This window comes from Ictalurus punctatus, chromosome 27 (genome assembly GCF_001660625.3).
Source record: "Ictalurus punctatus breed USDA103 chromosome 27, Coco_2.0, whole genome shotgun sequence".
Classification (NCBI taxonomy): Eukaryota; Metazoa; Chordata; class Actinopteri; order Siluriformes; family Ictaluridae; genus Ictalurus; species Ictalurus punctatus.
Window position 1 is genome coordinate 6,665,001 of NC_030442.2, and position 132,500 is coordinate 6,797,500.

Below are 132,500 nucleotides of genomic sequence, written 5' to 3' on the forward strand. Positions count from 1 at the left end.
AGGACTTGTATATATAATTATTGCATGATGAATACATTTTAAAGTTGATTTCAGTTTGTCACACATTCAGTACATTTCCAGAGAATGGACCCACAGCCTCTACAACCATTGCTCTCTTTCACTAGTTGTCATGCTAATCGTTTACTGTTTGTTGCTCGGTCTAGAACACTGAGACGTAGCAGGGTTATTTTACAATTATACAACTCTTCCCAGCCTTGACAGAAGCAGAAACATCTGCTCTACATTAGTGTGTGTGGTTTGGCTGCATGCTGATTTTGGCTAGTTGCGACGTCAATAGAGGAAAGGCAAGTAGAACGTGCCGAATCTGCGATTCCTACTCACCGGCCACAGAGACAGCTGAAGCAACGGTTCAAAATCATCTCCCCAATCTGCCACATTTACCATTATCAAATTACTTCCCACTTCTCAACTCATCTTCTATTATCCTAAAACTTACTACACTCAATACAGATTATCAACTCGCCAAAAAACTATTTTGTCACAGGACAATAGCTACCAAACCAAATCTGTGCCATTCCCTAACACGCATTACATACCTCCTTAATCAAAACCACCCACCCGCTTCCATTTTATTGTGTCCCAACACCTTATACACACTCCTAAATACCCACAGATTGAAACCAATCTATTACTCAAAAACATTCCTTAACTACTCCCCAAACCAACAAATCACATCCTACTCTCTACCGGCCCAAAATAATCTGCATTATCTACTGTCTCTACCTGGCTAAAAACTTGAGTTCGTATTGGACTCTATACAAAGAACTAATTCCTCTTATCACCATTTATTCTTCATCTACTGACCTAAAACCATTTGTTCCTCCATATTATTTATTTGATCAAAAACATTCTAACCACTCATGGAGCTAGCATAAAATGATCCCACTGCACGTTATCTTCATGGTCATGCTCCTGCTACATTATTCTGATTAACTAGTTCAAAATCATACACCACTTATCAATATCTACTGGCCACAAACTTTTCTTATTTCATGTTTCAAGTTATCTATAAATATTACAAGGACCATTTCTCTATGGTTGAAAATCTGCTTGGCCAAAACCTTCAGCTTAAGTGAAACTCCTTCATACGTCTTTGGTAACTGCTTTATCCTGTTCATTGTTGCAATGGATTCAGAGTCACTTGCTTGAACACTGGCTGCGAGGCAAGAACGGGACCTCAGGCCATTGCAGGGCTTCGATTTGTCCTTTATTCACCTTAATATATTCGGTCTCAAAACCATGCCCTGTCATGGGTTCATGGTTGGATGGTTGAGATTCTAACCTTCTGAAGGGGTTCTACATGGAATCATTTCAGAAAGGAAGACCCTGTATTGCAGGATTCTACAAAGAAATGTTAATGTTTCTCCCAAAATTTAAAGCTAAATTAACCTTTATGGAGCTCGATGAAATGTTCAATGGAATGTATACTCCCAGAAAGTTATCAGAGTCTTGGTGACACTACAAAATCGATTAATTAATACAACAAAAATAATTCAATCAGACTAATAATAACTTCCTTCGCTCTAGAACTAGATTAGTTGATTATTATCTATTTCATTTTCTGTGCAATGGTAGTTTCCCTGTACAGTCTTCGGCTGATCAGACCAGTGTTAATGAGAACGGTCAGTTTATGTGAGACGGACATGTTCCACCCTCCAATCTCTTTGTCAGAATAGCTTCTGGCTACAATACACTGCCTCCAGGAAGAACATCACAAAACAGAAGGGCAGATACAGTTCACAAGCAAAGCCGTGCTTCCATAGAGACAAAAGACTCTTTTCAGCACTCGGATACACATGCGGTTAGACAAAAAAGAAAATGCCACACGGATGAATGAGCAAAAATGTGACCACACAGGTTCCACCGCTCAGATCAGACCAGCTAAACTAAACACACAAATGTCATGGTTTTACACAATTACAGTCTTCAATTAATACACACACACACACACACACACACACACACACACACACACACTTATACTATAAGTGCAATTTCACTCTATTTATTATATTTCAGGCAGGACCATGGACATTCTTAATGTTAAAATTCCAACCCAAGATCTCTTGCAAAGACAAAAACCAACATTTTTTGTTGGAAGAATGCAGTAATGGAAATACTTTGAAGGAATGTGCATTGGGCATACACACCTCAAAGGAATTCACAAGCCATAATTCAGGATGTCCAGCGAGTTATGCTGTCCACTTCTCTTTCACATTCTGAAGTAGTGCCAACACTCCTTACCTCTACACAGCTTTATTTTCACTTTATAGTCAAATTTATTAAAGAAGCCACATGCCACAGGTTTTCTTTTAACAAGTGGCTTATAATTCACTCTCGGCCTATTAAGTTTTCTTGGTTGTTTTATTTTTAGATAAAAAAATCTAGAGAAACAAAAACTTGCCTCCTTTAGTTTCTGCTCACATGTGTTCCTCAAAAAAAAAAAAAAAAACACAAAAAAAAACCAAACAAAAAAACATGGCATTCAGTTCAATTTCAGTCATTTGGTTCAAGTAGCTGGGGGTTTAATTCTGATACAAAAACAGTCTGGATTACATCATGGAAAAATAAAATACAACTAAACATTAGTTTAGTTTTAGCTAAACATATTGGGTTATGAGTTTGTTTGTTTTTTTGTTTTTTTTGTTTTTTTTTAAACTCATAGCGTTTGTTTATCTGCTAACAACCATGAGACAACATTTCAGTGATAAACACAGCTTCAAAAGCATAAACTAACCCTGAGCTCTTTCAAAGACTTTTTACCTCTGTACAGAGCGACACTGAGGGACACCCTGTCCGAAACGCGCTAAATAATTACAAACTAGGCAGAAAGGTGAGTCCACTGGCGCAAGTCATTTATCATCGAAACTCTGTCACACTCTCACCTTTTTGAAGTAGTCATCGTCTCCCACTCCGTTGCTGCCGCATCCGTTTGATATTATCGCGTCCGTCATTTCTGAAACTCCAACCTCAGCACTCGGCTTCGATTAAAATTCAGAAAGTGAGAAATTCCTCTCCAGGAGATCGACAGATGCGCGTTTAAGCAGGTAGTGGATTCGGTTCTCGTCTTTTTCTTCCTCCGTTCAAACTCTGAAGGTCCTGTGTGTGTTGTGTGTGTGTGTAGGTGGGTGTGGTAGGTGGGAACGCTCCGCCCACACAGCGTCAGCGTGACGGGAGTATACGCTTGCGCTCACCTGCGCCTCTGCCCGGCTTAAAGCACACCTTTTTCCATCTATGTAAACTCCCACAAACGTATAACTCTGAGATCATGGTGTTATTGATCAATATCTGGCTGTATTAGTGGTGTAGCCAGCTAGCCTGTAACTACATCCAAAGCCGCATATTACTGTACTAAACTGTCAAAACAGTAACCTGCGCCACATGTACGTTACACAGCCTGTTTATTAGGGCACAGGTTCCCAACCCTGGTCCTAGATTACCACTCTCCAAAACATACACTATATGGCCAAAGGTTTGTGGGGACCTGACCGTCACACCTGTATTTGGGTCTTCCTCAACAATTGTCTTTTGTACAGTATTATGCGGAGACATTACTAAGGAGCCTAAACCTGTGCACAATGACTACGGAATAATTTTTGTCTACGTTTTGGCCTTTCCGTCCACACTAAGACAGCGTTGTTGTCTTGCGAAAACCGAGCTTTTCAAAAATGCTCTCCCGAGTGTATACAGCAGGAAAAATAAGTATTGGAAACACCAAACAAACAAAGGCTTCTCCACTAAGTATTAAATAAATTTCAGATAGTGTGTTCAATACTTTTTTCCCCGTGTCATTCCACTTTATTACATATAACTTTATGTATGGACTTTAATGTCGTGAATTCTTTATATTTCCAGATTTCTTGAGTTAATACTGATGTCTAGTGAAAATTTCATGTGAATAGCCTGATTGGAAATATATTTACTGAAAATAATGTTGACGCATCCAATACTTATTGTATAACTATTCTTACATGTATAGAAGGGATATATTTATAATCGCACTATCCCGTGTCACCCAGATGAGGACGGGTTCCCTTTTGAGTCTGGTTCCGCTCAAGGTTTCTTACTCTTATAATCTCAGGGAGTTTTCCCTTCCAACTATCACATATGGCTTGCTCATTAGGGATGAATTCAGACTTTTAAAAATCTATATCACAAATTTATATATTTCTGTAAAGCTGATTTTGGGACGATGTCCATGGTTAAAGCGCTATACAAATAAAACTGAATTGAATTGAATTGAATTGAATGTGACCCATTCAACTCAAAACAGAGAAGATGGTGCATGATGTACTGCAGTTGTTGTGCCTGCTATCCAGTTTGACAACTTTGTTAAAGATTAATGTCACTTTGTACAACCTTGCAATTTTTAAATAAATGCCTGTCGGAAATTACTCAGGCCAAAGCTTCATACGTTTTTATGCATTGCCAGTATAGGGATGTAAGCATTTTCAGCCGTTTCAGTGTAAACACACAATTTTTGGAAAACGTTTGAAAATGACAGTGTAGATAGAGAGAGTTTTCAAATGAAAATGCAGTTTTCAGATCTATCTAGATTAATGTAGACGTAGCATAAGTGAGCTCCATGAAGACATGGTTTGTCAAGGTTTAAGTGGAAAAACCTGATTGGCCAGCACAGATCCCTGGCCTCAACAGGAACGCTGACTGAAATGAGTGCCTGACTTCACTATTGCTCTTGTAGCTGAATGGTCAAATCCCTACCTCCAGGCATCAAAATCTAGTCGAAAATCTTGTGGAAAATCTCCTTCCCAGAAGAGTGGAGATTATCATAACAGCAATGAGTAAAGGGGGACTAACTCTGGAATGGGAAGTTCAACAAGGGTTGGGTTAGGGTTCATTGTCAGGTGTCCACAAACCTTTAGTCATATATTAGTGGTGTGGTAGTGCAGGACGTACTCAGAGACCAGGGCTTAGAACCTGTATAATATGATAATACCATAATCTGTGGTATTATGTGGTAGCTCAGACATTTTAAATACACTACTTCCCATTGTCAATTTGCAGATTTTTCCTTAAAATTTTACACTTCCACAGTATTTTCTAAACTAACTGTCTAACTGGTAGAGGAGAAGTTATTTATAATGATATTCTAGGTGTCACAAAAACATGGACATGAATTTGATACAATTTGATATGAATTTGATAAAGTTCTTTATACAAAAAATACACACAAACAATAAATCTACCCAGTTGTTTCCACAAATTATTATTTACAGACCCCCACATCTCAAACCTGTTTGTTTCTGTAGACAAAGCATTAACTGTTTGGAGACGTTAATATTCATTTGGATAATCCACAAGACCCACTGAGAACAGCGTTTGTGTCCATTCTAGATTCAGTAAAGGTTCATTAGAACATCATAGTACTCACTCATAATAGTGGACGCACTCTTGACTTAATAATAAAATTTGGATTAAACATAGATTATATAGTCAAATCACCCCAGTCTGAAACTATCTCTCATCAACTACTCAACTAACTTGGCAGTATTTTAAAATGCATGAAAGGAGAGCCTAATAAGGCATAGTAGAAAGGTTCATAGTGGTAGATCAGCATACCTGTCCACCTTAAAAGAAATAACAAAAATAATGGTGTAATACTGTAGCAAAATGAATTTGATATAAGACCAGCACAGACATATATACACCGTCAGCATGTAGTAGCAATGACAAAATTTAAAATAATAGGTAAAACTTTCAGATTTTTAAATTAAAGCCAGACAATTTGATAACTGACCATGTAGATGACAGTATACGCATATCCGATCAATGATTAGAATGCTTTACTCCCCTTCAAGCGATCAAATTAATTTCACAAATTTCCTCATCAAAATCATCAACTTGTGTACTAGATACCTTATCTACACATTTCCTCAAACAGATACTACTAGAATCAATCGAACCTCTTCTAAAAGTAATCAGTTCTTCCCTTAGCACTGGCTATATACCTAAATCATTTAAACTAGCAGTTATCAAACCACGAATTTAAAAAAAACAGACCTCAACCCCTGTCATATGTCCAACTATAGGCCAATATAAAACCTCCCCTTTATCCCTTTTGTAGCACAGCAGTTATGCTCATACCGCATAGGAATAACATTCATGAAAATTTTCAGTCAGGATTGAAGCCTCATCACATTACTTAGACAGCACTGGTTAAAGTGGTTAAATCTACCATTGGCCTCCGATAAGGGTTGTGTCTCCTTCTTTGTGTTGAATATCACATAATAGAATAATCATAATATTCTTCCGGATAGACTGTGAAATGTTGTTTGAGTCAAGGGAATGGCCCTCTCCTGGCTCAGGTCTTATTTGACTGATCTTTATCATTTTGAAGATACCAATGGTAAATTCACTATGCATACTAAAGTAGAGTTTAGTGTTGCGAAAGGCTCGGTTCTAGGCCCATTTCTCTTTTCACTATACAGTACAGTATGTGATAAATTTGGGTACAATAATTTGTGAAAATGGTATTAGATTCCACTGTTATGCTGATGAAACACAGTTATCAGTGTCAGCAAAGCCAGATGAGAGACACCAGCTTAATAAAGCTGAGGAATGCGAAAAGGACATTAGACACTGTTGAGTAACTTCCTCCTATTTAAATCGGACAAGATAGAAGTACTTGTACTAGGACCACATGCAGCTAGAAGCAAGCTATCTGATTACATAGTAACTCTGGACAGCCTTTCTGTTTCATCATGTGCAGCAGTAAAAGACCTTGAAAGACCTTGGTGTGACTACTGACTCCAGTCTCTCATTTGAAGCTTATGTAGATAATTATTACTAGGATAGCCTTCTTTCATCTAAGAAATATTGCTTAGATAACAAATATGTTACTACATGATGCAGAAAAAGTAGCTCATGCTTTTGTTACCTCTAGGTTGGATTATGTCTGGATATTCTATTAAGTGTGAAAACAAGCTCCTGTTAGTCCAGAATCTAACAGCGAGTCCTTACTAGAACCAGAAAGTATGACCACATCACCCCTGTCTTATCCATGCTGCATTGACTCCCAGTAAAGTTTTGCATTGATTATTAAGTGCTACTATTAATTTATATAGCATTGAACAGTTTTGTTCCACAGTACCTGAGTGAACCTTTTATCTTTTATGATATGCTATGCAGGCTTCAATCAAAAGGTGCAGGCATTTTGTTGGTACCTTGAATAATGAAAGCTACAGTTTACAATTTACTTTACAATCCAGTCTCCATCACTGAACGGTTGATAAATTCAAGAAACTTTATACAAGAAATGTAAACTAAAACTCTAATGATGCTTATACTCATAGTCACTCTGATGAGGATAGTTTCCCTTTTGAGTTCGGGTCCTCTCAATGCTTCCTCTTCTTGTTGCCACAGGGAGTTATTCCATGGCACCGTTGCCTCTGGTTTGTACATTAGGGATAAATTTAAATTAAAATTTTATATCCAGATTTCTGTAAATCTGCTTTGTGACAATGTCTATTGTTAAAAGTGCTATACAAATAAAATAAAATCGAATTGAATTAAATGTCTACAAAAACCCACTTGACATGACTTTGAATTTGACAGAAACTCTATATAATTTCACACTGAAATTTTGTCTGAAATCCATAGTCTGACATAGATTATTCTTAATATCTTGAGTAGTTTTGAGTTTAAGTGTCATTATGACCATAAAACTATGCAAAATATACACTTATCATACGTGGTAATAGTGTTTTTAGTCCATAAAATATATTTTTTAACAATTTGTGATATTTATTATATTAATAATTAACAGTTGTGTAAATCTGGATGTGTTCGTACAAAAAAAAACAGTGTGTAGATGAGGAAATGTTTAATAATTTATTTCCTCATTTACATATTTCAGTCTACAAGAAAATTGTAACAAAAATGATTGTATTGATAAGAAAATAAAAAATCATTTTAGTGTGGTCATTCCTGGTCTGAAAATTAAAGAAGATTGATTAAATATAAACAATTAATGCTCACATGCCTGCTGTGAACCGATTTATAGTTTAACTCTATTTAAGCATGAATTAAGATTAATCATTAGATTAAGACTGGTATTGTTTGCATAACTTATGTGAATGTATACAATAGCCTCACTTCACTGGTTCCCATATCTGCTGTCATCAAATTCAAGTACACGATCTTTCTACATGTGGAATTTACCTGTATGGAGTTACTCCTCATCACCAACATTCCATCCTGATCACTGTAGTGTGCAAGTAAAACACGTGTGGATATCACCCCCTTGTGGTCCTACTAAGTGTAAATAGTTACTTTTGTAATTTTTTTCTTTTGTAATCTTGTAACTTGTTCTACTGCGCTATTACTTTGTCTGCTTTGTGACTGGTACATAGTATTCCTGACTGCTAGTACTCAGGGCCATAACCAGGAGCAAAATCTTATTGAGGTCCACAGTGCAGAAGTGTATCATAGTAAAACCCAAATATGAACATCAGTTGCTAATTTTTTAATTTTCTCTATGTTATCCTTCCATTCTTCCATAAACTGCTCTGACTCTTAACTAGTGCTTACAATTGTCTCCCTTACTTTTTGCCATAGCAATTGAGCCTCTCTCGATAACGCTTAGAACTCTTCCTGTATTTCAGGGTATAATTCGGAAAGGAATTGAACATAGACTAGCCCTATATGCTGACAACGTACTACTTTATATGTTACAGATCCAATTGCATCTATTCCAGAGATTATACGCGTATTAATGACTTTGGGAAATTTTCCGGGTATAAACTGAACCTACAAAAGAGTGAATGCTTCCCCATAAACCAATCTGGCCAAAAAATAAAACAGACTGAAATACCTTTTCATTTGGAGGATTCAAAATTCAAATATCTCGGTGTTAATGTCACCCGTTAATATTCTGCATTAGTGGCGGCAAATTTTAATTTCATACATAGTGTCAGCCTTTCAAAGATGGGCAGCTTTACCATTATCCCCTCTTGGTAGAATAAACACAGTAAAAATGAACATTCTTCAAAATTCCTCTATGTTATGACATGTTAAGGACGCTAAGTCTAATCATGTTGAATTACATACCAAAAACTAGCAGCAGCCTTGCTATTCCCGGAATTTATCAGTATTAGAACTCTTCACTGGAAAATTGGGGGGGTTGGGGTGTCGGACAAGTTCCAACAACCTAAAAACATTTCATGGCAACTGTCCATTGTCACTTCCTCCAAATGTATGCTCCAGTAGCCATCTTAAATTCCTATAACAACTGGTGGAACACAGATGTTACCATATCATATTCATGCAGTGGAAACTGCACTGCAGCCTGGAGTATCAAGATTATATATATATATATATATATATATATATATATATATATATATATATATATATATATATATATATTTTTTTTTTTTTTGTGGTTAGTGTTGTTATTGAATGGAGTGTGTAAGCAGTGTGAAGTTGGTACTTGTTATTTATTTAACCCAGGTAAATAATTTCTCCTTTGTATTAGTTATATAACACTATTGTCCATAGTGCTATATGGCAACTCAGGAAGGGCTGTTAATTAATTTAGGTTAACCCCCTAAAATGTTTACCAAAGTGTTTATATTATTCAGCAATCTTAGTGTAATTCAATATTTTAGTTCATCAAATGATCAAATACCTCACTGCAATATTGTGCTGTTCATTCATTTAATTCAAAATCTTTTCTGGTGGACACAGCAGCCTGCATGAAAATTTCCTTTCGAGCCCCTGACACAGAACTAGTAGACACAGTGAAGTGTGTGCACCTCTTAGTTTATTACATGTTTGTGTTATTCTGAGCCATGCCTAGATGCATGGGCTTCCCTAGGATTGAATCTATGACTGTGTACCTCAACAAGTTGTAACAGAGAGTGTGTGTGTGTGTGTGTGTGGGTGGGTGAAGCCAAAATGTCTCTGAGGCCCGTTTACCGATCACCTGACCTATTGCCTGTTTATGACCACATCTATGTTTCATGATTTTGAATTGTCTGCCTGTCTCTCATATAATAAAGCCCTTATCCCTTGCATCCATCCTCAACTCCATTACATGACAGAATGATCCTATGGATGCAGCAAGAGAGCGAGGAGAGCATCATGCCAGTGTACATAGGAATGTCTGGCCATCATTCATGTCAGTCAAGAGGCAGTGGCTCGAGTTCATTGTGTCCCGGCTTTAGCATGATTGGGCGGAGCATCTGGCCAGTACAGGGTCAAGTGCCCTCAACAATGTAACTTAGGTTGCAGAACTATTCATGAAGGAGTTTGGGCATCCAGGGCAGAGCTAGAACCTGGATCAACTTTTGAGGGGATCGACAGGGCCACCTCCACAGTTCAGCTCCAGCACCAGGCTGACAGGGCAGCAGTAGGGCTGATACAGGCATGTAAGACCGAGAACTGCGGTAAAGAAGCCACCCTACAGTGTCCTACATGCAGTAATCTTAGGATCCATGGATCATATTTCTGCTCCTGGGAATGTTTTAAAAGCAGCTGGTGTACCCACAAACAGCTCCACAAGAAAGCAAGGGCAGAGCTCCATCCTGAGACCCACGAGGTGGTGTCACCCACAGAGCTCCAGCTGGAGGTCAACGTGGCACCTCTACCCAGAGCTCCAACCTGAGACCCACGAGGCGGTCTCACCTCCCGAGCTCCAGCTGGAGATCAACGTGATGACCTCCTCCCCATAGCTCCAACCTGAGAGCCACAAGCTGGTCTCACCTGCAGAGCACCAGCACGAAGTAGTCTCAGCTCCAGAGCCCTAGTTGGAGGTCAACATGGCGACCTCATCTCCAGAGCTCCAACCTGAGACCCACGAGGTAGTCTCAGCTCCAGAGCCCCAGTTGGAGTTCAACGTGGCAACCTCCTCCCCAGAGCTCCAGCTCGAGACCCACGAGGTATTCTCAACTCCAGAGCCTCAGTCGGAGGTCAACATGGTGACCTTCCCCCCAGAGCCCCAGCACAAGACCCATGAGGTTGTCTCATCTCCAGAGCTCCAGCATAAAATCAGGTCCCGGTCGGAGGTCTAAGAGACGGCCTCTCAAGACAAGTTCCTGTCTGAGGTGGAAGAGACGAGCTCTCAAGCAAAGTTCCTGTCCAAGGTTGAAGAGATGGCCTCCCAAGACACATTCCTGTCCAAGGTCGAAGAGACAGCCTCCCAAGCCACGTTCCTGTCCCAGGTCGATGAGACAGCCTTTCAAGCCACGTTCCTGTTCCAGGTCGATGAGACAGCCTTTCAAGCCACGTTCCTGTCCCAGGTCAATGAGACAGCCTTTCAAGCCACGTTCCTGTTCCAGGTCGACAAGGTGGCCTCCCACGCAAAGCAGCTCCAGCTTGAGGTCAACGAGGCAACCTCCCATGCCAAGTTCCAGTCTGAGATTGACAAGGTGACCTTCCACGCCAAGTTCCAGTCTGAGATCGACGAGGTGACCTTCCATGCCAAGGGGGGGAGGTGGTTCTGTCATATCACAGCAAACCAGTGACTACATTTCCCATCCCGTCTCTCGTATAATAAAGCTGTTATCTGCATTTGCATCTGTCCTCAACAGGTTTATCACAAAAAAAGTATATACAGGTGTGCAACAATTATTGGCACTCCTATTAATTAATTTGAGAAAAATATCAACACTGTGTTGATAAAGCTAAAATCTTTATTATGTATTCCAGTCTGTGAAATGCTCACAATCTATATTACTCTCCAGCTAAAGGATTTGAGTTTATGACCATCTCAGCAACTGATACAGACTGAAAACGGAAATATCAGATATTCAATCATCAGTCAGGATCCTGCACTGCCACAGCCAAATATGTTTGAGATCAACCCAATCAGTGGAGTGATTCACATGAAGTCTGAAGGACTTGACAGAGAGGTAAGGGCAGAAACAAGTTTTCTCAATTAAGTTGTGGAGAAGAGATTTCAGCTGTAATCACTATTTCTTTCAGAAATACCCTGAGTACACCTTGGAGATTCAGGCAGCAGATATGCAGGGGAGTGGCCTCCGAACTAGAGGAAAGGCTATTATTTCTGTAACAGTTTAAGAAAACCTTGGTAAGGCTGATTTCTTTTCACACCAAATGTAAATCCATGAATATTTGTGAATACCTGGGAAGGCAGGACTGAACTGAAACGATCATTAGAAAGTGCATGTTATGTACATATATGCTGGCTCAAATTGAGTGGCTCATCAATACATATGCAAATCAGTATCTATAATAAAACTGAGATTGTAACTTAAAACACAGAAAAATAGTTCAGACAGAGCAAATCGAAGAAACACACAGCTCAGTAATTCTCTACCTGCTCTACCACGACAATGCTGAAATTATGATTTGTTTTTACTAGTTTGTGCTCTGGGAAGATGGAGGACTGATACATAATTCCTTGTTATAAACATAAAAAATTATGTACTCATCTTGCACAGATTGTCAATACATTGGTAATGCTTTGTCTAAGACTGTCATCTTTCTTTTCAACATAGACAATCTTATCAGAGATGGTGACATGAAAAAGGGTCTTTGCTATGTATTCCTCCATAGCTGCTGTGTCTTTAACTGATAGAGGATAAATGCAGGAGTGCTGAGGTGTGGAACCAGGCAGCTGAACAGTACCTCAGTTCTGGAGATAGTGATGGGGTGAACCTTGTTGGTTCAAGAACAGATAGATACATTTTGGGGACCAGCCTGCCATCTCCATGCCCTGGCAATCAAAGAATACTGTAATAGTGTGGGAACTGAACTTAAATTAAATTAGTATCAATTTCAACTGCAGGTAGTGGGAACCCATGTTGTTTTCTTTCCAGATCTTCCCAAAGACAGTAGGATTCCCATCTTAATGTCATGTACTGTAGGGAATATGGAAGCAGATGCGGGTAGCAGTTTCAGGCAGTGTAATCCAGAGGAGTAAACAAAGTTCGCAGTCGAGAAACAGGCAAGGGTCAGGCGATCATGTAAACAAAACAAAACGGGGCAAGGCAGAATTCGAGGTCGGGAACGTAACAATGGTCAAAGTCACTTTGCAACAAACACGGTAGAAGGCTTGGATAACGACAGAAAAACTAATCAGCTGAACATTTACTTCGCAAGGTTTGTATGCATCCAAAGTCTCTTTTAAGGTGTGGTGAGAGGGCGAAGTGATCGGCTGCAGGTGTGTGTTATCAGAACTCCAGGGAAGGTGAGCGCATGCGTGTGTGGGAAGTGTAGTCCTCAGCGGTCATGTTAGAAGTAGATGTTGCTTCTTGGGAAACCGAGTCATGGCTTTGCTGAGATATGACAGTTCTTTTGTGTTTCTTCCATTTGCGAATAATCGCACCAACTGTTGTCACCTTCTCACCAAGCTGCTTGGCAATGGTCTTGTAGCCCATTCCAGACTTGTGTAGGTCTACAATGTTGTCCCTGACATCCTTGGAGAGCTCTTTGGTCTTGGCCATGGTGGAGAGTTTGGAATCTGATTGATTGATTGCTTCTGTGGACAGGTGTCTTTTATACAGGTAACAAGCTGAGATTAGGAGCACTCCCTTTAAGAGTGTGCTCCTAATCTCAGCTCGTTACCTGTATAAAAGACACCTGGGAGCCAGAAATCTTTCTGATTGAGAGGGGGTCAAATACATATTTCCTCATTAACATGCAAATCAATTTATAACATTTTTGACACGCGTTTTTCTGGATTTTTTTGTTGTTATGCTGTCTCTCACTGTTCAAATAAATCTACCATTAAAATTATAGACTGATCATTTCTTTGTCAGTGGGCAAACGTACAAAATCAGCAGGGGATCAAATACTTTTTTCCCTCACTGTATGTGACCATGGGCTTTCTGGTACGGATAGAGGTTTGAGCTTGCCAGTAGGAAGTGTCTGTGGTACTTTACTCTGTGGACATGATGAACATGACGCCACCACTCTGTGTATCTCCCTCTCCATATTAGGCCACCAGTACTTCTCCCGTAACAGATGGTAGGTGCGTTGTGCCCATGGGTGACCTGTGCCAACCACCGTGTGGGCCCAGATGACTAGTTCCTGTCTGTATCGTTCAGGCACAAATCGTCTTCCCGAATGGCATGTTTCTGGAACTTGTGACTGGGGGATGTTCTCTAGTGCTTGATCCAGCTCCCACTCCAGATCACTAATAATACATGAGGGTAGTAAGATGTACTCTTCATTTCTCCTCAGAGCCTCAGCTTACCGGCCAAGAGTTCTCTATTGCCCACATCGTAGTTTCTTTCGGCAGGTGATCGTTTTCGTGAGAAGAATGCCACAGGATGGAGTTTGAGCCTCTCTCCGAAACGCTGAGAGAGAACAGCTCCTACACCTGTCGCTGATGTGTTGACCTCCACCACGAATGGTTTGGATGGGTCTGGGTGCTTGATAAGGGGAACGGTTGTGAAGGCCTTCTTGAGCTGATCTAGTGCTTCTTGGGCAGCTGGGTTCCATGGCAGACATTTGGGCTTTCCTTTTAACAAGGACGTCAGTGGGTTTGCTATGGAGCTGAAATTTCGGATAAACCTTCTGTAGAAATTGGCGAAACCCAGGAATCTCTGTAACTCCTTCACAGTTGCAGGCTTGGGCCAGTTTACTACTGCTTTTAATTTTACTTGGTCCATGGTAACCCCCTCAGGGCTGATGATTTACCCCAGAAATGAAATGGTGTCTTTATGGAACTCGCACTTTTCGGCTTTGACGTACAGCTGGTGCTGGAGTAATTGTTGCAGGACTTTACAGACATGGTGTACGTGCTCCTCTTTGGAACTGGAATAGATCAATATATCGTCAATGTATGTGATTACGTTATGTCCCAGCATGTCCCTTAAGACGTCGTTTATTACATACTGGAAGACAGAGGGAGCGCTAGAAAGCCTATACAGCATTACCAGGTATTCGTAGTGCCCGGAGGTGGTGCTAAACCCCGTCTTCCACTCATCTCCCTCTCTGATCCGAACCAGGTTGTATGCACTGCGGAGGTCCAGCTTTGTGAAGATGGTAGCAGCGCGAAGTTGTTCTAGAGCGACTGGTACTAACGGAAGAGGGTACCTATACTTGATACAGCATTGGTTTAGACCCCTGTAGTCTATGCATGGTCGTAACCCTCCTCCCTTTTTTCCACAAAGAAGAATCCTGCGGAGGCTGGGGATATAGAGGGTCTTATGTAGCCCTGTTGTAGTGCCTCTTGGATGTATTCCTCCATAGCTCTCTGTTCAGTCTGTGATAGTGGGTAAACCCTTCCTCGGGTGGTGTAGTGCCTGGAAGCAGATCGATGGCACAGTCGTAGGGCAGATGAGATGGTAATCCACTGGCCTTTTCTTTGCTAAATGCCTCGCTGAGGTCCTGATATTCAGTGAGAATGTGGACTGTGGTAGTCTTGGTTGGGCTCTCGATGGAGGTGGTCGCTAGAATGATCACGGGTGTCTGAAGACAATGTTTGATGCAATGGAGAGACCAGTGCATGATCTCCTTGTGAGTCCAGGAAATACCCGGGTTGTGGTGTTCTAACCAGGGGAGGCCTAGGACAACAGGATGTCTGGCGGACACTGTGACATAGAAAACCATGCTCTCCTGATGGAGAGCGCTGGTCCGGAGGTTAAGTGGTTCAGTACAATGCGTGATGAACTCCCCCCAATGGGGCCCCATCAATGGCTTGAGTCCAGCGTGGTGTGATTAGTGGACGAACAGGGATGTTGTGCTGCTGTATGGTGGTCTGTTCAATGAAATTCCTGGCCGCTCCTGAGTCAATCAGCGCTTCTAAAGTACAACATAGTCCTGAGTATTCTACTATGACCGGTCGCAAGAATGCAGATTGAAATACGCTCTGGGTTAAAGGACCCAAACTCACCCCTGGCTGATGTAGCTTAGCCGCTCCATTGTCTCCTACATCACAGCCTTGCTTGAGAGGGCATTGTCATACAAAGTGCTTTTCCTCACCGCAAAAGAAACAACGAAGCTCGCCACGGCATCTCTCTCTCTTTCGTGTTAACCCGCGCCCGTCACAGCTGCATGGGTTCAGCGGGGAGAATTTTCACTGCAACATCCGCCTCGCTGCGTACTGGGCGGCGGTTTTGTAGCAGGCGGTCTAGGTGAATAGCCAGGCTAATGAGTGAGTCAAGAGTTAGCTGATCATCGCGACATGCCAGTTCTGTCACTATATCTGGATTCAATCCCTGGCGAAACATGGCGAAACACCCATGTGATTTTTGAACATCCCATTCCAAAGTTGGTCCCCTTTTTTCTGTTATAACAACTTCCACTATTTTGGGAAGGCATTCCACTAGATTTTGAAACATGGCCATGGAAATTTCTTACCATTTCTGTTGGGTGAGAAAACTTGGCACACAGTTGGCATTCCATTCCATTTTTATTCCAAAGGTATGCACTGTCATGCTGGCACATGTTTGGGCCTCTTAGTTCCCGTGAAAGGAAATCTTAAAGCTACAGCATGCAAAGACAGAAAGATAATTATGACTGCGAAGTAGTAGAACAGAATCTAGTCAGGGTAGGCTTGAGTAAACAAATATGTTTTAAGCTTAGACTTAAACACTGAGACTGTGTCTGAGTCCCGAACACTAATAGGAAGACTGTTCCATAACTGTGGGGCTCTATAAGAGAAAGCTCTTCCCCCTGCTGTAGCCTTCACTATTCGAGGTACCGTCAGATAGCCTGCATCTTTTGATCTAAGTAGGCGTGGCGGATCATATAAAACCAAAAGGTCGCTTAGATATTGTGGCGCGAGACCATTTAGTGCTTTATAGGTTAATAACAGTATTTTATAATTAATGCGAGATTTTACTGGGAGCCAATGCAGTATTGATAATATTGGTGTGATATGGTCGTATCTTCTAGTTCTAGTTAGGACTCTAGCAGCTGCATTCTGGACTAATTGGAGCTTATTTATATTCCTACTGGAACATCCAGACAGTATGGCATTACAGTAATCTAATCTAGAGGTGACGAATGCATGAACTAGTATTTCCGCATCATGTAGTGACAATATGTTTCTTATTTTAGAAATATTTCTGAGATGAAAGAAGGCTATCCTAGTAATATTATCTACATGAGCATCAAATGATAGGCTGGAGTCAATAATCACTCCAAGGTCTTTAACTGCTGCACATGATGAAACAGAAAGACCATCCAGAGTAACCATGTGATCAGAAAGAATACTTCTAGCTACACGTGGGCCTAATAAAAGTATTTCTGTTTTATCAGAATTAAGTAGAAGGAAGTTAATTAACATCCAATGTCTAATGTCCTTTACACAATCCTCAACTTTACTAAGCTTCTGTCTGTCCTCTGGCTTTGCTGAAACATACAACTGTGTATCATCAGCATAACAGTGGAAGCTAATTCCATGTTTACAAATAATTTGACCTAGGGGTAGCATATATAAAGTAAAGAGCAGTGGGCCTAAAACAGAACCCTGTGGAACTCCAAAAGTAACCTCAGTACGCATGGAGAATTCACCATTTACATCTACGAACTGATAACGATCGGTCAGATAAGACCTGAGCCAGGAGAGGACTGTTCCCTTAATACCAACAACATTTTCTAATCTATCAAGTAGAATAGTCTGATCTATAGTATCAAAAGCTGCACTAAGGTCGAGTAACACAAGCAGCGAGACACAACCCTGATCGTAAGTCAGTAGAAGGTCATTTACTACTTTAACTAACGCTGTCTCTGTGCTATGATGAGGTCTAAATACTGACTGATACATTTCATGAATGTTATTCCTATCTAAGTACGAGCATAACTGCTTTGCTACAACCTTTTCTAAAATCTTCGAGATGAAGGGGAGATTTGATATTGGTCTATAGTTGGACAATTGAGACGGGTCAAGATCAGGTTTTTTAATCAAGGGTTTAATAACTGCTAATTTAAGTGATTTAGGTACATAGCCAGTGCTTAGGGAAGAATTGATTATATTTAGAAGTGGTTCAATTACTCCTGGACCAATCTGTTTAAACAAACATGTAGGTACGGGATCTAGTATGCAAGTTGATGAATTGGCTGAAGAGATTAATGTAGCTAGTTCGGTCTCTCTAAGCGGAGCAAAACACTCTAAACATTGATCTGATATTGCTACATTGTCATGTAATGCGTTTGTTACAGTACTGTCCAGTTTTAATTTAATGGCCTGTATTTCACGTCTAATATTTTCAACCTTATCATTGAAAAATTTCATGAAATCTTCACTGCTATGTAATGATTGAGTGTTTCTCTCTGTAGTGGTTTTATTCCTAGTTAATTTTGCTACTGTGTTGAAAAGGAATCTAGAATTATTTTTGTTGTCTCCTATTAAGGTGGAGAAATAGATTTTTCTAGCATCGCCAAGAGATTTCCTATATTTCAGTAGGCTCTCCTTCCATGCTGTTTGAAATATCACCAGTTTGGTTTGACGCCATTTACGTTCTAATTGTCGAGTTGTCTGTTTTAAGGTTCGCGTTTGATCGTTATACCAGGGTGCTAATTTTTTCTCTCTAATTATTTTCCTTTTGAGTGGAGCCACTCTATCTAGCGTGTAGCGGAGTGTTGACTCCAAGCTTTCAGTCGCCTGATCGAGTTCTGTGTGATCTGACGGTGATCCAAATCTAATTGATGTTTCTGCGAGGTTATTTATGAAGCTCGGTGCAGTAGCTGATGTGTAGGTACGTTTTACGCGGTAGCGAGACGAGGTGGAAATATTATGATCAATACGTATTATGAACGAGATAAGATAATGGTCTGAGACAACTTCAGACTGCGGAAAAATTATAATATTTTCTATACTTAGTCCGTATGTTAGTATGAGGTCAAGAGTGTGACCACCATTATGAGTAGGCCCGATTACGTTCTGATTAATCCCTACTGAATCTAAGATGGACACAACCGCTATTCTTAGAGGGTCTTCCAGGTTATCAAAATGAATATTAAAGTCTCCGACGATTAATGCTTTGTCTACAGACACAACCAGGTTTGAGACAAAGTCTGCAAATTCACTAAGAAATTCAGTATATGGCCCTGGGGGTCTGTAAATAATAATTAGAGGAATTGACTTATTTTTTGTGGCTACATAACTTATACTGGTATAAAGAATTTCAAAAGAATTAAATTTATGCTTAGGTTTTTGTGTGACGACTAGATTTTGACTATGGATGAGTCCAACACCTCCTCCTCTACCAGTTGAACGAGGCTGATGTACATAACTGTATCCAGGAGGACTGGCTTCATTTAATGCTATGTACTCGTTTGGTTTAATCCAAGTTTCTGTTAAACACATTAAATTACATTCCTGATCAGTAATGATGTCGTTAACAATAAGAGCCTTAGACGCAAGAGATCTAATGTTTAATAGTCTGGGGTGCAGGCTGCTGGGGTGCAGGCCATCAGGACGAAACAACCTAGGACGCTCCCAGAACAGATTCCAGTTATTGACAAACACCAGATTCTGCTCATTACACCAAGAGACTAACCAATCATTTAATGCTAGAAGTCTACTGAACTTTTCTGCTCCACGTCTGTATGTGGGAAGAGGTCCAGAGACGATGATCTTCGCGGTGGGTGATCTGCCTCGTACCGTCTCGATCAGGCTGGAGAAGTCCCTCTTCAGAACCTCCGTCTGCCGCAGCCTGGTGTCGTTCGTCCCCGCGTGCAGCACAACCGCTCCAATGCGCTCGTCCTTCTTCAGGATCCCGGATACCTGCGCAGCGACATCAAGGACACAAGTACCAGAAAAACAGTGTGTGCGCACCTTACCTTTAGATGAGGCTACACGGACGTTCCACACAATGGAGTCCCCGACGATCACAGCGTTGGGTCTGGTCTGGCGGAGAGGGGCGAAGCGGTTCCTGGTTGGAATCTCGAACACCGGAGGTGGAGAGGGTCCAGCCCGCCCCTTTCGCCGCTGGTTCACCCAAGGGCCGAGGTGTGTTGGCGCCGGCGTGACGGAGACCACGGCTGGGAAAGTCCTAGGTGCACGGTCCCTGCACAGAGAAACACACGACGTAGAGGGGCTGGGAGTGGAAATACCACGCTGTGTGCTTACCTTGGATATGTGGGCAGAGGCACAAGATGTTTCCAGCGCAGTTTGTCGCTCCAGCAGCTGGGCCTGCTTGTCGAGTAGGCCGCAGATCTGCTTCTCCACATCCTCCAGTTCCAGCCGCACCATGTGAAGCTCAAGCGAGTCCTCATCTGCACTCAAAACCGGAGAGACAGCAGACATATATATATATATATATTTTTTAAACAGAACAGCGGTAAGTGAGAAATGTGAAACGTAAACAAGGCTAGCGGTAGGTGATGCTAGCGGGCTACGGGCTACAAGCTAGTCGCGGATGTTTTGTAAAAAAAAAAACAAAAAACAAAATATAGATCAAATTTGCGACAGCGCAACGTCACGATTGTTTTATCTAAAGTGGTGTCAGTTATATTTGTATAACGTAAGGTAAATAATTTTAAAGTATAGAGATTAGAAGAAATTAATGTAAATTAATGTAATAGCGTTAGCTCGAAGGGTGCTGCTTCCTCAGTGACACTTCAGGTTGCCAGATACTCCAAATGACATGCATTTATCCACTTCATTTTCATTTCATGCAAATATCCACATACCTGTCACAATGATCTGTGAGACAGCAAGGACCAATAAACTAAGACCTATTTTTTTCACTGACATTATTGGCATGTAGGTAGTACAGTGAGGGGAAAAAAGTATTTGCTGATTTTGTATGTTTGCCCACTGACAAAGAAATGATCGGTCTATAATTTTAATGGTAGTTGTATTTGAACAGTGAGAGACAGAATAACAACAAAAAAATCCAGAAAAACGTATGTTAAAAATTTTATAAATTAATTTGCATTTTAATGAGGGAAATAAGTATTTGACCCCTCTGCAAAACATGACTTAGTACTTGGTTTAAAAACCCTTGTTGGCAATCACAGAGGTCAGACGTTTCTTGTAGTTGGCCACCAGGTTTGCACACATCTCAGGAGTTCTTTCTTGGTCTCCCCTGGGGTTGTGGACCCGGGAGATCAGGATGAGTTGCATGAAAATTTCTAATAAGCTGAGGATCCAGTATGTCCTGTTTAGGGACCCAGCATTGTTCTTCTGGTCCGTAGCCCTCCCACTTGACTAAATATTCCAGCTTGCCCCTCCTGTGTCTAGAGCTGATGATCTTCTTGACTAAGTAAGCTGGTGGTCCATCAATCTCCAGAGGAACCGGGGGGGTCTCAGAGGGCACTTCTGTGGCTAAAGGTCTGTTGATAACTGGTTTAAGACGTGATACGTGGAAGGAGGGGGCGATGTGGCTGTGTCGTGGTAGTTCTAGACAATAAGTAACCTCATTGATTCGCTTGAGGATCTTGAATGTTCCAGTGTATCTTGGAGTTAGCTTCTTACAACTATGTGGTTGCTTTAAGTCCTTGGTGGACAACCATACTCTATCACCGGGTTGGTAATTTGGATGTTTACTGCGGTGGAGATCAGCCTTGCGTTTGTACATGTATGTGGTCTGTCTCAGACGTTGGTGTGTGTCAGCCCAGTCTTGTTCACTACGTAGAAACCACTGGTCAACGGCAGGTGATTCTGTGGGGATTGCATTCCATGGGAAGAGTAGGGGTTGGTATCCAAGTACACGTTGGAATGGGGTGAGATTAGTCGCAGAATGTTGGAGAGAATTCTGGGCGTACTCGGCCCATGGCAGGAACTTGCTCCAAGCTTCAGGGTTAGCGGCACAGAAAGTTCGGAGGAATCGGCCTAATTCCTGATTTACTCGTTTAATTTGGCCATTGGCTTGTGGGTGATAACCTGAGGTGAGATTCACTGTAACTCCATAAAGCTGGACCATACTCTGGATGTGAATTGAGGACCCCTGTTGCAGACAATCTCCTCTGGAATGCTGAAATATCTGAACACGTGTTGGAAAAGGAGTTCAGCTGTCATAAAGGCGGTGGGCAGGGCGGGTAATGGAATGAAGCGTACTGATTTAGAGAATCGGTCCACTGTGACAAGAACAGTTGTGTTTCCCTGGGATCTTGGTAAGTCAGTTACAAAGTCGACAGATATGTGTGACCATGGGCATTCCGGTACAGGTAGGGGCTTGAGCTTTCCAGTGGGGAATGTCCAAGGTACCTTACTCTGTGCGCATGATGAACAGGATGCCACCACTCTGTGTATATCTCTCTCCATGTTGGACCACCAGTACTTTTCCCGTAGGAGATGGTATGTGTGCTGCACCCCTGGGTGACCTGTACTGATTACTGTGTGGGCCCAGATAACGAACTCCTGACTGTATTCTTCGGGTACAAATAGTTTGCCTGTGGGACAAGTTTTTGGAACTTGTAACTGGGGAATGTCTTCCAATTTTTGATCTAGTTCCCATTCTAGAGCACTGATGATACATGAAGGGTTGATGATATATTCCTCGTGGTCATTCACACATTCCGTGTGGTCCAGACGAGACAGGGCATCGGCCTTTGTGTTTTTGGATCCTGGTCTGTATGATAGGGTGAAGTGGAACCTGGTGAAAAACTGGGACCATCGGGCTTGACGGGGTGTGAGCCTCTTGGCAGTGCGTAATTACTCCTAGTTTTTATGGTCAGTGAAGATGACGAAGGGGTGTGTAGCTCCTTCTAACCAGTGCCGCCACTCTTCAAGGGATAATTTGACGGCCAAGAGTTCTCGATTGCCCACATCATAATTTCTCTCAGTGGGGGAAAGCTTTCATGAAAAGAAGGTCACTGGATGGAGCTTTGGCCTTTCTCCGAAACGCTGGGAGAATACAGCTCCTACCCAGGTCTCTGACGCGTCGACTTCCACGAAGAACGGTCTAGATGGGTCTGGATGCTTGATAATGTGGGCAGTTGTGAAGGCTTTCTTGTGCTGATCCAGGGCTACTTGGGCAGATGGGTTCCACGGCAGGTGTTTTGGCTTCCCTTTTAATAAGGACATCAAGGGATTGGCGATGGTACTGAAATTTCGAATGAATCTTCTGCAAAAATTGGCAAAACCCAGAAATCTTTGTAATTCCTTCACTGTTGTGGGTGTGGGCCAGTTCACTACTGCCTTGACCTTTTCTTGATCCATAGAGACCCCTTCGGGGCTAATGATGTATCCCAGGAATGAAATGGTGTGTTTATGAATTTACATTTTTCAGCTTTGACATACAACTGGTGATGGAGTAATCTTTGTAGAACCTGGCGGATGTGGTGGACATGTTCCTCTTTGGAGTTGGAATATATTAGGATGTCATCGATGTAGGTGATTACATGATGCCCCAGCATGTCCCGTAAGACGTCGTTAATAAGACACTGGAAGACTGAGGGAGCATTAGAAAGCCCAAACGGAATGACCTGATACTCATAGTGATCGGACGTTGTGCTGAAACCAGTCTTCCATTCGTCCCCCTCTCGAATCCGGATCAAATTTTAGGCACTACGTAAATCCAGCTTAATGAAGATGGTGGAAGTGCGTAGTTGTTCCAGAGTGACTGGTACCAGAGGCAGTGGGTATGGATACTTGACGCAGCACTGGCTTAACCCTCGATAGTCTATGCATGGTCTCAAACCTCCTCCTTTCTTCTCCACAAAAAAAACCCTGCTGATGCCAGAGATGTGGATGGTCGTATGTAACCCTGGTGTAATGCTTCTTGAATATATTCTTTCATGGCCTTTTGTTCAGTTAGTGTTAGCGGATATATTCTTCCTCGAGGTGGTGTAGTGCCCGGAAGCAGGTCGATAGCGCAGTCGTAGTGTCGATGAGGTGGTAGCCCGCTAGCCTTCTCTTTACTAAATGCTTCAATGAGGTCGTGATATTCACTGGGTATTTGAACGGTGTCAGCCCTGTTAGGGCTCTCTATGGACGTGGTACCCAATGTTGTCACAGGGAGTTGAAGGCAGTGGTTGATACAATGCGATGACCAGTGGGTGATCTCCCTTTGAGTCCAAGAAATTTGTGGGTTATGATGTTCGAGCCAGGGAAGACCGAGGACCACTGGATGACGGGCAGATACAATGACATGGAAGATTATCCGTTCTTGATGGAGAGCGCTGGTGCGGAGGATAATGGGTTCCGTGCAGTGGGTAATAAGCCCCTTTCCAATAGGGGCTCCATCAATGGTTTGCACACGGCGGGGTGTGATAAGGGGACGAACAGGGATGTTGTGCTGCTGTATGGTGTCTTGATCGATGAAAATCCCCGGCGCTCCTGAGTCGATCTGTGCTTCTAAAATACTAGATACGCCTGAGTACTCTTACAGTATATGACTGGCATTAAAAACGCAGATTGAATCAAGTGTTGGACTGTAGAATCCAAACTCACCCCTGACTGCTGTTGCTTAGCAGTTGCGTTGTCCTGTCGGGCGGGGCATTGCTTGAGTGGGCATTGTTGCACGAAGTGCTTTTCCTCGCCGCAATAAAAACAGCGATGTTCATGGCGCCTTCGTTCTCTCTCCTGCATGCTAACCCGTGTCTGACCCAGCTGCATGGGTTCCACGGGAGACTCCTACACTGGTACTTCCACCTCGCTGCGTATGGGGCGACGGCCTCGTAGTAGATGATCCAGGAGAATTGCTAAATCAATCAGCGAGTCGAGTGTTATTTGATCATCGCGACATGCCAGTTCGGTCACGATGTCAGCATTTAATCCCTGGCGAAAGACAGTTTTGAGAGCGGGTTGAATCCATCCACTTCTTGCTGCTACAGTGCGAAACTCGAGGGCGTAATCAGCCATGCAGCGTGATCCTTGCTTCAGGGACAATAATTCCTCACCAGTCTCTCTGTTGTCTGGCAAGTTATCAAAGACTGTACGGAATCGTGCTGTCAGTTGATCATACGTGTTTCTGACGTTTCCTCCCTGTTCCCATTCCGCGGTGGCCCAGAGGAGAGCTTTCCCGGTCAAAAGTTCCATGAAATGGATGATCTTACGATTCTCCGTCATGTCTGGGTAGGTTGAGAAGAACAGGGAGCATTGTAGGAGGAAACCCCGGCAGCGTTCCGGATCTCTGTCATACTTCTCCGGTGCCGGTGTGGGAGGTAAACGCGTTGTCGCCGCCGCAGCAAATGGCGTGGCTTGAGTTAGCCTAGCTACCTGCTCAGTCAGGTTGGCTAGACTTTGGTCGTGGTTGCTGATAATCCGACCATGTCCCTCGATGGCTTGTGGCCAACTTGGATCCCCCGCTGCTTCCATTGGGGGGCGAAGTATTCTGTCACGAACCAGAGTTGGCACAGAAGCAGAAGCGGGTGCATAGTAAAGGGTAGTTCCAAAGACGTAGTCATAAAACAAGCAAGGGTCAGGCGAGTGGACAAACAAAGCACAAGGGGACAGGTAGAAAGCGTAGTCGTAAACGGTAAAAGAGGTCGAGATAACAAAGATAGTAAATGAATGTGAAAGGCTTGGAAACGCAGAGAACAAGTCTACTGAACGTATACTTCGCAATGAACATTTGGCGAATGACTCTCTAAATACTAGTTGAGAGAGTGTGTGTGTGATTAGTGACAGGTGTGGGAGATTATAACTCCGGGGTGGTGAGCGCATGCGTGCATGGGAGGTGAGTGTTGCTTCTTGGGAAACTGAGTCCTGGCCGGGTTGAGATATGACACTATTTGAAATTAAAAGAGCTATCTCTAGGGCAATCTGAAAATGAATTATAGCATGAGTATGGCTGAATGAAAAATTAACATCTGGAGAAATTCTAAGAAGAAATGCAAGAAAGTCCTGAATGTCATGAGATGCCTGGGAGGATGTGTGGGATGTGAGTTGCAACTCACTCAAAAACATCTATTATATATAATCTATACCGCAATAGATTATGGTTGCATGGCTTACAGTTCAGCATGTGAAACACTTCTTAAGAAAATTTATGCAGTGCAGACTCAGGCACTTAGACTATGTTGTGGAGCTTTCAAAACATCTCCTGAAGCAGCTCTGTGAGTGGAGATGAGTGAAATACCATTAACAGTGAGACATCAACAATTGTCCATGTGTACTGGGTAACATTAAAAGGGCACAAGGATTTACACCCTACCAAGTCTGTGTCTGAGTGCTGGGGGCATAATTGAAGCAATAGCCGGAGTCTGGGGTGGATAGGGACTAGACTAGCCAAGTCAATGGAACTGGACCGTAGGAACTACAGTCAAACCGTGCCATTGCCCACAGTTCCATGGATGTTTCCAAAGCCTTGCATACACATTCAGTTACTCCTGCGCATGTAGGTTTGGAGGGCAATGATGGCAAATAACTCACTTATAGGCAGTAATGTAGAGATCACCATCAATATGAATAAATCAGAAGCCAAGACTTGTATTTGTAAAGTGGTAAATAACATCTGGCAGAATCTATGAGAAAGAGAGGTGACTTTAAGACTCAGAAAAATGTAAGAACAGGAGATTTGACTTCAGTATCAAGAAGAAGGGAAGAAGCAGTAATTACCAGAATCTGTACTGGACACACAGAGTTAAATGCCAATTTACATATAAATAATAAACATCCTACAGTAAATGTCTGCAGTAAATACAATAAACTAGAAGCAGTTCTAGAAACACATCCTTCTACACTGTACAGCATCTAATTTATGGAAGGCAAGTATTAGAGGCAAAGTTGAAATGGAAATTAATTTCATGTCACTAGAAAATCTTCTGGCTAAAAAAATCCTGAGAAAAAACCCATGAAAGTTAAGTCAAGAATATAGGTATTCTTTTTAGTTACTTACTGTACTACTACTACTACTACTACTACTAATAATAATAATAATAATAATAATAATAATAATAATAATAATAAGCATTAGTAGTAGTAGTATTACTATTATTTTATTATTTCCATGAATACTCCACACTCCAGTTCAGTTGGAGGCGGTAATGCACCAAAAGCTGGTCTTCCAACCACCAACAAACTGAAACTGAAAACATGCCAAGAAAACTTCTGAATCTGAAAATAAGAAGAAACTAATTTCATCAAGTTTAAAATCTTCACCCAGTGGCAGCGCGCTTTAGTCTCTCAAATTAAAAGGATTTTATTTTGTTTATTATTAGTATTATTATTCGGCATCAAATGGAGCCTAAATGGGATAAAGGGCTGGGAGTTGTGTTTGTTTTACTGCAGGTAGGACTAGATATATCTTTTCTTTTCTGTGTTTTTTTTTTCTGTTGCTGTCATGCATTAGCTATTTCCACTTGTTTTTGTTTTGTTTTTAATGAACATGTCGGGTTTTTTTTTTTTTTCTTCAAGAAGGTCGGGGGGAAAGCGGGACTTTTCACTTATCGTAATAGTTTGCGATAATCTTGTTTATCTTATGGCATGGACCGTTATCCACGGACACAGCCTGCATGTTATTATTACACAGTGTCATGGGGATAGAGCTGTAAGACCAGATCAAATGCGACCAAATGTGTTTTTGAAAGTTTTCACAAGTCAGGCTCTGGCTAAAACAAGAACATGAGCTCAGACTGCGAGTTTATTGGAAACAGCAGTTAAACCCGAAGACCGTGTTTTTTGTTTGTTTGTTTGTTTGTTTACCTTCCCGACTCACCTTAATAAGTTTGACGGGCAAAAACTTTGCTGTGAAGAAATTCACACATTAAACTGGTGAAGATGAAAGCCTCGTAGTTTCAGTCTTCTACCTGATTAACGTTTTGAGTTGTACGCGTTATAGAAATAAATAATCGCAGTAGAATAAACGCGCGTCACGTGACTTCACAAATCATGAGAGACATGTTTACATGTCTGCAGTAGTGGATTCACATTTACAGCCGAAATAAGTCTGAATTTCAAACCGCAAACTAATTATCTCTATACTCCGGTGTACCACCTCGTTTTCTCTTCTAACGCATAAAAGCACCTATTTAACTCACTTCGCTTTTAAAAAGCTTTAAGCGAAACAAACCCAATCTTTGTTCCTTACTAAGGTCCTTTGCGGTGGATCTGTGGAGTCGACGCCATGTTCCCCTGGCTTTGCTTCTGATCTTTTCCTCCTCAGAGTTCACAGAGAACACCTGCACAAGGGCTCAAGGATCGGCACAGGTTAGACAACATTACCACACCTTCACTTTTTTCAGAAAAGAAAAAAGTAAAGCTAAAAAAAGATTGGTTTTGGATTATATTTAGTTTGTAATTGTTTTTCTAAGTTATTATATGTTTAGGAGCTACATTTGAGCTGCATCTATTTTACTTTGGTCTTTATTATTAACTTCCATTTGAGGTGCTTCAGATAATTCCGCTAAATATTTAACATCTGGTTTAATTCCTTATTCAACTTGGTTTGCATTACTACAGTTTTCACACCCGGACGTGCTTTATTTCTGATCAAAATGATTAGAGAATCAGACCGTTTTAATTGAGTATCTCTTGTAGAGTCTTTGTAGGGTGTGTGTTTGATCTCAGTAACTGAAGGCCACTCAATTTTAGATAAATGTACTATAGTGACTCTGTATTGTTACCTTGAGTTCCTGAAACTCTGAGCTGCTTTGTTTGATAAGGACTGTAGCCTTGCTTGGTAAACTACAGCTGCTTATATGTCTGCATTCTGTTCTTCTGGTTTCATTTTGTATTGTGTTTAAACACCCAGCAGCTCATTCCTCATGTTCAGCTTGAATAAGAATGGTCCTTTCCGTAATTACCTGAAAATGGTGTGCTTTTAACATCTCCTTCGAGGTGCTACTTGATTTGTATTAGAATGGATCAAGTGCTTCTGCAGTGTTCTGCTTCATTTTGGCCTTTGTGTGTGTTAATGTGTGTGTGGCTGATTCAGAGTCAAGCTCAAGTCTGTGCTCATAGGCGTAGCAGATCATAAACCTGTAGAAACCTTCCATCCCACCCACATGCGTGTGTCTTGCTAAGTTGCCTGCCTGATGGAAATTTACTTATGCTTTGCCATTGATTTAGCTCAACACATCTTAATTACAGTCCTTTCTAATAGCTCATAACACTTGATGTGGAGTCATCTACCTTGCTGGTTTTTTATGACCCTGTGGATTCCCTATCAAATCCTGTTGTATGTTTTATGCAAAATGTTATCCTATGGTTTTGTTTTACTGAGGTCCAGACAAAGTTTATGTGTGTGCTGTGCATGTTGGTCCATAGAATTTGTCTTTACACTTTTAGTTGGTTTCTTAGCGGATCTGTTTAATGTCCAACTAAAAGTTCATAACTACAGATTTAAAGTTTGACTGTAATTTGTGTAATCAGTGTTTCAGACAAAGTGAGTGACCAAAGGTTTTAGAATTCTTCTGCACTTTGAACTAAAATGTTCTTTAAAAAAAAATAATAATAATGCAATTGTTCATTCTATTAATTCCTGTTTCCTGTTCAGTTGTTTTCAATGACTGTGGTGGAAGAACACAGACCACCTTTGACTCTGCTGATGCGAGGTTTCATGTAAACTCTGATGGCACCGTGGACCTGAAGACACCGGTCACTCTTCATGATGGCCATAAGATGTTCTCGGTCCATGCTTGGGACTCCAGGGGAAAGAAACACACTGCATTTGTGAGAGTGGAACATCAGGGCCGGGTCGGCCACCATCATGGGCAGCAGGAAGAAGATTGGGCAGTTGAGCCTGTGCAGGTACACCTCTTAACTAGTCTGACCTCTGCTGGACAAACTGCAGAACTTTCTCTATTGAAGTGTATGTACTATGTATTTTGAAGAACTGTAAAGCTGTGAACAGATTTATTTATTTTTTTCTTCACTTGATTCTCACCTGGTGTGTATAGTCAGGAGGACTTGCTTACTTGCCTTCATGGGTGAGCCATATGGCAAATAGAAATCACAATACTCAGATGTCTTAGCAATATTTACTTTTGCTAACACAGTGGCGGATTCATACAGAGAGGGGGAGTACGAGTTCAGGAGCATAAGTTCATTGTCTTTTGGCCAGATATCGTAGTAAGTAGGAAAGTTTCGTATAGCTGCTATTTAAGCAATGTCCTGACATGAACACGATTGCATGTGTGATATTGCTTTTATGCAACAGTTCTATTCAAACTCTGTTTCTAAACAAAAAAGTAAGATTGAGTAACATTCAGACACAATATGACAAAATATTTTGTTTATTTTTGCTCTGTCCTGATAAATGGTTCAAAAGAAGAAGCCACAGCTGGATAGTGTTGTGTTGTCATGCAGCGCACAGACTGACTGACCGCCTGTAGTAAGTGTAGTAATGTAGCACACTAATGCTAGAACTGGATATTTTTGTGGTGGACATGAACAAGAGTGATTCAAACCATAGAAATGTACCTGTGCTGTTATACTAAATATCGACTCTGTTAGAATGTATGCATGTCCAATCAAATTAATGAACCAGAACTAATTGTTCTACAGTTTCTAACACTTCTTTATTTGTGTTGCCCGAACTGCATATTTTAGCTGCAGTGCACACTCTTTAACTTTGTTAAAGCACCTTTTTCTTGTAATACAGCACTCTGTATTTTTTGATACGAGTCTACCAATTTATGATGACTAAACAATTTTATTGAACTCTTCCTTGCAGAATTCTTCAGCTCTGTGAAACTGTGAGGTGCTCTTCTGTGCACAACCATCATCAAGTGAAAATGTTCATCTTTTTCTGAACCCATTCTTTTGTTCACTTGGATTTGTGTTTGGGTCACTTTCATGCTGAAAGCTGAATTTTATCGGTTGCTTTATCACATTAATACGGAAGCCCTAAATGGCCATGTGTTATTCTTTTTTCTTTGTTGTTTTCTCTTGATCTCAACTTCATTTTCTTCTGATTTTGACATAACAAAAACTGTTTTCTCATGACGTTATCCTGAGAAAATCTCGCACCTGGTGAATGGGACTGGTGTTACATGCACGTTGGCTTCTTCGCCATCATAAATGTAATAATTGGCCGCTGTAGAGATGGACTTTATCTCGGCATTAAGAGAGAGGAGTGTCACCTTCACCTAGTGTCGGACACTAATGTGGAAGTCGTCAGTACTGCAGGGATGACGTATTTTTGTAGGCCAACCTTGAATTAGCATCATCCTGGTTCCCTCCACAAAGAACCAATTTTCCATTTGCTTTTTTTGCATTTCCATAGGCTTTTGGATTATTGCAGAAAATAATCTCTGTGACTAACAAAAGTTTATCATTCTTACACATTTTGTTCAGCAATATAATATTCACAAATGAACACAACTTTCATGAATTTTAAAGCCTAAATACAATCGCCAGAAATAAAAAGCTAACGTTGGGCTATAAACGAACTACACCACGGTCGCATGACTTCAACGTCACCATCACTAAGCTTCCGACAGCTCTTTACTCTTTATTTTAAAAACACTACCATTGGAAAATAATATAAATTGATAAATCTACAAGTTGGAAAGTTTGAGTTGGAATAATTTCCAAGAACGTGAGTATAAACACAACAAGGCTTTAGGAGATGTGTTTTTTCTGTTCGGCGTGATGACGTTTAATATCCCGATAACCTCTGTAGTCCCATTTAGCCACTTGTAAGCAACCGCACTTTTCAAGACACGTAAAATCTTAACAAAATCCTGAGTTGGATATTGCTGATGTATTTTATGTTGAAGAATAAAACATGAAAATATCTTGAGCTTGTGTTAACCACAAACCTTATTTCAGGCATTTAACCAAAAACCCACTCAAAAAGCCCATTGACTTCGGGACGATGGATGTCACGTACACAGAAAAATTATGTCGAGATCACGAGAAAGAAAAAAATTAATAATGCATGGCCGCTTTGGGCTTCCATAGGTGGAGAAAAATCAGGATATATCTGCATTTCTTAATTTTTGTTACCTCAAAAAAACCTGCAATTTTAAGTGTGTGTATATCTTTTATATCTACTGAAGGTGTATTGCTAACTGGTCTTATCCAAGAACAGTTTCTCCTTTAAAAAAGTTCATTAATGCTGGTGTTACAGTTACAGCTGGATGAGTAGTTAATGCTTTTCTGAGATGTTAAAGCTAATATTTTTAACACTCATTTGTGCAGTCTACCTTGCTATAGACAGTGGGCCTTTGGAGCAACTACAAATTGGAGGCATGTTACTGAATAGTGTGCTATGTTCTTTTGTTGATTTGCTTTATATAGACTGAATCCCCCTCAGCTCTCTTAGTTCTGGAGTTTCCAAAATCAGGTGGGTTACGGAGGAGAAAAAGAGAGTGGGTGATTCCTCCAATCTCAATCGCAGAGAATTCAAAAGGCCCTTTCCCCTTTAAGGTGGTGCAGGTATGTAGAGCTGATTTATAGATGCACAGAATCTTCCATGTGCATCTTTTATTTGATATCAAGTTGTCACATCTTGTGCCCAGATTAAGTCCAGTTATGCCAAAGAAACAAGGATGGTGTACAGTATCAGTGGTGAAGGAGCAAACCAGCCTCCATTGGGACTTTTCACAGTAGACAAAACCACTGGAGAGCTTTATGTGTCAAGGCCTCTAGACAGGGAAGAAAAAGATAAATATGAGGTGAGACTTTTTTTCACTTTGGCTATATCTTTGAAGTGTTTGGCAAATAACTGCTTCAGATGGATGACAACAGATGCTTCCACACAAGAATATTGGTTTTAGTAATTTACCATGTTGTTTTTCTGTGAACTCCAGCTGCAAGCCCTTGCTAAATCACCTACTGATCCGACCATTGAAGAACCTCCCATGGAATTTATAGTCGTAGTGACGGACCAGAATGATAACCATCCTATCTTCACCCAAAATCCATTCATCGGGAGTGTACCAGAAGCTTCAAAAATAGGTAACTTTTTATTAAAGCCTTTATAATCCTATCCATAGTATCCATCCATAGTAATGCTATGCTTTTGGAAAATAATGCTCAACACTCACATGGGTGTCATGGTCAGGTGTCCACATAGTTTGGACCATATAGTTTACTATTGCTCTTAATCACAGTGTTCAAAATTTCATGTCTTATTACTCTCTCATTGAAGGATTCGAGTTCATGACAGTCACTGCCACTGATGCAGACGATCCAGACACCTACAACGCTGATGTCAGGTACTCCATCATCAGTCAGATTCCAACAAATCCAAGTCCAAACATGTTTGCGATCAGCCCGATCACTGGAGCGATTCGAGTGAATGCTGATGGCCTGGACAGAGAGGTGAGCGCACAAATCAGATTTCTCACTAGCTGCATTTACATCCAGTAATTGTCACTAGTCTGGCTGGTAGAAATTTATGTCTGATCAAACAAGATGGATAATCTATTAAATATTCAGTTAAATAGAATACTAATTCTACCAATACTAATTTATTACTAAATAACGTAAACTTTTATTTACACTGTTTTTGTTGGAATTCTGTGCATGTTGACCAAAATAACAAAGTGCTTTTGATTTGATAAATTTTTAACATTTTAAAAGGTTTTAAAATAATAGTAAGGTTGGATGGCGCATGGAATAGGGATCCAATAATTTTGCATAAAGATGAGAGATACAAATTGTTCCTGGCTTTTCTTTATTTATGGGCCTCATTTATGAAGAGGAATAGGAACAGATTAATTCGTTTGTTGTTTGCTATGACATTTTGTGCAATGTTTTTAGCAAATGACTGATATGTTACAGTGCATCTGGAAAGTATTCACAGTGCTTCGCTTTTTCCACATTTTGTTATGTTACAGCCTTATTCCAAAATGGATTAAATTCATTATTTTCTTCAAAATTCTAGAAACAATACCCCATAATGACAACATGAAAGAAGTTTGTTTGAAATCTTTGCAAATTTATTAAAAATAAAAAACAAAAAAAACACATGTACATAAGTATTCACAGCCTTTTCCATGACACTCCAAATTGAGCTCAGGTGCATCCTGTTTCCACTGATCATCCATGAGATGTTTCTACAACTTTATTGGAGTCCACCTGTGGTAAATTCAGTTGATTGGACATGATTTGAAAAAGTGAAGCGCTGTGAATACTTTCCGGATGCATTATGTCTCAAGCTGCAATGAGCCTATGCAGTGTACTTCCTAATGTGCCATGTGTCATCATTGGCTTCTTCCTTATAACACTTTTCCAACACTGCTTCAGGGTGCATTGTTCTCGGAGAGATTTCTGGTCAAGAAATCACGAAACCCTATGAGTCAAATAAATAAATAAATGCACATAGCAGCTTTCATATGTCATGTGTTTGGATCATCTGGATACAGATATGTTTTTTGCTGTTTTCATGTTTAGCCATTTTCTTTTTTACCTTAATTAATTTGCAGCTAAATCACCTTTTCTGTAATGTGGCTTTAACATTTTCAGGTGCTGTTACTTTTAAATTGTTTTTAGTCTGCTCTGGTTTCCACAAATATTTGTACACATCTTTAGTAACAGATTGATAAATGAGGCTCATTCAAAGTAAGTTTTGAACCCTAGCTACTTTTAAATTATGACAGTATGCTTTCTAATAAGGTAATGTTAATATAAATTGCTACTTGCTGTGTTCACATAAATTTGGTTCGGAGTAAAACATGCATGTAAACTGTTTATATAAACTGTTGGGGTAGATGTAAACTGTAAATGTATTACAATCATGGCATCTAAATGAATTTGGATGAACACATTTTTACATGTGAAACACACAATTGATGTTGAAAGTGGTTTTAAATTCATAAAATGTTTTGTTCTTTTTCAAGGCAAATCCTGAATATACTTTGGAGATTCAAGCAGCAGACATGCAGGGGGAAGGCCGCCCAGTAAGCGGAATAGCTATTATTACTGTAACAGACAGCTACAACAATGCACCTCAATTTCTAAAAAACTTGGTAAGGCAATTAATGGGTATGGTTTTAATTTAAATTAATCCATGGTTTGCAGTAAATTATTGCTTTTAAAATGAATCTTTGCTCCAAATTGTTCATTATGACCGTCACGAAATGGAGGTTAGGAAAAATGCAAGTGCAGTTAAAGATGTTTATTAGAGCGAGAGAGGCAAACAGACAAATCCAAAACAGTAATCCAAAGCATGGTCCAAAAACATGTAAAAGGTCATGTAATCAGCAAACGGGCATAAACAGGGCAAGGTTTATGCCCTGTTTATGCCCGTTTGTGTTTGCAAGGCAAAACACAAAACGAGAAACAAAGTCAGTAAACAGGAATCGAGAACGAGAACTATGGAACAACCGCTTGGTAATGAGAGAAACTCAATACTACGCAAAGTGCTAAGAGACACGAGGGGTTTATATAACAAACGTAATCATGGGTTAAACACAGGACAGTTGAAAACAATGACGACACATATTTGGAAAAGAACCAGTTACAAAAACGGGGCGGAGACAATACATAACCATAACAAAAGCATTTGTCCAAAGTAAACAAAGTCAATGTCATGAAGACCGAAAAAGCGTGCGCTCGCTAAGGACTCACACTACGAGCTTGCGCTTCGGTTTTCCGAGCACGCTGTAATACTGCAGCGCTGACTCAAGGGGAAATCGTGACAGAACCCCCCCGCCCCGCCAGGGCGCTCCTTCCGAAGCGCCAGAATACACTCCCCTCCCCTGGCAGTCCTGGCCCTATTGGGCAAAATGTCCTTATCTGAACCGGGAGACTGACCGGCGTCCTCAGCGGAGCAAGAAGTCAGAACGACGTCCTTAGTGGCGCAGGAAGGCGGAGCGACGTCCTCAGCTGAGCAGGAAGGATGTAGTGGCATAGAACCTTGACGTAGTGGTATCCACAGCAGAGTAGGGAAGCAAAACGGAGTTCTTGGCTGCAACGGGAGGCAGAGAAACTTCCTCAGTAGAACCGGGTGGCTGAGTGGCATCCTCAGCTGTATAGGGATGCTGAGTGGCGTCCTCAGTCACGCAAAGAGTCTGAGCGTTGTTCTCCATCGACGTTGCAGGCTGAAATCAGTTGGCTGTGTCAGCAGACTCAGATGTACGCAGGGCTGGTTGGCTGTGTCATCAGTCTTGAGCATGAGGAGAACTTGGTTAGTCATGATGGCTACTTCAGGCATGAGTAGAACTTGGTTGTCCGTGTCAGCAGACTTTGGCGTGAGCAAAACTTGGTCGTCCTTGTCACCATACTCGGGCGTGAGCAGAACTTGGTTGGTTGTGTCAGCAGACTCGGGTGTGAGCAGAACCCGGTTGTCCATGTCAGCAGACTCGGGCATGAGCAGAACCTGGTGGTCTGTGTCAGCAGACTCTGGCGTGAGCAGAACTTGGTTGGTTGTGTCAGCAGACCCGGGTGTGATCAGAACTTGGTTGGTCCTGACGTCAGCTTCAGGTGTGAACAGAGCCTGATTGGTCATGACATCGACTTCAGCCGTGAGCAGAACCTGGTTGGTCGTGACGTCGAGTTTCATGCGTGAGCAGAGCCCGGTTGGTCGTGGTGTTAGTTTCAGACTGGAACTTGGTGTGGAAGGTCACAACGTCGATCTCAGACTGGAACATGGCATGGAAGGTCGCCTCTTCGACCGCGGACAGGAACTTGGCTTGAGAGGTCGCCTCTTCGACCTCGGACAGGAACTTGGCTTGAGAGGTCGCCTCTTCGACCTCGGACAGGAACTTGACTTTATGCTAGAGTTCTGGAGATGAGACAACTTCGTGGGTCTCAGGCTGAAACTCTGGGGATGAGATCGCCTCGTGGGTCTCCTACAGGAGAAGAGAAGACTAATTCCAGTATATTTGATCAGTTGTTTATATCTCTTCAGAATTTTATTTGTGAGTGGTGTACAAAACTAGAGTGGAGGAATATTAAATGAAACATATCATAGGTCCGCTCCTGAATCACTATTATTTGTTTTCATTTAATGTAGACGGAGGTGGAGTGGGTGATTCCTCCAATCCGAATCACTGAAAATGCCAAAGGGCCTTTTCCTTTGGTGATAGCGCAGGTATGTGCAACTGATCTCTGACTTAATCTGAAAATCTTCCCTATTAAATACCTGTCAAAAGTTCAGACACATCTCTGGATTCTACTTTCTGAACAAAACCAGTGGCAAACACAAATTATGAATCAGATAATACTGATTGACATGACACATATGTTTTGTGGATGTTTACATTTACAAGGAATATAACATAGGACTTTAATATCTTACACTGCTTGAACATGTAAATTCTCTGAAAACATATTTTTGTGTATGTCAGGCAACTGATCATATTTTAACAATAATCAATTGGTATCATGAAATTTATATAAATAGAAATAATATATTTTATATTGTTATAAAATGTCACTGCTCTGAGCTCATGGTACACACTGGATTTTTAAGAGAATGAGAGGAACTGATGTGATTGGATGTTTTGCAGTACGCCTTGATAATGTATTAATTCTAACCTAACCCCTTGTTACAATTATGCCATTATGTGGGAGATTGGCTGGTTTAATATACTTGCTGCATGCACCTTTTATAAACTTGCTACAACTAACACCATCCAAAAAAAAATTTGGTAAAAATTGTGACTGCTGGGATTATGAATGGGGTTATCTTCTTTGTACAATTATGCTCTACTACAGGAGAATATCGGTTATGCTGATGTTCATGAAAATACCAAAAATATGCTAGCTACTTCCACTTGCAACTAATACCATGTGTATGTGTGCTTTATATTTCGCTTTTAATTATAATAATGGCTACTGTGTCTGTGTGTGGTGAACATAATGGTAGGTGGTGTGTCTTTCAGTGAATAGGAATGGAATATTTGAAACTGCTTAAAATCTTCAACATTTTATATATTACATAAATTGTCTCATCTTGAACCCAGATTAAATCCAGTTATGCCAAAGAAACAAAGCTGGTGTACAGCATCACTGGTGAAGGATCAGACCGGCCTCCGGTGGGACTTTTCACAATAGACAGAAACACGGGTGTGCTCTACGTGTCACGGCCTCTAGACAGAGAAATAAAAGATAAATATGAGGTGAGACTTTTTTCAGTCTCTTTTTTGCTGATATCTGATTTGAAGTGTTTGTTAGCAAACAGTAGAATCTACTATCAGTTGTGTAAAACCCAAGAGAAATCCTGCTCTCACAATAGATTATTGGTTCAGGTTTTAGTAATTTACCATGTTTCTATTTTTCTGTTAACTCCAGCTGCAAGTCCATGCTCATTCTGTTACTGATGACATTAAAGAACCTGCCATTAAGGTTATAGTCGAAGTGCTGGACCAGAATGATAACAGTCCTGTCTTCACCCAAAATCCATTCATTGGCAGCGTACCAGAAGCTTCAAAAATAGGTTGCTATATCAATAATTTAATGTAGAAAACACATTGATTCTCTATCCCACTCTACGTGCAATCACAAGGTTTCACAATCTGCATTACCCTCTCCCTAAAGGATATGAGTTCTTGACCATCACAGCCACTGATGCCGACAATCCGAACACTGACAACGCTGATATCAGGTACTCCATCATCAGTCAGATTCCAGCAGAGCCACATCCAAACATATTTGAGATCAACCCTGTCAGTGGAGTGATTCGAGTGAATGCTGATGGACTGGACAGAGAGGTGAGTACACAAATCAAGTTTTTACAATTATTGAGTTGATTTAGAATGAAAAGAGAAAATACGATCATCTCTTTCAGAAATATCCTGAATACACTCTGGAGATTCAAGCATCAGATATGCAGGGATTCGGTCTCCGAGTCACAGGAAAAGCTACTATTACTGTAACAGACAGCAGTGACAAGTCCCCGGTAAGCCAGTTAACAGTCTGCAGAGTTTTCATATAAATCAAGTCTTCATATAAACCTAATAATTATTCATTAATTATTTGTTTTTCAAATAACACATGTACCTTGCAGTGCAGTGAATATTTTACATTTACATACTCGTGGTTGTCTCTGGCAAGTAGTTTCTTGGCCAGATATGAAGGATCTTCAACAACAGAAACATTACCATTACCATCAAACATAATCTCCTTTGTACAATTACGCTGTTCTACAGGAGAATATTGGTTTTGCTGATGTAACTGAAAACACCAGAAATATGCGCAGTACCACCACTTGCAACTAACACCATGTGTATCTGCTTTATATTTCCCTTCTTATTATAATAATGACTATAGTTCTTTCTAAACCAGGTATGAAGTTGCATAAAATATCCTGGCCTCAACTGTCCATAAATTTATTAAAAGTGGTTTGGGATAATTTGGAATGTTAAGTAAAAGTAAAACCATCTGGGAACCACTTGAATACAGCTGGGAGAGGATTCTGAGTACCTAGTTTATGTAAAACTGAAAGAATGCCAAGTGGACCAAATCAACAGCAATGGATGGCTACTTTGATTAACCTAAAATATAAGACAATTTGTTAAACATTTTTGGTCATGCCAGATGTTAACTCCACATGCTATTTCATGTTTTACTATCTATAATTCTAAAAATGCTAAGCATGAAGTACGTGGGGTGGGGTGGGGGGTGGGGGGGCTTGATGAAATGGAGGTTAGGAAAAATGCAAGTGCAGTTAAAGATGTTTATTAGAGCGAGAGAGGCAAACAGACAAATCCAAAGCATGGTCCAAAAACATGTAAAAAGTCATGCAATCAGCAAATGATTTGAAAGGCACACACCTGTCTATATAAGGTCCCACAGTTAACAATGCATGTCGGAGCACAAACCAAACCATGAAGTCCAAGGAATTGTCTGTAGACCTCCGAGACAGGACTGCATCGAAGCACTGATCTGGGGAAGGGTACAGAAATATTTCTGTAGCATTGAAGGTCCCAGTGAGCACAGTGGCCTCCGTCATCCGTAAATGGAAGAAGTTTGGAACCAGCAGCACTCTTCCTAGAGCTGGCCGCCCGGCCAAACTGAGCGATCGGGGAGAAGGGCCTTAGTCAGGGAGGTGACCAAAAACCCTGACAGAGCTCCAGCTTGTCTCTGTGGAGAGAGGAGAACCTTCCAGAAGAACAACCATCTCTGCAGCACTCCACCAATCAGGCCTGAATGGTAGAGTGGCCAAACGGAAGCCACTCCTAGGTAAAAGGCACATGACAGCCCGCCTGGAGTTTGGCACCAAAAGGCACCTGAAGGTCTCTTAGACCAAGACAAAGATTGTACTCTTTGGCCTGAATGGCAAGCATCATGTCTGGAGGAAACCAGGCACTAGTCATCACCTGGCCAATACCATCCCTACAGTGAAGCATGGTGGAGGCAGCATCATGCTGTGGGGATGTTTTTCAGCGGCAGGAACTGGGAGACTAGTCAGGATCAAGAGAAAGATGAATGCAGCAATGTACAGAGACATTCTTGATGAAAACCTGCTCCAGAGTGCTCTGGACCTCAGACTGGGGCAAAGATTCATCTTCCAACAGGACAACGACCCTAAGCACACAGCCAAAGGAGTGGCTACAGGACAACTCTGTGAATGTCCTTGAGTGGCCCAGCCAGAACCCAGACTTTAACCTGATTGAACGTCTCTGGAGAGATCTGAAAATGGCTGTGCACCGACGCTCCCCATCCAACCTGTTGGAGCTTGAGAGGTCCTGCAAAGAGGAATGGGAGAAACTGCCAAAAATAGGTGTGCCAACCTTGTAGCATCATACTCAAAAAGACTTGAGGCTGTAATTGGTGCCAAAGGTGCTTCAACAAAGTATTGAGCAAAGCCTGTGAATATTCATGTACATGTGCTTTTTTTTTTTTTTTTTTTTTTTTTAAGTAAATTTGCAAAGATTTCAAACAAACTTCTTTCACATTGTCATTATGGGGTGGTGTTTGTAGAATTTTGAGGAAAATAATGAATTTAATCCACATTGGAATAAGCCAATAACAACAAAATGTGGAAAAAGTGAAGCGCTGTGAAACATTCCGGATGCAATGAGCCTATGCAGTGTACTTCCTAATGTGCTATGTGTCATCATTGGCTTCTTCCTTATAACACTTTTCCAACACTGCTTCAGGGTGCATTGTTCTTGGAGAGATTTCTGGTCAAGAAATCACGAAACCCTATGAGTCAAATAAATAAATAAATGCACATAGCAGCTTTCATATGTCATGTGTTTGGATTATCTGGATACAGATATGTTTTTTGCTGTTTTCATGTTTAGCCATTTTCTTTTTTACCTTAATTAATTTGCAGCTAAATCACCTTTTCTGTAATGTGGCTTTAACATTTTCAGGTGCTGTTACTTTTAAATTGTTTTTAGTCTGCTCTGGTTTCCACAAATATTTGTACACATCTTTAGTAACAGATTGATAAATGAGGCTCATTCAAAGTAAGTTTTGAACCCTAGCTACTTTTAAATTATGACAGTATGCTTTCTAATAAGGTAATGTTAATTTAAATTGCTACTTGCTGTGTTCACATAAATTTGGTTCGGAGTAAAACATGCATGTAAACTGTTTATATAAACTGTTGGGGTAGATGTAAACTGTAAATGTATTACATTCATGGCATCTAAATGAATTTGGATGAACACATTTTTACATGTGAAACACACAATTGATGTTGAAAGTGGTTTTAAATTCATAAAATGTTTTGTTCTTTTTCAAGGCAAATCCTGAATATACTTTGGAGATTCAAGCAGCAGACTTGCAGGGGGAAGGCCGCCCAGTAAGTGGAAAAGCTATAATTACTGTAACAGACAGCAATGACAATGCCCCTCAATTTCTGAAAAACTTGGTAAGGCAATTAATGGTTATGGTTTTAATTTAAATTAATCCATGGTTTGCAGTAAATTATTGCTTTTAAAATGAATCTTTGCTCCAAATTGTTCATTATGACCGTCACGAAATGGAGGTTAGGAAAAATGCAAGTGCAGTTAAAGATGTTTATTAGAGCGAGAGAGGCAAACAGACAAATCCAAAACAGTAATCCAAAGCATGGTCCAAAAACATGTAAAAGGTCATGTAATCAGCAAACGGGCATAAACAGGGCAAGGTTTATGCCCTGTTTATGCCCATTTGTGTTTGCAAGGCAAAACACCAAAACGAGAAACAAAGTCAGTAAACAGGAATCGAGAACGAGAACTATGGAACAACCGCTTGGTAATGAGAGAAACTCAATACTACGCAAAGTGCTAAGAGACACGAGGGGTTTATATAACAAACGTAATCATGGGTTAAACACAGGACAGTTGAAAACAATGACGACACATATTTGGAAAAGAACCAGTTACAAAAACGGGGCGGAGACAATACATAACCATAACAAAAGCATTTGTCCAAAGTAAACAAAGTCAATGTCATGAAGACCGAAAAAGCGTGCGCTCGCTAAGGACTCACACTACGAGCTTGCGCTTCGGTTTTCCGAGCACGCTGTAATACTGCAGCGCTGACTCAAGGGGAAATCGTGACAGAACCCCCCCGCCCCGCCAGGGCGCTCCTCCCGAAGCGCCAGAATACACTCCCCGACACCCCCCCCCCCCCCCCCCCCCCCCCCCCGGCAGTCCTGGCCCTATTGGGCAAAATGTCCTTATCTGAACCGTGAGACTGACCGGCGTCCTCAGCGGAGCAAGAAGTCAGAGCGACGTCCTTAGTGGCGCAGGAAGGCGGAGCGACGTCCTCAGCTGAGCAGGAAGGATGTAGTGGCATAGAACCTTGACGTAGTGGTATCCACAGCAGAGTAGGGAAGCAAAACGGAGTTCTTGGCTGCAACGGGAGGCAGAGAAACTTCCTCAGTAGAACCGGGTGGCTGAGTGGCATCCTCAGCTGTATAGGGATGCTGAGTGGTGTCCTCAGTCACGCAGAGAGTCTGAGCGTTGTTCTCCATCGACGTTGCAGGCTGAAATCAGTTGGCTGTGTCAGCAGACTCAGATGTACGCAGGGCTGGTTGGCTGTGTCATCAGTCTTGAGCATGAGGAGAACTTGGTTAGTCATGATGGCTACTTCAGGCATGAGTAGAACTTGGTTGTCCGTGTCAGCAGACTTTGGCGTGAGCAAAACTTGGTCGTCCTTGTCACCATACTCGGGCGTGAGCAGAACTTGGTTGGTTGTGTCAGCAGACTCGGGCGTGAGCAGAACCCGGTTGTCCATGTCAGCAGACTCAGGCATGAGCAGAACCTGGTGGTCTGTGTCAGCAGACTTTGACGTGACCAAAACTTGGTTGTCCTTGTCAGCAGACTCTGGCGTGAGCAGAACTTGGTTGGTTGTGTCAGCAGACCCGGGTGTGATCAGAACTTGATTGGTCCTGACGTCAGCTTCAGGTGTGAACAGAGCCTGTTTGGTCATGACATCGACTTCAGCCATGAGCAGAACCTGGTTGGTCGTGACGTCGAGTTTCATGCGTGAGCAGAGCCCGGTTGGTCGTGGTGTTAGTTTCAGACTGGAACTTGGTGTGGAAGGTCACAACGTCGATCTCAGACTGGAACATGGCATGGAAGGTCGCCTCTTCGACCTCGGACAGGAACTTGGCTTGAGAGGTCGCCTCTTCGACCTCGGACAGGAACTTGACTTTATGCTAGAGTTCTGGAAATGAGACAACTTCGTGGGTCTCAGGCTGAAACTCTGGGGATGAGATCGCCTCGTGGGTCTCCTACAGGAGAAGAGAAGACTAATTCCAGTATATTTGATCAGTTGTTTATATCTCTTCAGAATTTTATTTGTGAGTGGTGTACAAAACTAGAGTGGAGGAATATTAAATGAAACATATCATAGGTCCGCTCCTGAATCACTATTATTTGTTTTCATTTAATGTAGACGGAGGTGGAGTGGGTGATTCCTCCAATCCGAATCACTGAAAATGCCAAAGGGCCTTTTCCTTTGATGATAGCGCAGGTATGTGCAACTGATCTCTGACTTAAGCTGAAAATCTTCCCTATTAAACACCTGTCAAAAGTTCAGACACATCTCTGGATTCTACTTTCTGAACAAAACCAGTGGCAAACACAAATTATGAATCAGATAATACTGATTGACATGACACATATGTTTTGTGGACGTTTACATTTCCAAGAAATATAACATAGGACTTTAATATTTTACACTGCTTGAACATGTAAATTCTCTCAAAACATATTTTTGTGTATGTCAGGCAACTGATTATTTTTTACCAATAATCAATTGGTATCATGAAATTTATATCAATAGAAATAATATATTTTATATAATTATAAAATGTCACTGCTCTGAGCTCATGGTACACACTGGATTTTTAAGAGAATGAGAGGAACTGATGTGATTGGATGTTTTGCAGAACGCCTTGATAATGTATTAATTCTAACCTAACCCCTTGTTACAATTATGCCATTATGTGGGAGATTGGCTGGTTTAATATACTTGCTGCATGCACCTTTTATATACTTGCTACAACCAACACCATCCAAAAAAAAATTTGGTAAAAATTGTGACTGCTGGGATTATGAATGGGGTTATCTTCTTTGTACAATTATGCTCTACTACAGGAGAATATCGGTTATGCTGATGTTCATGAAAATACCAAAAATATGCTAGCTACATCCACTTGCAACTAATACCATGTGTATGTGCTTTATATTTCGCTTTTAATTATAATAATGGCTACTGTGTCTGTGTGTGGTGAACATAATGGTAGGTGGTGTGTCTTTCAGTGAATAGGAATGGAATATTTGAAACTGCTTAAAATCTTCAACATTTTATATATTACATAAATTGTCTCATCTTGAACCCAGATTAAATCCAGTTATGCCAAAGAAACAAAGCTGGTGTACAGCATCACTGGTGAAGGATCAGACCGGCCTCCGGTGGGACTTTTCACAATAGACAGAAACACGGGTGTGCTCTACGTGTCACGGCCTCTAGACAGAGAAATAAAAGATAAATATGAGGTGAGACTTTTTTCAGTCTCTTTTTTGCTGATATCTGATTTGAAGTGTTTGTTAGCAAACAGTAGAATCTACTATCAGTTGTGTAAAACCCAAGAGAAATCCTACTCTCACAATAGAATATTGGTTCAGGTTTTAGTAATTTACCAATGTTTCTATTTTTCTGTTAACTCCAGCTGCAAGTCCATGCTCATTCTGTTACTGATGACATTAAAAAACCTGCCATTAAGGTTATAGTCGAAGTGCTGGACCAGAATGATAACAGTCCTGTCTTCACCCAAAATCCATTCATTGGCAGCGTACCAGAAGCTTCAAAAATAGGTTGCTATATCAATAATTTAATGTAGAAAACACATTGATTCTCTATCCCACTCTACGTGCAATCACAAGGTTTCACAATCTGCATTACCCTCTCCCTAAAGGATATGAGTTCTTGACCATCACAGCCACTGATGCCGACAATCCGAACACTGACAACGCTGATATCAGGTACTCCATCGTCAGTCAGATTCCAGCAGAGCCACATCCAAACATATTTGAGATCAACCCTGTCAGTGGAGTGATTCGAGTGAATGCTGATGGACTGGACAGAGAGGTGAGTACACAAATCATTTTTTTACAATTATTGAGTTGATTTAGAATGAAAAGAGAAAATACAATCATCTCTTTCAGAAATATCCTGAATACACTCTGGAGATTCAAGCATCAGATATGCAGGGATTCGGTCTCCGAGTCACAGGAAAAGCTACTATTACTGTAACAGACCGCAATGACGAGTCCCCGGTAAGCCAGTTAACAGTCTGCAGAGTTTTCATATAAATCAAAAGTCTTCATATAAACCTAATAATTATTCATTAATTATTTGTTTTTCAAATAACACATGTACCTTGCAGTGCAGTGAATATTTTACATTTACATACTCGTGGTTGTGTCTCTGGCAAGTAGTTTCTTGGCCAGATATGAAGGATCTTCTTCAACAACAGAAACATTACCATTACCATCGAACATAATCTCCTTTGTACAATTACGCTGTTCTACAGGAGAATATTAGTTTTGCTGATGTACCTAGTTTATGTAAAACTGAAAGAATGCCAAGTGGACCATATCAACAGCAATGGATGGCTACTTTGATTAACCTAAAATATAAGACAATTTGTTAAACATTTTTGGTCATGCCAGATGTTAACTCCACATGCTATTTCATGTTTTGCTATCTGTAATTCTAAAAATGCTAAGCATGAAGTGCGGGGGGGGGGGGGGGTCGAACAAACCAGTTTTATTTTGGTTACTGTTGTTAAGGCTTGGGGTCAATTAAGGTGTAGGCATAGCGTTAATTAACTGCATTAATAAGTATGTCAGTAGAAGACAATATTATAGCCTTAATGATACAGTGGGGAGGTCTAGCTTGTTAATTCTGAAAAGGTACCTGATTTCGTTAAAATACAAATTGAAACAAGCACATTTTACTGACTCATACATGAATGCTATTTAATTTTGTTTTTCCTAAAAGAGTCTATCCCCTGGGATATGCGTGATTCATCCTATCTGCTTCCCAGAGAATGCCAGAGGGCCTTTCCCTATACAATTAACACAGGTGTGTTGTTGATCTTAGACTAAAGCCAATAAACTTCCATATGTATCTTATATTTAAGTTAAACTGTTCCCCTTGTTTTCAGATTAAGTCCAGTCATGCTAAGCAAACTAAAATTGTGTACAGCATCACTGGTGAAGGAGCAGACAAGCCTCCAGTGGGACTCTTCATCATAGATAAAGATAGTGGTTGGCTGTTTGTAACAAAGCCTTTAGACAGAGAGACAAAACACGAGTATGTGGTAAGAGGAAGTTTTAAAAACTTGTCTTTGTTGTTGCAGCCACATAAACATTAGAAAGGTTGGTCTGTATCTGTCTTGATGTACAATATTGTACAAAGGCTTAGGCACATGAGGAGCATCAGTATTCTCAGGTACAATTCATTCAGTTTTATAACAAAAATGGCTGGTAAATTGGGCTAAGCATCTTGGAGAATCTGCACAGTTTGTTTTTGTTTCTGTTTTTGTGGGTAATCCCTGACAGCTGTCATTGTGTGTGTGTGTTTTTTTTTAATCTGTTAGACAATGTTACTTTCTTTACTGAAATACAAACAGTGATTCAATAGTGCAAAATACATCAAATACACATCTAAGACAAAATCTGTATTTAAAAAAAACAGTGTGTCTAAGACTTTTGCACAGTACTGTATTTTCTTAAATTGTTTGTAAGGAAACATTGGAGTTAACTTCATTTTTTAAATCACTAGGGAACTTCCAGATATTGTCTAGAAAAAAATTCAGACATATAAGGCATTGTCTAGACATTTACCATTTTTATTTTTGTTCTAACTAGCTCCAATCCCATGCAATTGGTGAAGGTATAAATGAGGATCCTACTGAAATCATCATCATCTGCGTGATTGACCAGAATGATAATAAGCCTGTCTTCACCCAGGATCTATTTAGTGGCAGTGTACCAGAAGATTCAAAAATCGGTAGCTACAGTATCAATAGATCAATACTGTGTTGATAAAGCTAATATCTTTATGTATTCCAGTCTGTGAAATGCTTCACAATCTTTATTACCCTCTTGCTAAAGGATTTGAGTTCATGACCATCTCAGCAACTGATACAGATGATCCTAAGACTGAAAACGGAGAGATCAGATACTCAATCATCAGTCAGGATCCTGCACTGCCACAGCCAAATATGTTTGAGATCAACCCCATCAGTGGAGTGATTCACGTGAAGTCTGAAGGACTTGACAGAGAGGTGAGGTCAGAAACAAGGTTTCTCACTCAAGTTGTGGAGAAGAGATTTCAGTTGTAATTACCATTTCTTTCAGAAATACCCTGAGTACACCTTGGAGATTCAGGCAGCAGATATGCAGGGGAATGGCCTCCAAACTAGAGGAAAGGCTGTTATTTCTGTAACGGTTTAAGAAAACTTTGGTAAGGCCGATTTCTTTTCATACCAAATGTAAATCCATAAATATTTGTGAATACCTGGGAAGGCAGGACTGAACTGAAATGATCATTAGAAAGTGCATGGTATGTACATATATGCTGGCTCAAAGTGAGTGGCTCATACAGTATCAATACATATGCAAATCAGTACCGATAATAAAACTGAGATTGTAACTTAAAACACAGAAAAATAGTTCAGACAGAGCAAATCGAAGAAACACACAGCTCAGTAATTCTCTACCTGCTCTACCATGACAATACATGGCCCAAAAAAAGAAAAAAAATGATGAATTATTACTAGTTTGTGCTCTGGGAAGATGGAGGACTGGGAATGAACTGCAAAGATACACAATTCCTTGTTATAAACATAAAAAATTATGTACTCATCTTCCACTGATTGTCACTACATTGGTAATGCTTTGTCTAAGACTTCCATCTTTCTTTTCAACATAGACAATCTTATCAGAGATGGCGACATGAAAAAGGGTCTCTGCTATGTATTTCTCAATAGCTGCTGTGTCTTTAACTGCTAGAGGATAAATGCAGGGGTGCTGAGGTGTGGAACCAGGCAGCTGAACAGTACCTCAGTTCTGGAGATAGTGATGGGGTGAACCTTGTTGGTTATAGAACAGATATACAGATATATACATTTTGGGGACCAGCCTGCCATCTCCATGCCCTGACAATCAAAGAATACTGTAATAGTGTGGGAAATTAACTTAAATTAAATTAGTATCCATTTCAACTGCAGATAGTGGGAACCCATGTTGTTTTCTTTCCAGATCTTCCCAAAGCCAGTAAGATTCCCATATAAAAGCATGTAATGTGGTGTTGGCCTACTACTTTGTGGGATTGTCAGTAGTTCAGTAAGAATTTCTAGCAACTTGGGATGATCAAACATGGGCATAAACAGAATAGTGAGTCAGTAAGAGGACTAGGTTTTCTTCCCCTACTTTTCCAAATAGTTGTAACCAATTCCCTAATTCTGCTATAATGAGTATGTCAACAGATGAGAGGACTGAGGATGTTGTTATATCTTATACACTATATGGCCAAAAGAATGTGGACACCTGACCATCATGCCCATATGTGATTTTTGAACATCCCAGTCCAAAGTTGGCCCCCTTTTTCCGTTATAGCAACTTCCACTATTTTCGGAAGGCTTTCCACTAGATTTTGAAACATGGCCATGGAAATTTCTTTGCACACACTTGTTTTCATGGCCTGGCACACAGTTGGCATTCCATTCCATTTTTATTGCAAAGGTATCCAGTGGGGTTGAGGTGCGGGCTCTGTGAAAGCCACTCGAGTTCTTCCATACTAACCTTGGCAAACAATGTCTTCACGGTGCTCGTTTTGTGGACAGGTGCACAGTCATGCTGGAACATGTCTGGGCCTTTTAGTTCCAGTGAAAGGAAATCTTAAAGCGGGCGCACGGTGGTTTAGTGGTTAGCACGTTCGCCTCACACCTCCAAGGTCGGGGGTTCGGTTCCCACCATGACACTGTGTGTACGCGCGGAGTTTGCATGTTTTCCCCAGGGGTTTCCTCCGCCAGTCCAAAGACATGCGTGGTAGGCTGATTGGCGTGTCCAAAGTGTCCGTAGTGTATGAATGGGTGTGCGAGTGTGTATGTGATCGTGCCCGTGATTGTGCCCTGCGATGGATTGGCACCCTGTCCAGGGTGTACCCCGCCTTGTGTCCAATGCTTCCTGGGATAGGCTCCAGGTTCCCCCATGACCCTGAAAAGGATAAAGTGGTATAGAAGATGGATGGATGGATGGAAATCTTAAAGTTTCAGCATGCAAAGACATTCTAGACAATTGTGTGCTTTCAACTTATAGCCCACATATGGGTGTGATGGTCGGGTGTCCACATACTTTTGGCCATATATTGTATCTGTTTGGCCAGTTTGGAATCCCCAGCAATAGGGGAAGTGGCTTGCATCCCCTTATGAAGCCAAATTTGCTATCTGTAAGGCCATGTGTAAGCTGTAAATCTTCTATATCTTTTACAAGTGGACCATCTATAGGTGAGCTGGCTGATTTTCTTTAGCTATATGCATTAGTCTTGTAGCACAAATCTGGTGAATTAAATGTAATGTTAGCAAAACAAGTTAAAAGTCTTAATATACAGGAAATTCTGAGCATTGCAAATGCATTGTCAAGCACACATGCAACAGCTGCTCAGTTGTTTCTGTTGTCTGGCTGTTTTTCATTGCATATTTAGTTCATGCAAATTGGAGCTAACAAAGGATCTAGAGATAAGTTTAGATGTGGCGTTTGCACCTGGAGTCTGTTGCTGTTGGCTCTCAACACAAGTACTAAACAAGCATCACAACCAATGAAGCTGAAAGAATGAAATTTGGGAAACATTTGCCAGTGCTGCTTGTTACTGATGATTGGTGCTTCACCATGTAGCAGATCAGTGACACAAGAAGGATATTTTTCAGCTGACAGAAAGGAATGAGTTCTATATGCTATATATATACTTCATGTATAAAACAACCTAACATTCGAACTGAAATTCTTCTTTCACTTGAAAGTCATTATTTCCTTTTAAATATGACTTGCTGAGGTACTGAGGCAAAAAAAATCTGTTTACCAGCATCACTCAACCGTATCTTCCAACTATAATGATGGCTCATTTCTATTTGTAATATATTTTTGTTTTTTCAGGATAAAAAGCGTTCTTCAGGAGAAGACAAGATTTCAACATTACTGCTTGTGCTAATCTTTGCAAATATCCACATCCCTGTCACAATGATCTGTGAGACAGCAAGGACCAATAAACTAAGACCTATTTTTTCACTGACATTATTGGCATGTAGGTAGTATATTGATAAAGAACATATTGCTCATAACCAAACAAATATCAAGATGTACTATACCACATTTCCACTGCTGCAGTGTCAATGTAGAATAGGATACCGCACAGGCATACAGAATTGCATAGTGTGATGCGAGAATTTCAAGAGATTGTGCTTGGACAAAAAGTCTGTTTGAATCAACTGCCAAACACGGTGTTATCTATCTCGCATGAATTGCATGACGCCAAATTGTGCAAATATAGTAAAGAATAGTTATTGCAAAAACTAGTAATACCATACCAATTATTTTGCTTCTTTATACTGCTTATAACAAAATAAAAACAATGCAGGAAACAAAACTTACGAATGTCATCTTTTCTTCCTGTCTGTGGAAATATGATTTGATATAATAGCTATTTTGTGTGTTGCATTAAAAATATTCAGAAATTAGAAATGTCTTGCCTGTGAAGCAAAGCTTCTCTGGATGGTTTTGTTTTATTTGAAGCACCTCCTGAACCTGCAAGAGAGAAATAGTTGGTATATATTGTAACCGTAGTTTTGACAGGTATAGGTCAAAGGTCAAAAAGATACACATTCTAACTCTCTATATCTAGATCAAAGGTCATGATCATAAAAATATGAATAGTTATGTTAAATCTGGATCACATCCATTCGTGACCATACATGGTGCTGCCATTTGTGTTTTTCCGCCCCACACGTTGCGCACACGTGGTACATCTTTTCACATACAATATGAAACTCTCTGTGGTAGGACATAAAAATATATATAGTTTTGTTAAATCTGGTTCACATCCAAATCGTGACCATACCTGGTACGGCCATGTGTATCCCACATCCAAACAAAAATATGACGCACACAAACGCACTTTATTTTCACATTATTTAAAAGGAATTTAAGTGTTATGTACTAAATTACCATAATTATGAGCACAAGTTGTTAAGTTGACAATCATTTTTAAAATTATGTTTCTCCATTTAGATTGTCTGCAGTAGAATGCAGTCTTTTAAACCAGGAAAAATGACTGCCTTTAAGTTTTATAACAATAGTAAGTAAAATCCAGCGTGATTTACATTACAAATCTCATACGTAACATCTCTGCAGGATTTATAGACGTTAAAGCACTGAATGAAATGAGCAATATAGACAAAAAATAAACACTCTGTGTCTACTACTTTTATCTCTCATAGAACTATCCACAGTCCAAAGGCTGTGGAGCTCGAAGGCTACGTGTGCGAATGACAAAAGATTATAAAAAATTAAATAAAAAACGTATCAATACATGAAATTAGATTACACAATGTAGTTGAGGTTTACATGAATAAGCAGAAATGTAATCATGCTTATCTTTCCTATAGCACAATTGAAAAGCCCTCTCTAGATGAACAGATTTGTCAAATGAAACTTTTTCCTTCTTTTCCACTGCTACGGTAAACTAAAGAGTGGATATTCAAATGACACTGCTAAATATGACTAGCATTAGCTACGTGTACTAGTGCAAAATAGTCCATCAAATGTATCAGCCGGTGTAGCCTATACACGAGTCCACTATCGGTCATATCGCAACTGAGAACATGCCCCAAATTCATTGCTTTAGTAGAATTTAATGGTAAGTGAAATGATACTCACATTGTAATGTCCTTAGTATTTGTTCAGTCTACAGGTCCTCTAACACTCTGTTAAATGAATAAATGTAAATGTACTACAACGTAAATTTTGTTTTAAATCAATTAACGCAGAAATTACACACAATATTAAGTTGATGTAATTATCAACATTATTATGTCAACACCACTCATCAAAATAATGTGTACAACTTTAAATATTTAATTAATTCAATAAATTAGAATTTTTATCTTGCAACCTGACATCAAATTTAGATTGTGGGGGTTTGTTTTGTATAGCTCCGCTGTTAGAAAATACACGATGGTTGAATGTGAACATAAATGAGCAGAATGTAAGCTTGTGAAATAAATTCAACTTTATTGATTGCACTTTTTGAGAAAATGGCATTACTTTGAATAAAACTTTACTGAAATAAATACTCTAAAACATTGATATACCCGAAGAAATGTAAAAAAGAAAAAATAATAAAAAAAATACTTTTTACATACCTTCTAAATAGGTCCCTTTAGGAGGTAAACGTTTTAAAGACGGTGTTTTATAAGAAACGCGCGTATTACATGCCTTCTAAACCTAACCCTTTAGGATGTAAAATGCTGCTTAAAAGAATCGAGAGTTTTGTTTAAACTAGAAGACACATTTTCCGGGGAATGTCTTGTAGGCCTATACACAGTGTCCTACACATCTGAGGTGTGTGTGTGTATGTGGGTGTGGGGGGTGTGCGTGCGTGTGTGTGTGGGTGTGTTAGAGAGAGAGAGAGAGAGAGAGAGAGAGAGAGAGAGAGAGTCGAGTGTTTCCTGGGGGTTTGCTGACCAGACTGCTTACAGTGTGTTTATGTTAATGAATTAAGGTACGAGTCGTGTGTTTCAGGGTTTAACGATCCCTACCAATGTGTACATTTGTGGTTTAAGTGAATCTTTGTTTCTGAAATTACTTCTGTGGTAATTATCAGTTTGTGTAACTAATCTATCAGAAAATACTAGACCTGGTGACTGAATGTGGTAGATGTATTAGAATTTTGGACATGTTATGCATGTGTAGCTCCCTATGTGTATGATCTATGTGTAATCCTTCCGTCAAGAAATGAACAGACTGAGGTTTGTGAAATAATTGAACTGTTTATTGGCTACGTTGTTGAGAAAAACACTGTGATGTGTAAAACATTTCTACAGTCCTTCAAGGCTGTATGATGTCGTTGTTCTCTTTTACTGAAAGAAGGGTCAAAACCATCGGTGTTATTCGTTGTGAAGACTGAAGTGACAATATGTCTGAAGAAAATGAAAATATGTATTACATATCCTACCTGCTAACCAGGTTATTTTAAGGGTGAAAAAACCCTTTTTAAAGACGGTGTTTTAAAAGAGTCGTGCATTTTGTTTAAACTATAAACAAGATTTCAGAAAATGGTCCGCCAACGAGGATACTTACACAGAACTTTCGCTAAATACATAAGCTTTCGTCTATGCTTTGACATCCCATGTCCCAGCAGTACATTTATGACCTCTGGTGACCATGTGGGTGTGCGGGGGTGGGTGTGAGAGAGAGAGACACAGGTGTTCTTTCGGGGGTTTTGCTGACCAGAATTCTTACAAATGTATTTGTTAACGAATTAAAGGGAGTCGTGTGTCTCAGTGTTAAAATAGTGGTTAAGACGTCGTAGTTAAAACACAGAAGAAACTCTGCAACAATCTGTTACAATGTCTGCTCCGAGAAATCCTAATACCCTTAGAAGATTGCTGTGTATTCACCAACAAGAGGACCTGTTGAAATGAGAGAGGACCTGACTTTTGCTCCAGAATTTTTTTATTTTTTTAAAAACCAAGAGGTTAGTTTGACAATTTATTAATGAAGGTAATGTAAATACGTTGTTGTTTAACCCTGAGCAGGGCGTCAACAGCTCCAGAGATCCTGTCTTAAGTCCGAGGGTTTAGTTAGGAGGTAGAAAAACATTTAAAGACGACGTTTTAAAAGAAACAAGTGTTTCATCCTTAATGGTAAAAAAGAAAAATGGTTGTACTCCAATATGAAATAAAACGGCGGAGACACACTGAGTACATTTCTGTTCCACAGTCTATAAGGATCCCCAAACTTCATGTAGTGTGGAAAAATATATACACCCTCCGTGACTATGTTACTTAAGGTTTAAACATTTTTATTTTGTGATGGCAGCAAGACAAAACGGTTGTGCATTTGGTATGTGGTGATTTTAGAATTAGGCCCCAAATGTCAAATATGTTTTGTGTATGGCTTCGTCAGGCAAAGATCACGATGGTATGGAAAGAGTATACAAGAGTAATTGGGGTGATCTAATGCTTAGGACTTGTACAGTACTTCAGCTCGGGAACGTCCCACCATGGCGTTCAGAGAGGCGTTATCTATGGTGCACGTATATATAATATAGATCAGATCACCAGTCTGTCTTTACCCACTCCTGATCTGGGGGTGGGTGGGATGGGGATATCAGTTCAGGCATATTTCCAACAGAACAGAATATTAGACATTTAGTGTAAACTAGTGAAAAATAAATAAAATCTCTGAAACATTTCAGTGAAAATAGTGGTCCATATTTAATGCATTATATTAGAAATGATAGTACAATCTTTGTTGATCAGTTACCAACTCATACTTTATAATAATTTGTTTAGGAGCATCTGAATCTGGCAAATAACTTTTATTGCAATTAGGTATACAATAAAAGTTAATAAAAAATTAGGAAGAAATGACTTGTGCACTACTGCAGCGGATATTAAGTCAATCCATTTTGTTCAAACTTCAGCATGACCCATAGAGAAGCAGAAACTTATGGCACCTTATGAATACCATGTGAAGGATTACGTTGACTCGTCCCTTACAGTTACAAAGACGTGTCCTTGTGCAGGATCACCTTCGCACCAGCAACGGACCCCTCTTATCCCATTTCAACGTATAAGAAAAGGCAAAATGTAATATAAGATGTATAAGAATATATTTATAAAATATAACACATTATGAGGAAGAAACATAAAATATTATTTAACAAGGTCTGCCGTTCAGCCCCTCTTAACTGTAAGAGCATCATCAGTATTGTACGGCAATTGGGGAACAGTAGTTAGCTTTCAGATGTCAGATATAAAACAACTTTTTGAGTCACAGTGCCAAACTTCTGGTATTATATTCGGATCCTTCTTTTTCAGCATGAAGGACCGGCATTTTTTTAATAGACAGATGGTACAGCCATATACTTGGTCAGAGGATTTAGGAATTTCTTTGAGAAAGGTTCATTGTTTTCGTTCTTTTATCATGGCTTCAGTTTGTATACTTACTTTGGTTATTGACTTAAACTGTTTTATTAGGTATTGACAGATTTCATTAACAGGGAACGATGATAGGTGAAGATTAAGTTGGTATGCGTGTACAAAATAAAACTGTCTATATGTATATTTGTCTGCTATGTATCTGTTTAAACACTGCTGTAATGGCGATATAAAGAGAGAGAGATACCCATTTACTAATTCATAGAACCCCTTTCCACCTTTTCAAGTTCGTTATACATTTTTCTTTTCAAGCATCGTGTTCAGACATTGCAGATCATCAGTCTGAAGGTTAAGGGTTACTTAGATTTTTGCTTCTTCAGCATAAAAAAAGTCTAAACATTAATTTTATTATTAAACTCAGAAACAATATAACTGTCTGGTTGTGATCATAATAAAAGGCAACGTGAAAGGTTCCTTAATTCCCAATGAGATTTCTCTATGTTCTATATGACCTTTCTACAGTATATGCCATTAAGTCCTAGTGTCCAGCCATCATTACAGCACGGGAGAGGAAATCTCGTTCATCAGATGTGCGATGTACGTCTAGACAGTCTGATAACAAACTACACACAACATTTATGTTGAGAGAATTCAGATTGATCTTTGTTCCCAAATAACATTGGATCAGATCCATAGTTTACAGCATCTGTCCCACACGTATTTAATCTGAATTACGAGTACTGAACAAGTTAGAGGAGGAGAAAATGTAGATTTACTGTTCATTGGAACTTTATTGTTTATTTAGATCTGTCTTGATTCATTTTCATATTCAAATTTTCAATAAAGTTATTCAAATAAATTGATTCATTTTCATATTCAAATAAAGTTCCAATGAACAATAAATCTACATTTTCTCCTCCTCTAACTTGTTCAGTACTCGTAATACAGATTAAATACGTGTGGGACAGATGCTGTAAACTATGGATCTGATCCAATGTTATTTGGGAACAAAGATCAATCTGAATTCTCTCAACATAAATGTTGTGTGTGTAGTTTGTTATCAGATTGTCTAGACGTACATCGCACATCTGATGAACGAGATTTCCTCTCCCGTGCTGTAATGATGGCTGGACACTAGGACTTAATGGCATATACTGTAGAAAGGTCATATAGAACATAGAGAAATCTCATTGGGAATTAAGGAACCTTTCACGTTGCCTTTTATTATGATCACAACCAGACAGTTATATTGTTTCTGAGTTTAAAAATAAGATTAATGTTTAGACTTTTTTTATGCTGAAGAAGCAAAAATCTAAGTAACCCTTAACCTTCAGACTGATGATTTGCAATGTCTGAACACGATGCTTGAAAAGAAAAATGTATAACGAACTTGAAAAGGTGGAAAGGGGTTCTATGAATTAGTAAATGGGTATCTCTCTCTCTTTATATCGCCATTACAGCAGTGTTTAAACAGATACATAGCAGACAAATATACATATAGACAGTTTTATTTTGTACACGCATACCAACTTAATCTTCACCTATCATCGTTCCCTGTTAATGAAATCTGTCAATACCTAATAAAACAGTTTAAGTCACTAACCAAAGTAAGTATACAAACTGAAGCCATGATAAAAGAACGAAAACAATGAACCTTTCTCAAAGAAATTCCTAAATCCTCTGACCAAGTATATGGCTGTACCATCTGTCTATTAAAAAAATGCCGGTCCTTCATGCTGAAAAAGAAGGATCCGAATATAATACCAGAAGTTTGGCACTGTGACTCAAAAAGTTGTTTTATATCTGACATCTGAAAGCTAACTACTGTTCCCCAACTGCCGTACAATACTGATGATGCTCTTACAGTTAAGAGGGCTGAACGGCAGACCTTGTTAAATAATATTTTATGTTTCTTCCTCATAATGTGTTATATTTTATAAATATATTCTTATACATCTTATATTACATTTTGCCTTTTCTTATACGTTGAAATGGGATAAGAGGGGTCCGTTGCTGGTGCGAAGGTGATCCTGCACAAGGACACGTCTTTGTAACTGTAAGGGACGAGTCAACGTAATCCTTCACATGGTATTCATAAGGTGCCATAAGTTTCTGCTTCTCTATGGGTCATGCTGAAGTTTGAACAAAATGGATTGACTTAATATCCGCTGCAGTAGTGCACAAGTCATTTCTTCCTAATTTTTTATTAACTTTTATTGTATACCTAATTGCAATAAAAGTTATTTGCCAGATTCAGATGCTCCTAAACAAATTATTATAAAGTATGAGTTGGTAACTGATCAACAAAGACTGTACTATCATTTCTAATATAATGCATTAAATATGGACCACTATTTTCACTGAAATGTTTCAGAGATTTTATTTATTTTTCACTAGTTTACACTAAATGTCTAATATTCTGTTCTGTTGGAAATATGCCTGAACTGATATCCCCATCCCACCCACCCCCAGATCAGGAGTGGGTAAAGACAGACTGGTGATCTGATCTATATTATATATACGTGCACCATAGATAACGCCTCTCTGAACGCCATGGTGGGACGTTCCCGAGCTGAAGTACTGTACAAGTCCTAAGCATTAGATCACCCCAATTACTCTTGTATACTCTTTCCATACCATCGTGATCTTTGCCTGACGAAGCCATACACAAAACATATTTGACATTTGGGGCCTAATTCTAAAATCACCACATACCAAATGCACAACCGTTTTGTCTTGCTGCCATCACAAAATAAAAATGTTTAAACCTTAAGTAACATAGTCACGGAGGGTGTATATATTTTTCCACACTACATGAAGTTTGGGGATCCTTATAGACTGTGGAACAGAAATGTACTCAGTGTGTCTCCGCCGTTTTATTTCATATTGGAGTACAACCATTTTTCTTTTTTACCATTAAGGATGAAACACTTGTTTCTTTTAAAACGTCGTCTTTAAATGTTTTTCTACCTCCTAACTAAACCCTCGGACTTAAGACAGGATCTCTGGAGCTGTTGACGCCCTGCTCAGGGTTAAACAACAACGTATTTACATTACCTTCATTAATAAATTGTCAAACTAACCTCTTGGTTTTTAAAAAAATAAAAAAATTCTGGAGCAAAAGTCAGGTCCTCTCTCATTTCAACAGGTCCTCTTGTTGGTGAATACACAGCAATCTTCTAAGGGTATTAGGATTTCTCGGAGCAGACATTGTAACAGATTGTTGCAGAGTTTCTTCTGTGTTTTAACTACGACGTCTTAACCACTATTTTAACACTGAGACACACGACTCCCTTTAATTCGTTAACAAATACATTTGTAAGAATTCTGGTCAGCAAAACCCCCGAAAGAACACCTGTGTCTCTCTCTCTCACACCCACCCCCGCACACCCACATGGTCACCAGAGGTCATAAATGTACTGCTGGGACATGGGATGTCAAAGCATAGACGAAAGCTTATGTATTTAGCGAAAGTTCTGTGTAAGTATCCTCGTTGGCAGACCATTTTCTGAAATCTTGTTTATAGTTTAAACAAAATGCACGACTCTTTTAAAACACCGTCTTTAAAAAGGGTTTTTTCACCCTTAAAATAACCTGGTTAGCAGGTAGGATATGTAATACATATTTTCATTTTCTTCAGACATATTGTCACTTCAGTCTTCACAACGAATAACACCGATGGTTTTGACCCTTCTTTCAGTAAAAGAGAACAACGACATCATACAGCCTTGAAGGACTGTAGAAATGTTTTACACATCACAGTGTTTTTCTCAACAACGTAGCCAATAAACAGTTCAATTATTTCACAAACCTCAGTCTGTTCATTTCTTGACAGAAGGATTACACATAGATCATACACATAGGGAGCTACACATGCATAACATGTCCAAAATTCTAATACATCTACCACATTCAGTCACCAGGTCTAGTATTTTCTGATAGATTAGTTACACAAACTGATAATTACCACAGAAGTAATTTCAGAAACAAAGATTCACTTAAACCACAAATGTACACATTGGTAGGGATCGTTAAACCCTGAAACACACGACTCGTACCTTAATTCATTAACATAAACACACTGTAAGCAGTCTGGTCAGCAAACCCCCAGGAAACACTCGACTCTCTCTCTCTCTCTCTCTCTCTCTCTCTCTCTCTCTCTCTCTCTCTCTCTCTCTCTCTAACACACCCACACACACACGCACGCACACCCCCCACACCCACATACACACACACACCTCAGATGTGTAGGACACTGTGTATAGGCCTACAAGACATTCCCCGGAAAATGTGTCTTCTAGTTTAAACAAAACTCTCGATTCTTTTAAGCAGCATTTTACATCCTAAAGGGTTAGGTTTAGAAGGCATGTAATACGCGCGTTTCTTATAAAACACCGTCTTTAAAACGTTTACCTCCTAAAGGGACCTATTTAGAAGGTATGTAAAAAGTATTTTTTTTATTATTTTTTCTTTTTTACATTTCTTCGGGTATATCAATGTTTTAGAGTATTTATTTCAGTAAAGTTTTATTCAAAGTAATGCCATTTTCTCAAAAAGTGCAATCAATAAAGTTGAATTTATTTCACAAGCTTACATTCTGCTCATTTATGTTCACATTCAACCATCGTGTATTTTCTAACAGCGGAGCTATACAAAACAAACCCCCACAATCTAAATTTGATGTCAGGTTGCAAGATAAAAATTCTAATTTATTGAATTAATTAAATATTTAAAGTTGTACACATTATTTTGATGAGTGGTGTTGACATAATAATGTTGATAATTACATCAACTTAATATTGTGTGTAATTTCTGCGTTAATTGATTTAAAACAAAATTTACGTTGTAGTACATTTACATTTATTCATTTAACAGAGTGTTAGAGGACCTGTAGACTGAACAAATACTAAGTACATTACAATGTGATTATCATTTCACTTACCATTAAATTCTACTAAAGCAATGAATTTGGGGCATGTTCTCAGTTGCGATATGACCGATAGTGGACTCGTGTATAGGCTACACCGGCTGATACATTTGATGGACTATTTTGCACTAGTACACGTAGCTAATGCTAGTCATATTTAGCAGTGTCATTTGAATATCCACTCTTTAGTTTACCGTAGCAGTGGAAAAGAAGGAAAAAGTTTCATTTGACAAATCTGTTCATCTAGAGAGGGCTTTTCAATTGTGCTATAGGAAAGATAAGCATGATTACATTTCTGCTTATTCATGTAAACCTCAACTACATTGTGTAATCTAATTTCATGTATTGATACGTTTTTTATTTTATTTTTTAAAATCTTTTGTCATTCACACACGTAGCCTTCGAGCTCCACAGCCTTTGGACTGTGGATAGTTGTATGAGAGATAAAAGTAGTAGACACAGAGTGTTTATTTTTTGTCTATATTGCTCATTTCATTCAGTGCTTTAACGTCTATAAATCCTGCAGAGATGTTACGTATGAGATTTGTAATGTAAATCACGCTGGATTTTACTTACTATTGTTATAAAACTTAAAGGCAGTCATTTTTCCTGGTTTAAAAGACTGCATTCTACTGCAGACAATCTAAATGGAGAAACATAATTTTAAAAATGATTGTCAACTTAACAACTTGTGCTCATAATTATGGTAATTTAGTACATAACACTTAAATTCCTTTTAAATAATGTGAAAATAAAGTGCGTTTGTGTGCGTCATATTTTTGTTTGGATGTGGGATACACATGGCCGTACCAGGTATGGTCACGATTTGGATGTGAACCAGATTTAACAAAACTATATATATTTTTATGTCCTACCACAGAGAGTTTCATATTGTATGTGAAAAGATGTACCACGTGTGCGCAACGTGTGGGGCGGAAAAACACAAATGGCAGCACCATGTATGGTCACGAATGGATGTGATCCAGATTTAACATAACTATTCATATTTTTATGATCATGACCTTTGATCTAGATATAGAGAGTTAGAATGTGTATCTTTTTGACCTTTGACCTATACCTGTCAAAACTACGGTTACAATATATACCAACTATTTCTCTCTCCTGCATTATTGCTCATTCACTCACACATTCACTCAGGCTTCATATGCTCCAAAATAAGGACCTAATTTAGAGTCTGGGCATCTGAGGGAGATAATCAAAAAGTGTAGTTGGAGGTCTGTTGGCAGTACTCTGCATATGACACCGTCCTTGTTTAGAAATTTGAGGGATGAAAGTGGGATGGGGTTCTTGCAAAGCCTGCTTTAAAAAGTATTTGTGTTATGTGTATGTATATCATGCAATGGATCATACTGGAAGATCAGATCTTAATTCAAAGTTCAAGTCTGACTCCAGTCACTAGTTTAATCATTTAAACTCAATAACTCGGATAAAAAAAAAAAAAAGACTCGAGGAGCCATCCATTGAGTTATGTACAGTGCTGTGAAAAAGTGTTTGCACCATCCTGTTTTCTTCTGGTTTTGTGTCTCTCATACTAAATAATTTAAGAAATTAAAATAAAATCTAAGATAAAACAAAGGTAATCCATGCCAAAGTTGAAGGAAATTCCAGAAATTATGAAGAAGGTGATTGTAACCCTTCCCAGACTGATGTATTTCAAAGCTATTTCAAAGGCTCTGGGATTCCAAGGAACCACAGTGAGAGCCATTATTTCCAAATGGAAAATTAGCAAACCAAAAAATAAACAAACAGCGGGTTTTAAAATGTGTATGAAGGTGCTGCATGCCAAGCAAAGTTTGTGAAAAAGTTGGTGCTTTCTGAAAGATTATACAGTACAATGGACAAAGCTTGTTTTTTTTGTTTGTTTATTTCTTTATACCAATTTGTTTTACAAATCATGGTCTTGCCAAATTTGATGATAAATGCTGTGTTTAACCCAACACCATCTTACCCCAAGCAATAATTTCACCAAAAACGTAATAAGGTATAATAATAAAATATCTAATATAATAATATAATACACGTAATAAAAATATCTAATGTATGACAACTCTTTGGAAGGCAAGAGTATGTAATATCACGTATTTCTTCTTCTTGTGATAGACTTCAGATTTGATTCCGCACTTGCTTTTGAATTTGGCACACTGACTGGGGCGGGTCTAAGGAACATTCTGACCAAATTTGGGCTAAGTGCTGGCAATGCTCTAGCAACACCATCGGGTCAAATTTGAGCTTAACTTGGAAGTACTTTTATGGTCAAAACTTTTGAAATGTGTGTTCAAAATTTAAAAACCCTGGAGTCAATTTCCACCTAATCAGAATTTCCATCATCTTGGATTTGGTGAAAAACTTTTTTTTTCACTATTCCTCCTAAAAGATTTTGTCCAAGCATCACTAAATTTGGCACACATTATCTTTAGAGTAAGCCTCACAAAAGTTATCAAAATAATTTTCTGAGTTTTGGGTCCACTGAATTTCAATATGGATTCTCCTGATTGCCCATAATACCTACAGGCTGCAGCCAATGGGAACGCTTCTCTGTCAGCGTGCGTCCTCACAGGACCGATAAGACCACCTCAGGTAAGTTAACAGAGTCTTAACAGAGCCGAAAATCTTAACACAAAGTTACTTTAACAGATGAAATAGCAGAAACTTTGATATAGATAGTGCTGCGTACATGGACCTGAAATGATCCAGGTTTAACACCCTTATAAATCTTAATTTATTTTCATTATCATAGCTTGATAAGTATTATATCCATGGTTATGTTAGCCTACATGTTTATTACAAAAAGAAACTTGGTCAGTAGTTACAAAGAGAGATATGTAATGTTTGTAAAGTGTTTTAGCTGTTTTAGCTATTTATACTGATTCTCAAGCCACTATGGGCTTGGAGCTATGTGCACATGTATGTAAGATACTATGTATGTATGTATGTATGTAACTGTAACATAGTGCACTATGGGTACTACTGTACCACTTTCATTTTTTTATTGCATTGACACAGGCTGACACTCTGTGTTAGAGGGATGTGCTAGCATGCAGTCCTTCCACAAGCTAACATAATTTAATTCATAGTAATATTATTCCAAATAGGGTGCACGGTGGCTTAGTGGTTAGCACATTCGCCTCACATCTCCAGGGGTCGGGGTTCGATTCCCGTGGCTCTGTGTGTGCGGAGTTTGCATGTTCTCCCTGTGCTGCGGGGGTTTCCTCTGGGTACTCCGGTTTCCTCCCCAGTCCAAAGACATTCACGGTCGGCTGATTGGCGTGTCTAAAGTGTCCGTAGTGTATGAGTGTGTGTGTGTGTGAGAGAGAGTGTGCATGTGATTGTGCCCTGCGATGGACTGGCACCCTGTCCAGGGTGTACACCGCCTGGGTCCTGGGATAGGCAGCAATTGACACGATTATGTTTGTATATATACTGCGCGCCTCCCAGCGCACGGGCAGAATATTAGAGTAGATTAGAATAAATAAGATACTTACGTTAGATGTAGTAGATTTGATTAGTTTAGATTCCATACGATAGTTCACCACAGTCATAGTCTTAAGTTATTGTCTTATGTATCATGTTAGATTAATGCATTTGTTCCATGCTGGTTTCTCCGCTCCCAGTTCCTAATCATACTTTATGTTTCTTGTTTTGAATATTGACCCTGTATTCCGTGACCGTGACCTTGATTCATGCTTTGTATGCCATGTATGCCTATTTGTCGATCGCCTGACCCTTGCATGTTTGTGGATTACGTTTCTGATCATGATTTGGATTTACCTGCCTGTGTCTCCCATTAAATAAACTGTTATACTGCATTTGCATCCATCCCCATCTTCATTACGTCTTGAGACGTGATATACTGGGTATCATTAAAAGGGCACAAGGATTTACACCCTACCAAGTCTGTGTCAGAGTGCTGGGGGCATAATCGAGGCAACAGCCGTAGTCTGAGGTGGATAGGGACTAGACTAGCCAACTCAATGGAACTGGACCATTGGAACTACAGTCAAATTGTGCCATTGCCCACAGTTCCATGGATGTTACCAAAGCCTTGCATAGACATTCAGTTACTCCAAGAAAAGGAAAATGCGGTAGTATCGGAATAATATGTTGTTCAGCAGTATATTCAAAAGAAGTATAGTCACATGATACATGTCTTCACAAATGGATCGAAAGATCCAGTGTCAGGGAAAACTGGAGCAGCTGTTTTTGTTCCTAAATATATATATCCATCAGAAAGAGAACATCAGACAATTTATCGGTATTTACTGTGGAATTAGATGCACTTCTTTTTGCTCTCCAGTGAGTGGAGGAAATGAATGTTGATGGAGGAGTTACAGTATCTCACAAAAGTGAGTACACCCCTCAAATTTTTGTAAAAATTTGTTTATATCTTTTAATGTGACAACACTGAAGAAATGACACTTTGCTACAATGTAAAGTAGTGAGTGTACAGCTTGTGAAACAGTGTAAATTTGCTGTCCCCTCAAAATAACTCAACACAGCCATTAATGTCTAAACCGCTGGCAACAAAAGTGAGTACACCCCTAAGTGTCAATGTTTTATGTGGCCACCATTATTTTCCAGCACTGCCTTGATCCTCTTGGGCATGGAGTTCACCAGAGCTTCACAGGTTGACACTGGAGTCCTCTTCCACTCCTCCATGACGACATCACGGAGCTGGTGGATGTTAAAGACCTTGTGCTCCTCCACCTTCCGTTTGACGATGCCCCACAGAGGCTCAATAGGGTTTTGTCCATCACCTTCAGCTTCTTTAGCAAGGCAGTGGTCGTCTTGGAGGTGTGTTTGGGGTCTACTGGGGGAATACTGCCCTGCGGCCCAGTCTCTGAAGCGACGGGATCATGCTCTGCTTCAGTATGTCAGAGTACATGATGGCATTCATGGTTCTCTCAATGAACTGTAGCTCCCCAGTGCCGGCAGCACTCATGCAGCCCCAAACCATGACACTCCCACCATCATGCTTGACTGTAGGCAAGACACACTTGTCTTTGTACTCCACACCTGTTTGCCACCACACACGCTTGACACCATCTGAACCAAATAAGTTTATCTTGGTCTCATCAGACCACAGGACATGGTTCCAGTTATCCATGTCCTTAGTCTGCTTGTCTTCAGCAAACTGTTTGCAGGCTTTCTTGTGCATCATCTTTAGAAGAGGCTTCCTTCAGGACGACAGCCATGCAGACCAATTTGATGCAGTGTGCGGCTTAAGGTCCGAGCACCGACAGGCTGACCCCCACCCCTTCAACCTTTGCAGCAATGTTGGCAGTACTCGTACGTCTATTTCCCAAAGACAACCTCTGGATATGACGCTGAGCACGTGCACTCAACTTCTTTGGTCGACCATGGCGAGGCCTAGTCTGAGTGGAACCTGTCCTGTTAAACTGCTGTATGGTGCTGCAGCTCAGTGTCAGTTGCTTGGCAATCTTCTTATAGCCTAAGAAATCTTTATGTAGAGCAACAATTCTTTTTTTCAGATCCTCAGAGAGTTCTTTGCCATGAGGTGCCATGTTGAACTTCCAGTGACCAGTATGAGGGAGTGTGAGAGCCATGACACCAAATTTAACACACCTGCTCCCCATTCACACCTAAGACCTTGTAACACTAACAAGTCACATGACACCAGGGATGGAAAATGGCTAATTGGGCCCAATTTGGACATTTTCACTTAGGGGTGTACTCACTTTTGTTGTTAGCGGTTTAGACATTAATGGCTGTGTGTTGAGTTATTTTGAGGGGACAGCAAATTTGCACTGTTACACAAGCTGTACACTCACTACTTTACATTGTAGCAAAGTGTCATTTCTTCAGTGTTGTCACATGAAAAATGATAATCAAATATTTACAAAAATGTGAGGGGTGTACTCACTTTTGTGAGACACTGTATATGTACAGATTCTCTGGCAGCCCTGAAAAGCTTGCAGTCTCACCATTCAGATAGTAGGCAAGATTTTATATTTGAAGTCTTGCCATTTTTGTGTAGGATACATAACGGAGGAATTTATTATTCATTTGGGTTCCTGCACATGTAGGTTTGGAGGGCAATGAACTCACTTGTAGGCAGTAATGTAGAGATCACCATCAATATGAATAAATCAGAAGTCAAGACTTGTATTTGTAAAGTGGTAAACAACATCTGGCAGAATCTTTGAGAAAGAGACGTGACGAAGACTCTTGAGAACAGATTTGTGAAATGTGAGAACAGGAGATTTGACTTCAGTATCAAGAAGGGGAATAAGCAATAATTGCCACAATCTGAATTGGACACAGTGTTAAATGCTAATTTACATATAAACATCCTACAGTAAATGTATGCAGTAAAGTGTAATAAACTAGAAGCAGTTCTAGAAACACATCCTTCTACACAGTGTCGCGTATCAAGATTGAGGCGGAAGCAATCGCAGATATACAAAACAAAGACACTAAGAAAACTTGGCAAAATACTGTGGCAATAAATAAAATGGTACTAGCCCCAACCACAGACTCCCACTTGTACCCGGACTCCTCCTACTGCTGCTGGCATAGCGTAGCAAAGTACTCAGCGAACATAGGTGGCATAGTGACGCCCAGGTACTTCATAATGATCTGCTGCTTCCGTTGAAGGTCTTACGTTCGGTCACATACAAAGGTTGAGGCGGAAGCAATCACAGATATACCAAACAAACACAACTTGGCAAAATACTGTGAGAAGAACTAAAACGCGGTTGCCTAAGACAAACGTAAGACAGAGAAGCAGTGCAAACAATGGCAAAATATAAGTGTGCTCATTAACAGAAACGTGATTCAGGTGCAGGTGGTCATGTGACATGTAGTACAGTGCAGTGGCTGATGGGAACTGAAGTCCAGAGTTACCTCCTTGATATATGACACACTGTACAGCATCTAATAATGGAAGGCAAGTATTACAGGCAAAGTTAAAAATGGAAATTAATTTCGTCACTAGAAAATCTTCTGGCAAAAAAAAAATCCTGAGAGAAAACCCATGAAAGTTAGGTCAAGAATATAGTTATTCTTTTTAGTGACAATTTTTTTTAAATACTACTACTACTACTACTACTAATAATAATAATAATAATAATAATAATAATAATAATAATAATAATAATAATAAGCATTAGTAGTATTACTATTATTATTATTTTCCATGAATGCTCCACACTCCAGTTCAGTTGGAGGCGGTAATGCACCAAAAGCTGGTCTTCCAACCACCAACAAACTGAAACTGAAAACATGCCAAGAAAACTTCTGAATCTGAAAATAAGAAGAAACTCATTTCATCAAGTTTAAAATCTTCACGTAGTGGCAGCGCGCTTTAGTCTCAAATTAAAAGGATTTTATTTTGTTTATTATTATTATTCGGCATCAAATGGAGCCTAAATGGGATAAAGGGCTGGGAGTTGTGTTTGTTTTACTGCAGGTAGGACTAGATATATCTTTTCTTTTCTGTGTTTTTTTTCTGTTGGTGTCATGCATTAGCTATTTCCACTTGTTTTTTTTGTTGTTGTTTTGTGTCGGGGTTTTTTTTTTCTTTTTTTCTTCAAGAAGGTCGGGGGGAAAGCGGGACTTTTCACTTATCATAATAGTTTGCGATAATCTTGTTTATCTTATGGCATGGACCGTTATCCACGGACACAGCCTGCATGTTATTATTACACAGTGTCATGGGGATAGAGCTGTAAGACCAGATCAAATGCGACCAAATGTGTTTATGAAAGTTTTCACAAGTCAGGCTCTGGCTAAAACAACAACATGAGCTCAGACTGCGAGTTTATTGGAAACAGCTGTTAAACCTGAAGACCGTGTTTTTTGTTTGTTTGTTTGTTTACCTTCCCGACTCACCTTAATAAGTTTGACGGGCAAAAACTTTGCTGTGAAGAAATTCACACATTAAACTGGTGAAGATGAAAGCCTCGTAGTTTCAGTCTTCTACCTGATTAACGTTTTGAGTTGTACGCGTTATAGAAATAAATAATCGCAGTCGAATAAACGCGCGTCACGTGACTTCACAAATCATGAGAGACATGTTTACATGTCTGCAGTAGTGGATTCACATTTACAGCCGAAATAAGTCTGAATTTCAAACCGCAAACTAATTATCTCTATACTCCGGTGTACCACCTCGTTTTCTCTTCTAACGCATAAAAGCACCTATTTAACTCACTTCGCTTTTAAAAAGCTTTAAGCGAAACAAACCCAATCTTTGTTCCTTACTAAGGTCCTTTGCGGTGGATCTGTGGAGTCGACGCCATGTTCCCCTGGCTTTGCTTCTGATCTTTTCCTCCTCAGAGTTCACAGAGAACACCTGCACAAGGGCTCAAGGATCGGCACAGGTTAGACAACATTACCACACCTTCACTTTTTTCAGAAAAGAAAAAAGTAAAGCTAAAAAAAGATTGGTTTGGGATTATATTTAGTTTGTAATTGTTTTTCTAAATTATTATATGTTTAGGAGCTACATTTGAGCTGCATCTATTTTACTTTGGTCTTTATTATTAACTTCCATTTGAGGTGCTTCAGATAATTCCGCTAAATATTTAACATCTGTTTAATTCCTTGATCAACTTGGTTTGCATTACTACAGTTTTCACACCCGGACGTGCTTTATTTCTGATCAAAATGATTAGAGAATCAGACCGTTTTAATTGAGTATCTCTTGTAGAGTCTTTGTAGGGTGTGTGTTTGATCTCAGTAACTGAAGGCCACTCAATTTTAGATAAATGTACTATAGTGACTCTGTATTGTTACCTTGAGTTCCTGAAACTCTGAGCTGCTTTGTTTGATAAGGACTGTAGCCTTGCTTGGTAAACTACAGCTGCTTATATGTCTGCATTCTGTTCTTCTGGTTTCATTTTGTATTGTGTTTAAACACCCAGCAGCTCATTCCTCATGTTCAGCTTGAATAAGAATGGTCCTTTCTGTAATTACCTGAAAATGGTGTGCTTTTAACATCTCCTTCGTAGTGCTACTTGATTTGTATTAGAATGGATCAAGTGCTTCTGCAGTGTTCTGCTTCATTTTGGCCTTTGTGTGTGTTAATGTGTGTGTGGCTGATTCAGAGTCGAGCTCAAGTCTGTGCTCATAGGCGTAGCAGATCATAAACCTGTAGAAACCTTCCATCCCACCCATACGCGTGTGTCTTGCTTAGTTGCCTGCCTGATGGAAATTTACTTATGGTTTGTCATTTATTTAGCTCAACACATCTTCATTACAGTTCTTTCTAATAGCTCATAACACTTGATGTGGAGTCATCTACCTTGCTGGTTTTTTATCACCCTGTGGATTCCCTATCAAATCCTGTTGTGTGTTTTATGCAAAATGTTATCCTATGGTTTTGTTTTACTGAGGTCCAGACAAAGTGCATGTGTGTGCTGTGCGTGTTGGTCCATAGAATTTGTCTTTACACTTTTAGTTGGTTTCTTAGCGGATCTGTTTAATGTCCAACTAAAAGTTCATAACTACAGATTTAAAGTTTGACTGTAATTTGTACAATCAGTGTTTCAGACAAAGTGAGTCACCAAAGGTTTTAGAATTCTTCTGCACTTTGAACTAAAATGTTCTTTAAAAAAAAATAATGCCATTGTTCATTCTATTCATTCCTGTTTCCTGTTCAGTTGTTTTCAATGACTGTGGTGGAAGAACACAGACCACCTTTGACTCTGCTGATGTGAGGTTTCATGTAAACTCTGATGGCACCGTGGACCTGAAGACACTGGTCACTCTTCATGATGGCCATAAGATGTTCTCGGTCCATGCTTGGGACTCCAGGGGAAAGAAACACACTGCGTTTGTGAGAGTGGAACAGCAGGGCCGGGTCGGCCACCATCATGGGCAGCAGGAAGAAGATTGGGCAGTTGAGCCTGTGCAGGTACACCTCTTAACTAGTCTGACCTCTGCTGGACAAACTGCAGAACTTTCTGTATTGAAGTGTATGTACTATGTATTTTGAAGAACTGTAAAGTTGCGTACAGATTGCTTTTATGCAACAGTTCTATTCAAACTCTGTTTCTAAACAAAAAAGTAAGATTGAGTAACATTCAGACACAATATGACCAAATATTTTGTTTATTTTTGCTCTGTCCTCATAAATGGTTCCCAAAGAAGCCACAGCTGGATAGTGTGTTGTCATGCATAGCACAGACTGACTGACCGCCTGTAGTAAGTGTAGTAATGTAGCACACTAATGCTAGAACTGGATATTTTTGTGGTGGACATGAACAAGAGGAGTGATTCAAACCATAGAAATGTACCTGTGTTGTTATACTAAATATTGACTCTGTTAGAATGCTGCATGTCCAATCAAATTAATGAACCAGAACTAATTGTTCTACAGTTTCTAACACTTCTTTATTTGTGTTGCCCGAACTGCATATTTTAGCTGCAGTGCACACTCTTTAACTTTGTTAAAGCACCTTTTTCTTGTAATATAGCACTCTGTATTTTTTGATATGAGTCTACAAACTTATGATGATTTAACAATTTTATTGAACTCTTCCTTGCAGAATTCTTCAGCTCTGTGAAATTGTGAGGTGCTCTTCTGTGCACAACCATCATCAAGTGAAAATGTTCATCTTTTTCTGAACCCATTCTTTTGTTCACTTGGATTTGTGCTTTGGGTCACTTTCATGCTGAAAGCTGAATTTTATCGGTTGCTTTATCACATTAATACGGAAGCCCTAAACAGCCATGCATTATTCTTTTTTCCTTGTTGTTTTCTCGTGATCTCAACTTCATTTTCTTCTGATTTTGACATGACAAAAACTGTTTTCTCACGACGTTATCCTGAGAAAATCTCGCACCTGGTGAATGGGAGTGGTGCACTGATGCACGTTGGCATCTTCGCCATCATAAATGTAATAATTGGCCGCTGCAGAGATGGACTTTATCTCGGCATTAAGAGAGAGGAGTGTCACCTTCACCTAGTGTCGGACACTAATGTGGAAGTCGTCAGTCCTGCAGGGATGATGTATTTTGTGTAGGCCAACCCGGAAGTTAGCATCACCCTGGTTCCCTCCACAAAGAACCAATAGGATTTTTCCATTTGCTTTTTTTTGCATTTCCATAGATTTTTGGATTATTGCAGAAAATAATCTCTCTGACTAACAAAAGTTTATGATTCTTACACATTTTGTTCAGCAATATAATATTCACAAATGAACACAACTTTCATGAATTTTAAAGTCTAAATACAATCGCCAGAAGTAAAAAGCTAACGTTGGGCTATAAACATACTATACCACGGTCTTGTAAGCAACCGCACTTTTCAAGACACGTAAAATCTTAACAAAATCCTGAGTTGGGTATTGCTGATGTATTTTATGTTGAAGAATAAAATATGAAAATATATTGAGCTTGTGTTAACCACAAACCATATTTCAGGCATTTAACCAAAAACCCACTCAAAAAGCCCATTGACTTCGGGATGATGGATGTCAAGTACACAGAAAAATTATGTCGAGATCACGAGAAAGAAAAAAATTAATAATGCATCGCTTTGGGCTTCCATAGGTGGAGAAAAATCTAATCAGGATATATCTGGTTTCTTTAATTTTTTACATATATTTTTTTAAGGATGTGTAGATCTTTTTATATCTACTGAAGGTGTATTAACTGATCTTATCCAAGAACAATTTCTCCTTTAAAAAAGTTCATTAATGCTGGTGTTACAGTTACAGCTGGATGAGTAGTTAATGCTTTTATGAGATGTTAAAGCTGATATTTTTAACACTCATTTGTGCAGTCTACGTTGCTATAGACAGTGGGCCTTTGGAGCAACTACAAATTGGAGGCATGTTACTGAATAGTGTGCTATGTTCTTTTGTTGATTGCTTTATATAGACTGAATCCCCCTCAGCTGTCTTAGTTCTGGAGTTTCCAAAATCAGGTGGGTTGCGGAGGAGAAAAAGAGAGTGGGTGATTCCTCCAGTCTCAATCGCAGAGAATTCAAAAGGCCCTTTCCCCTTGAGGATGGTGCAGGTATGTAGAGCTGATTTATAGATGCACAGAATCTTCCATGTGCATCTTTTACTTGATATCAAGTTGTCACATCTTGTGCCCAGATTAAGTCCAGTTATGCCAAAGAAACAAAGATGGTGTACAGTATCAGTGGTGAAGGAGCAAACCAGCCTCCAGTGGGACTTTTCACAATAGACAGAAACACTGGAGAGCTTTATGTGTCAAGGCCTCTAGACAGGGAAGAAAAAGATAAATATGAGGTGAGACTTTTTTCACTTTGGCTATATCTGTCAAGTGTTTGGCAAATATTATAACTGCTTCAGATGGATGCCAACAGATGCCTCCACACAAGAATATTGGTTTTAGTAATTTACCATGTTGTTTTTCTGTGAACTCCAGCTGCAAGCCCTTTGTAAATCACCTACTGATCCGACCATTGAAGAACCTCCCATGGAAGTTATAGTCGTAGTGACGGACCAGAATGATCACCATCCTATCTTCACCCAAAATCCATTCATTGGGAGTGTACCAGAAGCTTCAAAAATAGGTAATTTTATTAAAGCCTTTATAATCCTATCCATAGTATCCATCCATAGTAATGCTATGCTTTTGGAAAATAATGCTCAACACTCACATGGGTGTCATGGTCAGGTGTCCACATACCTTTGACCATATAGTTTACTATTGCTCTTAATCACAATGTTCAAAATTTCATGTCTTATTACTCTCTCATTGAAGGATTCGAGTTCATGACAGTCACTGCCACTGATGCAGACGATCCAAGCACCAACAACGCCGATGTCAGGTACACCATCATCAGTCAGATTCCAACAGATCCAAGTCCAAACATGTTTGCGATCAACCCGACCACTGGAGCGATTCGAGTGAATGCTTCTGGCCTGGACAGAGAGGTGAGTGCACAAATCAGATTTCTCACTAGCTACATTTACATCCAGTAATTGTCACTAGTCTGGCTGGTAGAAATTTATGTCTGATCAAACAAGATGGATAACTTATTAAATATTCAGTTAAATAGAATACTAATTCTTCCAATACTAATTTATTACTGAATAACGTAAACTTTTATTTACACTGTTTTTGTTGGAATTCTGTGCATGTTGACCAAAATATCAAAGTGCTTTTGATTTGATAAATTTTTAACATTTCAAAAGGTTTTAAAATATTATTAAGGTTGGATGGCGCATGGAATAGGGATCCAATAAATTTTGCATAAAGATGAGAGATACAAATTGTTCCTGGCTTTTCTTTATTTATGGGCCTCATTTATGAAGAGGAATAGGAACAGATTTATTCGTTTGTTGTTTGCTATGACATTTTATGCAATGTTTTTAGCAAATGACTGATATGTTATGTCTCACGCTGCAATGAATCTGTGCAGTGTATTTCCTAATGTACTGCTTGTCATCATTGGCTTCTTCCTTATAACACTTTTCCAACACTACTTCAGGGTGCATTGTTCTGGAAGAGATTTCTGGTCAAGAAATCATGAAACCCTATGAGTCTAAAAAATAAATAAATGCACATAGCAGCTTTCATATGTCATGTGTTTGGATCATCTGGATATAGTAGATATATTTCTTTTGCTGTTATCATGTGGAGCCATTTTCTTTTTTACTTTAATTAATTTTCAGCTAAATCACCTATTCTGTAATGTGGCTTTAACATTTTCAGGTGCTGTTACTTTCAAAAAATTTTTAGTCTGCTCTGGTTTCCACAAATATTTGTACACATCTTTAGTAACAGATTGATAAATGAGGCTCATTCAAAGTAAGTTTTGAACCCTAGCTACTTTTAAATTACGACAGTATGCTTTCTAATAAGGTAATGTTAACACCAGATGTTACTTGCTGGATTCACATAAATTTGGTTTGGGGTAAAACATGCATGTAAACTGTTTATTTTAACTGTTGGGGTAGCTGTAAACTGTAAATGTATTACAATTATAATGTAATTCATTATACTTGGGTCTTCCTCAGTCATCTCTGGCTCGTCTCCAGATGGTTCAGAATGCAGCTGCAAGGCTGTTGACTAGGGCAAAGAAATTTGATCGTGTCACCCCAATTTTAGCATCGCTCCATTGGCTCCCAGTCCGTTTAAGAATTCAGTTTAAGATTCTGATGTTTGTTTTTAAAACTCTTAATGATCAAGCTTCTTCCTATCTCAAGGATCTTCTTACACCACATTCATCGAACAGACTTCTAAGATCTTCTGATAGGTTGATTTTGCATGTCCCTCATTCCCAGTTAAAAACAAAGGGAGATAGAGCTTTTTCAGTTGCTGCCCCTCATCTATGAAATTAACTGCCACTGGATATCCGCCATGCACCTTCTATTACCACTTTTAAAAAGAGGCGTAAAATATATCTCTTCTCCCAGGCGTTCTAATCTAATTTTTACTCATTTTTACTATTGTCTGTTTTTATTTGGTCTTATTCTGTTTCTATTTTTACTTTCCTTACTCTGTTCAGCACTTTGGTCAGCTTTGCTGTGTGAAACATGCTATATAAATAAAATTTAATTACTTACTTGCAATAAATCTAAGTGAATTTGGATGAACACATTTTTGCATGTGAAACACACAATTGATGTTGAAAGTGGGTTTAAAGTTATTAAATGTTTTCTTTTTCAAGGCAAATCCTGAATATAATTTGGAGATTCAAGCAGCAGATATGCAGGGGGAAGGCCGCCCAGTAAGCGGAAAAGCTATAATTACTGTAACAGACAGCAACGACAATGCACCTCAATTTCTGAAAAATTTGGTAAGGCAATTAATGGTTCTGGTTTTAATTTAAATTAGTTCATGGTTTGCAGTAAAATATTGCTTTTAAAATGAATCTTTGCTCCAAATGTTTACGTATGACCTTTTTTGGTTTTTCAATCCCCAAATTATGATAAAGCAGTTACCAAGTTTGATTAAATTAAGTCGTCTTTATTGTTATTGATGATGATGCAAGCCTTTGTTTTTCCAGTACAATGTGTCTGTCCCAGAGGATAAAGTGGGAGCTGTGGTGGTGAAAATGTCAGTGACTGACAATGATGAACCACAGTCATCTGCCTGGGCAGCAAAGTTTAAGATTGTTAGTGGAAACAGTGGTGGACTTTTCAACATTAGCACAGGACCAAACAAACAGGAGGGCATCATTACTACTGTGAAGGTACTGCACAACTCGGATTGAAATCTCATCAGTTAGGTGTTTTCTAATCATTTTATATACTCTTGTAACTTTGTACATATTTTCACAGCCATTGGACTTTGAGAACAACAACAAATACACACTGCTAGTAGCTGTGGAAAACGAGGTTCCATTTGCTAAACCCTTGCCTACTTCTACTGCCACGGTCATTGTAAATGTTATCGACGTGGACGAGGCTCCAGTGTTCGACCCAGTGGAGAAGTTCATTTCCAAACCGGAAGATGCTGCGATTGATAGTGAACTGACCGTGTACACTGCCACTGATCCGGACACTGGGAAGTCCCAGAAAATGACGTAAGAGCTTCCTCTGTGCATACCTCAATGTTGGATGTTTGGGATTCTCTCAGGCTCTGGTAGAATATTTTGGTATTATGTTGTGTTTCAGGTATCGTATAGGCAGTGATCCTGCTGGCTGGCTTCAGATTGTAAACCCTGACATTGGACGAATCACAGTCAAGAGTCCTTTGGACAGAGAATCTCCTTATGTGAAAGATGGCAAATACAGAGCCCTAATCCTAGCTGTGAATAATGGTAAACCCCCTCATCAACCTTATTTATTTATTTATTATTAGTTATTATTTTTTAAAGAAAGCACTTCTTCTGATGAGTTCTTGCATGTGTTTGCAGATGACCTTCCAGCAACTGGTACTGGTACCCTTGTAATTGAGTTGCAGGATGTGAATGATAATGCTCCAATAATTGAAGACCGGGCCTTCACAATATGTAATAAGAATTCATCTCCACTGGTCCTGTCTGTGACTGATAAGGATGGGCCTGGCTTTGGTGCTCCTTTTAGTGTGTTGCTGCAAGGAGATGGCAAGAACAATTGGACTGCTAAGATGAACGATACAAGTAGGCTTTTACTCAACTATTAAGTTTACTTCTGGTAAAGTGCTAATGGATATTAAAGTTAACCATATAGAGGTCAGTTTGGGAGATTTCTGATTTTCTCCACAGAAAGACAAATTAAAGATGATTGGATGTCTTATGTTCTCATTCTTAGGCACTTTCACTTTACCACACATTGCTAATTGTATGAATTATTGTTATAGTAGTGAAATAATATTGAGCTGCAAACCCACAGACCATTTCAACTTCAACTCCATATTGGTTTATTAGGCATTTATGCACTGTTGAGAGAGTCTCGGGTACTTCTAAAGAAATTCTGTTAGTAAACATTGCTTCTAAAAGACTGAATAAAATTATAACATTTTCTGAAGTATCAAAATAATTTCCTATATTGAACCCTAATCTATAAAACAACCAATAAATTTGCATAATAAACGTTGTATCAAAGAGAATGTATACAGTTTTAAAAACCGTGTTGTGTAGTTGTCTAAGCTAAATGGCTGAGTAATTAAAATTTTCAAAAATTGAAGTAATGTGATTATGATCAGTGTGCCCAGTGCCGTCAGATAAGTTGCACTGGATGGAAAAATTGATGTCTGATCATTTATTGGTGTAATTTGTAAATGGCAGATGTGCTTTAAAGTAAAGCACTTCTCTGTATTGTTAAAATGGGATGTATCATTTGAAATAGTGTTCAAATAATCATACAAGCAACTAATGAACAGTGACCCAAAGCACAACCAAGACACAAGCTTGACCATAAACCCTTTCTGGTTTTGAGGAAACCCATTTGTTTGGATTTTGACTTTCAGAACAGCTAGCAGTATCAAACGTCCATTAAAATTGCTGACTATATTTATAACTTGAATAAAGGACATGGTACATAGTCCTAAAGTAAGCAAAATCTTTATACTTGAAGTGAGCATCTGTGGAGTTTATGTAAATGCATTTCTCCCTTCTTTTTCTTCCTCTGCTGTTGATGTAGAAACAGGGATTATATTGACACTTAAGACTCCACTCCAGCGGGGAGAGTACAGTATTTATCTGAGGGTGTTCGACAACAACCACCACTCGCAAGACAACATTGTCCTGGCCAGTGTATGGGAATGCACAGGAAATGGGGTATGACCTGAAGAGGGCTGTTCATGCAGAAATGCTAGCAATATTAATAACTGAAACCTGAACTGAAACTGAAAATAAATAAATAAATAGAGGAGGTTCTACCAGTAATTAAATATAATGATTCCTGTATTTTTTCCTGCCTAGACAGTAAATGATTATTAATCAGTGTATTCAATAAAGAAAGGTGCAATTGTTTGTGTATTAACTTAGGTATAATGTGTTTGTCTTTTACTGTGATCAATGAATATCACTGTATATATTATAAGTAATTAATGCAGAAATCCAAGTCATTCCAAAGGGCTCAGAAACATTTCTTGCAAACATACCCACACATTCACAAAGGATGCCTGGGATACCCACACATTCATCATATATACCTGGACTGTGTCTGAATATTTTTTAAAATCTTGAATGTGGATGAAACAGAGGTATGTAATGGAATATTTAATGGAAGTCTTTTAATAATTTTAATAATTCCAGAAGTTTGACCACAATCTTAATCATGACTGATTCAGCAACCCCTGCAACATCTAGAAGAGACTCTTCATATATCAGATTTCTTCTGTGTTTGGTGAGTTGGTTTGTGATGTTTTGTTCTAGCTTGTCTGTTTTTCTTTTCTCCGTCATGCATGCTGAAACATGCTGTGAATGAATTTGTGTTAGTAGTCATGAAGTCACTGCCTTCATATCTGTAACCCTTTTCAGGAAAAAGACCCATTTTAACACATTTTACATTTGGATATTTTAAAGTTGTTTTTACATTTATTCAAGTGGAACGGTGTCTTTCAGTGCAGTTGCGATGCCCATGTATCTCATGCCTTCTCCCCCTTTTTGTCCTCATGAAGACAAATCAGTTGTTTATCTCAGCTGTTTGCTGTTTTAAGTGTTACTCTAGTAAGTTCAGGCATATATGGTTTTGCTGTGATACATTTGTTTGAGTGTGCCTTTCAAAAAGTTTTGAAATGTCTGGACAAACAGACATTTTTAAGGATTGTTTGTTTGTCTGTTGAAACAAATCCTTTCATGCATGGAGTCAATTCAGTGAGAACGTAACCACAAGATGGCAGCAATTTACTTTCTCTTGAAAGTCAGAATCGTGTTCTCAACATGTAAATAAATAATTAAACCAATGCTCAGTGATAAACTTCAATAAATGCCAATAAAAAGTGTAATGTTACCCAGATGGTCTCCTTTTTCTCCCTCAGTCTTATTTTAATTTTTATATTATGCTCATTCTTTGCTTAATGGTTGGCATGTTTGCCTCACAGGGTTCAAATCCTGTCTCCAGCCTGTGCACGGAGTTTGCATGTTCTCCCCTTACTTCCAGGGTTTCCTCCGGGTACTCCGGTTTCCTACCCCAATCCAAAGACATGCACTGTAGACTGATTGGTGTTTCCAAGTTATCTGTAGTGTGTGAATGTGTGTGTGATTGTGCCCTGCAATGAGTTGGCACAATGTCCAGGGTGTCCCCTGCCTTGTGGCCTGAGATCCCTGGTATAGGCTCCAGGCTCTGTGTAGGATAAGCGGAAGTGTACAGAAGAGAAGCATTTGATGCTTCTTCCAGTAACACTTTATTTTAAGGATCTGAAATTAAGACAGTAATTAATGACTAATAACTGCATTTGTAAGTGTCTAGTTATGGACTTGTATGCCATTACAAGATATTTATAAGGCTTATAAATTATTATTTTTGTCTTATAGCTACTTTACACTTGTTTCTGTCAGAACAATTAACTTATTAGCTAGCAATAATGTACAAAATACTTTATAGGTTCTCAGTACACTGTGTGAATGTGTAGCTTATAAGTATGAAATAAATATAGAATGGGCATTTCAACACAGACATTTAAATGAGCAGAAAAGGCACTATGATGTTACACAAAAGCACAGTTTTTCTATTAGTTGTTCTATACTAACAAATTATAACTGAAACATTCCCCAAATTTATTCATGTAACAAGCACATTTCTCACTAATAAATGCATATTAAGTCAATAATACTCCAGAGCACTGTATGTTCCCTGTTCTAAAGTAAACATTTGTTGTTTCCCAAAAAAAAAGGGGGGACATTAAATATTGTCTTTATTGTTTTATGGTTCAACAAGAGAACCAACTGCACATGAGGGACATCTTGAATAATCAGTCAATTGCCAAACAATTAACATATTAAGTTTTTAAGTGTAACAAACTTAAACAATTTAAAGTTAAAGGACTCCTTCAGGTCCTTTTTTGTCAACACTGCATAAAAAGTCGCTAACCAACAAGCCATTTTAACATGTAGAATAAATAAAATTATAGGTTTATAATAAATTATAAACATCAGGTAATATATTGTCTTTAATATAAAACAATTATCTAAAAATTTACTGAACAGTCTTTTTCTTTCTTGGTCAAAATCATGCAGCACCACATACTTACTTCAATACTTGATCAAAATGATGATAAATGCCCTCGAGTGTTGAGATCTTCAATGGATCTTTTAATTTCAGGATTAACAGTACTGGCACATCTTTTTTTTGCAAAATCTAGCAGTATTTCCATATCTAGATCAAACACCAGGGTGTTATAGGTCTTTGGTTCTGCAGCCTGAAGCTCTGCTATTGATGCTGTACTGGTGCCTGTGTCAACTTTGTGCCGATGGAATGCCTCTGACATGGTGCGAACTTTCCTGAATGTTTTGAGGACTTGTGGTAGTGGCTGATGACCTCTTCTGGACCTTTAACTTTGCATAAATAATAATGAAAGATCTATTGTCACTACATAGTTAAATTATACATAAGTACATAAAGAAAAACAGTAGACAAAAAGTACAGGCTTCTGCATATTGTGATGGTAACTGAGAAACCAGTTATTTCGGACCAGTTTTATTTATTTGGAATTGAATCAACAAAATTGGGTGTAAAAACACACCCATGTGTTTGATATGTAATATCATTTCTCAATGTTTTTTTCAGTATGTATGTATTTCTACATATGCATCTTTTGTGAGAATTTATATTCAAAATAATACTTCCATAAATGATAAAAATGATTATTTACTCACTCTTATGCTGTCTGACTTACGCTGTCTTATGCTGTCACCCTGCAGCTTTCTCCTGGTTTCCCACTGAAGCTAAGCAGGGTTGAGCCTGGCCAGTATCCTGATGGGAGATGGGAGTTTCCTGGGGAAAACTATGGTTGCTGCTGGAAGTGGTATTAGTGAGGCCAGCAGGGGGTGCTCACCCTGTGGTCTGTTTGGGGCCTAATGCCCCAGTATAGTGACTCTAGCGTAAAAACAGTACTGTCTTTCGGATGAGATGTTGGATGTCGGATAGTCCTGACTTTCTGTGGTCATTAAAAGTCCCAGGACACTTATCGTAAAAGATTAGGGGTATAACGCCGTGTCCTGGCAAAATTCCCCCATCCCTGAATCGGCTACATCAATCTCTCCTCTGCACCAACTACTGGTGTGTGGTGGTCTTTCTGGTGCACTATGGCTGTAGTCACATCATCCAGGTGGATGCTGCACACTGGTGGTGGTTGAGGAAATTTCCCCCCCATACAGTATTAAGTGCTTTGAGTGTCTAGAAAAGCGCTATATAAATGTAAGATTTTTATTATTATTAATTTGTATATTTCATTTCTTCAGCAAAACACAAACAATGAATTTTTTTTCTTTTGATTATAGAATTTTTATTGGAAATTTGCATTTTACACATTATAACACCACACCCAACAACCCCAACAAAACAACCACAGCCAAAACCAAAAGAAAGGGGGAAACAAAAGACAATAACAAACAAACATTCAAAGAAAAAACACACAAAAAAAAAGGTAAGATGATTTGTGTTTATTATATTTTATTGTATTATATTATATTACATTATATTAAAATGATATTTTGATGGAGATGTGATATTATTTACAAGTCGATGGGTACTAAAAAATATAGGTAAATGCAGTAGAAATGTATTCTGTTCTATTCTATACGTCTTCAGTAGTTTCCATCCCCATATTCTACAAATCCATATTTGGTATCTGAACAGTGTAGGGTAGGTAAGAAATAGACCAAAATATAACCCCCAAGTTACAGCATATCTTACCATTTCAGCCTCCTAGGTGTGATCATTATTTGAAACTCACTTACAATGCCTCATACTTAATCCATGCATTGTGCCAAGAACACTGTAGAATTTATAGTATTTTCCAAAACACTGGAGATGTCAAGAAGGAAAGTGTTTCTCAACCAAATCCAATCACATTTTTCCGAAGAAATTACTTGAACCACTGACTTGAACCATTATGCTGCCTTTATGTGATTTATTCACTTGTGATTTAAGGATATACATCTCCATCAAAATATCTTTGTTCTTTGTTCCACAGAAGTAACGATGTCATACAAGTTTAAGATGGCAAATGGGTGAGTAAATGATGAGAGGATTGTCATTTGGCTAAACTATTCATTTAACAAAACAAATTAAATAGAAATATTTAACATTAAATAAACATGATAAACATATCTCAATAATTAAAGAACATACGAACTCACAATGGTATAAAAAAAAATTTTTTTAAAAAGATCAAATTCAGTTAGAGTCATAGCCTTGCTCTAAAATATGGTGTTGACTTGAGTGACGGTGACTTGAGTTTAAGTCTTAGCTTGTGAGGTGTTTTCCTGATCCCATTCACACTCTTCTCCCCTGTCATTATCTCTGCTGTTAGATAAAGCCAAATTGCAATAAAATAATGTTGGGGAAAAAAGGAAGAAAGAAAATCTAATTAAGTGAGAAAATACTGCCCCTTTATGGAAAAGGTTTTGACTTTTCCACCTGTAAACTGAAAAAGAAGCCATGAAAAAGGAATACATGAAAGCAGTGAAATGAATGATTTGCTTGCATTTTCTCATTGGTAAGTCGCTTTGGATAAAAATGTCTGCTAAATGAATAAATGTAAATGTATGTCAACTATTTACTATTAATAGTAGAAAGTCGTCCATTTAACAGCTCTGGACCAGATCATGACTAATGTGATTTTTCCTTGAACTTAAAACAACACAGTTGAAAGCAAATTCAGGTATATGGGGCAACAACAGCAATATACCTTTATATGATATAATGTACACATTATAAACAATGTAGAAAAGCCATTTACCTCCTATGTGATGTCAAACGAAATGTTGTGCCACCTTCTTCCTTTTCTTCTCTTTGTTGTCTATTAGTTCAGGCTCATCAGATTCACTCAATCTTGGTGATGAGGAGGTGGTGTTATCATTGTGATCATTGTGGTGGACTTCTTGTTTCGCTGAAAATAAATAAACAACAGTGTAGCATTGCATTTTTTAATTATCATCACTTTTTAGGAATGTGATGGAAAATTTTAAGTCATTTAGGAGCCTTACAGCTTTTTACAGCGAATGGCACTGAAAAAATGGTAAGTCTATCCCGCCAGCCTCGCTTTCATACCGGTCATGACATTGCTCTGAGGTCTATTGAGTGAAAAATAAGTGTTTACAAAGTTGGAATCAGCTACTGTACTCGTGATTTGTGTTGAAAGCAAATGAAATGCACAGTTGCACCTCTAGTGCTCATTTCATTTGGAAATTTCAAATTGTACATACAGTCAGGTTTGACGCGTTTTGCAAAAGCATGGGCAGAGTAATGCTGTCACAATGAGCCAGTGTTTAAAAAAATAACTAAAGCTGTTATCCAAAGCTAATAGCACTCAGCATCCATACAAGTGAAATCAATAAAAATGCAGGAAATTTAAAAAGTCTGATGTGTTACATTGCTTGTATGTAATAAATATTGCACACACAGCATGGAACATCATATTATTATACTCACCAACTTCTTGTCCTTTGGCTTTCCCAAGAAGCTGTTCTCAGAGAAAATTGCTTTGATTTTCTAGCTCTCGGGTTATTATTTTCTTGCCACTTTATTTTTTCTTCCAGAAATTCTACCTTCATTTTCAAGGAAAAATGCCTAGAAACAAAATATGCAAAAGGAATACTAGCAAACTAACAATTAATACTGGACACAAATACAAGTAGTTAATTGCTATTTGTGACATAGACAAAATGACAACATACTAGTATCAGAACCCTGGCTGCTGCAGCTTGGTAAAGAAGGTTCATTTTCCTCCAGATCATTAGGTGTTGCACTTTTGGAGCTCTCCAGAATGGACTCCTGCTGCTTGTGCTGTTGCTTAAACTTACATTTTAGCTGTATAAAAGGTCACAGGAATTTACTTTAATTTTATTAACCCTATTACCTCATAACCCCAGAAAAGTTTGGAAATTTTGTAAAATGCAATTAAAAAAAAAAAAAAATGTGATTTGTTTATTCCATTTGATGTTTAATTTACTGACAAAGGTGCAAAAAAAGAAAGAAAATTCCACTGTTTTCACTGTCCAATTTAACTGTATTTGTAAATATACAACTTAAGCAATAAAGTTTTGTCTTAATCTCATTTTAATTGCCAGTGGGTTGGCAAGTTACTGTAACACTTATACAACTGTCAAACAGTCCTTTCTGCTAAGTTTAGACCATCACCTTCAGTATAAAATATTTGTAAATCTTACTCTATGGAATACTCTAGTCGTTTTACATTTCTTATATCAGTCTACTGTCTCATCATTCATGCATAATTTTAAATCAATACAAGTATTTAATAATGTACAATCAGCTTGATTCTAATCACCCTGCTTATTTTGTGATGACAGGCTGAGTGTATGTTATCAAATACATAACAACTTGGTTATTAAAACACCAGGACCATAGAATGTTTTATACCTAAATATCTCAAATAAATAAATAAATAAATAAATCTTTTTAACTAAACAAGTGATGCAAATTTTGGGCACTCTTGGTTGCATTGATTAGATGCAAGCAAGCTATCATTAGTTAAGGATATGTAGACTAATTGAAACACTATATGGATGTAAATTACCTTTAAAACAAACAACAACAACAAAGCTTAAACTTAACCATGAAAAAGTTTATTTTTCAAGAGCTTGAAGCTCTTCTTTGTCCGTTCTTGACTGATTGATTGCTGCGTCTGATTGGACAGGAAGTGCATGGGTTAGTGGGGTAGCCTCTCTTTCTCTCTGTCTCAATTTACAATGTCAAAGTGCCCTACTTTAGTACCTTATTATTGGCTTAATTGTTTACAATGTAATGTACTGTAATGTCATGTGAATTGGAGCAATGGCCTATATTATTTATATATATTATTTATTATATCATATAATATTTTGTATATTATATAATTATATGTATATAATACATTATATGTACAGTATTATATTAGTTTTAAATGAAATTTTAGTGTAATGTTTTATTAATAGGAATTTATTTGTTCAGTTTAATGTTGAGAATGCAACCCTAATTGCTGCATGATTCTTTGAGTTATTCAGCTGTTAGAATAATTCAAGCCTATTAAAACTCAAACTTGATTCAGAGTTCTACAGGAAACACTGTTCTTAAATATAATTTGCGTTCTTATTCAATATTCTTAATTCAGTATATCACCTGTCTTTAAACTACGTATTTGCTTAGAAAGTATTACATGTTTAAATCATTTTGGTGTTGTGAAACTAGTATGCTCATTTTAATTCTGTTGTCCTCTGCTACGGTGTGTCGAGACAAATGCCACAGGAAATCTTATAGCGAGAGCATCTGAAGTGGCACAATATTTTCCAAGTCTCATCTCAGCCTCCGGACATGGATGCGTTTCATTTACACGTAAATATATATCATCTGTGTTTGTAACTTAATGATGGTTGTTTTAATAATGTTATAATAACTATTTGTGATTATGTAATAATTATGGCGTTTGTGTTGAGAGGAAACTATTTTATAGTATATTACCAAAGCTGATAATATCATAACTTCATTGATAGTGGATTGAGTATTGAGAAATGTGTTATGATCCTGATGTATTATCCTATGTATAATATGTGTTTGATTTTAAACTACAGATTTTCACAAGGACTCGGGTTACGGCAAGTGGACATGCTACAGGAAGGCATCACTGGAAGCTCTTCCACACTGACTAAACTTGCTTATCGTCTGCGTGGAGTCTGCAAATCTTCAATTAAAAGAATGAAGAAAAGAGGTGACCTGAAAATTGGAAAAATTGGACACTCATTATTTAAACTGTGCCAAACAGGAACTGCATACTCCAGCACAGGGGGCACATATCCTGTATAGATGGTAACCAGTTTAGAGTCTCAGACACCACATTTATTTAACCGATGGAGAACAAAAAGCTTTTGGCTGGCCGAGGTCAACATGTGATCCACTTGACTATCCCATATCAAGTCACTCTGGATGGTGACCCCCAGAACTTTAATGGACAAGCGGGTACCTGTCTCATACTAGTGGCATGTAAAACCTTGCATTTCTTTGGCTTGACTTTCATTTTGTACTCCTTTATCCAAACATGAAGACCATTCAATTGAGGATTCCACCTCTGAGCCGTGGTCATGTCATGCACATATTTCCAGTGGTCTATTTCATCCTGGAGTGCACTGTTGATCAGTGATAGAAAGATTATGGGCCCTAATATAGTTCCCTGTGCGACTCCACATGAGAAGTATTCCCAATCAGAAAAATATCCCTGATAACGCACTTTCTGACGAATGTTGGTCATAAAACTACAAATCCATGGAATAAAGCCAGGTCTCACCAAGATCAAGAAGGTATTGTATTGCTACTGTATTTTCTACAGCATCAAACAAAATCAGTTGTGATTAATTTGCACACAGAATCTGACACATTGCTGGCCTTATACACAAAACCCATTAAGCTGACTAGATTGTGTGTTGTGGAATGGTTTTGTCACTGCCAAACTGCACAGGATCTAGATTTGGTGTAATATAATTCAAGATCCTTTGCGCAGCAAATTTCCCACAATTTTTTTAAAGCTGAGGTGTTAGTTAGATTGGCCTCAATTCCTCAATATTCGGGGGACAAGATTTTGGTATATGAATGATAGTAGCCTCTTTCCATTGTCTAGGAACAACCCCTTCCACAAAAGAGCTGTTGCTGATGTCACAAATAGGATTGCTGATTTCACATGCAAACTCCTTCAGTTTTCTTGGGGAATCATATCTGGGCCAGGGGATTTGTAGCAATTAATAGAAGATAATCTGCTATACATGTCCCATACTAAAATAGTATGCAAAAGAAAGGATGGAAGACGGTAAATCTGTACATTTAAGGGGTGGAAAAGACTGGGATACTTTAGCAATTGTCACAAGTCCTGAGGATCAATTCCTGGAACATCAATTTGATCCGCCTTTTCAACTGTGCACATCGATTTAATTCTACTGTGCCAGGCTCTAGGATTCCCTTTTATCATGCCTTCCACTTTGGATTTGTAAAAGTGCTTTTTTGCCACATATATTTCTCTTTGGACCTTGTTTCTATAAAACTTAGTCAGGAAACTTGATTTTCCAGCCTTAAAATCTTTTTTTCAGATGGATTAAGCGGTTAATCTTAGGTGTGATCCATGGTTTAGGCGAAGGATACATTTTTACTGTCTTCAAAGGGAAATATTTATCAATTTCAGGCATGATAGAATTATAAAAGGCGTTGGCTTTTTTCATTGGTATTGATTGCGTCGTTTACATCCTCCCATGAATGAATAGTAATCCATCTACCGAACTAATTCAGGCTAGACTCACTCATAGGTCATACTACCTTCTTAATGCACTGGGGTGGTCTTAATTGTGCTTTAGAGCTCGAAAGGACAGAATTATGGTCACTTGGGCTAACGGCAGGGAGAATTTCAGGTTTCATGTTCACTGGTTTCATATTGATGATAATCATGTCAAGAATCGCTTCACCTCTAGTATTGTTCTGGACTACTTGGCAGAGTTTGTTATCAAAACAGATATCATGGACTCTGAGATAATTCAAATCTCCAAGTATAATAAGTCCAAACTCTGGTACATAGTACAAAGCAGATCAGATGAGGCTATTAAATGCTCAATGTGTTCATCCTGATGTAATGACTGTGGCGTTGAATACACCACACACACAGCAATAGATGATATATGCTGCGGAAGTCTCAAAGGTCTTAACTTCACCCACAAATTTTCAAGAATGTCTGCAACACTAATACAAGTTAAAGGATATAATGGGACATGTTCTCTGATGTACAATGCAACTCCTCCACCTTGGCGTATGGTTCAGCATTTAGAAAATAAATTGTATCCATCAATACGCAATAACTCCTCAGGCATGTGGGGAGTAAACCAAGTCTCTGAAATTGCAGCCAAATCCACATGGTTTTTCATCAAGATGGCTTGAAACTCATCAACCTTATTTACAAGAGATCTGGGTTTCGTCATCAAAAACGTTTGTAGCATAGCATGATTATATGGTCTTTTATGCTCTACCTTGACTTTAATCCGGCTTGGTTCTGGTTTGTCCACATTCCTCAATCTAACTAATTGTGGTCTAATGCGGTCAAGTCTTCTGCCAACAACAGTCTTAATCTTGCACAAAATATTCTTACCCGCTCTTCATCCTCTTTTCTTGGTTGGTATCTGTGCTACTCCTTCTTTATTTAAGATCTTTCTAAACCAAGGGCTTAGTGGAGGAGTAGATTGCTTGAGCTTCTTCAGAAATCCCATAGAATAATTCAAGACAGGTTCCATTTCTCCTATTATCGAAAAGATTACCCCAAACTGTTACAAATTAGTACATTAAAAACAAAATTTTGAAAAAATCAAGTGGACGGTTACTCCAAAAAAAAGATTCTTGTCAGATTACAAAACCACCTCTCTTTGCACATAAACATGAAGCGCTACCTAGAGGTGTACTGACCACAGCATCCTTTGTTTTTGCAAAAAATGCAAAAAATGCAAATTCACCAACTGTCTTCCTTCAACAGCGACAAAGTTATCCTAACAATCGTCTGTCTATCATTAACTTTCATTTTTGACGTGCAGCAGAAGCATATCGCATTTTGGAATGCAATATAAACATAAATACAAGGACTAATCTAATAATTCTTACTCATTCGTCAACGAAAATTTTAAGGTCTGCCCGGGAAACACCACTGAAGTGCTCCAGTGTCACAACTAAAATTCTGTAATATAATTTCATCTTCATTTCAAAGGCACAGATGTTCATTCACTCAGATGAAAAGAAGTTTTTTTCATACTGAAATTAATAATATTTGTTTCAATCTAACCACTAGATGACAGAATTTCCCTCTGTCCTGTAATTCATAATAATCACCTAATGCTAAAATTATACTGTATAGACACGTGAGAAATTAGAGGAAAACACAACCAAAAGCATCTTAGTAAGGTGTTGCAACATCAGGAGTCACTACAACAGCTTCAATGCAATTTGACATAGATTCTACAAGTCTCTGGAATTGTACTGGGAAGATGAACATTGTTCCTTCAAAAGATTTCCCTCACTTGTTGTTTTGATGATTGTGGTGGTGAAGAGTGCGGTCTCTTACCCCTACACCACAGGTGTTCAATAGGGTTCAATAGTATAGTGGATCTGGTCAGTGTGAAGACACAGCATATGATTTACATTATTTTCTTACTCAGCAAACCATTCAGTGTACTTTTGTGCCCAATGGATGGGATCAGGGTTATCCTGGAAGAGACCACTATTATCAGGATAGAAATGTTTCATATGATAAACATAAAGATTAGTCAAAAGAACTTTGTACTGATTTGCAGTAACACTTTCCTCTAAGGGGATAAGTGGACACAAACCACGCCAGTTAAATGCCCCTACACCATAATAGAGTCGCCGTTTTCATTTAATTTGCCTTTTTGTTTGTTGTAAAGTAATATGTTAAGTTACATACAAATTTTGAAATGACCCTTTTTGTCGATCCACCTGACTGTCTATCATTTCATTCTAAGTCACGTAAAGCAGCAAAATGAAATGCAATAAGTGTTTTTGCTGCCCCCGAAGGTTGAACAACCTTTTAATAAAGTATAATATTGCTAGCCATACTATCTTTACATAGAAACACTTTTCTGTCTTCAATAATAATGTGAAAATTTAACTAAATACAAATTAGTTCACTTCTCCAGTACTTTCTTTGATAGAAAATGCTATTGAAAGGCTGGAAAGTCCCTTGATCATTTAGACAGATTATGAGTGATTCATTCTCTCTCTCTCTCTCTCTCTCTCTCTCTCTCTCTCTCTTTCATACACATACATACAGTATATAGTCATTGGTGTAAACAGATTTTTCATCAACCAGTCACAATGCCTTCTTGTTTTATACAGGAAGGCATAGCCCATAAATTTCATATAAATATGTGGATGAAAATTAAACCTATATTTGTAGAAATAACCTTTTTCATGTAAAAAAAAAAAAAAAAAAAGATAACCATTGTTGTTGACTTATTGACTTTAAACATGATCTGTCATATGAATGTTTAAAAAGGTTTATATGACTGTGTTAAACTGGATTCTGAAATGACGGCAAGGACCATAGATAAAACAGAATTGAATTAATTTGTTATTTTTCCTGACAGAGTAAATTAGTTGAATGTTAGTAATGTTGGCAACATTTAAAAAGTCCCCATTAAAAATCCCCTTCATAAAATATTACATATCTGTTTGGTGAGCTGGCTTGTGAAGCTTTGCTGTACACTCATGTTCCAGCTTGTGTGTTATCATTTTCATCATTGTGTCTTATGCATGCGTAAACACGCCAAGAACAGGTTTTGTGACACTACAATGTGTCACGGCTTTCACATTTATGCTTTAGTTTCTTTTCTTATAGATTACTCATTTCATCTGCAGACAGACAGGAAGTCAGACATGTAGGCATTGTTAAACTGTAAAAAAAAAAAAAAAAAAAAAACAGAGCGCATGCATGGAGAGTAGTACATACAATGCCCTCTGCTAATATTTGCAACCTTTGTAAAAGTTAGAGCAAAGAAGTCTGTGAAAAACTGTCTTTATCGTTTTTGTGGGCAGCTGTGGCTCAGGTGGTAGAACGTTTTGCTCACTAATCGTAGGGTTGGCGGTTTGATTCCCAGCCCACATGATTCCACATGCCGAAGTGTCTTTGGGCAAAACAGTGAACCCCAAGTTGCTCCTGATGGCAAACTAGTAGCTCTACTACCACTGATGTGTGTGAATGGGTAAACGAGAAAGAGTGTAAGGTTAATTAATGTACAATATAAGTGCTTGTACCATTTTGTTTAAAAAAAAAAAAATTTAATTCTGCTCTCATGGATATCAAACAATTGCAAACAAAACACAGGTTTATCAAAAAATATCTTTGTTAAACATAGGTGTGCAACAATTATTGGCACCCTTGTAGTCAATACTTTGTGCTACCTCCCTTTGCAGAGATAACAGCTCTGAGTCTTCTCCTATAATGCCTGATGAGGTTGGAGAATACATGGCAAGAGATCTGAGATCATTCCTCCATACTGAATCTCTCCAGATCCTTCATATTTCAAGGTCCACACTGGTGGACTCTCCTCTTCAGTTCACCCCACAGGTTTTCTATGGGTTTCAAGTCAATGGACAGGGATGGCTATGACAGGACCTTGATTTTATGGCCAGTAAAACATTTTTGTGTGATTTTGATGTATGTTTTGGATCATTGTCCTGCTGGAAGATCCAACCACGGCCCATTTTAAGCTTTCTGGCAGCGGCAGTCAGGTTTTCATTTAATATCTGTTGATATTTGATAGAGTCCATGATGCCATGTATCCTAACAAAATGTCCAGGTCTTCTGGCAGAAAAACAGCCCCAAAACATTAAAGAGGCACCACCATACTTAACCGTGGCCATGAGGTACTTTTCCATATGGCTATCACTCTGTGTGCGCCAAAACCACCTCTGGCGTTTATTTCCAAAAAGCTGTGTTTTGGTTTCATCTGACCATAGAACCCGATCCCATTTGAAGTTCCAGTAGGGTCTGGCACACTGAAGACGCTTGAGTTTGTTTTTGGATGAGAGTAGAGGCTTTTTTCTTGAAATCCTTCCAAACAACTTGTGGTGATGTAGGTGACTTCAGATTGTAATTTTGGAGACTTTCTGACCCCAACATGCAACTAACTTCTGCAATTCTCCAGCTGTGATCCTTGGAGATTTTTTGGCCACTCGAACCATCCTCTTCACAGTATGTTAAGACAATGCAGACACACGTCCAATTCCAGGTTGATTCATAACATTTCCAGTTGACTGGTACTTCTTAATTATTTCCCTGATGGTGAAACGGGCATTTTCAATGCTTTTGCTATTTTCTTATAGCCACTTCCCATTTTGTGAAGCTCAACCTTTTGCAAATCACAGCTAAATTCCTTGGTCTTACCCTTTGTTATCAATGACTAAGGGTATTTGGCTTATGTGTTACCTCATATTTATACCCCTGTGAATCACAAAGCCATGGTTGAATAATTTCCTGTTCCTAGTCACCCAGGTGTACAAACAAAATGTAAAATGTCTGGGAATATATTTGAAATATATTTTTCTCATATGAATTCATAGGGGTGCCAATAAATGTTGCACACATATATTTAACAAATATATATATATATATATATATATATATATATATTATATATATAATATAAGTATATATATATATATATATATATATATATATATATATATATATATATATATATATATATATATATATACGTATATTACATCGTATTACTTTGTTTTATATATATATATATATATATATATATATATATATATATATATATATATATATATATATATATATATATAAAACAAAGTAATATGATGTAATATACGATAGATGGCTCACTAAATATCAGTTGCTTCTTATTTATAAAACAGGATTTACAGTATCATTTAACCAGTTGAAAATGCAGCCTCATTGGTGCGTTTTCATTTGAAGCAGCTGTTGAATTTTTTACATTTGATTCATTTAAATAACCCAAAATGGCTTCAAAAAGGTGTTTTTAATCAGCAACTGTCATGCGTGTGAAGCTCCACTGTGCCCTTAAGCCCATCTTAGCCTGAAATACCTGCTTATACAGAGCATGTTAACACACCTTCCACATGCAATTTGCATTCACACTGTTCATAAAATCATAACCTGTCCACAGTCTTTGGAGGATGGATGTTCTTGTAATTTTGCTTTTATGATCAATGTTCAACTTTTTAAAGATTTCTTTTATATACAAACTTGTGTACTATCAGAAACTTTCTTTAGCACAGAATGACTGAAATTGGCTTTTTTTTATTGTGTTCTGATTTTTTTATTATTATTATTTCTGCCAAATTCAGAGTGCATGAGGATTAATGAATCTTTTGTAGTCCATTGAAGGTGTAAGCGCTAGGAATGCAGTGCACACAGCACACTTACTTTGTTGACAGTTGCAGTTAAGGTAAGAGACTGACTGACCCGGTGAGAGATTTTGGGTGTGGTGGGTTTGTTCAGAGCTAAACACAGGCCATCTAGCCCTGGGGGTGTCATTATCAGCAACCCCCTCTTTTCCCCCACCCATGACTGACCAGGTGACACAATTCCAACTGAGGCCAGTTTGTCCTGATGAACAAGACGATGACCAGAGAGAATATTGTAAACAAAGCTTGAGCTGAGAGAAAACCTGTCTGTGGGACAGCAAATAATGTGATGTGTGCCACAAGGTGAACTCCTGAGCAAACACCCAAAAACAATCATGAGAAATTTGATTTAACACCAGAAGAGCATTCCTATAAAACTAGTGTGATGTGGTTCAGGGTTTTTTATTTGACCACCCCCACAATAAGGTATTGCTTAACGTGTATTTCGCAATGGAAACTCAATTTTTTTTTTACTTTTGGGGGATTTTTGTGTGTACTTCATATGACAAGACTACAGACCTTTCACTGAAGCGTCACTGCCCATTTCTGCAGTTTCTGCCTGATACTTGATACCAACTGTGGTATCACTAAGGGCAGATTGGATAGAAGTCAATCCTGAAACTCAGCCTTATCAAGCCACAAGATTGAATGAAGTTGGCACGCAGTACTGACTGGCAAGAGGAAGTGTTTCATCTACACAGTCACAGACCATGACAAGCCACCAGCCATGGAGCCATACACTTGGATTAGCAGGAACTAGGAGGTTTCACACATTCCATGGAACAAAAGCCTCAAGAAATAGGGCAAAACAAGATAGGACACGTCTTCTGGCTATGAAACCCACCTTGTGTCAGCTGTTCTGAGAGCATGATTTAAGTTGCATCTTCCTGATGACGCTGTTCGGGAACTTGACACCGCAAGCTAAATGATTCTTAAAGTTGCGTAAGCATAAACATTTCATGGAATCTAAAAGCAGCTTTCGTCTTTGATGGGCTTTTAAATGCTGCGAGTCAATCACTGGAAGGAGTAGACGGATATTGGCTGATGGTTGCATTTTAGCTGCTAGAAGGGGAGGGATATTGGCTGAGGGCAGCATTTTAGTCCTTATCATCAGTGTTCATTAGAGTCCAGACCCATTACTGACCATACATCATGCAGCGCATTATGCTTGGTAAAAGCTCATGTAATAGCCAACATTTGCCCTTGTGATTGTCCATTGCAGTCTTGGTCTGAGTGGGACAGTTTTGTCAAAAGCACAATGTGTAACTTTGAAGTGGATAAGTAGGAAGCTTTGATGGCGCAACACAGAACTGGTTTGTCCATGAAGAGATAAGCTCCCTTCCCCCTACTGTCAGCTACAGAGCCTCGCCTAGTTCACAGCACTCTCTCAACACTCACTCAGAAATCTCCCATGGCGTGTTCTCCAACCACAATACAGTCCGCATCTATCATTCATGGTCAAAACAAATACGTTTCCCATCTGTCTGCTGGTAAAGGCACTTCAGAGGAAGTTTAGAGTAAAATTAGGGAACAACACATTAAAAATACTATAAGGGGCAGCTTTAAATAATATAGTGCATAGGCTATTATTCTAATGTCCTATTTTTTTTATTGAATCTCAACTTTGTGTATTGTTAACTCTTTAACCTGGCACCATACAGTAATTGCAATGTTTACTTTCTAAAAAGAAATACAGCTGGTTAATCATTATTGGACCACACTAAAGGTGGTGGCTAAGAGCAAGGTCCTTCACAATACAGCCTGTTGCTGTTGCCTTCCCTAACCAAAATGTCTTTCATCACATAATCAACACCTTTTTTCTTAGCTGCTGTATACAAAACACTTGCTTAGTTCAAAGCCTAAAAACACAGGCCACTGCAGGGTGATGCAGTCAGTTCAAAAGCATGCTATATAATTATAACCCACAGGGACACCAAATGCAGGAGCATATATATATATATATATATATATATATATATATATATATATATATATATATATATATATATATATATATTATAATGCATGTCAAATACATTTGTTAATTTCAGTGAAGTCTATAATGGATTTCAGCATATACTGCCAATCTACCCCAACCCTCAAAATATATGTAAAATGTGGCTGACATTGTTATGACCAAGAGAAAATTAGTCATAGAGATGCAGAGAGATAAACATAGCAATTTTTTATGCATTATGGGACACACGACACACCTTAATGTAGACTGTGCATGAGAGCATAATCTTTGAGTCAAATGTAGTATGAGTAACACTGCCAGTACCTTTCACCCTGTCATACAATGCAAAACTTTCTTTCTCTTTCAGAAAAAGAAAATTATCACCATGACATTTTAAACAGGGAGATAACGGTCTAACCACATACCCAAATGTTATAATGTTCTCTTCCTACATTAATACATGAAATATTCCTTCATTCCTCTTCAGTAACTGCTTTATCCTGATCAGGGTCGAGATCCGGGGAGAGTACTGGAAATATTGGACACACGGCGAGAATACACTTTGCATAAGGTGACAGTCCATCACAGTTCACCATGCACATACATTAATTCACACCTAAAGGCACGTTTTACTGTAGCAAATTTACCTAACATTTTACCTGATGGGGGTTTATGGGAGGAGACTGAAAAAAATGGATGTTCAAGTAGACAGTGGGAGAATATGCCACAGTAATCCAAGCTCAGGATCAAACTAGGGAAGCTCAAGGTGTTATATATATATATATATATATATATATATATATATATATATATATATATATATATATATATATATATATATATATATATATATATATATATAATGAATTGGTGTAGTGTCTTCAAGGGATGTTATCTCAGCTAAACAATTACATCAGTGGAAATGATTATCAGGTTAACAGTAAAAAGGTACTTTCATTTCACTTACTGGAAGCATGATTAGATGTACTACTGTGTGTGTGTTTTGTATATCATTTGTACTAGAGTTATTATTAACCTTTGTCATTAAATATGTGCTTTTTCTATAAAGTAAACTAATAAATTACAAAGCTCTGAAATTTGGGGCTTAAATGAAAGAACATTCTGTTCTTTAGTGTAGCAGCTAAACCAGGATTCCTCCCTGGCACACAAATCATATTTACAATGAAACAATCTCAAGTTGATAAAAAGGCACCAAAACAAACCACTCAAGGTTCTCTTTATAACAAAATACCAGTGAAATATTTCAGACATAGCTGAGATATTAAATAGAGGCTTGATTGTCAATGCTGAAGTGAAGATCTCACCCCTAGTATGTATTCAATGACCTCGTGGTTCAGTCTGGGAAAACTGTGCAGAGACAGTTCACAATCCCTCCTCATGGTCACATGTTAGCATAAACTTTACTGTTCAACCCCACTGGGGTAGTTGTCCTCTGGGGCTAATCTACAACCACAGATACACAGAATCCAAACAAATGATTAACACAAGCCTCTCTCTTCACTCCCTGCTGGTCAGAGGAATTTGAGACTGGTAATTAGCAAAGCCAAGTACATTGTGGGTGCTAGTATTCAATCCATTGTTGTAGAGAAGTTTGAGAAGCAGACTGTGTTCACAAAATAGAGAATTCTAGGAGAACTATTAAATTACTACACTGGGTACACAATAGGGAAAACATTATTTATAAGGTTGTAATCTTACACTAGAAAACTTTTTATTAACTGTTGAACACCCATTAAGAATAGGTCAAAATACACAACTTAGTTTATCACTGTCTCCTATAGTCACAGTGAAACTGTCCTGGATGTGCAATGAGGTCATGATGCTTACATGAAAACCATTTTGAAGTAGCACTCCGAAAAATCTGATTTCTTACAGTAACACTTACACACATCGTAGAGTTGAGGAGTGACATAGGGAGATTACATTACATTGCACAGCAGCTGAAAGGATTTTCTTGTAAGACTGAAAGACAATTTTAGGCTTTGTTGAATATTATTCTATTGAGAACATACATCAAGCCTGGTCTACCTGTACACATATTTTATTTATATACTCACATTTAACTGCTTTTATTTCCAGCAAATTTCTTAGCATTTGTAAATATTTGTATGAACATAAAAAGATTTTAACAATTGAGACATAAACTGAAAAAGTTTCACAGACATTTGATGAACAGAACTGTAATAAAAAGTCCCTGAACAAATGGGGGGGGGGTATTAAAAGTAAAAGTCAGTATCTGCTTTAAGTACTACAGTGCATCTCATCCTCATGGACTGCACCAGATGTGTCAATTCTTGCTGTGAGATGTTACTTCACTCTTCCACCAAGGCATTTGCAAGTTCTCAATCACGTCTGGGTTACATGGTTACATGTAATTTTCCACTGCAAGGATGATCCTTCCCATCTCCCTGTAGCACTGTCTTAGGTGTCTTACATTACAGACATTGCAGTTTATTGCTCTGACCACATGTGCAGTCCTCATGCCTCCCTGCAGCAGGCCTATGGCATGTTCACGCAGGTGAGCAGGAACCCTAGGCAGCTTTCTTCTGGTGTTTTTCAGAGTCAATAGAAAGGTCTCTTTAGTGTCCTAAGTTATTGTAACTGTGACCTTAATCACCTACCGCCTGTAAACTGTTAGTGTCTTAAGGACTGTTCAACAGATGCATGTGCAATAATTGTTTATGGTTCACTGAACAAGCATGAAACACATTGTTTAAACCCTTTCCAATAAAGATCTCTAAACCTTATTTGGATTTTTAAAATAAAGTCTCCTGAAAAGGGGATGTTTCTTTTTTTTTTTTTTTTGCTGAGTATAGTTTTGTCAGGAAAGTGTTTATCTGAGCGTGGTCCACATGTCATGAAGTGTATGTTGCAGTTGGCAGATGAAATGCAGTCATGACAAAAATATATTATTAATACAGTTTCAGAGGAAAATATGGTGATTTTTAGATTTTTAAAAAATTATTAATTAATCCATCTTCAGTAATCACGTTATCCTATTCAGGTCTAAAGTGGATCTGAGCATATCAGCAATAAAGTGGGGACAGTCCTGGATGGATCACCTGTCTCACAAGGCATCATGCACACACGTTCACACCGAGGGGATATTTAATGAAGCCAGTTGCCTTCTGGCATGTTTTTGGCCATTGGGTGGAAACCAGAGTACCCAGTGGAAACCCACACAGACATGAGAAAACCATGTGAAACTTGGCACAGACAATAATCCAGCCTGAGGATCACATCCTGGGCCTTGGAGCTGTGAGGCAGCAATGCTACCTGCCACCATCGTGCTTCCCATTTTGTTATATTTCAAAATTATTTTTTAACAAATAGTTTACAAGAATTATTTTTATAATAATTATTATTTGTGTATCTACAAATTGAGATAATCCTAATATAACACTATACAATAACTCAAAATATATAAATAAGCAAAATGACAGCACTTATTAAACCAAAATTTGCAGAGGAACTGGAAATAGAACAAGTAGCGGACAGCCGTGTTGCCAGGTCCGCGGTTATAATGTGAAAACCTTTTAACGCATGCGATTTCTTAATCTTCTGTAAGGGTTTTGATAATTTTATTTATATATATATATATATATATATATATATATATATATATATATATATATATTCTTTGTATTTGTTTTTGAATGAATTCCAATTTGTTTTAAATTTAATCTGTTCAATTAAACCTGCACCAGGGATCATGTGCGGCCCTCTCGTCTCAAAAGCATCTCTTGGTGCTGTTCCCAACATTAACCCTGTACATGTCAGCGAATTTACTAGTCGTGTATATCGTTTTATTTATTATTTTCATTATATGCTGTACAAAACCATTTCTGTGAATTTTTAATATTTATCGATTTCTCTGGATTTACACTCACCCCCCAAGGTGGATTATGTATGCAGACCTGGCAACCCTGTAAAAGAAAAAAAATTCCCTGAGGTAATTTGTTCGTTTATGGCTGCACGTGCAACAGCTAAGTACGATTACAATAAATAAATAAATAAAATAATTAAATAAATACATACATACATACATAAAGAAAGAAAGAAAGACACGCAATTTAAGCTTACCAAAGCCAACAAAGAGCAACGAAGTGAATTGTTTTAGTTAACCTGACGTAAATTTTAGCTCATTAGATTAATGTCGCGTACATTAGCTGTATTAGCCGTGTCCATATGTTCAAATAGGTAACTAGCTAGCATAGCTATATATATATATATATATATATATATATATATATATATATATATATATATATATATATATAATCAAAAAGTTTTTATACGCTATAGCTGGTTTGGAAAAATACCCTTTTTCTTTAGCCAAAGTAGCTAGTTAGTAGCTAGTAAAAATGGGAAGGAAATCGCATTGTGTTAATGTTTGATATTTTACTTTCGATTGAGGGAATTTATTTGCCATTTATTTGGGCGGAAAGACAGTAAGATTTTGCGCCTCATTTCTCTTGAGTGTCAGAAATAAACTGCAGGCCATTTTGGGTGTGTGAGAGAGAGAGAGAGAGTATGAGCTGCACTGGGATGAGTGTGTGTGTGTGTGTGTGTGTGTGATCACACTGAAACCTCATGACTCATGATCAGACTGGAGGAGCAATAGCCAGGAAGTCAAGTTTTGTATATTAACCACTATTTTGCATGCTACAGTGCTACTTATGTACTGTACATCAACCTGACAAATTTGCTATTTATGCTATTGTTGAAAATAAAGTCAAGATCAACACAGAGATTAGTTATTTGGACTGAATACTTAAATTGTAAACAAATAGGCTAAATATATGAATAGGTAGAATATCACTAACTACAAAGCTAGCTATTAGATTTTGTTTTGTGGTCTAAAGAAGCGACAGCGGTCCATAAAGTCTACTGTGCATTATTAATGCATGTCTAACCAGTCTGTACTGCAGATGATGAGTAAGAAAAGAAATCATGAGTAAGCTGCCAGTGAAGACCGTTCAATAATGTTTGCTGGGAACTCATCTCTCATTTGTTTTACACTTCCAACCATGTTTATGCTTTAATAGTTTTAATAAATAAACAAATAAATATATTTTGCCCATTATAATACCAAGATTTCTTTGATAAAGAGCTCAAATGACGCTTCATTAACAGAACTGGTTTAACACAAACACTATTAGAACCAGCGAGTAGGACACAGACTCAGTGAATAGATAAAGTAGTTATAAAGGCATTTTATTTGCACCATGAAGTGTAAACGCTTCTTTCAGCTCCACTCCATCTCTGAACCTGACAGAGGCTGTGGATCTTTCTCATGAGTGGTGTGTTTCACTGGACTAACATTATCAAGCCTCTCAACCTGACCTGCTCAGTACAGTATAAACACACTGCAGCTCATAGCTGATGGTCTTCAAAGTCAGGAATTTGAATGATACACGCTGCTTGAATGTTTGGGTATATATAGTCTGAGAGTTAGATATGATTTAGCTTTTACAAACAGGTCGATTAGAATTAGGCTCCAGCATTTCTTTATTGCTTGTTTTTCCAGGAAGGTGAGCATACTGGAATAAAGTTGGTGTGACGTTGGATGTTCGATATTCGCGGATATGCGGAAATTAAGGGACCGTCTCTAAAGTTACATACGACATTGTTAAACACGTTTCTAACTTCAATAGCATTTGAAGGGAATGACTTACAGTCATATAACCCACTGTAAAGTGTTCATCTAGGTGTCAGGTATGATGCACACCTTTTAGATTTTTGATATTTAACAAAAAAAAATATATATATACACATGTGTGTGTGTGTATATATATATATATATATATATATATATATATATATATATATATATATATATATATATATATATATATATATATATATATATTCATTATTTCAGTAATAGGACATCTATTTTTTGAAGAAGACCATTCAGTCCAGTACGGGTCATTTTGACCCCCTTTATGCATTCATGAAGTTTTTTTTGGTTCATGCATGTAGGGTTAAATATCAAAAATCTAAAAGGTGTGTGTCATACCTGACACCTAAGCAAACACTTTCCAGTTGGTTGTGTGACTGTACATCATTCCCTTCAAATGCTATTGAGCTTTAAATTATGGCTATTTTGTGTATGACCCCATTCTGAAATTCATGTCTAATTTACATATGATTTAATAGCTTATATTGTTAAATAACAAAAATATAAGAAGTGTGCATTACAGCTGATACCTAGATGAACACTTTCCACTTTCCACTTGTAAATTTAAATGTGATTTAATAGTTTAGTTTAACAACACTTTACAGTTGAGCCCATGCAGTAATAAAATACATGGACATTTTATATATATGATTTAATACTTTATTTTATTAAATATCAGAAATCTAAGAGTTGTGCATCATACCTGACACCTAGATGAACACTTTACAGTGGGTTATATGACTGTAAGTCATTCCCTTCAAATGCTATTGAAGTTAGAAACGTGTTTAACAATGTCGTATGTAACTTTAGAGACGGTCCCTTAATTTCCGCATATCCGCGAATATCGAACGTCCAACGTCACACCAACTTCATTCCAGTGGTGAGCATCCTTTCCGAAACTACAAGAAGCAGGGCATGCAGGGTCTTCTCTTCATTTTATATATTATTACAGGTACTAGTATTTATTATTATTATTAAAGTTGGTTTTTAATCGCTGCAGATGCTGATCGAGTTTTCTCGGATGTGTGCAGGAGATGTTACCTGGCCGGTGGGCGGAGCTTTGAGGCAAGTGTCCATATTTGGAGCGCGCGCGAGCGGATGGGCGAGGTCACCTGGTTGCGGCTGCGTCACCGCCGAAACTACCTGCTGAAGCTCATTTCCTCCCGTCGACACAGACAAGTTTAAAATCTTCACGCAGTTGCGGCGCACTTTGGTCTCTCAAATTGAAAGGATTACATTTTTTATTTTTTATTCTGCGTCGAATGGAGACTAAATGGAACACACGGTTGGGAGTTCTGTTTGTTTTACTGCAGGTAGATACATATTTGTGTTTTTTCCTCTTGGCGTCATGCCATATTTGCTCTTGTTTGAATTTACGGACGTGTTGCCTTTCCCCCCCCTCCTAAGTTCAGAAAAGCGAGTTTTCTGAAATATCGACATATTTGTTCCTCGTTTTCTCTTCTAACGCATAAAAACACCTATTTAACTCACTTCGCTTTTAAAAAGCTATAAGCGAAACAAACCCAATCTTTGTTCCTTACTAAGGTCCTTTGCGGTGGATCTGTGGAGTCGACGCCATGTTCCCCTGGCTTTGCTTCTGATCTTTTCCTCCTCAGAGTTCACAGAGAACACCTGCACAAGGGCTCAAGGATCGGCACAGGTTAGACAACATTACCACACCTTCACTTTTTTCAGAAAAGAAAAAAGTAAAGCTAAAAAAAGATTGGTTTTGGATTATATTTAGTTTGTAATTGTTTTTCTAAGTTATTATATGTTTAGGAGCTACATTTGAGCTGCATCTATTTTACTTTGGTCTTTATTATTAACTTCCATTTGAGGTGCTTCAGATAATTCTGCTAAATATTTAACATCTGTTTAATTCCTTAATCAACTTGGTTTGCATTACTAGAGTTTTCACACCCGGACGTGCTTTATTTCTGATCAAAATGATTAGAGAATCAGTCCGTTTTAATTGAGTATCTCTTGTAGAGTCTTTGTAGGGTGTGTGTTTGATCTCAGTAACTGAAGGCCACTCAATTTTAGATAAATGTACTATAGTGACTCTGTATTGTTACCTTGAGTTCCTGAAACTCTGAGCTGCTTTGTTTGATAAGGACTGTAGCCTTGCTTGGTAAACTGCAGCTGCTTATATGTCTGCATTCTGTTCTTCTGGTTTCATTTTGTATTGTGTTTAAACACCCAGCAGCTCATTCCTCATGTTCAGCTTGAATAAGAATGGTCCTTTCCGTAATTACCTGAAAATGGTGTGCTTTTAACATCTCCTTCGTGGTGCTACTTGATTTGTATTAGAATGGATCAAGTGCTTCTGCAGTGTTCTGCTTCATTTTGTCCTTTGTGTGTTAATGTGTGTGTGGCTGATTCCTAGTTGAACTGTGCTTTAGTCTCTGCTTTCACTGCCTTTGAGTTTCTGTGGGTGTGGATATACAAGCTTGAACAAGACCAGGTGAGCAAATGATTACTTCTGCAAAGTTTATATGGCAACAGAGTTCAAGCCTCAGCAAATATATATATATATATATATATATATATATATATATATATAGGTACTTTCCACAGAGGTTAGTTTCATTTTTCCCCCTGACTAAAATCACCCATCCTGTTGAGGCACTGGCACCTAGACTTTGTCTTTAATCTGACCATGTGTCTTTAAGCTAATATTCATTTCACTTTTTTGTTTACTATAGTGACTGGAAGCTTGTTAAACTTCATGTGGGTGCTTAGTCTTTATCTTTCAATAAATAAGATTGCTTTCATGAGCATAATTTAAAATGTGTACAGTAATATTTGTGAACTTTCCATTGACCGAACACATTTAAGTCAAGTTGATATAATTTAAAGTCCTGATTATTTTTGAGTTATTCACGTTTAAACTAAAATCATTCAGGATAGCAACTATAAGATCAGGTTAATAAGGACTTATTACACACACAACTTTGAAAGGTTATGAGTTCCACTGCTGTAACTAAAACAAAAGTTCAGGGACTCCCTGCTTCACAGACCCCTGTGGGTCCCTGGACCTCACTTTGAGAACCACTGGTATAAACTACTGGATTTTGTTTCAGAGTGAGTTGAAATACCATCATGAAGAAATTGTCCACACTCGTGACTTGCTGCCTGCCCAGTGGCAATTTATTTTTGCTTTGACATTGATTTAACTGACCATGTCCTTATTACAGGCCTTTAATAGCTCAACACCTAATGTGGAGTCTTCTACCTTGCTGGTTTTTATGACCCTGTGGAGTCCCCAACAATCCGTGTGTGTTATGCAAAACATTATCCTGTGGGTTTTGTTCTAATGAGGTCCAGACAAAGTGCATGTTGGTCCATCAAATTTGTTTTTATTCATGCTTATTTTATTTTATTTTTGCTCAGTTTAATGCCCAGCTAGATGCTCATAACTACAGTCTTGACTGTAATTTGCACAACCAGTGTTTCAGACCAGATGAGTGCCCAGAGGTTTCAGGATGCTTCTGCACATTGAACTAATTTTTATTTATTTTAATGAATAAATGTTATTAATTCCTGTTTCCTGTTCAGTTGTTTTCAATGACTGTGGTGGAAGAACACGGACCATCTTTGACTCTGCTGATGCGAGGTTTCATGTAAACTCTGATGGCACAGTAAAGCTGAAGAGACCGGTCACTCTTCATGATGGCCATAAGATGTTCTCGATCCATGCTTGGGACTCCAGAGGACAGAAACACACTGCATATGTGAGAGTGGAACATCAGGGCCGGGCCAGCTACCATCATGGGCAGCAGGAAGAAGATTGGGCAGTTGAGCCTGTGCAGGTACACCTCTTAACTAGTCTGACCTCTGCTGGACAAACTGCAGAACTTTCTGTTTTGAAGTGTATGTACTATGTATTTTGAAGAACTGTAAAGCTGTGAACAGATTTATTTTTTTTCTTCACTTGATTCTCACCTGAAGTGTGTATAGTCAGAACTTGCTTACTTGCCTTCATGGGTGAGCCATATGGCAAATAGAAATCACAATCCACTGATGTCTTAGCAATATTTACTTTTGCTAACACAATGACCTGATTCATACAGAGAGGGGGAGCACGAGTTCAGGAGCATAAGTTCATTGTCTTTTGGCCACTTATCGTAGTAAGCAGGAAAGTTTCGTATAGCTGCTATTAAAGCAATGTCCTGACATTGCCACAATTGCATGTGTGATATTGTTTTTATGCAACAGTTCTATTCAAACTCTGTTTCTAAACAAAAAAGTAAGATTGAGTAACATTCAGACACAATATGACCAAATATTTTGTTTATTTTTGCTCTGTCCTGATAAATGGTTCCCAAAGAAGCCACAGCTGGATAGTGTTGTTGTCATGCAGCACACAGACTGACTGACCGCCTGTAGTAAGTGTAGTAATGTAGCACACTAATGCTAGAACTGGATATTTTTGTGGTGGACATGAACAAGAGGAGTGATTCAAACCATGGAAATGTACCTGTGCTGTTATACTAAATATCGACTCTGCCAGAATGCTGCATGTCCAATCAAATTAATAAACCAGAACTAATTGTTGTACAGTTTTTAACACTTCAAGTGTGTACCCTTAACGCCATATTTTAGCTACAGTGCACACTCCTTAACTAGTGCTTTGTTAAAGCACATTTTGCTTGTAATACAGCATTCTGTATTTTATTTTTTGGTAAGAATCTCCCAACTTATGATTTGGCAAATTTTGCAAAAATTCTTCCGATCTCAAATTGTGAGGGGCTCTCCTGTACACAACCATCTTCAAGTTAAAATGTTCATCTTATTTTATTCATGTCTTTGCTTTTCTTTTCTTTTTTCCACACAAAAAACCTTGGACCTTTTTATATCTACTGAAGGTGTATTGCTAACTGGTCTTATCCAAGAACAATTTCTCCTTTAAAAAAGTTCATTAATGCTGGTGTTACAGTTACAGCTGGATGAGTAGTTAATGCTTTTCTGAGATGTTGAAGCTAATATTTTTAACACTTATTTGTGCAGTCTACCTTGCTATAGACAGTGGGCCTTTGGAGCAACTACAAATTGGAGGCATGTTACTGACTAGTGTGCTATGTTCTTTTGTTGATTGCTTTATATAGACTGAATCCCCCTCAGCTCTCTTAGTTCTGGAGTTTCCAAAATCAGGTGGGTTGCGGAGGAGAAAAAGAGAGTGGGTGATTCCTCCAGTCTCAATCGCAGAGAATTCAAAAGGCCCTTTCCCCTTTAAGGTGGTGCAGGTATGTAGAGCTGATTTATAGATGCACAGAATCTTCCCTGTGCATCTTTTACTTTTATATCAAGTTGTCACATCTTGTGCCCAGATTAAGTCCAGTTATGCCAAAGAAACAAAGATGGTGTACAGTATCAGTGGTGAAGGAGCAAACCAGCCTCCATTGGGACTTTTTTCAATAGACAGAAACACTGGAGAGCTCTATGTGTCAAGGCCTCTAGACAGGGAAGAAAAAGATCAATATGAGGTGAGACTTTTTTCACTTTGGCTATATCTGTCAAGTGTTTGGCAAATATTATAACTGCTTCAGATGGATGCCAACAGATGCCTCCACACACACAAGAATATTGATTTTGGTAATTTACCATGTTTTTCTGTGAACTCCAGCTGCAAGCCCTTGCTAAATCACCTACTGATCCGACCATTGAAGAACCTCCCATGGAAGTTATGGTCGTAGTGACGGACCAGAATGATAACAGTCCTATCTTCACCCAAAATCCATTCATCGGGAGTGTACCAGAAGCTTCAAAAATAGGTAACTTTTTATTAAAAGCCTTTATAATCCTATCCATAATATCCATCCATAGTAATGCTATGCTTTTGGAAAATAATGCTCAACACTCGCATAAGGGTGTCATGGTCAGGTGTCCACATACCTTTGACCATATAGTTTACTATTGCTCTTAATCACAGTGTTCAAAATTTCATGTCTTATTACTCTCTCATTGAAGGATTCGAGTTCATGACAGTCACTGCCACTGATGCAGACGATCCAAACACCTACAACGCTGATGTCAGGTACTCCATCATCAGTCAGATTCCAACAAATCCAAGTCCAAACATGTTTGCGATCAACCCGACCACTGGAGCGATTCGAGTGAATGCTGATGGCCTGGACAGAGAGGTGAGTGCACAAATCAGATTTCTCACTAGCTGCATTTACATCCAGTCCGTCACTAGTCTGGCTGGTAGAAATTTATGTCTGATCAAACAAGATAGATAACTTATTAAATAGAATACTAACTTACTACTAAGCAATGTAAACTTTTTTTTTTTTTTTTTTTTTTTTTTTTTTTTTTTTTATAAACCCTTTTTTTTGTTGGAATTCTGTGCATGTTGACCAATATAACAAGGTTTTTAAATAAGGTTGGATGGTGCATGTAACAGGCATCCAATCAACTCTGTGCATAATAATGAGGGATACAAATTGTTCCTGGCTTTTTTTTTTTTTTAATTAATGGGCCTCATTGTATGAAGCTGAATAGGAGCAGATTTATTTGTAAATCCTTTTTTTTTTAAATACACTAGTTTTTACACAAAAAATAAGACCAGTCATTCAAGTTGCATAAAAGGAGGGCGAGCTGCAGTGGCTCAAATGATGTGCAAGTCTGTTCTGTTTGCTATGAAATTTTGTGCAACATTATTAGTGAATGACTTATGTCTCAAGCTGCAATGCGCCTATGCAGTGTACTTCCTAATGTACGGTCATCATTGGCTTCTTCCTTATAACACTTTTCCAACACTGCTTCAGGGTGCATTGTTCTGGGAGAGACTTATGTTCATGAAATCCTGAAATACTGTTAAGAAAAAAAGACGATTAACTGTAGCAGTTTTGTCATGTGCATGGTGTCCACGATTATCTGGATATAGATGTATTATTGTGCTCCATTTATCATGTGGAGCCATTTTCTTTTTTACCTTAATTTGCAGCTAAATCACCTTTTCTGTAATGTGGCTTTAACATTTTCAGGTGCTGTTACTTTTTTAAAAAATGTTTAGTCTGGTTTGCACAAATATTTGTAGTAACAGATTGATAAATCAGGCTCATTGAAAGTAAGTTTTGAACCATAGCTACTTTTAAATTACACCAGTGTGCTTTCTAATAATGCTAACACCAAATGTTAACTTGCTGTATTCACGTAAATTGGAGTAAAATAAGCATGTAAACTGTTTATTTAAACTGTTGGGGTAGATGTAAACTGTAAATGTATTACAATTGTAGAGTCTAATGAATTTGGATGAACACATTTTTGCATGTGAAACACACAATTGATGTTGAAAGTGGGTTTAAAGTTATTAAATGTTTTCTTTTTCAAGGCAAATCCTGAATATACTTTGGAGATTCAAGCAGCAGATATGCAGGGGGATGGCCGCCGAGTAAGCGGAATAGCTATTATTACTGTAACAGACAGCAACGACAATGCACCTCAATTTCTAAAAAACTTGGTAAGGCAATTAATGGTTATGGTTTTAATTTAAATTAGTTCATGGTTTGCAGTAAATTATTGCTTTTAAAATTAATTTTTGCTCCAAATGTTTACGTATGACCTTTTTTGGTTTTTCAATCCCCAAATTATGATAAAGCAGTTACCAAGTTTGAATAAATTAAGTCGTCTTTATTGTTATTGATGATGATGCAAGCCTTTGTTTTTCCAGTACAATGTGTCTGTCCCAGAGGATAAAGTGGGAGCTGTGGTGGTGAAAATGTCAGTGACTGACAATGATGAACCACAGTCATCTGCCTGGGCAGCAAAGTTTAAGATTGTTAGTGGAAACAGTGGTGGACTTTTCAACATTAGCACAGGACCAAACAGACAGGAGGGCATCATTACTACTGTGAAGGTACTGCACAACTCTGATTGAAATCTCATCAGTTAGGTGTTTTCTAATCATTTTATATACTCTTGTAACTTTGTACATATTTTCATAGCCATTGGACTTTGAGAACAACAACAAATACACACTGCTAGTAGCTGTGGAAAACGATGTTCCATTTGCTAAACCCTTGCCTACTTCTACTGCCACGGTCATTGTAAATGTTATCGACCTGAATGAGGCTCCAGTGTTCGACCCAGTGGAGAAGTTCATTTCCAAACCGGAAGATGCAGCGATTGATAGTGAACTGACCGTGTACACTGCCACTGATCCGGACACTGGGAAGTCCCAGAAAGTGACGTAAGAGCTTCCTCTGTGCATACCTCAATGTTGGATGTTTGGGATTCTCTCAGGCTCTGGTAGAATATTTTGGTATTATGTTGTGTTTCAGGTATCGTATAGGCAGTGATCCTGCTGGCTGGCTTAAAATTGTAAACCCTGACATTGGACGAATCACAGTCAAGAGTCCTTTGGACAGAGAATCTCCTTATGTGAAAGATGGCAAATACAGAGCCCTAATCCTAGCTGTGGATAATGGTAAACCCCCTCACCAACCTTTATTTATTTATTAGTTAGTTAGTTAGTTAGTTAGTTATTATTGTTTAAAGAAAGCACTCCTTCTGATGAGTTCTTGCATGTGTTTGCAGATGACCTTCCAGCAACTGGTACTGGTACCCTTGTAATTGAGTTGCAGGATGTGAATGATAATGGTCCAATAATTGAAGAACGGACCTTCAAAATATGTAATAAGGATTCATCTCCACTGTTCCTGTCTGTGACTGATAAGGATGGGCCTGGCTTTGGTGCTCCTTTTAGCGTGTTGCTGCAAGGAGATGGCAAGAACAATTGGACTGCTAAGATGAACGATACAAGTAGGCTTTTACTCAACTATTAAGTTTACTTCCGATACAGTGCTAATGGATATTAAAGTTAACCATATAGAGGTCAGTTTGGGAGATTTCTGATTTTCTCCACAGAAAGACAAATTAAAGATGATTGGATGTCTTATGTTCTCATTCTTAGGCACTTTCACTTTACCACACATTGCTAATTGTATGAATTATTGTTATAGTAGTGAAATAATATTGAGCTGCAAACCCACAGCCCATTTCAACTTCAACTCTATATTGGTTTATTAGGCATTTATGCAGTTCTGTGAGAGTCTCTGCAACTTCTAAAGAAATTGTCAAACATGGCGTCTAAAATAATGAATAAATTTTTTTTTAAGTATCATATCCTGTATTGAGTCCTAATCTGTAAAACGACCAATAAAATGTATCAAACTTTCTTTAAAATTGCTGACTATATTCCAAACAAAGAACCCTCAAAACGTAAATAAAGTCGTGGTACATAGACCTGAAGTAAGCAAAATCTTTATACTTGAAGTGAGCATCTGTGGCGTTTGTGTACATAAATGCATGTTTTGCTTCTTTTTCTTCCTCTGCTGTTGATGTAGAAACAGGGATTATACTTCAACTTAAGACTCCACTCGAGCAGGAAGAGTACAATGTTATTCTGAGGGTGTTCGACAACAGCCAAGTCTTCCAAGACAACACTGTCCTGGTCAGTGTATGCGACTGCACAGGAGGTGAAGCATCATGCGCGGGCAAATCCGTAGCAGGATTTGGCCTCTCCGGGGTGCTTGGAATTTTGGGGGCTATTTTGGCTCTGTTGTGTAAGTCTTTGCTTTGCCCCCCCCCCCCATTCTTTTACATGTACATCAATTGTAAAGGTTTATAAAAAAAAAAAATCGCAATGAATAAATAAACCCTAAATAATTTAGAGTTGAAAAGTTATAAATACTAGTAATATGAATTTGGTGTTGTATATGTGATGTGCCCACTCTGTAGTGCTGGTCCTCCTGCTGCTTCTGTTCCTTCGAAGAAAAGGCACCAAGAAGGAGCAGCCCCTCATCAATGATGATGATATTCGTGACAACGTGTACTATTATGATGAAGAGGGTGGTGGAGAGGATGATCAGGTTTTTTTTTTGTTTTTTTTCTTTTGAAACTTTTTTGTTTTTGTTTTTTTTTAAATATAAATCCGTTTTTTTGTTTTCATTATATCAGTGGTCTCATTCCCTTTTGGCATTATTGCTTTTCAACAGGACTATGACCTAAGTGTTCTGCACAGGGGTCTCGACAACCGCCCTGATGTGTTCCGTAATGATGTGGTTCCCACCTTTATGCCTGCTCCACAATATCGGCCACGGCCTGCAAACCCAGAGGAGATTGGCACCTTCATTGATGATGTAAGACACTTTTTTTGTGTGTGTGTGCTGAGGAATGTGGCTGTACTTCAGAACAGCCTGTTTGTGTATGCATATGAAAGTGACTTGATTTCATATGCGTTTCCACACATTATACAGACAGCATGGTGTCTGTACACTTGGCCTCTTGCCCATTACATCTGCATTTCTGCTTTGTGCTGTAGAACTTGAAGGCGGCGGATAATGACCCCACAGCTCCCCCCTATGATTCCCTGCTGGTGTTTGATTATGAGGGTGGTGGATCAGAGGCAGGATCCCTCAGCTCCCTGAACTCCTCCAGCTCTGGTGATCAGGACTATGACCGTCTCAATGAGTGGGGACCACGCTTCAAGAAACTTGCTGATATGTATGGAGGTGGAGAGGATGATTAAGGACTGGGAAAGTCTGGTGAGGCATGAAGCACAAGGTTGGATGTAAATATGGGACAGTTTTAGTTTCCATGTTAGCTTGCGAGTAAAATTGGAACAGCACTGGTCAAAAGCCATCGCTGAAAGAATTGCAATTTTTTTTTGTGGATCATTTATTATTGGATGACCTTTACTGCATGGTTTTCAAAGCACTGAGGTACAATGTTTAACCATCAATAAAGTTTCATGAAGTGTTAGTACCCCATTTGTTTTTAATGGTTTTTAGATAATAAAAATATGTCATGCCATGTAACTTGTTCTTTCTGTATAGACTTTGTATGTATGAGTTTCCCTTTTTTATATAAAATTTTATATACTGTGTAGCCTTTTCTTTTTTTTTTTTTTTCTTTTTTTCTCTTCTCTTCTTTTCCCTTAAAAACATGGTTCATGATCTTGGCTGTGCCATTAAACATCCCTTTGGAGCCAGCCGTCAATAAGGTTTCATTTGAATTTTCCTGAATAACTAATAGTCATGGATGATATCTGACCAAGGTTTATTAACGTGAATGTGATGTTTGTGTCAGCGGATCAAAAAACCACAAGTCGGTGGATAAATTACTCAAACATTAAGTGTAAAAAGCATATTTTTGTGAGAAACTATTAAACATACAGACTAAAACAAGCGGACTGCTTCTTATTGGAGACCAACATGCTGTGGTTGTGCAAGGGCATGCTATGGACAGTGAAATGGGCTAAAATAGCATACAATATCTGGGGGGGGGGTATTATTTTAGGCCCAAGCTAATTGTCTGCATGTGTAGAATTAATTGGTGAAGTCTTGAATGCTCCCTACACTGCAGTACTCTGGACTTACTTCAAGCTGCAGTGTAAAACAGGGAACATACAGTATTACTACCCTATGTAGTGTTACTGTATACAGTACACTACATTACACAGGGAGCTTCCTACACTCCTGCGCACTAGATCAGATAATTACACATTACACTATGCACTTCTACCTGCAAACTATTTATTTTTCTCCTCAACAGAAGCGGTTGATCAAAAATCCTGAAAGCTGACAATGTTCAGAGCATGGCTCAGACTGGGGCACGCGCACACACTTGCACGTGGCCAGAAGCCCTTTTTCTCTCAGTGTTCCTGTAACAGACTCTTGCATCATCTAGTTGCCTAAAAAAAACCTCTACAAGTATTGATACTCTGGCTGTCTAATAAAAGCTAATCTATTTAGCTATCCATGCAACTGTAGAAGAATTGGCACCCTCTATCTATTCAACTCTGGAAGTACTGGCGCACTATCTACCTGTCTCTTTCTTAAAACTGCACATTACCATCACATTTCAAGCTGATAACTATATTAAACTTTTTAGACTGCCTTTATCAAGCCAATGTCAAAGTTTGTTCTCAAACTTGAACTAGAGGGGTAACCTATTGCTCTCTTGCTTGGACCTTACTGAATGACATTGTTGCATTGAAATTCTATGTTGTGCAGTGTTGGATTTCTCCATTCTTATGTATCTTGTACTTTCTGCACTGATGGTACCTGTAAGCTATTTCTATTGCATTGGAGTTTAGTCTATAACAGCCAACTACCTTGTACTATATTCCTGTAAGGTACGAGTTCCCGCTGCTGGTCCTAGAGTACCCCTGTCACATTTTAGTATTCTCCGATCCTTAACACACCCACTTCATCTCAGGAAGAGCTGTTAATTAGCTGCTGATTCATTTATTCATGTGTGATGGGAACAGGGAAAACACTTGGGTGCAAGACTGCATACTCTAGGAGCACCTGTGCTGCACTGCCATTAGGCAACACTGTTGCCATGAAGTGGCAACCTAGTTGTCTAGCTATCACAATTTGGCCATTGTCAAAATTGCTCGGATCCTTACGCTTGCCCATTCTCCCTGCCTCCAGCACATAAACTTTGAGAACCGACTGTTCACTTGCTGCCTAATATATCCCACCCCTTCACAGATGCCACTGTAAGAGATAATCAATGTTATTCATGTCACCTGACAGTGACTTTAATTTTTTGGCTGGTAGGTGTATATACAGTCAGGTCTATAAGTATTTGGACAGAGTAATTTTGCCTCCACAAGGAATTTGAAATGAAGCAATCAAGATGTGATTGAAGTGTAGACTTTCAGCTTTAATTAAAGGTGGTTAACAAAAATATGGCATTAACCATTCAGGAATTACACCCATTTTTTAACAGAGTCCCTCCTTTTTCACAGGCTCACAAGTAATTGGACAAGCTAGTGATCATAAATATATTAGGATTATTTTTAATACTTGGATGTAAATCCTTTTCAGTTAATTACTGCCTGAAGTCTGGAACCCATGGACATCATCGAATGCTGAGTTTCCTCCCTTGAGATGCTTTGCCAGGTCTTTACTGTAGCCGCCTTCAGTTGCTGTTTGTTTGTGGGTCTTTCTGCCTTCAGTTTTGTCTTCAGTAAGTGAAAAGCATGCTCAGTTGGGTTGAGGTCATCGGCCATTTAAGAACATTTAATTTCTTTGCCTTAAGAAGTTCTTGGGTTGCTTTTGTGGTACATTTTGGGTCATTGTCCATCTGTACTGTGAAGTTCTGTCCTATGAGTTTTGCAGAATTTAATGGAATGTGAGCAGATAGTATAGCTCTATACACTTCAGAATTCAGCCTGCTGCTTCTATCAACAGCCTCATCATCGATAAACCATCAATAAACTGGTGTTTACCAGTGACCCAGTTCCATTAGCAGCCGTACATGCCAGTGCACTCCTTTTTAAGAATGTACCAAATTGTTGATTTGGCCACTCCTAAAGTTTCAGCTATTTCTCTGATAGGTCTAGTTTGGGTTTGTTTTTTGTTTTTGTTTTTTTGATTAATGATGGCCGCCTTCATTTGCATTGACACCTCTTTGGACCACATATTGGCACATTTCAAACAATAGGGTTTTAACACATGGTTTCTAAATGTGAGCAATGAACCAAGAACTCAAAACAAAAATGAAAATGTATTTGTGTCATTGTGTTTTAGGGTTTTAATTCTTGTTAAGTTTTATCCTAGATGATATGTAAGATATACAGTATGTGATGTATAATTTTAACCCAGTGTGGAATATCTTTTTAAGAGTACGGTGAAAAAAAGGTCCACTAGATGGTGCCATTGAGTTTTAGACACATGGTCTTGTTGGCATTTTATATGCAGATGTATAGAAAGGTAACAAAAGACAAAACAAAAACAGAAACAGGAAATCCGATATTTACCCAGTTGGTGTTTTAACGAGGGGGGTGGAGAGCACTGTGTAACATATATGGCATAACACAAGGCTATTGTGAAAGCACTTTCAGCCACAATTTCAAACCTTATTTACTGATGTCTTTCCCATAGATCTAATTGCAGATGTCATTGTAATCATTGTTTCTACTTAAATAACATCTGAGGAGTCTTGTGCACCAATAATGAAGCCTCTTTCAGTCACAGATCTTTTCCTCTTTACAACTTGATCCAATAGTAAGGTCAACCATTTTGCCATGTTGAATTTGACTTTTTTCTGGTAGTGAATATGAGGTTAATATAAAATCTTTAACTATTTTTCACTTCTTGAAAGGATAGTAGTTCCTTAGTTTCTGCTACACACGCGCACACACACACACACACATACACACACACACGTACACAGTCACACACAGAGTTACAATCAAAATTATTCAGCCCCCATTGAAAAAACAGGTTTATTGTCATAATTTACAGACTTTCAGCTGTTTATAATGAACAAATGAATCAAAAGCAATTGAAATACTTCGACACAACGAATGCTTCAAGTGGTTTCCACAAATTCAACTGAAAATGCAATTTATAATGACTTCTCCACTCTCAAAAGTGTAGAAACAGAACTGGAACTTTACAGCACGATGGATCAGCAAAGAAGAATGAAGAAAGAACACTGTCCACAGTCAAGCATGGTGGTGGCTCTGGGGCTGCTTAGCATCCTCTGGCACTGGAAACCTGCAGGGTGTGGAAGGCAAGATGGATTCTCTGAAGCATCAGGAAATCCTAGGAGAAAACGACATGCTGTCTATGAGGAAGCAGAAGCTTGGGCGTCATTGAACTTTCCAACAGGATCCCAAGCATACCTTAAATTCCACCAAGGCTTGGTTGCAGAAGAAATCCTGGAAGATTCTACAGGGCCATCACAGTCACCTTTGCAGCATGCAAACACAAGAATATTACTGAACTGGAGACCAATGCTTATGAGGAATGAGTTAAGATTCCTCAGGAATGCTGCCAGAAGCTGTGTAGCCAGACATGCATCTCGTTTGCAGCAGGTCATAACAGCAAAAAGGTGATCTACTAAGTATTAACATGCTTACCATGAAGGGGTTGAATAATTTTGAAATTGGAGAAGTCATTATAAGTTGCATTTTAAGTTGAATTTGTGGAAACCACTTGAAGCATTCTTTGTGTCGAACTATTTCAATTGCTTTTGTTTGATTTGTTCATTGCAAACAGCTGAAAGTCTGTAAATTTTTTTACAGTAAACCTGATTTGCAATGGGAGTTGAATAATTTTGATTACAACTGTATATATACATTTTTTTTTTTAAATAGGCAAGACGGGACATGATGAAACATTCTGAGAGAAAAAAAACCCCTCAATATGAAGTCATGATGACTGTCAGCAAATAGAAAGACAGTTTTTGGAATTGTTGTTAAGTTATTTTTTATTAATTAATTTAACGTGCTAAACAAGAAGTGAGTTTATTTCTAGGAAGATAATATCATGTAAGTATTTGTGAAATTTTAAACTATATTAAAACTCTTAACGCTCTCTTAACAGGTCCTACTGGCGCACACACTTTCTTCACTTCATTAGTTTGAGATGCCCCTCTATGTCTCATGCAAGGATAACACTAAAGTTTGTGGAGCTGCTAAAGTTTGTGGACATGTCTATCCCTCTCTAACCTTTTGGTCCGACTCCTGCCAGAGCAACTGGGAATACTGGGGGTGAGGTGGGAATACATGCTGGAGGAGATGCCAGTCCATCTCAGGGCTCCATTTACCAACACACAAACACTCATTCACACCTAGAGGCAATGTATCATAGCCAGTCCATGTACTGACATGTTTCTGGGACATGGTAGGAAACTAGAGATACCAGAAGAAACCCACAAGGACACAGGGAGGATAAGCACAGAAACTCTGCACACAGACAGTAACCCGAGCTCAGGATCGAGTCCAGAACCATGGAGCTGTGAGGCATAATAATCATTTATTAACTTAATTTATAAACTTTAAGCATTCTCAAATAGAACAGATAGATAGAACAAAAACATGTATTTCATCTACTTATACATATACATATTTATATATTTATATTTACATTTACATATAAACATATTCAGAATGTACATTTAACTGTCATTGACTTGTAAGTAGCAAATGGAAATATTGTCATTTGGGGGTTAGTCTAATAGACTAACCTATATTTCATATAGTCATTTTGGTATTAAATTGATACTTTGACTTGTTTGAAAATAGCTCATCTATTCAAACAAGGTAAATGCTTTGAGTTTCAGTTCATGTTTTGTTAACCCAATTCATCAGCACCAAAGCTGTACTTTTCACACACATACATCACAACGGCTCCTTCTAACAATAAGATCGATTTCCCATAATCCCAATGAGGTGAATGTGGTGAGGAAAAAAAAGTAAGTGAGTGACTGAGTGTGTGTGTGTGTGTGTGTGTGTGTGTGTGTGTGTGTGTGTGTGTCTGTGTGTGTGTGTGTGTGTGTGTGTGTGTGTGTGTACTTCAAGTCCAGTGAATAACCTGAAATCGTGCAAAAGTAAATGGTAAACTGCCAGAGGTTTAAAATAATTAAATAAAAACTAAACAATAAACTGAAAACTGAAAAATAATGCAAATTTCAGGATTATAAAAACAAGACTGCTAAGCAAATTACAGCTGTTCTGCTGCAATGTAAGTAAATTAAGCTTTGCAAGCTGATGCAAGCAATTCCTACAGGTGTCAAAACTTACGAACCCTCTGTCTGTATAGAAGCAGTGTTGGAACAGACTGTATTACTACACCCTCTAGGGCAGTTTTTAGACAGCATTGCACTACAGGATGCAGCATTCTTCATTTTCCAACAAAAGGAAGAAAAGCAGAACATTATAACCCTTAAACGTGTAGGTCTTTCCTTTAGAGGAACTGCAAAGAAAACCAGGGTGTCAGTGAGTTCGGTTTCCTAAACCATCAAAAGGTACAACAAAATCAGAAGACAAGTCTCTGAAAGTCAACAGCTTGCATGATAGGTGGCTCACAGGACAACACCTTCAAGCACAGCTGAACGCTGTTTGAAGTAAACAAGTTTCAGTTTCTATGGAGAGAAGACTTCAAACTGCAGGTTAGACAGGTCGAGTGGCAGTAAGAAAAAGCCATAGCTAACATGGAAAAATAAGAAAAAGAGATTTGCCTGGGCCATGCAGCACAGCCAATTGACTACTGAAGACTGGAAGAAGATCTAATGGACCAATGAATCAAAATTTGATTTGAAGCTTGATGATCTGGGGCTCTTTTGCTGGATCCAGTGCTAGTAACTTTCACAGAGTGACTAGCATTTTGGACTAAAAGGTCTACCACAGCACCATTTATTATCCTCTGGTCTATGCCTAATTTGTCAGGGGTCCATCCTACAGCAAGATAATGAACCAAAACGTACCTCCAGGCTGTGTCAGAGCTACCTTAGAAGACAAGAATATGCCAGTAGGCTTCAAATCATGCAATGGCCAGCACAGTCCAGAATTAAAACACATTGAGCTGGTTTGGGATGAACTGGACAGAAGGGTGAAACCAAAGCAAGCTACAAGTGCAACCCATTTGCAATAGTATTGAAGTCAGCTTCAACAGCTTATAGGGTTAGGTTCAAAGGACAACAGCTAACTTTCCAATGTTTGATTTCCATTGTAGAAAGAATTCCTTGCGCGCTGTTATATCTGCAAAAATTTTGCCACAATCTTATAAAACAAAACAATTCCATTTTTTTTCAATTGTTTCTTTGTTCTATGCTTTAACTGCAGAGTACATTGAGACATTATACTGCATAAATATCAATAAAAAATTGTACCACACAAATTTATATTTGTAATTTTTTACAATCATTTTTATATAACAAACTTTATTTTGGTGGATAAAACCTCAATAATAGAAAATTCATTAATTATCAATAGCCCAAGCATATCCATTCAATAATATGTATATGCAGATTTTCTAAATATCTATCTATCAAACAGTGTAAACCTCATGAACCTCAATAGTCCCACTGTATGTAAACTACCACACCATAGTGCCACATGTGGCTATGTTTTGCTATTTTGATCCCACAGGCCCACATGCACCTGTTTTGTTGGGGTATGCAGCTCAAAACATGACTCCACCCCTCTTCCACTTGTTCTTTTATTCTTATTGGCTCTCTGGGATGTTTATGCTAATTACCAGCTTGCCCCCTGCACCTGACTCCCTGTGAGACAGCCCTCAAGCATCAGCTAGACTTATTTAAACCTGCCATCTCTGTCTCTGGGCATAAACAGTGATTCTTCCCATGCTGGCATGCTGAAACAGGAATCACATCTGCTTAAAAAAGTTTCCAAAAGCGAATCATAGGATATTAAGATGCCTCGATCTTTCTTGGTGAAAAAACACCTCAGTCACAAGAAGCCCAACTATGGCACGCTGGATTCACAGAGTGGTGGTGAGTAATTTTCACATTCTTGTTACAGCTTTATACTGGGCCATGCAGGAAAAACGGATCAATGATCCGTTTTAGTTTGTAGACTGTAGACCAAAGGGGCCGGAGTTCAGACCTGGTCCAGTGGAGTCCAGCACATTTTGGTGAATAGCCTGCTCTAACAGAAATTAGAATCCCTGCTAGTTAAGCGATAACCAACTGATAACCCTTACAAATTATCATCGACTTGACTTTTTTATTATCGAATTATTATCAACTTTGAAACATTAAAAAAATTCTGACATAGTACATGCTTCATTTTATCTACTCGTTTTGTCTGTATGAACAGGCTATAAGATTGATGAGCTGCTAGTTTTGGTGATGCTCTTCATCAGAGAAGACTCATTCATGACAGAAGTGAAGCAAACCTTTTGCGACAGATCCAACAAGCCCAGTTGGCGTTTAGCAGGTGCAGGATTTCTCAAAAAAAAAAAAAGAGAGGAGCTTTTATTGTCAGCCCTTGTTTTGGAGATCTGAAGGGTCCCATTAAACATGGTGAAGGGGGCTCGCTAGAGCATGATTCGCCTGAAACCTGTGGGTTTTGTTCACATGCTTTCTCTTAAGCAAACAAGCCCCTTAACCTCCTCTGAGAAAAGGACATGCTTTACTATTCAGCAATGAACTTATCTGCAATTAAGCAGCTGGGCCGAGAAAAAAAAATGGTCGGGAAGTTCTCTTAGATTGCATCCCTAACACTAATTCAGTGAAAACACTCATTGAAAAAAGTGTTGAAAATAACTGGACTACAGTTTGAGCAAGCCATTGTACAGGTTTAAGACATGTCTGACATTCACTTAGAACAAGAAGTCACTTTATAGGTATTTTGGTGGCAAGTATTTCACTCATTAATGGAGTAGTTAAGCAAAATGTTAAAATAAAAATAAAAAATTAAGATTTGTTTTTTTTGTCTTTATTCCAAATGTACTCAATATTTTTTATAGTAACAGGTAGTGGATGGCTATCACACCCAAAATCTGTTCAGGAAATATCTGTCTCAGCTACATCCAGTATTTCAGGGATGACGTCCAACCTGCTGATGTAGTTTAGGACACAGTGTGACTGTAATCCCAGGTCTTGTTGATGGAAGAAATTGTGTTTTATTGAACCTTTTTTTTTCAATGAGGAAATACCAAATATATGTACTTACTCTTAATTTCCCCATTTCCCCATTTCCCCATTATATTATTAACTTAGACGTTTTATCATGTTTTTCTGGTTAAGGATCAGAGCTATATAAACTGTGATAATTGTTTAATCACATTTATTCATTTGGCTCGTGAGCCAATCCAAGCATAGAGCTGAGGGTATGGGTAAAAGGGTCTTTGCCCGAAAAGTGGGTCACTGGTATTTCTGGGATTTGAACTCACAACCATCATGTCAATTGTTCAGGACCGCAACCATTTCCCTTAAGGAAAAGTCACAGGAATGAACCTCCTGAACAATCACATGATTCACATGTGGGTTTATTAAAAACTTCACACGTCATGTTTGACACATTTTCACGTGTAGATCTATCACATCATGTGCTTGTGTTTTTCATTTTCATGTCACAAATGTATTTGTACTTGTTCATATATGTAACATATGAATAACGCCTTCACATGTTTTCGCATGTGTTCACATATTACTCACAGGCACATGTGAAAAACATAGAATCATGTGATTTTTCTATACGGGTGATCTACCAATGAATTTATTCAAATATCTGATGTACCAACAAACATATTCTTACTTATTTATAAGATATTTTTCAAACATGAAAAAACCGTCACAGAGACTTTGTTGATCGTTTTACAGATCCTCACACACAAGTGATCCCTGTGCTGTCTTCGTGCTCCAAACTCACCTCTCCTCATCCTGATGAAAGTTTTCTCCCTGGTCCATGCCTATTGAACCAAGCCATAAGGTCAGTGTCACAGATGAGTTCCATTTGTGCCGTGATTGAACCGCAGCCTTTACAGGACTCCAGACTGCCTTCAGAAGGACACACTTACACCCTAGCCGTGAGTCAGACCCAGCTGAGAGCCTCTGAGCCTGCAGCACCTCAGCGTCATCATAGCGACAGAGCTTTGCCGGACAGTGTGGTGTCCAACGTTGCTGTTTCCCTGTTAGGACTTGCCTCGAAGGGCAACATCCAGGAGCACTTTGAGTGTTTTGACTGTCATAAAACCTATTTCACCTTTTCTGGCCTGGCCAAACACAGACAGCTCCAGTGTGAGTGGCCGTGTCAGAAATACTTCAGCTGCAAGTACTGTGACAAGGAGTATGTGAGCCTCGGCGCTCTGAAAATGCATATCCGCACACATACACTGCCCTGTGTGTGTAAGCTGTGTGGGAAAGCCTTCTCCAGGCCCTGGCTGCTTCAGGGACACATACGCACACACACAGGTATACACACACAGTCACACAATGCAGAGTTAATCAACTATGTATTATGTATTAAAATGTATTATCTGTCTGTCTGTCTGTCTGGCTGCCTGTCTGTCTGGTTGTCCATCTATCCTTCTGTTTGTCTGTTGGTCAGTCGGACTATCTGTGTGTCTGTCTGTCTAGCAGTCTCAGAAGTATATGGTAATGTAGTAATGTGCTCTTGCTTCAGGTGAGAAGCCATTCTCGTGTCCTCACTGCAGTCGGGCATTTGCTGATCGCTCTAACCTGCGTGCTCACCTGCAGACACACTCAGACGTTAAGAAGTATCAGTGCAGGAGCTGCTCGAAGACATTCTCCAGAATCTCACTTCTATCCAAACACGAGGAGGCTGGCTGTTGTCTGTCATCCTGATGGTCAAGCGTTACTTTTCTATCATCATACCATGACACTTGAGGCCCTGGTTTCTCTCAGGTCCACCGCTCCATGCTGATCTTTATATACAAGAGGAGACTAGGAGAATGCACTGTACTAACTCATTTTCGAGGCACTGTTGCTTTAAGATTTGTGTGTTTGTTAGGGACTGAATAAGTGTTTGTGCTAAGTTACTTGCATGTATTGTGAGGTCTACTTCAAATTTTAGGACTCGTTTTGCGACTGTATGAAAAGTCAGTGGCACTTGTACTGTTTTCTGTTAAAGATTTTGTATAAGCAACGTTTTTAAAATAAAAATTATTTTCTTCATTTGTCTGATGCTTTCTGATACCTCACTGTCATTTTCCCTGCATTAACCCTCCTGACCCAGGACGCCAGGTCCACTGATATCCACACACACACATGCTCATGAAAGAGCCTCCAATCCTGAGTCAATGTACGATGCTCCTTCAGTGGCAAAATTACTGCACACAATATTTTGTCAAAGGTGATCACTGATTGCTTTGTCATTGTTGACCTGTTTTGTCCTTCCTATCATCTGTGATTTATTAGGTTCTTTCTAGGTTGTCACCTGGTTGTGTTAACATGTGGTAGTAATATCTCATCGTGTCAATGACATGACTACAGAAGTTATTTAGCCCACATCAAACAAAACACTAGTTGGAAAAATTATTGTGAAATTTTCACTCCGTCCAAAGTTAGCTGGCAAATCAGACTGTTTAACAGCATACAGAAATGACAGTAGGAACGATACAACAGAGAGAAAAAAGAGAAATACTTAAATTGCAGATGCCTTTGAAAACTTTCTTTGGCTTATATATAGTAGAAGAAGTACTACTTATAGCAGATTATACTAGACTCTCACATATGCTGACATTTAAAGACCTTTACTGCCTCACACTCTCACACTCCCTTACACAAACCTGAAGCAAACTGCACTGAAATGTTAGAAATATGAGAATTAAGGTTTACAGGTTTAATCCATTTTATAAACCAGTGGCTGTGAACGACAGCTGAGGTAAAGTAGTTCAAATCCCCACCAGACAAGTATAACTGAAGATTAGATTTCACATCTAAGCCATTGAAAATCCCATACCTGGTCTTGACCGGGGGGCCTTTCTCCTATCTCAGGAGGACTCTCCTGCCGAAGGTAAAGGTAAGGTAAATAGTATGGAACTTCCCATTCCAAAACCATGGGCATTAATATAGAGTTGTTCCACCTTTGCTGTTATAATAACCTCCACTCTTCTAAGAAGGCTTTCAACTAGATTTTGGAAGGTTGCTTTAAGGATTTGTGCTCATTCAGCCACAAGAGCGCAAGAGGTTGCGTAATGATGAGGAGGTCTGCTGCACAGCCAGCATTCCAGTTCATCCCAAATGTGTACAGTGGGGTTGAGGACAGGGTTCTATGCAGGCCACTCAAGTTCTTCCACTCTGTCCTTGGCTTCATGGAGATGGTTTTGGGTGCAGGGGCATTGTCATGCTGGAACAGGTTTGGAACAAACTGTGTGCCACCAGTTTGGGGAAGAACCACATACGGGTGTGATGGTCAGGCGTCCACATACTGGCCATATAGTGTAGATTAGTAACCCACAATTTTTTAAATTGTTTATGTTTTTGTTAGAATTGACACTGAAGTATGCCATTTCAGAAATGTAACATCCCCCTTTTTTACTTTCTTGCAAAATAAGACAGCTCATCAATCTTCAGTCCAACAAATACTACTCTAACAAATATTTTTTTACACAATTATGCATGTTATACAGCATTAAATGTACAGAGGTACAGACTGTTGTTATATTAGGTTGGACGATTGTTATACGATTGTGAATTTTCCAGCCATTGTTTCAGTTCTAATTAAGAGATTTAAGCTGCTTGTTTAGACACATCACTTCTTCATTTGGACAGCAGGGCACAATAGACAGAAGAGCCACATCCATTTGACCCCACTTGCCATTAACAAGGATTGTACTTCACAGCTCTGCTTTTTCTTTAGCTAATTAATATGTCTATTTGGGGGACAGCTGTGCACAGGGAGAATTTTACAAGTCTAAATAAAACCCCACAATGCTTCCCGTTAGTAATGGGGCATGGAAAATTCCTCATATAAATGTGTGTTTATTGGCAGGTGGATGTGGGCCAGCTGCATGCCGAGGTGGCACCGTGCTAGGGCCGGGGGGGTGGGGGTGGTTTGAGGGTCAGAGAGAGAGAGAGAGAGAGAGAGAGAGAGAGAGAGAGAGAGAGAGAGAGAGAGAGAGAAGGAAAAGGGAAAAGAGAAAATGAAAGAAATGGAGAATGAGAGAAGGACAGAAAAAAAGACAGGCAAAGAATGAAGAAAGAACAGGAAGTGAAAACAGAGAAAATTATAAAGGAAAAGAACAGAAAGAAAGAAAGGAAGGAAGGAAGGAGCAAAGAGATGAAGGTGTCACTCACTCCTAACAGAAATGCCCTTTTCTCCTGCAGAATGTCAGTCATGGCTGAAATGCAGGTTGGAGCTTCTGAGCTGCCTGATTTAGTTCACACAGACAGAGCAGCGGAGCCACAGAGTGTTAAACACACACAAACACACAGCAGTCACACACACGCTGCTGGACCAAATGAGCCACCTGTCACGGCAAACACACTTGTCCTACAGTTACAAGCTGATATGTTTAAGAGCTCCACAACAGAAGAATGTAAAAACGTCTGTGTAGCATTTAGGTGTTTAAGTTTAAAACTGTCACATGACATACTGTCAGTTCCAAATTTATATGAAAATGATCAAAATGATTGTATAAAATAAACACACAATCATTCATATGTTTCACAATTCTCAAGAAACTCTTTAAATAATAGCATTTTCTCTTAATACATCTGTGGCAAAATTTAGGGTTAGGGTTAGGGTTATCCCTAAGCTCTAAAATAAACAAACAAACTGGGCCATAAGCTCTGTTGCTGCGGTTGCCATTTTGCTAAATTCACTAAATGATCAAAATGACAAAAATAATCAACATAAGTTTTCAACAAAAGTGACAGATGATTGTTGATCTGCACACATCAGGTAATGGACAATTAAAAATCCATTAAATGCACACAGGGCCATAATAAAAGAGTTTTAAAAGCATCAGAACAGTCTATTTATATGGAAGAGGATTCCTAAATCGAAGAGGAAAGTCAAAATCCACACATCATTATAATATTAAATGAGTTCTAAAATGTTCTGCATGTCGGAGCCGACATCATCTTCAAGTGTCCTCAAACGTTTTGTACATTGTGGGGGTGCCAATAAAAATGTACTACTGACAATAATTTTTAAAATAAAACCATAAAGCATCCCTATGTTTTAGCACCAAATATCAATTCAATTCAATAATATTTATATAATGCATTTGTATATTATTTTACATTTAGTAAGCAATTAGTTTTGCCTTTTATTTCTGCCTCTCTGAATATCCTCCTCAGATCTTGCATCATCTTCTAGACAGTATCTTTTTTTTCTTTTCTTTTCTTTTTTTTTTTTTTTTTTAAAATTGTTCTAATAGTGGATTAATAGTTCTAATAGTGGATTAATAGTTCTAATAGTGGATTAGTGGAAATGTGCATCTTCAGGCATGTAGCTCTTGTCCAATTAATTGTCCACAATGAAATTGTCATTTCATGTTGCTGAATGACAGAATGCTAGTGTGTTTCACTTCTCATTTACACTCCAGTGAAACAGGAAGTCATGGATGTCTGGTTAAAAGTCCTAAAAACTTTTTCAAGGTAAACTAAAATATAAACGAAAAATTCTTCGGTTACATTTTGTTCTTATGAATTTCTAGGGTGCCAGTGATTGTGACACCAGTATTCCAGTGTGCCAGTAATAGTGTACCAATAATTCTGGAGCTGACTGTGTATAAACAATGCAGAAAAGGGACAACTATTATTCTGATTCAGAAATTAATATATTGGGAGGAATATATTATAGTATATTATAGTATATATTATATATAGCCTTATAATGTATAACGCAATGAGAAGAAAAAGGCTGTGTTCTATTTTTAAAGTGTTTAGCCCTTTCTCACACAAAACATTTCAAATGTCGAACCATTATGAGTTCTTCAGTTGTCAGTCTGAAATTTGTATGTAGAACCCTACAGAGCTTTTAGGAAGCTAAGAGCCCTTAACTCACTAAAGAATCATATGAAGAACTCTTTTTTGTAAGAAAGTATATTAAGGTAAACTTGTTTCTAAACTGGTGGAAAATTGGGTTTTTGAATATCTGTTTTTGTGATTTATGTATTTCAGAAATATCAGTGATAGTATCGTTTCAAATTCATTGTGGTGGTGTACAGAGCGAAAATTACAAACATTGTGCCACTGTCCAAATACTTATGGACATGACTGTATATTTTTGTTCCAAAGCAATAATTAGAGAGCATCTCAAGAGCCATGACAAATCCATATGTTTGAGCAGATCAGACCCTCTTAAGGGGTAGCATTGTATGCAAAAGGACAGGTCTAGGGGTCAGAGATCAGGGGTCAGGAGTCAGGCTCCGTCTGCGAGACTCCCTGCAGTTTTACTAGATTCATGACACTGCAGGCACCAGCCAGGCAGATTCCTTGGCAGATCCCGCATGGTCCATCCTTCACCTTTGAAACTCTGAAATTACACCCACTGCATTCTTCTAAATTCCAGTCAGAACTCAGTAAGACACCATCACCTGTGATCTGATGGCCAGACGGGATCTGCTGAGGAATCTGTCTTACTGTTGCCTGCAGTGTCACGTACACACTGCCCATTTTGGGAATATAGTCAATTTTTGGGTGTGGTTCCCGCCACCTGGCTGCTGATTTTGGTTTGGGGCTTAAAAGGAGCATAAAGGTTGATCAGCAAGTTAAACATGACCAATGGTGGAGACACTCATGATTTCCTGTGACTGATCTGTGATATCTTTACATCAGCTGATGTCCTAGGCTCCTATCTATAGCCACTGTGACTCCACAAAAGAGTGAAATGGGCCTAAAAATATGCTATAGCGAGCATGAGGCAGGCATGAACCCACTCCCCAAACTCCACTCTGAGTCAAAAATAGAGGCAGGAAGGCTATTTCTGACCAAGAGCAATGCAGAAGCAGCAACCGGGGCTTCCATCTCTCGCTTGCTCCTGGCACAGAGGAGTGGAACTCAGTTTCCACTGCTGCGAGTGAGTTAACGGCCTCCGATTCCACAGTGGACACCTGTGCTTTTTCTTCTTTAGATAACAATCCTGGAGCCTGCTTCATTTATTGCTGACTGTTTCTTCAATCTTCCAAGTTACAGAGCCCAAAACATCTCTCACAGTAACTCACACTGCAATTTCAATCAGTTTGTCCTCGAGGTCATTGGGTTCACTGAGACTACGTACTGAAAAGATGATGATTTTATTTATTTTTTTATGACAGTATGAACTCTGTCAAAGAAGGGCAATGTCCAAATGTACTTTGTTACAAAGTATTTCAAATGAAATATATAAAAATGTATACGAAATACTGTGATCAAAATATCATACAGCAATTTGCCATTTTAAAAATGCAGAAATACATTTTGTAAGGGGCATGAGATCAGCCACGGCAGTTGATTAAAGTAATGTTAGCATTCTGGTGGATGAGAGCTAACGGTAAGGGTTCTTCTGAAACCACACTTGTGGTATCTGCTATATTATGTAAACACTTTGCTGTAGCACATACCATTGATCCATTTTTATAAACATTTGAACATTCGTATTAGAGCTGGCACTATTGTCAGACAGAGCCATGCTGTTATAGAAAATTAATCAACAATTTCTGACCAATCAGCAATGTGATGTTGAATACTCGAATCTGATTGGTCAGAAATTGTTAATTAATTTTCTATAACAGCATGACTCTGACAATAGTGCTGCCAAAACACCTCCGATCCATCGAGGCATGGACACCACAAGACCTCTGAAGGTGTGCTGTGGTATCTGGCACAATGACGTTAGCAGCAGATCCTTTAAGTCTTGTAAGTTGCGAGGTGGGACCTCCATGGATCGGACTTGTCTGTCCAACACATCCCACAAATACTTGATCAGATTGAGATCTGTGGAATTTCGAGACCAAGTCAACACCTAGAACTCTTTGTCATGTTCCTCAAACCGTTCCTGAACAATTTGTGCAGCATGGCAGGGCGCAATAACCTGCTGAAAGAGGCCACTGCCATTAGTGAATACCGTTGGCATGAAGGGGTATACTTGGTCTACAACAATGTTTAAGTAGGCGGTACGTGTCAAAATAACATCCACATGAATGCCAGGACCCAAAGTTTCCCAGCAGAACATTGCCCAGAGCATCACACTGCTTCTGAGGGTTGCCTGCTTCCTATAGTGCATCTTGGTGCCATATCTTCCCCAGATAAGCAATGCACATGTACCTGGCCATCTACATGATGTAAAAGAAAACATGGTTCATCAGACTAGGCCACCTTCTTACATTTTTCCATGGTCCAGTTCTGATGTTCATGTGCCCATTGTAGGCGCTCTGACCGGTCTATGGCTACGCAGCCCTATACGCAGCAAGCTGGTATGCACTGTGTCTACTGACTCTTCTGTGCAATTTGAACAGCCTTGGGTGCCCATGACCCTGTCGCCGGTTCACCGGTTGTCCTTCCCTGGACCACTATTGTTAAGTACTAACCACTGTATACTGGGGACAACCCAAAAGACCTGCCGTTTTGGAGATGCTCTGACCCAGTCACCTAGCCATCCCAATTTGGCCCTTGTCAAAGTTGCTCAGATCCTTACACTTACCCTACCTATTTTTCCTACTTCCAACACATCAACTTGAAGAACTGACTGTTTATTTGCTGCCTAATATATCCCACCTCTTGACAGGTGCCATTGGAAAGAGATAATCAATGTTATTCACATCACCTGTGAAGCCTGTGTTTAAGCCAGTTGTCATGAAGGTTTATCAGGAAGGCTTATGGTAGGTGAAAACTAATTTAGATAGTGAAAAATATCCTTGGAATTCTGATCATTACACATGTTTCTTCCAAGAGCCTTCTCTCTAAACTCTACAAAACTGAACTTAATCAGTTCAAAGTAAGGCTAGTATTTTGTATTTTCAGAAACATGGCAAATTCCAAAAACAAATCTGCGAATAAAGAACAGTGCCAGTGAAAAAGCTTGGGGAAAAATAACTGAATAAATGGCGTGACAGCTAAAAAAAGGTTTCTTAGAATTAGTCTCAAGATTCCGATTAGCTCGTAGGTCAAAGTTGATTTGTTTCCCCCTAGTACACTAATCATAATTAGTCTCAAAAGCCTTACAGGACAAAGTTACCCAAGCATGTGATGAGACATGAGATGTGCAAAAATAATCAATGGGCTTCATAAGATATTCAGTGCTACCAATTCTGGGATATTAATACAGTCTTGTCTGTCTATAAATACAGGGCAATGTATTTATAATAAGCAAACCATTGCATCTCCATTGCGTCGTGGCAAACTATTACGATCTAGTTGCCACTTTTAGCCCAGTGAAGACAAAATTGGTCTATATTTAGGCCACCCAGCGGATGCTATCCGACCTAAGGGGGATATTTCGGTGGTCGACCTTGGAGCTGGTGGAATATTTTCCACAGTGAGTGTTGGCTGCATATAAATATCAAGCTCCAGCGACTTGTTGACACACACCTCATGAACGCAATGCATTGCACTTGTTACCCAAACCGTGCCACCAGGCATGAGGGGGGGGTCTGCTGCTTATATCTGTCCACTTGTTATGGAAAAAAGCCTCAGAACAGGTGCAGCGTGCTAACATTTCATGGCCTGTTCCAGTTCCATCCACCCCACCCTGTTTTTCCACCCTACTGTGAAGTCTGTTTTCTGTAGCTGGATGTCTGTGGCCTGCTCCCTGCACTTTGCTTTCCATGCTGTGGCCTTTAACCCCAGGGGTTAAGTAGCGGCACCACTCTGGAGTAGGCGCCTCTAGTGTTGACCTGGCTTGTCAAACATACTGTTCACTTTCCCTAGGTGTGTAAAGCTCATTTGCTGTCACTCAGCACTGAGCTCTACATCATTGTTACAGGAACAAAAATAGAAATAAAGAATTACACTTCATTGAGCATTGCTGATACTCTTACTCAAAGGGAGAAATCTGTTGCTAATCTCTAATATTATGCCACTGACATTTCACATGAATACTGCGATTGTTTAAAGTGCGATTGTTTAAAGTGCGATTGTTTAATGTGTGATTGTTTAATGTGTGTAGCTCAGTGGTTAAGACATTGTGCTACTAATTGGAAGGTGATGAGTTCAAACCCCAGCACCACCAAGTTGCCACTGTTGGGCCTTAAGCAAGACCCTCAACTGCTCAGATATATAAATGTAAATCACTTTGGATAAGGGTGTCTGATAAATGCAGTAACTGTGATTACATGTGGGGGTGCTGAGGATGTTACACCACCCTCTAGTGGCACAGGGTGAATATGACATTAAACTGATTTTTTAATTATTCTACTTAATCAAATATTCAGTGAGTGAACAATTACCACATTAATAATAAAGGGTTAAATGTTGATTTGCTGGATTAAATGTTAAAATAATACTCAATATTTGCAATAATGCTACCAGAAAACTTATTTGGTGAACAGAAAAAAAATAAGCGCATTGTGTTTGTACATGTCGAGTGATGTAACGTCCCAAATTCTATTTACTTATTATTATTATTATTATTATTATTATTATTATTATTATTGCTGACGTATTCTTCAATATTAAAGAGAGGTATACAGATAACATTTTAAAAAGGATGTATTTACCCTCCAATTCAATGTGTATCTGCTGTTTTTTTTTCTCTCCTGCATTTAAAAAGAAGTTCTTCCACCTGTTCCTCTCAGTACGGGGAAACACACTTCACTCTCACAAACCCTTGTGGATAGAGTGCCTATAGTGTGTGTCTGAATACACACCCAGAGCAGCAAGAGCAGAGCCTAACCTTCCACATGAAGGTCAGGGTGGAGAAGAAGAGGCGTTGGCATTCACTGCACTAATTAAACTAAACCAGCGGCTGATTAGCATTCAGTCAGGTTTCTTGTGTGAAGAGCTTCACACAAGAAAACTGAGAATAGAACATAAATGAGGAAAAAGGTGGCACATAGATGAAGTTTATTCACATTTGACAAAGTAAAACTTATTGTGGTCAGGGTAGCAGACCACATTTTTAGGCATACATGGTTACAAAATGTGAATAAACTATATGGCCAAAAGTTTGTGGACACCTGACCATCACATGCATACATACTTGTTCAACATCCCATCCCATAGTTAGTCCCCCCATGCTGCTATATTAGTGTCCATTCTTCTGGGAAGGCTTTCCATTAGATTTTATAGCATGTCTGTGGGGATTTGTGATGATTTAGCCACAAGAGGTCGGGCACTGATGTCGGGCGAGGAGTCTTGCGTTCTAATTCGTCCCAGAGCTGATCAGTCGGCTTGAGGTCAGAGTTTTGTGTAGGCCACTTCCACTTGTTCCACTCCAGCCTTGGCAAACCACATCCTATATGACATCCTATACAACTGTGTGCTTCCACTTTTGTGGCAACAGTTTAGGGAAGATCCACATGTGGATGTGATGGTTGGGAGTCCACGTACGTTTGGCCATATAGTGTATCTTTCTCAAACCACATCCTGTTGTTCAGTACTGTCAAGTAGACCATTAGAAGTGGTTTAGGACACAGTGAGATTTAAGGGTGACATTCTTCCACCAAGACACCATAAAGATATAACTCTGCATTTATCAATTACTCGTCAGTTATATTATCCTTGAAGCTCCAGTACAACTGAATAAGTTAACTTTAAACACTAAACATGTTTTGACTACATTTGCAGTAAGTGGAAGACTCCTGAACCAATCCTGAACAGGACATGAAGATGCAACAGGCTATAAAAGCTCATAAACCTGTCTAATGGAAATAAACGCTGAAGTCATTCAGAACTGGTAGGCTTACTTGCAATGTACTACTGGGCACACACATACACACACAAAAAAAGTTTACATGCAACACAAAGCCCCTGCTTGACAAAGTACGGCATCCCAGCCTTTCCCATTTGCAAACTAATGTAGGCTTCATGGTTATCACTTACGGCCATTTATTAGCCACACTGCACTGTGTCATGGTGCAGTAATTCAGCTCCTCTGCCACCTGCGGCTGTTGGAGGGCACGTTCAGACCTGATGTTGCCAGCATGTGGGTTCAGGAGCGTCTGCATGTTTCCGCGCAGGCTGAGATCTCCCAGGAGGCTGTATGTTTTCTCAGACACCCTCGTCGGCTTCCAGCTCCAGCACCTCTAAAGCCAGTTATTGCCTGGGCAACCAGCAATTGTGTCCCTGCTCCCCCCCATTCTCCTCAGCAAAAGAGTCTCCCCACTTTAAGAGATTGTCAGGAGTGTATTCAGTGGCAGTAATTAAGTCTCACTAAAGAAAGTGCACCCCGAAACCACGCACTTCTCCCCTTTATCCCCCATTCCCTACATATACACAGGGACAGGAGCAGAAATGCCCTGCCATTATCATCAACTTAAGCATACATGAGTTTGTAAGAATAATCAACTGCAATTAACTGATCAACCAAACCTCAACAGTTTATATAGTCCTGCAAAAAAGCAACTTTTGAAACATGTTTCTTAATGTCTTGCTTAATGCGTTCTTTAATGCCCCCCCATACTGTTTATGTGTTTGATTTAAGCGTTTATGATATACGATACTATTACCACCTACTTAGCATGCTCAGGTGAGTGTTTTCAAATAGTTTTTGTGGTTTTATGAGGCATTTTTTGAAAAAGTGTGGACGGAATTTTTGTTTTGTTTTTTTGAACAAAAATACAGTCCCCTTAAATACTATCGGAATGGCAAGGCCAATTCATTTGTTGGTGCTCTTCACCAAAGACAGTTTGGTTGGAGATCAAAAGATGATATGGGACTTAGGAGGAGTTTAGGATTTCAGCTTTTATTTCTTGGAATTTACATTGCGATGTGTTAAGCAACATAAAACATAGAACCT

The 132,500-nt window shown here is 38.8% G+C and overlaps 3 protein-coding genes and 1 long non-coding RNA gene across 9 annotated transcripts in view; 3 read left to right on the forward strand and 1 right to left on the reverse strand.

Annotated features, from left to right (window-relative positions):
* The window catches only part of rhpn2 (rhophilin, Rho GTPase binding protein 2), a 33,721-nt gene extending 30,572 nt beyond the window's left edge, over window positions 1-3,149 (reverse strand). For both annotated transcript variants that reach the window (XM_053676619.1, XM_017458698.3), the window contains exon 1: window positions 2,907-3,149. In XM_053676619.1, the coding sequence (XP_053532594.1) occupies window positions 2,907-2,975 (69 nt within the window). In that variant the 5' untranslated portion in view covers window positions 2,976-3,149. The remainder of the gene's footprint in view (window positions 1-2,906) is intronic.
* Window positions 3,150-26,849: 23,700 nt separating this feature from the next.
* Window positions 26,850-111,274, forward strand: cdh31 (cadherin 31). Of its 4 annotated transcripts, XM_053676625.1 has the most exons (28): window positions 26,860-27,082; window positions 27,886-28,000; window positions 29,289-29,542; window positions 32,039-32,176; window positions 32,260-32,415; window positions 32,551-32,698; window positions 32,892-33,064; window positions 34,585-34,713; window positions 36,702-36,779; window positions 37,654-37,809; window positions 37,982-38,126; window positions 38,228-38,400; window positions 38,478-38,588; window positions 41,385-41,444; window positions 43,529-43,606; window positions 44,479-44,634; window positions 44,808-44,952; window positions 45,054-45,226; window positions 45,304-45,414; window positions 107,718-107,846; window positions 108,057-108,242; window positions 108,331-108,575; window positions 108,667-108,812; window positions 108,923-109,147; window positions 109,732-109,950; window positions 110,126-110,256; window positions 110,383-110,526; window positions 110,709-111,274. In XM_053676625.1, the coding sequence occupies exons 1-28, from the start codon at window positions 27,032-27,034 to the stop codon at window positions 110,913-110,915; spliced, it is 4,182 nt and encodes a 1,393-aa protein (XP_053532600.1). In that variant the 5' UTR covers window positions 26,860-27,031; the 3' UTR covers window positions 110,916-111,274. The 4 variants fall into 4 exon arrangements, with proteins under 4 accessions (XP_053532602.1, XP_053532600.1, XP_053532601.1 ...); XM_053676626.1 differs by lacking the exon at window positions 41,385-41,444; XM_053676627.1 differs by lacking the exons at window positions 107,718-107,846; window positions 108,057-108,242; window positions 108,331-108,575; ... (4 more) ...; window positions 110,383-110,526; window positions 110,709-111,274 and adding exons at window positions 74,870-74,998; window positions 75,209-75,394; window positions 75,483-75,727; ... (1 more) ...; window positions 76,061-76,285; window positions 77,268-78,581 and having other exon boundaries at window positions 26,850-27,082.
* On the forward strand, window positions 80,358-86,064 carry LOC128629279 (uncharacterized). Of its 2 annotated transcripts, XR_008393623.1 has the most exons (5): window positions 80,358-80,987; window positions 81,071-81,216; window positions 81,766-81,802; window positions 82,105-85,124; window positions 85,361-86,064. It is a non-coding gene; the product is annotated as an uncharacterized LOC128629279 (long non-coding RNA). The 2 variants fall into 2 exon arrangements; XR_008393622.1 differs by having other exon boundaries at window positions 80,359-80,987; window positions 81,766-85,124.
* A 6,905-nt stretch (window positions 111,275-118,179) lies between the features above and the next one.
* Window positions 118,180-121,789, forward strand: snai3 (snail family zinc finger 3). The gene is made up of 3 exons (XM_017458408.3): window positions 118,180-118,642; window positions 120,476-121,066; window positions 121,278-121,789. The coding sequence occupies exons 1-3, from the start codon at window positions 118,564-118,566 to the stop codon at window positions 121,457-121,459; spliced, it is 852 nt and encodes a 283-aa protein (XP_017313897.1). The 5' UTR covers window positions 118,180-118,563; the 3' UTR covers window positions 121,460-121,789.
* Window positions 121,790-132,500: the final 10,711 nt, after the last annotated feature.

What these genes read in the sequence shown, in the direction of transcription:
- cdh31 (XM_053676625.1), top strand. Translation starts at nt 27,032, where the DNA reads ATGGAGCCTAAATGGGATAAAGGGCTGGGAGTTGTGTTTGTTTTACTG. An exon ending in TCCCCTTTAAGGTGGTGCAG is followed by an intron (nt 32,177 to 32,259) that starts GTATGTAGAGCT and finishes TCTTGTGCCCAG; the next exon opens with ATTAAGTCCAGTTATGCCAA. An exon ending in GGGAAGTCCCAGAAAGTGAC is followed by an intron (nt 108,576 to 108,666) that starts GTAAGAGCTTCC and finishes GTTGTGTTTCAG; the next exon opens with GTATCGTATAGGCAGTGATC.
- snai3 (XM_017458408.3), top strand. Translation starts at nt 118,564, where the DNA reads ATGCCTCGATCTTTCTTGGTGAAAAAACACCTCAGTCACAAGAAGCCC. An exon ending in GCTGGATTCACAGAGTGGTG is followed by an intron (nt 118,643 to 120,475) that starts GTGAGTAATTTT and finishes ATCGTTTTACAG; the next exon opens with ATCCTCACACACAAGTGATC. An exon ending in ACACATACGCACACACACAG is followed by an intron (nt 121,067 to 121,277) that starts GTATACACACAC and finishes CTCTTGCTTCAG; the next exon opens with GTGAGAAGCCATTCTCGTGT.